Below are 121,207 nucleotides of genomic sequence, written 5' to 3'. Positions count from 1 at the left end.
CACGTTGGAATTAAACAGTCCAAAGAAGTCAAACTAGTTAACGTTGGAATTAAACAGTCTAAAGAAGTCAAAGTAGTTCACGTTGGAATTAAACAATCTAAAGAAGTCAAACTTGTTCACGTTGGAATTAAACAGTCTAAAGAAGTCAAACTAGTTCACGTTGGAATTAAACAGTCTGAAGAAGTCAAACTAGTCCACGTTGGAATTAAACAGTCTAAAGAAGTTAAACTTATTCACGTTGGAATTAAACAATCTGAAGAAGTCAAACTTGTTCACGTTGGAATTAAACAGTCTAAAGAAGTTAAACTAGTCCACGTTGGAATTAAACATTCCAAAGAAGTCAAACTAGTTAACGTTGGAATTAAACAGTCTAAAGAAGTCAAAGTAGTTCACGTTAGAATTAAACAATCTAAAGAAGTTAAACTTGTTCACGTTGGAATTAAACAGTCTAAAGAAGCCAAACTAGTTCACGTTGGAATTAAACAGTCTAAAGAAGTCAAACTTGTCCACGTTGGAATTAAACAGTCTAAAGAAGTTAAACTTGTCCACGTTGGAATTAAACGATCTAAAGAAGTTAAACTTGTTCACGTTGGAATTAAACAGTCTGAAGAAGTCAAACTAGTTCACGTTGGAATTAAACAGTCTAAAGAAGTCAAACTAGTTCACGTTGGAATTAAACAGTCTAAAGAAGTCAAACAGTTGTTCACGTTGGAATTAAACAGTCTAAAGAAGTCAAACTAGTTCACGTTGGAATTAAACAGTCTAAAGAAGTCAAACTAGTTCATGTTGGAATTAAACAATCTAAAGAAGTTAAATTAAACAGTTATTCACGTTGGAATTAAACAGTCTAAAGAAGTCAAACTAGTTCACGTTGGAATTAAACAGTCTAAAGAAGTCAAACTTGTTCACGTTGGAATTAAACAGTCTAAAGAAGTTAAACTTGTTCACGTTGGAATTAAACAGTCTAAAGAAGTTAAACTAGTTCACGTTGGAATTAAACAGTCTAAAGAAGTCAAACTTGTTCACGTTGGAATTAAACAGTCTAAAGAAGTCAAACTAGTTCACGTTGGAATTAAACAGTCTAAAGAAGTTAAACTTATTCACGTTGGAATTAAACAGTCTAAAGAAGTCAAACTAGTTCACGTTGGAATTAAACAGTCTAAAGAAGTTAAACTTGTTCACGTTGGAATTAAACAGTCTAAAGAAGTCAAACTTGTTCACGTTGGAATTAAACAGTCTAAAGAAGTTAAACTTGTTCACGTTGGAATTAAACAGTCTAAAGAAGTTAAACTTGTTCACGTTGGAATTAAACAGTCTAAAGAAGTCAAACTTGTTCACGTTGGAATTAAACAGTCTAAAGAAGTTAACCTAGTCCACGTTGGAATTAAACAGTCTAAAGAAGTCAAACTAGTTCACGTTGGAATTAAACAGTCTAAAGAAGTTAAACTAGTTCACGTTGGAATTAAACAGTCTAAAGAAGTTAAACTTGTTCACGTTGGAATTAAACAGTCTAAAGAAGTCAAACTTGTTCACGTTGGAATTAAACAGTCTAAAGAAGTTAAACTTGTTCACGTTGGAATTAAACAGTCTAAAGAAGTCAAACTTGTTCACGTTGGAATTAAACAGTCTAAAGAAGTTAAACTAGTTCACGTTGGAATTAAACAGTCTAAAGAAGTCAAACTTGTTCACGTTGGAATTAAACAGTCTAAAGAAGTCAAACTTGTTCACGTTGGAATTAAACAGTCTTGGAAAGAAGTCAAACTAGTTCACGTTGGAATTAAACAGTCTAAAGAAGTTAAACTTGTTCACGTTGGAATTAAACAATCTAAAGAAGTTAAACTTGTTCACGTTGGAATTAAACAGTCTAAAGAAGTCAAACTAGTTCACGTTGGAATTAAACAGTCTAAAGAAGTCAAACTTGTTCACGTTGGAATTAAACAGTCTAAAGAAGTCAAACTAGTTCACGTTGGAATTAAACAGTCTAAAGAAGTCAAACTAGTTCACGTTGGAATTAAACAGTCTAAAGAAGTTAAACTTGTTCACGTTGGAATTAAACAGTCTAAAGAAGTCAAACTTGTTCACGTTGGAATTAAACAGTCTAAAGAAGTTAAACTAGTTCACGTTGGAATTAAACAGTCTAAAGAAGTCAAACTTGTTCACGTTGGAATTAAACAGTCTAAAGAAGTCAAACTAGTTCACGTTGGAATTAAACAGTCTAAAGAAGTCAAACTAGTTCACGTTGGAATTAAACAGTCTAAAGAAGTCAAACTAGTTCACGTTGGAATTAAACAGTCTAAAGAAGTCAAACTAGTTCACGTTGGAATTAAACAGTCTAAAGAAGTTAAACTTGTTCACGTTGGAATTAAACAGTCTAAAGAAGTCAAACTAGTTCACGTTGGAATTAAACAGTCTAAAGAAGTCAAACTAGTTCACGTTGGAATTAAACAGTCTAAAGAAGTTAAACTTGTTCACGTTGGAATTAAACAGTCTAAAGAAGTCAAACTTGTTCACGTTGGAATTAAACAGTCTAAAGAAGTCAAACTAGTTCACGTTGGAATTAAACAAAGAAGTCTAATTAAACAGAAGTCAAACTAGTTCACGTTGGAATTAAACAGTCTAAAGAAGTCAAACTAGTTCACGTTGGAATTAAACAGTCTGAAGAAGTCAAACTTGTTCACGTTGGAATTAAACAGTCTAAAGAAGTTAAACTAGTTCACGTTGGAATTAAACAGTCTAAAGAAGTCAAAGTTGTTCACGTTGGAATTAAACAGTCTAAAGAAGTCAAACTAGTTCACGTTGGAATTAAACAGTCTAAAGAAGTCAAACTTGTTCACGTTGGAATTAAACAGTCTAAAGAAGTCAAACTTGTTCACGTTGGAATTAAACAGTCTAAAGAAGTTAAACTAGTTCACGTTGGAATTAAACAGTCTAAAGAAGTCAAACTAGTTCACGTTGGAATTAAACAGTCTGAAGAAGTCAAACTAGTCCACGTTGGAATTAAACAGTCTAAAGAAGTTAAACTTATTCACGTTGGAATTAAACAATCTGAAGAAGTCAAACTTGTTCACGTTGGAATTAAACAGTCTAAAGAAGTTAAACTAGTGCACGTTGGAATTAAACATTCCAAAGAAGTCAAACTAGTTAACGTTGGAATTAAACAGTCTAAAGAAGTCAAACTAGTTCACGTTAGAATTAAACAATCTAAAGAAGTTAAACTTGTTCACGTTGGAATTAAACAGTCTAAAGAAGTCCAAACTAGTTCACGTTGGAATTAAACAGTCTAAAGAAGTCAAACTTGTCCACGTTGGAATTAAACAGTCCAAAGAAGTTAAACTTGTCCACGTTGGAATTAAACGATCTAAAGAAGTTAAACTTGTTCACGTTGGAATTAAACAGTCTGAAGAAGTCAAACTAGTTCACGTTGGAATTAAACAGTCTAAAGAAGTCAAACTTGTTCACGTTGGAATTAAACAGTCTGAAGAAGTCAAACTTGTTCACGTTGGAATTAAACAGTCTGAAGAAGTCAAACTAGTCCACGTTGGAATTAAACAGTCTAAAGAAGTCAAACTAGTTCACGTTGGAATTAAACAATCTAAAGAAGTTAAACTTATTCACGTTGGAATTAAACAGTCTAAAGAAGTCAAACTAGTTCACGTTGGAATTAAACAGTCTAAAGAAGTCAAACTTGTTCACGTTGGAATTAAACAGTCTAAAGAAGTTAAACTTGTTCACGTTGGAATTAAACAGTCTAAAGAAGTTAAACTTGTTCACGTTGGAATTAAACATTCTAAAGAAGTCAAACTAGTTCACGTTGGAATTAAACATTCTAAAGAAGTTAAAATTATTCACGTTGGAATTAAACAGTCTAAAGAAGTCAACTTAGTTCATGTTGGAATTAAACAATCTAAAGAAGTTAAACTTGTTCACGTTGGAATTAAACAGTCTAAAGAAGTCAAACTTGTTCACGTTGGAATTAAACAGTCCAAAGAAGTTAAACTTGTCCACGTTGGAATTAAACGATCTAAAGAAGTTAAACTTGTTCACGTTGGAATTAAACAGTCTGAAGAAGTCAAACTTGTTCACGTTGGAATTAAACAGTCTAAAGAAGTTAAACTAGTCCACGTTGGAATTAAACATTCCAAAGAAGTCAAACTAGTTCACGTTGGAATTAAACAGTCTAAAGAAGTCAAAGTAGTTCACGTTAGAATTAAACAATCTAAAGAAGTTAAACTTGTTCACGTTGGAATTAAACAGTCTAAAGAAGTCAAACTTGTTCACGTTGGAATTAAACAGTCTAAAGAAGTTAAACTTGTTTACGTTGGAATTAAACAGTCTGAAGAAGTCAAACTTGTTCACGTTGGAATTAAACAGTCTAAAGAAGTTAAACTAGTTCACGTTGGAATTAAACAGTCTAAAGAAGTCAAAGTAGTTCACGTTGGAATTAAACAGTCTAAAGAAGTCAAACTTGTTCACGTTGGAATTAAACAGTCTAAAGAAGTCAAACTAGTTCACGTTGGAATTAAACAGTCTAAAGAAGTCAAACTAGTTCACGTTGGAATTAAACAGTCTAAAGAAGTTAAACTTGTTCACGTTGGAATTAAACAATCTAAAGAAGTTAAACTTGTTCACGTTGGAATTAAACAGTCTAAAGAAGTCAAACTAGTTCACGTTGGAATTAAACAGTCTAAAGAAGTCAAACTAGTTCACGTTGGAATTAAACAGTCTAAAGAAGTCAAACTAGTTCACGTTGGAATTAAACAGTCTAAAGAAGTCAAACTAGTTCACGTTAGAATTAAACAATCTAAAGAAGTTAAACTTGTTCACGTTGGAATTAAACAGTCTAAAGAAGTCAAACTTGTTCACGTTGAAATTAAACAGTCTAAAGAAGTCAAATTTGTTCACGTTGGAATTAAACAGTCTAAAGAAGTTAAACTAGTTCACGTTGGAATTAAACATTCCAAAGAAGTCAAACTAGTTCACGTTGGAATTAAACAGTCTAAAGAAGTCAAACTTGTTCACGTTGGAATTAAACAGTCTAAAGAAGTCAAACTAGTTCACGTTGGAATTAAACAGTCTAAAGAAGTCAAACTAGTTCACGTTGGAATTAAACAGTCTAAAGAAGTCAAACTTGTTCACGTTGTAATTAAACAGTCCAAAGAAGTTAAACTTGTTTACGTTGGAATTAAACAGTCTGAAGAAATCAAATTTGTTCACGTTGGAATTAGACAGTCTGAAGAAGTCAAACTAGTCCACGTTGGAATTAAACAGTCTAAAGAAGTCAAACTAGTTCACGTTGGAATTAAACAGTCTAAAGAAGTCAAACTAGTTCACGTTGGAATTAAACAGTCTAAAGAAGTTAAACTAGTCCACGTTGGAATTAAACAGTCTAAAGAAGTCAAACTAGTTCACGTTGGAATTAAACAGTCTGAAGAAGTCAAACTAGTCCACGTTGGAATTAAACAGTCTAAAGAAGTTAAACTTATTCACGTTGGAATTAAACAATCTGAAGAAGTCAAACTTGTTCACGTTGGAATTAAACAGTCTAAAGAAGTTAAACTAGTTCACGTTGGAATTAAACAATCTGAAGAAGTCAAACTTGTTAACGTTGGAATTAAACAGTCTAAAGAAGTCAAACTAGTTCACGTTGGAATTAAACAGTCTAAAGAAGTTAAACTTGTTCACGTTGGAATTAAACAGTCTAAAGAAGCCAAACTAGTTCACGTTGGAATTAAACAGTCTAAAGAAGTCAAACTTGTTCACGTTGGAATTAAACAGTCTAAAGAAGTTAAACTTGTTCACGTTGGAATTAAACAGTCTAAAGAAGTTAAACTTGTTCACGTTGGAATTAAACAGTCTAAAGAAGTCAAACTAGTTCACGTTGGAATTAAACAGTCTAAAGAAGTCAAACTTGTTCACGTTGGAATTAAACAGTCTAAAGAAGTCAAACTTGTTCACGTTGGAATTAAACAGTCTGAAGAAGTCAAACTAGTCCACGTTGGAATTAAACAGTCTAAAGAAGTCAAACTAGTTCATGTTGGAATTAAACAATCTAAAGAAGTTAAAATTATTCACGTTGGAATTAAACAGTCTAAAGAAGTCAAACTAGTTCATGTTGGAATTAAACAATCTAAAGAAGTTAAACTTAGTTCACGTTGGAATTAAACAATCTAAAGAAGTCAAACTAGTTCACGTTGGAATTAAACAGTCTAAAGAAGTCAAACTTGTTCACGTTGGAATTAAACAGTCTAAAGAAGTCAAACTTGTTCACGTTGGAATTAAACAGTCTAAAGAAGTTAAACTTGTTCACGTTGGAATTAAACATTCTAAAGAAGTCAAACTAGTTCACGTTGGAATTAAACAGTCTAAAGAAGTTAAACTTATTCACGTTGGAATTAAACAGTCTAAAGAAGTCAAACTTGTTCACGTTGGAATTAAACAGTCTAAAGAAGTTAAACTTGTTCACGTTGGAATTAAACAGTCTAAAGAAGTCAAACTTGTTCACGTTGGAATTAAACAGTCTGAAGAAGTCAAACTTGTTCACGTTGGAATTAAACAGTCTAAAGAAGTTAAACTAGTCCACGTTGGAATTAAACAATCCAAAGAAGTCAAACTAGTTCACGTTGGAATTAAACAGTCTAAAGAAGTCAAACTAGTTCACGTTGGAATTAAACAATCTAAAGAAGTTAAACTTGTTCACGTTGGAATTAAACAGTCTAAAGAAGTCAAACTTGTTCACGTTGTAATTAAACAGTCCAAAGAAGTTAAACTTGTTTACGTTGGAATTAAACAGTCTGAAGAAGTCAAACTTGTTCACGTTGGAATTAAACAGTCTAAAGAAGTTAAACTAGTTCACGTTGGAATTAAACAGTCTAAAGAAGTCAAACTAGTTCACGTTGGAATTAAACAGTCTAAAGAAGTCAAACTTGTTCACGTTGGAATTAAACAGTCTAAAGAAGTCAAACTAGTTCACGTTGGAATTAAACAGTCTAAAGAAGTCAAACTAGTTCACGTTGGAATTAAACAGTCTAAAGAAGTTAAACTTAGTTCACGTTGGAATTAAACAGTCTAAAGAAGTTAAACTTATTCACGTTGGAATTAAACAGTCTAAAGAAGTCAAACTAGTTCACGTTGGAATTAAACAGTCTAAAGAAGTCAAACTTGTTCACGTTGGAATTAAACAGTCTAAAGAAGTCAAACTAGTTCACGTTGGAATTAAACAGTCTAAAGAAGTCAAACTAGTTCACGTTGGAATTAAACAGTCTAAAGAAGTTAAACTTGTTCACGTTGGAATTAAACAGTCTAAAAACAATCTAAAGAAGTCAAACTTGTTCACGTTGGAATTAAACAGTCTAAAGAAGTTAAACAGTCTAAAGTTCACGTTGGAATTAAACAGTCTAAAGAAGTCAAACTTGTTCACGTTGGAATTAAACAGTCTAAAGAAGTCAAACTAGTTCACGTTGGAATTAAACAGTCTAAAGAAGTCAAACTAGTTCACGTTGGAATTAAACAGTCTAAAGAAGTCAAACTAGTTCACGTTGGAATTAAACAGTCTAAAGAAGTCAAACTAGTTCACGTTGGAATTAAACAATCTAAAGAAGTTAAACTTGTTCACGTTGGAATTAAACAGTCTAAAGAAGTCAAACTAGTTCACGTTGGAATTAAACAGTCTAAAGAAGTCAAACTAGTTCACGTTGGAATTAAACAGTCTAAAGAAGTTAAACTAGTTCACGTTGGAATTAAACAATCTAAAGAAGTCAAACTAGTTCACGTTGGAATTAAACAGTCTAAAGAAGTCTAAACTAGTTCACGTTGGAATTAAACAGTCTAAAGAAGTTAAACTTGTTCACGTTGGAATTAAACAGTCTGAAGAAGTCAAACTTGTTCACGTTGGAATTAAACAGTCTAAAGAAGTTAAACTAGTCCACGTTGGAATTAAACATTCCAAAGAAGTCAAACTAGTTCACGTTGGAATTAAACAGTCTAAAGAAGTCAAAGTAGTTCACGTTGGAATTAAACAATCTAAAGAAGTTAAACTTGTTCACGTTGGAATTAAACAGTCTAAAGAAGTCAAACTAGTTCACGTTGGAATTAAACAGTCTAAAGAAGTCAAACTTGTTCACGTTGGAATTAAACAGTCTAAAGAAGTCAAACTTGTTCACGTTGGAATTAAACAGTCTGAAGAAGTCAAACTAGTTCACGTTGGAATTAAACAGTCTAAAGAAGTCAAACTAGTTCACGTTGGAATTAAACAGTCTAAAGAAGTTAAACTTCACGTTGGAATTAAACAGTCTAAAGAAGTCAAACTAGTTCACGTTGGAATTAAACACTAAAGTTAAACTTGTTCACGTTGGAATTAAACAGTCTAAAGAAGTCAAACTAGTTCACGTTGGAATTAAACAGTCTAAAGAAGTCAAACTTGTTTGGAATTAAACACGTTGGTTGGAATTAAACAGTCTAAAGAAGTTAAACTTGTTCACGTTGGAATTAAACAGTCTAAAGAAGTCAAACTTGTTCACGTTGGAATTAAACAGTCTAAAGAAGTCAAACTAGTTCACGTTGGAATTAAACAATCTAAAGAAGTTAAACTTATTCACGTTGGAATTAAACAGTCTAAAGAAGTCAAACTCTAAAGTTCACGTTGGAATTAAACAATCTGAAGAAGTTAAACTTGTTCACGTTGGAATTAAACAGTCTAAAGAAGTTAAACTTGTTCACGTTGGAATTAAACACGTTTGGAATTAAACAGTCTAAAGAAGTTAAACTAGTTCACGTTGGAATTAAACAGTCTGAAGAAGTCAAACTTGTTCACGTTGGAATTAAACAGTCTAAAGAAGTTAAACTAGTTCACGTTGGAATTAAACAGTCTAAAGAAGTCAAACTAGTTAACGTTGGAATTAAACAGTCTAAAGAAGTCAAACTAGTTCACGTTGGAATTAAACAATCTAAAGAAGTTAAACTTGTTCACGTTGGAATTAAACAGTCTAAAGAAGTTAAACTTGTTCACGTTGGAATTAAACAGTCTAAAGAAGTTAAACTTGTTCACGTTGGAATTAAACAGTCTGAAGAAGTCAAACTTGTTCACGTTGGAATTAAACAGTCTAAAGAAGTTAAACTAGTCCACGTTGGAATTAAACAATCTAAAGAAGTCAAACTAAACGTCAAACAAACTAGTTCACGTTGAATTAAACAGTCTAAAGAATTAAACAGTCTAAAGAAGTCAAACTTGTTCACGTTGGAATTAAACAGTCTAAAGAAGTCAAACTAACGTTGGAATTAAACAGTCTAAAGAAGTCAAACTAGTCCACGTTGGAATTAAACAGTCTAAAGAAGTCAAACTAGTTCACGTTGGAATTAAACAATCTAAAGAAGTTAAACTTATTCACGTTGGAATTAAACAGTCTAAAGAAGTCAAACTAGTTCACGTTGGAATTAAACAGTCTAAAGAAGTCAAAGTTGTTCACGTTGGAATTAAACAGTCTAAAGAAGTCAAACTAGTTCACGTTGGAATTAAACAGTCTAAAGAAGTCAAACTAGTTCACGTTGGAATTAAACAGTCTAAAGACGTTGGAATTAAACAGTCTAAACTTGTTCACGTTGGAATTAAACAGTCTAAAGAAGTCAAACTTGTTCACGTTGGAATTAAACAGTCTAAAGAAGTCAAACTAGTTCACGTTGGAATTAAACAGTCTAAAGAAGTCAAACTAGTTCACGTTGGAATTAAACAGTCTAAAGAAACTAGTTCAAACTAGTTCACGTTGGAATTAAACAGTCTAAAGAAGTCAAACTAGTTCACGTTGGAATTAAACAGTCTAAAGAAGTCAAACTAGTTCACGTTGGAATTAAACAATCTAAAGAAGTTAAACTTGTTCACGTTGGAATTAAACAGTCTAAAGAAGTCAAACTAGTTCACGTTGGAATTAAACAGTCTGAAGAAGTCAAACTAGTCCACGTTGGAATTAAACAGTCTAAAGAAGTTAAACTTATTCACGTTGGAATTAAACACTGAAGAAGTCAAACTTGTTCACGTTGGAATTAAACAGTCTAAAGAAGTTAACCTAGTCCACGTTGGAATTAAACAATCTGAAGAAGTCAAAGTTGTTCACCTTGGAATTAAACAGTCTAAAGAAGTCAAACTAGTTCACGTTAGAATTAAACAATCTAAAGAAGTTAAATTTGTTCACGTTGGAATTAAACAGTCTAAAGAAGTTAAACTTATTCACGTTGGAATTAAACAATCTGAAGAAGTCAAACTTGTTCACGTTGGAATTAAACAGTCTAAAGAAGTCAAACTAGTTCACGTTGGAATTAAACAGTCTAAAGAAGTCAAACTAGTTCACGTTGGAATTAAACAGTCTAAAGAAGTTAAACTTGTTCACGTTGGAATTAAACAGTCTAAAGAAGTCAAACTTGTTCACGTTGGAATTAAACAGTCTAAAGAAGTTAAACTAGTTCACGTTGGAATTAAACAGTCTAAAGAAGTCAAACTAGTTCACGTTGGAATTAAACAGTCTAAAGAAGTCAAACTTGTTCACGTTGGAATTAAACAGTCTAAAGAAGTTAAACTTGTTCACGTTGGAATTAAACAGTCTAAAGAAGTTAAACTTGTTCACGTTGGAATTAAACAGTCTAAAGAAGTTCACACGTTGGAATTAAACAGTCTGAAGAAGTCAAACTAGTTCACGTTGGAATTAAACAGTCTAAAGAAGTCAAACTAGTTCACGTTGGAATTAAACAGTCTAAAGAAGTTAAACTAGTTCACGTTGGAATTAAACAGTCTAAAGAAGTCAAACTAGTTCACGTTGGAATTAAACAATCTAAAGAAGTTAAACTAGTTCACGTTGGAATTAAACAGTCTAAAGAAGTTAAACTAGTTCACGTTGGAATTAAACAGTCTAAAGAAGTCAAACTTGTTCACGTTGGAATTAAACAGTCCAAAGAAGTAAACTTGTCCAACTTGTCACGTTGGAATTAAACGATCTAAAGAAGTTAAACTTGTTCACGTTGGAATTAAACAGTCTGAAGAAGTCAAACTTGTTCACGTTGGAATTAAACAGTCTAAAGAAGTTAACCTAGTCCACGTTGGAATTAAACAGTCTAAAGAAGTTAACCTAGTCCACGTTGGAATTAAACATTCCAAAGAAGTCAAACTAGTTAACGTTGGAATTAAACAGTCTAAAGAAGTCAAACTAGTTCACGTTAGAATTAAACAATCTAAAAAAGTTAAACTTGTTCACGTTGGAATTAAACAGTCTAAAGAAGTCAAACTTGTTCACGTTGTAATTAAACAGTCCAAAGAAGTTAAACTTGTTTACGTTGGAATTAAACAGTCTGAAGAAATCAAATTTGTTCACGTTGGAATTAAACAGTCTGAAGAAGTCAAACTAGTTCACGTTGGAATTAAACAGTCTAAAGAAGTCAAACTAGTTCACGTTGGAATTAAACAGTCTAAAGAAGTCAAACTAGTTCACGTTGGAATTAAACAGTCTAAAGAAGTCAAACTAGTTCACGTTGGAATTAAACAATCTAAAGAAGTTAAACTTGTTCACGTTGGAATTAAACAGTCTAAAGAAGTCAAACTAGTTCACGTTGGAATTAAACAGTCTAAAGAAGTCAAACTAGTTCACGTTGGAATTAAACAGTCTAAAGAAGTTAAACTTATTCACGTTGGAATTAAACAGTCTAAAGAAGTCAAACTTGTTCACGTTGGAATTAAACAGTCTAAAGAAGTTAAACTAGTTCACGTTGGAATTAAACAGTCTAAAGAAGTTAAACTAGTTCACGTTGGAATTAAACAGTCTGAAGAAGTCAAACTAGTCCACGTTGGAATTAAACAATCTAAAGAAGTTAAACGTTCACGTTGGAATTAAACAGTCTAAAGAAGTTAAACTAGTTCACGTTGGAATTAAACAGTCTAAAGAAGTCAAACTTGTTCACGTTGGAATTAAACAGTCTAAAGAAGTTAAACTTGTTCACGTTGGAATTAAACAGTCTAAAGAAGTCAAACTTGTTCACGTTGGAATTAAACAGTCTAAAGAAGTCAAACTAGTTCACGTTGGAATTAAACAGTCTAAAGAAGTCAAACTAATTAAACAGTTCAAACGTTCACGTTGGAATTAAACAGTCTAAAGAAGTTAAACTTAGTTCACGTTGGAATTAAACAGTCTAAAGAAGTCAAACTAGTTCACGTTGGAATTAAACAATCTAAAGAAGTTAAAATTATTCACGTTGGAATTAAACAATCTAAAGAAGTTCAACTAGTTCACGTTGGAATTAAACAGTCTAAAGAAGTCAAACTTGTTCACGTTGGAATTAAACAGTCTAAAGAAGTTAAACTTGTTCACGTTGGAATTAAACAGTTGGAATTAAACAGAAAGTTAAACTTGTTCACGTTGGAATTAAACAGTCTGAAAAGAAGTCAAACTAGTTCACGTTGGAATTAAACAGTCTAAAGAAGTCAAACTAGTTCACGTTGGAATTAAACAGTCTAAAGAAGTTAAACTTGTTCACGTTGGAATTAAACAGTCTAAAGAAGTCAAACTAGTTCACGTTGGAATTAAACAGTCTAAAGAAGTCAAACTATTCACGTTGGAATTAAACAGTCTAAAGAAGTTGGAAACTTGTTCACGTTGGAATTAAACAGTCTAAAGAAGTTAAACTTGTTCACGTTGGAATTAAACAGTCTAAAGAAGTTAAACTTGTTCACGTTGGAATTAAACAGTCTGAAGAAGTCAAACTTGTTCACGTTGGAATTAAACAGTCTAAAGAAGTTAAACTAGTTCACGTTGGAATTAAACAGTCTAAAGAAGTCAAACTAGTTCACGTTGGAATTAAACAGTCTAAAGAAGTCAAAGTAGTTCACGTTAGAATTAAACAATCTAAAGAAGTTAAACTTGTTCACGTTGGAATTAAACAGTCTAAAGAAGTTAAACTTGTTCACGTTGGAATTAAACAGTCCAAAGAAGTTAAACTTGTTTACGTTGGAATTAAACAGTCTAAAGAAGTCAAACTTGTTCACGTTGGAATTAAACAGTCTAAAGAAGTTAAACTAGTTCACGTTGGAATTAAACAGTCTAAAGAAGTCAAACTAGTTCACGTTGGAATTAAACAGTCTAAAGAAGTCAAACTAGTTCACGTTGGAATTAAACAATCTAAAGAAGTTAAACTTATTCACGTTGGAATTAAACAGTCTAAAGAAGTCAAACTAGTTCACGTTGGAATTAAACAGTCTAAAGAAGTTAAACTTGTCCACGTTGGAATTAAACGATCTAAAGAAGTTAAACTTGTTCACGTTGGAATTAAACAGTCTGAAGAAGTCAAACTTGTTCACGTTGGAATTAAACATTCTAAAGAAGTCAAACTAGTTCACGTTGGAATTAAACAGTCTAAAGAAGTTAAACTTATTCACGTTGGAATTAAACAGTCTAAAGAAGTCAAACTAGTTCACGTTGGAATTAAACAGTCTAAAGAAGTTAAACTTATTCACGTTGGAATTAAACAATCTAAAGAAGTCAAACTTGTTCACGTTGGAATTAAACAGTCTAAAGAAGTTAAACTTGTTCACGTTGGAATTAAACAATCTAAAGAAGTTAAACTTGTTCACGTTGGAATTAAACAGTCTGAAGAAGTCAAACTTGTTCACGTTGGAATTAAACAGTCTAAAGAAGTTAAACTAGTTCACGTTGGAATTAAACAGTCTAAAGAAGTCAAACTAGTTCACGTTGGAATTAAACAATCTAAAGAAGTTAAACTTGTTCACGTTGGAATTAAACAGTCTAAAGAAGTCAAACTTGTTCACGTTGGAATTAAACAGTCTAAAGAAGTCAAACTAGTTCACGTTGGAATTAAACAGTCTAAAGAAGTCAAATTTGTTCACGTTGGAATTAAACAGTCTGAAGAAGTCAAACTAGTTCACGTTGGAATTAAACAGTCTAAAGAAGTCAAACTAGTTCACGTTGGAATTAAACAGTCTAAAGAAGTCAAACTAGTTCACGTTGGAATTAAACAGTCTAAAGAAGTCAAACTAGTTCACGTTGGAATTAAACAATCTAAAGAAGTTAAACTTGTTCACGTTGGAATTAAACAGTCTAAAGAAGTCAAACTAGTTCACGTTGGAATTAAACAGTCTGAAGAAGTCAAACTAGTCCACGTTGGAATTAAACAGTCTAAAGAAGTTAAACTTATTCACGTTGGAATTAAACAATCTGAAGAAGTCAAACTTGTTCACGTTGGAATTAAACAGTCTAAAGAAGTTAAACTAGTGCACGTTGGAATTAAACATTCCAAAGAAGTCAAACTAGTTAACGTTGGAATTAAACAGTCTAAAGAAGTCAAAGTAGTTCACGTTAGAATTAAACAATCTAAAGAAGTTAAACTTGTTCACGTTGGAATTAAACAGTCTAAAGAAGCCAAACTAGTTCACGTTGGAATTAAACAGTCTAAAGAAGTCAAACTTGTCCACGTTGGAATTAAACAGTCCAAAGAAGTTAAACTTGTCCACGTTGGAATTAAACGATCTAAAGAAGTTAAACTTGTTCACGTTGGAATTAAACAGTCTAAAGAAGCCAAACTAGTTCACGTTGAAATTAAACAGTCTAAAGAAGCCAAAATTGTTCACGTTGGAATTAAACAGTCTGAAGAAGTCAAACGTGTTCACGTTGGAATTAACAGTCTGAAGAAGTCAAACTAGTCCACGTTGGAATTAAACAGTCTAAAGAAGTTAGTTCACGTTGGAATTAAACAGTCTAAAGAAGTCAAACTAGTTCACGTTGGAATTAAACAATCTAAAGAAGTTAAACTTAACGTTGGAATTAAACAGTCTAAAGAAGTCAAACTAGTTCACGTTGGAATTAAACAATCTAAAAAAGTTAAACTTGTTCACGTTGGAATTAAACAGTCTAAAGAAGTCAAACTAGTTCACGTTGGAATTAAACAGTCTAAAGAAGTTAAACTTGTTCACGTTGGAATTAAACAGTCTGAAGAAGTCAAACTAGTTCACGTTGGAATTAAACAGTCTAAAGAAGTCAAACTAGTTCACGTTGGAATTAAACAGTCTAAAGAAGTTAAACTTATTCACGTTGGAATTAAACAATCTGAAGAAGCCAAACTAGTTCACGTTGGAATTAAACAGTCTAAAGAAGTTCACGTTGGAATTAAACAGTCTAAAGTTCACGTTTGGAATTAAACAGTCTAAAGAAGTCAAACTTGTTCACGTTGGAATTAAACAGTCTAAAGAAGTTAAACTAGTTCACGTTGGAATTAAACAGTCTGAAGAAGTCAAACTTGTTCACGTTGGAATTAAACAGTCTAAAGAAGTTAAACTAGTGCACGTTGGAATTAAACATTCTAAAGAAGTCAAAGTTGTTCACGTTGGAATTAAACAGTCTAAAAAAGTTAAACTAGTGCACGTTGGAATTAAACATTCCAAAGAAGTCAAACTAGTTAACGTTGGAATTAAACAGTCTAAAGAAGTCAAAGTAGTTCACGTTAGAATTAAACAATCTAAAGAAGTTAAACTTGTTCACGTTGGAATTAAACAGTCTAAAGAAGCCAAACTAGTTCACGTTGGAATTAAACAGTCTGAAGAAGTCAAACTAGTCCACGTTGGAATTAAACAGTCTAAAGAAGTTAAACTTATTCACGTTGGAATTAAACAATCTGAAGAAGTCAAACTTGTTCACGTTGGAATTAAACAGTCTAAAGAAGTTAAACTAGTCCACGTTGGAATTAAACATTCTAAAGAAGTCAAACTAGTTCACGTTGGAATTAAACAGTCTAAAGAAGTCAAAGTAGTTCACGTTAGAATTAAACAATCTAAAGAAGTTAAACTTGTTCACGTTGGAATTAAACAGTCTGAAAGAAGTCAAACTAGTTCACGTTGGAATTAAACAGTCTAAAGAAATCAAACTAGTTCACGTTGGAATTAAACAATCTAAAGAAGTTAAACTTATTCACGTTGGAATTAAACAGTCTAAAGAAGTTCTAGTTCACGTTGGAATTAAACAGTCTAAAGAAGTTAAACTTATTCACGTTGGAATTAAACAATCTAAAGAAGTTAAACTTGTTCACGTTGGAATTAAACAGTCTAAAGAAGTCAAACTAGTTCACGTTGGAATTAAACAGTCTAAAGAAGTCAAACTTGTTCACGTTGGAATTAAACAGTCTGAAGAAGTCAAACTAGTTCACGTTGGAATTAAACAGTCTAAAGAAGTTAAACTTGTTCACGTTGGAATTAAACAGTCTAAAGAAGTCAAACTTATTCACGTTGGAATTAAACAGTCTAAAGAAGTTAAACTAGTTCACGTTGGAATTAAACAGTCTAAAGAAGTCAAACTTGTTCACGTTGGAATTAAACAGTCTAAAGAAGTTAAACTTATTCACGTTGGAATTAAACAATCTGAAGAAGCCAAACTAGTTCACGTTGGAATTAAACAGTCTAAAGAAGTCAAACTTGTTCACGTTGGAATTAAACAGTCCAAAGAAGTTAAACTTGTTCACGTTGGAATTAAACAGTCTAAAGAAGTTAAACTTGTTCACGTTGGAATTAAACAGTCTGAAGAAGTCAAACTTGTTCACGTTGGAATTAAACAGTCTAAAGAAGTTAAACTAGTCCACGTTGGAATTAAACAATCTGAAGAAGTCAAAGTTGTTCACGTTGGAATTAAACAGTCTAAAGAAGTCAAACTAGTTCACGTTGGAATTAAACAATCTAAAGAAGTTAAACTTGTTCACGTTGGAATTAAACAGTCTAAAGAAGTCAAACTTGTTCACGTTGTAATTAAACAGTCCAAAGAAGTTAAACTTGTTCACGTTGGAATTAAACAGTCTAAAGAAGTCAAACTTGTTCACGTTGGAATTAAACAGTCTGAAGAAGTCAAACTAGTCCACGTTGGAATTAAACAGTCTAAAGAAGTCAAACTAGTTCACGTTGGAATTAAACAGTCTAAAGAAGTCAAACTAGTTCACGTTGGAATTAAACAGTCTAAAGAAGTTAAACTTGTTCACGTTGGAATTAAACAATCTAAAGAAGTCAAACTTGTTCACGTTGGAATTAAACAGTCTAAAGAAGTTAAACTAGTTCACGTTGGAATTAAACAGTCTAAAGAAGTCAAACTAGTTCACGTTGGAATTAAACAGTCTAAAGAAGTCAAACTAGTTCACGTTGGAATTAAACAGTCTAAAGAAGTCAAACTAGTTCACGTTGGAATTAAACAGTCTAAAGAAGTCAAACTAGTTCACGTTGGAATTAAACAATCTAAAGAAGTTAAACTTATTCACGTTGGAATTAAACAATCTGAAGAAGCCAAACTAGTTCACGTTGGAATTAAACAGTCTAAAGAAGTCAAACTTGTTCACGTTGGAATTAAACAGTCTAAAGAAGTTAAACTTGTTCACGTTGGAATTAAACAGTCTAAAGAAGTTAAACTTGTTCACGTTGGAATTAAACAGTCTGAAGAAGTCAAACTTGTTCACGTTGGAATTAAACAGTCTAAAGAAGTTAAACTAGTTCACGTTGGAATTAAACATTCCAAAGAAGTCAAACTAGTTAACGTTGGAATTAAACAGTCTAAAGAAGTCAAAGTAGTTCACGTTAGAATTAAACAATCTAAAGAAGTTAAACTTGTTCACGTTGGAATTAAACAGTCTAAAGAAGTCAAACTAGTTCACGTTGGAATTAAACAGTCTGAAGAAGTCAAACTAGTCCACGTTGGAATTAAACAGTCTAAAGAAGTTAAACTTATTCACGTTGGAATTAAACAATCTGAAGAAGTCAAACTTGTTCACGTTGGAATTAAACAGTCTAAAGAAGTTAAACTAGTCCACGTTGGAATTAAACATTCCAAAGAAGTCAAACTAGTTAACGTTGGAATTAAACAGTCTAAAGAAGTCAAAGTAGTTCACGTTAGAATTAAACAATCTAAAGAAGTTAAACGTGTTCACGTTGGAATTAAACAGTCTAAAGAAGCCAAACTAGTTCACGTTGGAATTAAACAGTCTAAAGAAGTCAAACTTGTCCACGTTGGAATTAAACAGTCTAAAGAAGTTAAACTTGTCCACGTTGGAATTAAACGATCTAAAGAAGTTAAACTTGTTCACGTTGGAATTAAACAGTCTAAAGAAGTCAAACTAGTTCACGTTGGAATTAAACAGTCTAAAGAAGTCAAACTTGTTCACGTTGGAATTAAACAGTCTGAAGAAGTCAAACTTGTTCACGTTGGAATTAAACAGTCTGAAGAAGTCAAACTAGTTCACGTTGGAATTAAACAGTCTAAAGAAGTTAAAATTATTCACGTTGGAATTAAACAGTCTAAAGAAGTCAAACTAGTTCATGTTGGAATTAAACAATCTAAAGAAGTTAAAATTATTCACGTTGGAATTAAACAATCTGAAGAAGCCAAACTAGTTCACGTTGGAATTAAACAGTCTAAAGAAGTTAAACTTGTTCACGTTGGAATTAAACAGTCTAAAGAAGTTAAACTAGTTCACGTTGGAATTAAACAGTCTAAAGAAGTCAAACTTGTTCACGTTGGAATTAAACAGTCTAAAGTCAAACTTGTTCACGTTGGAAAAACTTGTTCACGTTGGGAATTAAACAGTCTAAAGAAGTTAAACTTGTTCACGTTGGAATTAAACAGTCTAAAGAAGTTAAACTTGTTCACGTTGGAATTAAACAGTCTGAAGAAGTCAAACTTGTTCACGTTGGAATTAAACAGTCTAAAGAAGTTAAACTAGTCCACGTTGGAATTAAACATTCTAAAGAAGTCAAACTAGTTCACGTTGGAATTAAACAGTCTAAAGAAGTCAAACTAGTTCACGTTGGAATTAAACAATCTAAAGAAGTTAAACTTGTTCACGTTGGAATTAAACAGTCTAAAGAAGTCAAACTAGTTCACGTTGGAATTAAACAGTCTAAAGAAGTCAAACTAGTCCACGTTGGAATTAAACAGTCTAAAGAAGTTAAACTTATTCACGTTGGAATTAAACAATCTGAAGAAGTCAAACTTGTTCACGTTGGAATTAAACAGTCTAAAGAAGTTAAACTAGTCCACGTTGGAATTAAACATTCCAAAGAAGTCAAACTAGTTAACGTTGGAATTAAACAGTCTAAAGAAGTCAAACTAGTTCACGTTGGAATTAAACAATCTAAAGAAGTTAAACTTGTTCACGTTGGAATTAAACAGTCCAAAGAAGTCAAACTAGTTCACGTTGGAATTAAACAGTCTAAAGAAGTCAAACTTGTTCACGTTGGAATTAAACAGTCTAAAGAAGTCAAACTTGTTCACGTTGGAATTAAACAGTCTGAAGAAGTCAAACTAGTTCACGTTGGAATTAAACAGTCTAAAGAAGTTAAATTAAACATTCTAATTCACGTTGGAATTAAACAGTCTAAAGAAGTCAAACTAGTTCACGTTGGAATTAAACAGTCTAAAGAAGTTAAACTTATTCACGTTGGAATTAAACAGTCTAAAGAAGTCAAACTAGTTCACGTTGGAATTAAACAATCTAAAGAAGTTAAACTTGTTCACGTTGGAATTAAACAGTCTAAAAAAGTCAAACTTAGTTCACGTTGGAATTAAACAGTCTAAAGAAGTCAAACTTGTTCACGTTGGAATTAAACAGTCTAAAGAAGTTAAACTTGTTCACGTTGGAATTAAACAGTCTAAAGAAGTTAAACTTGTTCACGTTGGAATTAAACAGTCTAAAGAAGTCAAACTTGTTCACGTTGGAATTAAACAGTCTAAAGAAGTTAAACTTGTTCACGTTGGAATTAAACAGTCTAAAGAAGTCAAACTAGTTCACGTTGGAATTAAACAGTCTAAAGAAGTCAAACTTGTTCACGTTGGAATTAAACAGTCTAAAGAAGTCAAACTGTTCACGTTGGAATTAAACAGTCTAAAGAAGTCAAACTATTCACGTTGGAATTAAACAGTCTAAAGAAGTCAAACTTGTTCACGTTGGAATTAAACAATCTAAAGAAGTTAAACTTATTCACGTTGGAATTAAACAGTCTAAAGAAGTCAAACTTGTTCACGTTGGAATTAAACAGTCTAAAGAAGTTAAACTTGTTCACGTTGGAATTAAACGATCTAATGAAGTTAAACTTGTTCACGTTGGAATTAAACAGTCTGAAGAAGTCAAACTAGTCCACGTTGGAATTAAACAGTCTAAAGAAGTCAAACTAGTTCACGTTGGAATTAAACAATCTAAAGAAGTTAAACTTATTCACGTTGGAATTAAACAGTCTAAAGAAGTCAAACTAGTTCACGTTGGAATTAAACAGTCTAAAGAAGTCAAACTTGTTCACGTTGGAATTAAACAGTCTGAAGAAGTCAAACTTGTTCACGTTGGAATTAAACAGTCTAAAGAAGTCAAACTAGTTCACGTTGGAATTAAACAGTCTAAAGAAGTTAAAATTATTCACGTTGGAATTAAACAGTCTAAAGAAGTCAAACTATTTCATGTTGGAATTAAACAATCTAAAGAAGTTAAAATTATTCACGTTGGAATTAAACAGTCTAAAGAAGTCAAACTAGTTCACGTTGGAATTAAACAATCTAAAGAAGTTAAACTTGTTCACGTTGGAATTAAACAGTCTAAAGAAGTCAAACTAGTTCACGTTGGAATTAAACAGTCTAAAGAAGTCAAACTTGTTCACGTTGGAATTAAACAGTCTAAAGAAGTTAAACTTGTTCACGTTGGAATTAAACAGTCTAAAGAAGTTAAACTTGTTCACGTTGGAATTAAACAGTCTAAAGAAGTCAAACTTGTTCACGTTGGAATTAAACAGTCTAAAGAAGTTAAACTTGTTCACGTTGGAATTAAACAGTCTAAAGAAGTAAACTTGTTCACGTTGGAATTAAACAGTCTAAAGAAGTCAAACTAGTTCACGTTGGAATTAAACAGTCTAAAAGAAGTCAAACTTGTTCACGTTGGAATTAAACAGTCTGAAGAAGTCAAACGTGTTCACGTTGGAATTAAACAGTCTGAAGAAGTCAAACTATTTCACGTTGGAATTAAACAGTCTAAAGAAGTCAAACTTGTTCACGTTGGAATTAAACAATCTAAAGAAGTTAAACTTGTTCACGTTGGAATTAAACAGTCTAAAGAAGTCAAACTTGTTCACGTTGGAATTAAACTTGTTCACGTTGGAATTAAACATCTAAAGAAGTTAAACTTGTTCACGTTGGAATTAAACAGTCTGAAAGAAGTCAAACTAGTTCACGTTGGAATTAAACAGTCTAAAGAAGTCAAACTAGTTCACGTTGGAATTAAACAATCTAAAGAAGTCAAACTTATTCACGTTGGAATTAAACAGTCTAAAGAAGTCAAACTAGTTCACGTTGGAATTAAACAGTCTAAAGAAGTTAAACTTGTTCATGTTGGAATTAAACAGTCTGAAGAGGTCAAACTAGTTCACGTTGGAATTAAACAGTCTGAAGAAGTCAAACTAGTCCACGTTGGAATTAAACAGTCTAAAGAAGTTAAACTAGTTCACGTTGGAATTAAACAATCTAAAGAAGTTAAACTTATTCACGTTGGAATTAAACAATCTGAAGAAGCCAAACTAGTTCACGTTGGAATTAAACAGTCTAAAGAAGTCAAACTTGTTCACGTTGGAATTAAACAGTCCAAAGAAGTTAAACTTGTCCACGTTGGAATTAAACGATCTAAAGAAGTTAAACTTGTTCACGTTGGAATTAAACAGTCTGAAGAAGTCAAACTTGTTCACGTTGGAATTAAACAGTCTAAAGAAGTTAAACTAGTCCACGTTGGAATTAAACATTCTAAAGAAGTCAAACTAGTTCACGTTGGAATTAAACAGTCTAAAGAAGTCAAACTAGTTCACGTTGGAATTAAACAGTCTAAAGAAGTCAAACTAGTTCATGTTGGAATTAAACAATCTAAAGAAGTTAAAATTATTCACGTTGGAATTAAACAGTCTAAAGAAGTCAAACTAGTTGATGTTGGAATTAAACAATCTAAAGAAGTTAAACTTGTTCACGTTGGAATTAAACAATCTGAAGAAGTCAAACTAGTTCACGTTGGAATTAAACAGTCTAAAGAAGTCAAACTTGTTCACGTTGGAATTAAACAGTCTAAAGAAGTTAAACTTGTCCACGTTGGAATTAAACGATCTAAAGAAGTTAAACTTGTTCACGTTGGAATTAAACAGTCTAAAGAAGTTAAACTTGTTCACGTTGGAATTAAACAATCTGAAGAAGTCAAAGTTGTTCACGTTGGAATTAAACAGTCTAAAAAAGTTAAACTAGTGCACGTTGGAATTAAACATTCCAAAGAAGTCAAACTAGTTAACGTTGGAATTAAACAGTCTAAAGAAGTCAAAGTAGCTCACGTTAGAATTAAACAATCTAAAGAAGTTAAACTTGTTCACGTTGGAATTAAACAGTCTAAAGAAGCCAAACTAGTTCACGTTGGAATTAAACAGTCTGAAGAAGTCAAACTAGTCCACGTTGGAATTAAACAGTCTAAAGAAGTTAAACTTATTCACGTTGGAATTAAACGATCTAAAGAAGTTACACTTGTTCACGTTGGAATTAAACAGTCTAAAGAAGCCAAACTAGTTCACGTTGGAATTAAACAGTCTAAAGAAGTCAAACTTGTTCACGTTGGAATTAAACAGTCCAAAGAAGTTAAACTTGTCCACGTTGGAATTAAACGATCTAAAGAAGTTAAACTTGTTCACGTTGGAATTAAACAGTCTAAAGAAGTCAAACTAGTTCACGTTGGAATTAAACAGTCTAAAGAAGTCAAATTTGTTCACGTTGGAATTAAACATTCCAAAGAAGTCAAACTAGTTAACGTTGGAATTAAACAGTCTAAAGAAGTCAAAGTAGTTCACGTTAGAATTAAACAATCTAAAGAAGTTAAACGTGTTCACGTTGGAATTAAACAGTCTAAAGAAGCCAAACTAGTTCACGTTGGAATTAAACAGTCTAAAGAAGTCAAACTTGTCCACGTTGGAATTAAACAGTCTAAAGAAGTTAAACTTGTTCACGTTGGAATTAAACATCTAAAGAAGTTAAACTTGTTCACGTTGGAATTAAACAGTCTAAAGAAGTCAAACTAGTTCACGTTGGAATTAAACAGTCTAAAGAAGTCAAACTTGTTCACGTTGGAATTAAACAGTCTGAAGAAGTCAAACGTGTTCACGTTGGAATTAACAGTCTGAAGAAGTCAAACTAGTCCACGTTGGAATTAAACAGTCTAAAGAAGTCAAACTAGTTCATATTGGAATTAAACAATCTAAAGAAGTTAAAATTATTCACGTTGGAATTAAACAGTCTAAAGAAGTCAAACTATTTCATGTTGGAATTAAACAATCTAAAGAAGTTAAAATTATTCACGTTGGAATTAAACAATCTGAAGAAGCCAAACTTGTTCACGTTGGAATTAAACAGTCCAAAGAAGTTAAACTTGTCCACGTTGGAATTAAACGATCTAAAGAAGTTAAACTTGTTCACGTTGGAATTAAACAGTCTGAAGAAGTCAAACTTGTTCACGTTGGAATTAAACAGTCTAAAGAAGTTAACCTAGTCCACGTTGGAATTAAACATTCCAAAGAAGTCAAACTAGTTAATGTTGGAATTAAACAGTCTAAAGAAGTCAAAGTAGTTCACGTTAGAATTAAACAATCTAAAGAAGTTAAACTTGTTCACGTTGGAATTAAACAGTCTAAAGAAGTTAAACTTGTTTACGTTGGAATTAAACAGTCTGAAGAAATCAAATTTGTTCACGTTGGAATTAAACAGTCTAAAGAAGTTAACCTAGTCCACGTTGGAATTAAACATTCCAAAGAAGTCAAACTAGTTCACGTTGGAATTAAACAGTCTAAAGAAGCCAAATTTGTTCACGTTGGAATTAAACAGTCTGAAGAGGTCAAACTCGTTCACGTTGGAATTAAACAGTCTGAAGAAGTCAAACTAGTCCACGTTGGAATTAAACAGTCTAAAGAAATTAAACTAGTTCACGTTGGAATTAAACAATCTAAAGAAGTTAAACTTATTCACGTTGGAATTAAACAGTCTAAAGAAGCCAAACTAGTTCACGTTGAAATTAAACAGTCTAAAGAAGCCAAATTTGTTCATGTTGGAATTAAACAGTCTGAAGAGGTCAAACTCGTTCACGTTGGAATTAAACAGTCTGAAGAAGTCAAACTAGTTCACGTTGGAATTAAACAGTCTAAAGAAGTCAAACTAGTTCACGTTGGAATTAAACAGTCCAAAGAAGTTAAACTTGTCCACGTTGGAATTAAACGATCTAAAGAAGTTAAACTTGTTCACGTTGGAATTAAATGTTCAGAAATAAGTAATGCAAGCTTATCACAGGCTCGTGGTCATTAAGAGAACAATTTACAGCCCCGCTGAATTAACTTAGACAGGAAGTAATCTACATTCTTATCAGTTCAACCACCTAGAGAATTCATTATGAATATAAAACATGATCTAGTTGTCAACCTTAGATTTATTTTAAAATTTCATTTGTTTTCTAAATATATCAGTTTGTGTTTTTAATTTTTTGATATTGTACATTCTGCTTGTTTGGTTGAATGTTAATAGTTGTAAATCCTAGAACTAGGTTTTAGTTTGGTAATTTCTGCTATGCAAAAATTCGCGTTCTTTGATGCTCATTAGGTAAGAAATTGTAGGTTAGATATAGATACTAGAAATTGTTCAAGAAACGTTTTTCTCATTCCCTCATTAGGACGCGAACAAACGCAATAAGTAAGTGTACAAAAGCACCTAACCAACATTAGGCACCAACGAATAAAGTTATTAGGTTGAGAGTTGGCGTGGGTTAGTGGTTAATGTATAGATTCATGGTTAATCAACTTTTGCCACAAGCTCGCTCTCAACATTTGATTCTTGAGGTGAAGGTTGGGCTAAGATAATAGTGGTTAAATTTATGTATAAATATATACATGTGTATAATTCTCAAGTAAAACATTTAGAAGAATGTCAAAATTACTGTGGATACATATATATATGGGAGTAATTTTCAAGGTAAACATTTAGAAGACTGTCACCTTTAGATTAGCTTACATCCCCTATGTACATATTTTTCATGTTAAATACTTAAAAGAAAGTAAAATAGATTTAATATCAATTATAGTTAGTGTATAGAACTTATAATTTAAACACCTTAGGAAAATTCAGCTTTAGCGTAAGCTGCTGTGTTCGCAACAATCATGCTCGCCCTTTCAGCCGTGGGGGCATTATAACGTGTCGATCAATTCCCTATTTGTTGGTAAAAGAGTAGTCCAAGAGTTGGCGGTAGCTGGTGATGACTAGCTGCCTTTCCTCTAGCCTTACATTGCTAAATTAGGGACGGCTAGTACAGATAGCCCTCGTGTAGCTTTGCGCGAAATAAAAACAAAACAAAACAAAAACTGTTCTATATTAAACGCTTTGGATAAAGACAATTTTAGGGTTATCTATGTTGTTTACACAGTTTTTCTTTTGCTAACACTTGAGTCAGATTTAGTGACAGTTACATTGTGTACATTTCATAGGTTAAACATTTTAAATGAAGTCGTATTTATTGTCAGTCACATTACATTGCTAAACACCTTGAAGTGAAGACATAACTATAGTCAGTCACACTAGCTGAATATACATTTTCTAGGTTACACACTGAAAATGAAGTCATAATTAATGCCAGCTTCACTCAGCCTAACCAGTTGTTATGTGAAACACTTGAAAAACAACAACAAAAGACTTTATTTAGAACAGCTGATTTTTCAGAAACTACGCTTTTCGTTGAAAGAATATTCAGGATAAATGAAGATTCGTTTGTTTTCTTTCTTTCCTCAAGATATAAGTACAGCATTATTAGAGAAAAATATATATATAATACTTCCAATGCTGGATGTAAGAAATATCACTGTTTATAGTGCCCAACTAGATGTATATTTATTATATTTATTATATTCATATGTTTAATATCAGAAGTTCGAGTTATTTTGGATACAATGGCGAGTAATCAAGAGGAAAGTTAGAAACCATCATAAAAAATAAGGTTTCAAGTAAACCCTTTTGTTACTAATGTACATACATGTGTCTTTGGTCTCAATGAACGTGAGTCACTTATCGATTCACTCAGAAATACAGTAGCAAACAATCTTGTTTTCTAAGTCCTGCTTTACAAATTTACATTTCAAAGGTTTCAGAAACCATGTACTTTCTTCCACTTTATTAACATGTAGATTTCCTGTTGCTGGCTGTTGAAGTAATTCCGTAAACAGAATGATCGTACGAGGCATCTAATTTACAAAAATCTTGTTGTAATTTATCACCTAGTGTTCAACAGATGAAGAATCTTACCTAGGCTTGTGCGGTTTCATCTAAATTAACAAAAATATTATAATTCTATGATGCCTTCAAGCTTAAAACAAGCCACGCGAAATCTATCATATTCATTTGTATTCTGAACACGAACAGAAAACGTAATGTTTACTATAACCATGTGTTAAAACAATAACATCAGTATTTCGGTATTTCAACCGAAACGTTAGAAAATGCCATTACATAACATAACATTAAATTACATAACGATAAAATAAAATGGCATGAGGTAAGTATAAATATCGTTATGTAGTTGAAATAAATTCTCCATAAAAGTTATCAAATAATACTACAATGGTCAGTAGCAACTGGTCAACTATGAGGGGGAAAATATCTCATTTCTATGTTAAAAACTTTGGTTACATGTTTAGAGTTGCTCTGTTAAGTCTTGAATAAGATTTAGTGTCAGTCAAACCATGTGTGCATATTTTTTAGGTTGAACACTTTAAATAAACCATATTTATCGTCATTCATACTGTATGTGGACATTTGTTAGATTCAACTCTAAATAAAGCCAAATTTGTCGTCACTTACGGTATACGGACATATATTTTCTAGGTTAAACACGTGTGACGAAATCTTAGTTAGTGTAAGTTTCGCTAGGTGTTATACACTTTCTACGTTTAAAAATCTGGAGATAAAGTTATAACTAGAGCTTGTGACACTGTGTGTGACATTCACCTAAGTGTTTAACTTTAGAAGTATACCAACACACTCATGTATATTCATAGTAATGAGTACTAACTTTGCTTTTCTTCTAAGTGTTTAACTTAAAATCACATATATATACATTCTCAGTAAATGACACTAAGTTTGTCATTTTTCTAAATGTTTACCTTAAACATTACACACACACACATACAAACACCGCTACATATTATAGTTTATTGCTTTCAATTTATTATTTTACGCATTACGATTTAAAATAGCTTGAAACAGATTGAAATTGTGATATGGGTTTAAAGGTTAATTAAATGTCGATATATGTCAAATTTATGATATTTACCAATAAAATTGATACACACAGTGTTTTTTCTAAACACAAATATATTTTAATGTACAAACAATAATGCAATTTATAATAATGGTTATTACAAATAATAATTTATACACAAATATTTTACAAACTTATAAACAATATTGAGTCTTCTATCTGATACGTAAACTTCCCTGATATCCTATCGAGGGCTCCCGATGAGCGAATTCATTTTGAGTTGATGTATGGGTAGCTAGCTAGCTCTTTGTTGAACACATGTAAGGTTTTTGCAATAGAGGTTATGTGATGTCTTCGTAAAAATATTAACGACCGATGATAATTCGCTAAAGTTAAACAGCTTGTAATGTTCGAAATACATAAATGTTCCTGGTCAAATATCTGAAGTTCCCGATTAATAGATGCTAATCATAATTATAGATTCCGAGGTTTGTAGTATACCAAATGTAGCAAACCAACAATATATATTTTGTTTCTTGGTGTGTCGCGTTGGTTTATAAGCGTTAGGCGAGGTTATAGAAATTTTAGCTTAATCAATAACACTGACGATCGCTGTTATGTACATACACATGCATATAGTATAAATTGTTGTTTCTTGCACTCGAAAATCTTCTTAAAATTTAGAGAAAAGACAGGAAGTTCGCAATACACATTTAACAGTATAAGTTATATGTATTTATAAATGGATATTTAACTGGAGCAAAAATCGATATTGAAATAAATATACAATTGTAACTCCGTCACAACACACGCACACGCATGTATTCACAGTGTGTGACATTAAGTTTTAATCTCAAATATCTAATATTGAAACTTTAGCACTGTCGTAGCAAGCATTAACTTGGAAGCTTAAATGTTCAAAAACGAGCTTATCAATTTGCTGAGTGTACAAATACGAAATCAGTATATTAAGACAACCAGCATGTCTGTTAAACCCACATATCTGAAGTTCAATTCAAGCCACGTGTCAAAGCACAGTTCTATTATCCAACATCTGTAAAGTTAATTCAAGCTATGTGTCAAAGCACAATTCTACTATCCTCAGTTTCTGAAGTTAATTTAAGCCACGTGTCAAAACTTAGTTCTATCATCCCGCGTCATTAAGCGCAGCTCTATCAAAACCATGTCTTTAAGCAGGACACTATTAAAGTTGCGTCTTTAATATCAATTCTTTTAAATCTGGGCCTCTAAACACAATTTTGTTAAACGTAAATTTATATGTAGAGTTCTTTAAAATGGAGTCTTTAAACATTATTGTTAAACAAGCATCTCTAAGCAAGCTTCTATTAAACTGAGATTTTAAGCACAATTCTTTTAAATTCAGTTCAAAAGCACAGTGCCGTTAAATCTGGATTTATAGTCACTGTTCGGTTTTGTTACTTTATACTTAATGATAAAATAACACTAATTTCTGAAACTCTTTGTTGCTAAATGTTATGTCCATTATAAGTTCTAATTGCACATCTGATGTATCTTTATATATACATACTAGTTGAGGATATCCATTAAAGAAGCAAACACTGTATGAAAGATAATGTTAGATAACACTTCCCTTCTCTCGTTATTATGCTATTAAATCTGTAATGGCCTCATTAGACACTAATTGCGTACCTTATTTTGTGGAAGACAATGAGCGACTTATTTAATTGATTAAATATTCCTGTCTTTAATCTAAAAACAAAGCCTATGGAAAGACATGTAATGTACTCTATTTAAGAGTGACTTTTCTGTTCTCTCGCGGGCAAAAGTCTTAACAAAAATAGCCCACGTACACTTTCGCACAGTTTGCAGTTACCATACAGAAATTAACGGTTATCAAGCTAGCCAACTGTGGGAGATGGATTTGTTTTGGTTGTTGCTGTTAAGTGCAAACTATTCAATGATCTATTTATGTTTTGCCCACCATTTCGAAACCTCAGTTTTAGCCTCGTAAGCCTGCAGGGTTGCTGCTGAGTCACCGACGGGTCTGTGCGATGAAAGTCAAAAGTCATAAAGAGACAAAATGTACGCTATTTCATGGTCTTTTATCCACATTTTTGTGCAAAAATCCTAAAATAAAATAACCCCTGCACACCGTTGAACAGTTCCCGGTTACTATGCAAAAAATTGCGCCGGAGATTCAATTAACCTACTTTCTTGTCGCTTAGCTATTTGTGTAATATATTACAAATTAATTCAGTTATAAATATAAACTTTTAGAATTCTAAAGGAATAACATCATTGTAGAATCAAGTTACTAACACTTGATATTTGGTGTGAAAAACATTTTGTTTTGTTGTGTCTCATAATTTTTATGAATGCACTACACTTAAACGCTAGATGCAAAAATACAGTTTAGTTAGAGTTTCGAAGCGACGTTAAATAAATCTCAGAGAAACAAATGTTTCTGAAGTTTCGAAACCTTCTTATACGCGATATCTATATCTTGGTGAAGGTCTGTTCTGTATTTAGTATTTTCTATCCTATTCTCTTTCTTCCTTTAAAGACTAATAAATACGTTACAACGTAAGGTATATGCATTTTTGCTTTTATATCTTTATCTAAATTTTGATTTTTTCTCATTGCTTTTATCCTTTGAATTCTAATAACTTTAGCATGTCTCTAATATACACTTTTGTGTATTTAAATTATGTAGATTATAAATATTTGAAGAGAGCTGAAGTTCAGACTCTTAACTGAAAAACGAACAGTGCTTCCAGTTTTTAATAATCATTTATGACTTATTGATTCTAAGAAGCTTTCTGTGTATAGAAACAATATGTAATGTAGCTGCACATTCTATATTTTAAACCAGAAAGAATGACTAAGTTATTTTTTTACGTTTCTCTTCATTTATTGTATGCATTATTTCTTAGTATATTGTTTATAGTTTTATTTTGCTGTAGTTGTATATTGTCGTTGTTGGCATGTTTTATGCATATAAATGTGGCTTGGAATATATTGTTTCCCCCAAAAAGAGACAGAAGGCTACTTGGGGGGGGTAATCTTTTTTTAACAACCTGCATTGTTATACCATAGTGTGCTGTTTCTCAGTTGGTAGACACAATATGACGTCACAGAAGAAACGCTTAACTTTGCAATTTGTAATGTTGCGGCGTGAGTTAGGTGTGAACAAACCATAAATCACAAAAAGAATTATGTATTACATAGACGACAACACAGCATGATATATGAACCTGAAAAGCAAGAAATAAAAATATTTGTTACTCTTAATTTTGGTTTTATTTACCATAGAAACAGAATACTTTCGGGGACCCTACGGAAGTATGTAAGATTATATTTTCTATGTTTTACACAATATCTTCAGAAAAATTGAATATAATGCCACTGGATATATTTTGTGTATATTTGTTTTTATATGTTATGTTTAATATCACTTTATATGAGCTACGTATAATGCCGTTAGTATACGAGGAAGGTGGGGTAGGACGGTCACCTAAATTTGACTACCATTTTCGTCAGTTCAAATGAATGCCATTAGAAGGCCATTTTTTCTAACGAACTTTGTTTTATCATACACATCGTTTTCAGTTAAAATCAATACTGGACATACATCTTTATTTGATATTGAAAAAAAATACATTTCATATGGTTAGTGAACATTTTACGTATAAGGTTGGATAAAATGGACTTCAATATGGTGTAAATTTCTCACTTTGAATAACTCATAAGATTGACAAGTTAAAATAAATGCTGAATTAAATATTCCTAGTGAGAATGGGAAAGGTGATGCACAATGTAAAAATTGTTGCGAATTATCTAAGACAATATCACAAAATCAAGTAAGGACTAAAAAGTGGCAATTTTGTATATTTTATTACAGCCAAATCATAAGGCGGAAATATATGTCATTTGCATGATGAAAGACGGTCCCACGATAGAGTGGGAAGGGTCTTACATAAAGACACACGTCCCAAATGACCTAAAGTCCTAAATAAATTTACATTTTGGACAAGTCAATGAAGTAGAACTGTGTTTGTTTTATATGACTGTCGTAAATCCTTTATTGTTTGAAAACCAAAAACTGAAACTTTCTGCAAGCGCTTGTCTTAGATTAAATCTGTTGTAAAACAAAAGTCGCGGATTAATCATTCACATCCACACCCTGCCACTAGGGGGTCACGTGGATAATAGAGAGAAATAAATGACTCCAACTCTTAACGAATTCTAGAGGGCAGTATGTTGTAAATGATCATTCACAGAGATGGACGTTTTACTGAATAGGACAGTTTTAGCTCACTTCCTCTCCTGTATGAGATATATTTTTTTTATATATTGGATATATTGTGTTTTGACATGTAGTATCCATATAAGTATACTAACACTGTTTGTTGTATATCCACGTAACTACTTTGCAGATTGTGGATTGATCCAAACTGATATGGAGGTTCGTTAGGTTTATGAAAGGGGAACATAAAAATGTTTAGTTTTGCATTCTGCCGTTTTTATGGGCATATTTTAGTACTATCTCACCACTCCTTGTTGATACATCATCACCATATTTGGCATAGAGGTTTGTTGGATCCATGGAGAGATGCACACAAATTTTCAGTTTTACGTTTTGCGATTTTTTTATGAGCATGTGTTATCATTATCTCGCCTCCTTTTGATAGAACTTCAGCACATTTGGTACGGAGGTTTATTGGGTCCGTGGGAATATAAACACAGGGTTAGAGTTAGGTATTTTGTGTTTTGTTAAGCGTTTTTGCATTTCTTTTCTCCACTACTTCGTCCACTGTTGATGGACCTCCACCAAATTTGGTATGATGGTTCATTAGACCAAAGTTTCAGTTTTGCGGGTTTTATGGACGATTTTTACCTCTACTTCGTCCACTGTTGATGGACCTACATCAAATTTGGCATGGATTCATTGCAGTCTCATGTTTTATGTTTAGGTTTTGTACCTTTTTGGACGTTGTTTGCAATTACATGTAAGGGAAGCAACTTTTCATGTCTCAAGAAAACTTTTCATTAATCATTAATTTACATAACTTCAGTCTTGGAAACGGGTGGTCTGGCTAGTTGTACACTATATTTATATATGTTATATATAATGGTGCTGATATCGTACACAGACACACCTGTATTGTGCATTATGCCAGTGAATTTTTAAAACGTATCTTGATAATATTATATGTTACTCACTCCCCAGTGGCTAATCAGGTTAGTTTTGATGCCGTGTGTTTTCTTACAGCAAAGCCACATAGAGCTATCTGCTGAGCCCACCTCGGGGAATCGAACCCCTAATTTTGCGTTATAAATCCGTAGACATACCGCTGTAATAGCGGGGGCAGTTTTGATGCCAGTAATGGACACAGCATAGAAAACCCACTATGTAACTCTGTTCAGAACAATGAATAAACAATATTGCTTATAGTATTGCTTCATATATGACGTAGTATCTACTGAGATATGTTGTACATCATGTAGCTTGATATATTGTATATAATGATCCGTGCTATATCTATTTACGTATTGAACGTAATATCACTTGATGTATTTTATACATTGAATATAATATAGTTTGAAAGGTATGTATTGCATGTAATGTTGCTTAATATATCGTACATAATGCTATTTAGTATATGGTTTATATGACAGCTCTTGAAATATTGTAATAAACAAGTTTTAAACAACAGCTTGATCGATAGCTGACGATTTTTAGGTCGTCAAATTGTTTCTATTGTTGAAATATAAACTGTCAACCATAAGTATTAATGGTAGCGTTCAACTTGGGTATACTATATGATATATGTGGACAAGTTAGGTGGACATGTATAATCAGACAGTTTGTTAAAAGACAGCATGATTTAAGAAGTATATAAAAGTGTTTTAATGGGCACATAAAGATGTATAAGTAATTAATCTACGTTGAAAAGCTAGAAAATACTTGAATTTTGTTTTGAACGTAAGAGTGTTTAATGATAAAGTTCTTTTGGAAATAATTAAGCATTATGACAATGTTATTAGTAATTTATGGCAAAAATAAATATAACTGTATTTGTAGTAAAGACAACGATGTTTGGAAATTTTCTATTATTTACTCAAAAGTTAGAAAAATAATTGTAAATATGTATTTTTGATTTTATTTTGCTATTTGAGTTTTAAAAATATGTTAATTACGTAACTACTATCTTTCCTATAATTTACTTTCAAGAGGCCCGTTTATATTCGATAATGTTAAAGATAGCGACCAGTGATCGAAAAGCTTTGACAACCGGAAGCGACACCAGTTAAGAGTGCAGCCAAATATGTAAAAAAAATTCTAGCGATTTCCATGGGAACTGAAAGCAAGACATTTGACAAATAACAGAAACGTTTGTTCAGGGCCTGAGGGAAAATTGAATTTCCCCTTTCTAAGGGTAAGTTGCATTATGGAGAAGCTTATAGGCGTATAGCTTTTGAGCAAACATATTTTGCGGAGAAGCTTGTGACAGTTTTGACGTAAAGTTTAAACCTAATTTACTTACTTCCGCATGAATTAGATAAGTTAAAAGAATGATTAATTCCTATTTTAAGTCTCGCTATGGGATTTCACGTATTGCATTTAAAGTTCGGAAATATTTGACAACAAACTGGAGTTGAGATCTGACTTAGAAAGGAACTGTGTGTGTTTTCTTATAGCAAAGACACATTGGGCTATCTGCTGAGCCCACCGAGGGGAATCAAACCCTTGATTTTAGCGTTACAAATCCGTAGACTTACCGCTGTACTAGCGGGGGGCAAGAAAGGAACTAATTAAAGTAAAGTTTGAGATCTTGAGTTGTAATCTTGCTTGTTGTACCAAAGTAAGTTATAGTCTTACACAGTGATCGTATCAAAATAAGTTCTGACCTTACACAATTATTGTATCATAATAAATTGTAATCTTGCACAATTACAGTACAAAAGTAATAGTAATTTGACAGTTATTGTACAATACTCAGTCGTAAACTTACTTATTATGCCAAAGTAAATTGTAATCTTACACACTTGTTGTGTCTATGTGACATATAGTCTTAAATGGTTGCTCTCTTTTTTACTTTGTTGCTAAGGGCCTGGCATGTCCAGGTGGGTTAAGGCGTTCGACTCGTAATCTGAGGGTCGCGGGTTCGAATCCCCGTCGCACCAAACATGCTCGCCCTTTCAGCCGTGGGGGCGTTATAATGTGATGGTCAGTCCCACTATTCCTTGGTAAAAGACTAGCCTAAGAGTTGGAGATGGGTAGTGATGACTAACTGCCTTCCCTCTAGTCTTACACTACTAAATTAGGGACGGCTAGCACAGATAGCTATCGTGTAGATTTGCGCGATATTCCAAAACAAACAAACGTTGTTGCGTCATACGGTTACTCTTCCCACGTAACATGCCGTATGGCAAAAATACGGTGACAACATTACTTGTTAATGCTATACTGTTTCCACATGTAACCTGTATTATAGTTTATAAAGTTAATAGATTTTACACGTGTAATTTATTGTTTTACACGAGGGTTTTCTCTAATCAACTTGCGGTGTTATACGTTGTTTTTTATCCTGTATCTAGTAATCTTGTAAAGTTAGTTTTTATACATACAACTTATTGTTTTATATAGTTACCATCTTTATATAATTATTTGTTTTGTTTCAATAAATTATTATTTCCACGCAGCCTGTAGGCTATTCTTATGTTGTTAATGAAAGCTACAATGTATCGTTTTGATTAGTGTGAAATACCTACTTTATTTACATAACTCGTAATATTTTACATTTGTCATTCCATGAAATATGTCGAATGTTACCCATTTATTACACTTTCATTACTCTCATCTTATACACTTATTGCACTCACGTATCTTGTAGTACCATTATTTAGGTGTTGTCGCCACGTTACTTGTTGTGTTACACCCTCATTTTCTCATTGCAATAGGTAACGGTATTCATTTATTGTCTGCATGTACCTTGTAATGATACGATGTTATTGTTTAAAAGGCAAGTTTAAGACTTCAACGTTTATTGTTAATACTTATCTCGTAGCTTTACACGTTGTTGTACCCTGACTTTAGCTGTAGTGTTACAAAATTATTCTTTGCACACAGTTTCTGGTTTTACACGTTCACTTCTGCTCTTCAAATTTCATCTTACACATGCCAGCACTGGCATCATTTATTGAAATATTCCTGTATTTATCGAATCTTAACATTCACTTTACTTCTACAGGTAACTTTGTTGTTGTTGTACAATGTCAAATACCTGTGGTGAAACTAGTAATGTTAAAGAACTGATTATTGTTCATGGTTGGGGATAGAATGAAACATATTGATATATATTTATATAGAACTGTTAACGTTCGGAATTAGTTTTCGTATATACGTAATGAGTAGTAGTAATTAAATAAATCTTCAGTGTGAAGTTTTATGGATAACTCTATACGATAAACTATAACATATTGAGAGCAGTGGTAAGTGTAGGGCACGTCACTGTATAGCTTTGGGGATAATATATACACACACAGAGAGGAAGAGACAATAAATTACAAAATGTTAAATTGTAGTTGTTAAATAGCTCGTGTGTTTTAAATGTTTTATACAATAAACGAACTGGTATTTGTGTTATTGTTCAGACTTGGTAATATTCTGTACAATATGCTGCAGAATGTTGAAAGTAATAATCTTCAAATAATTTGTTATTGTTTAGTTTTTAGGATATACTGTACGTAGAAGATTTCGCACAATAAATTACCTATTGCTACTAAAACTTGGTGATGTCTTCTTGCAATAAAGTACACAATAGTGAGTGTAGGGACATTTAAACACATTTATTGTTAAGTAATAATTCTGTGTATCACTTTATGTGCACTGCTGAAAGTGCTGGCACATAGAGAATTATATATGAATATAAGAAAATAATCAGGGCACTTTGAATGTATTCTGGAAATTGCTTTTGTTCATTACACTTAAAATAATTTAAAATAAAGGACTAAATTGAATATTGTTAATGTATGAACAGAAAAAAAATATTCCAAGATTCTTATTAGTTAAAGTAGCCTTCGATAAAAAATACTGAGGCCATAAGGAAACAGACATGTTCAACGAATCATTCTTCATGTTCACTTTACGATACCTCAACGTATGTTGTCTATAAGATACCTGATATACTTTATTAATGTAATATTTTATGCCGTATAGCTATCTCTTCGTTTTAAATTCAAATGTTTACGTCAAAATTCATAAAAATATATGATATTTCTATTTACTAATACACGATTCTATCCCATATAAATAAAACTTAATATATGACTGTTTATAGAAATAAATCCTAACCGTGAAACACAACCGAGTTCAAAAAGATTATTAATTATTAGCTATGCAGTAGCTCGTTAATTGTGCAAAATCAGTTCAAACGAAATCCATTTATAGTTGTTAATGCATAAATCTATAAAACTTGAAACCAATCCAAATGTGACTCAGTAGTTTTTTTTTCCTTTCAGGAACTCCGCTTTTTAATCTTCTTTTTAACTGACCAAATTCTTAAAGTGACATCTGTTGGTACTGACATGAAATTACTGTTTTAAGAGGAGAGTCTTCTGTAGCGCCTGCGTAACATGGTGAATGCCTGGTAGATGATGTCATCACAGATGTAACGATCGACTCGATCCATCACTGTACGATCTATCCGTTGCCTTCATCTCTGCTGCAGTCTTGTTAGGTTTAAACTTCCTGTATTCAATATTCGAATATCGATTGAAGCATTGGTATATTTCTCTCTCTTTTGTTACTCAAAAGTTTTGTTTCACATAAACTCACATTTTATATTTGAAAAGCAAGATTCGATTTTTTTATTTTTACAGAGGAAAAAAAAAAGCGTATTTCGGAAATTCAAAATTACTATTATTTATAATTTTCAAGATCGAACTAATTCCCATAAAGTTGATATCTTAGATGTTGGTATTGCGTTGTAATCTCAAACAAAAAATTAGTTTTCTGGTAGGTCAACGGTAAGTTCATGGGCTTACAGTTTTATATAATGCTTAATTCGGAGTTAGATTCCCTTTAATGGACAGATTGCAGGTAATCCATTGTGTAAACAAACAACAACTAATAAATAAAAAATAGTAAAATGGAAATAAATATGTTTTATCACTATTTAAGTGAATATTGAAACCAATCGAGGATTTATCCAATACTTGTTAGAGCTATCCATCAACCCTCCATCAACCCATGTTGCGTACATTTGGAGCTCATTTTTCTAAATAGAGCAACCCTTAGGATTAATGTTTTATTTAAATTAATATATTTTCAGAAATACAAATATAATTAAACTATTCACATAACTCTGTCAATTTTTCTGTCGCACCACATATTATATAATTGTAAGTTTTGTTAATTAGACCCTCATTATTCGGTGATTTCATATATGAACTGTTTATGGGTTATTAAGCACAATGGACTATCTGTTATCTGCTAACCACGATTATCAAAACGCGGTTTCTAGACGTATAAGTCCGGAGACATACCACCATACCGCTAGAAGGTATAAATGAACTGTACTTTCAGCGGTATTACAAATTCACTTGATATTAACTGTTATAAACTTCAGCAGTACCACAACGATTATGTTTGTAATATCATGATAAGATTAATATTTCAGATTTAATCAAAGACAATATTCAAGACATTTTACGTTTATTATTTAACATAAGATATTTGATTTCAAGTTCATATTTTTTTTTCAGAACGTCCGATAATATTAGTGTAAGTAGACTTTGGTTTAATATTAGTGTGTTTGTTTACTACTTTTCCCAGCTCTTCTCTACATTTTATAGAAGTTAGCCATAATTTAAAATCTTTAAAAGTTAATTAAATATTTTTAGTTACTTCAAATTGAATGAATGAAGTCTAATATATAATGTTGTCAGAAGAGGGCTCAAGACAATAGTAAGATACCTGTTTGTTTTGGTTTGTTTTTTGAATTTTGCTCAAAGCTACGCGAGAGTTATCTGCGCTAGCTGTCCCTAATTTGGCACTGTAAGACCAGAGGGAAGGCAGCTATTCATCACCACCCGCCGCCAACTCTTAAGCTACTTTTACCAACGAAAAGTGGGATTGCCCATAACATTATAACGTTGTTTGTTTTGTTATCAAGCACAAAGTTATACTATGAGCTATCTATGGTGTGTTCACCACGAATATCGAAATCCGGTTTTTAGTGATGCGAGTCCTCAGGTTTACCGCTAAACCACTAGGGGGCAAAGAGACAATTCCTTCCAAGACAACAAAAATCAGAATATAAGTAGTTAATTTTGACAAAAAATTCCCTATTTGAAATAAAAAATTACAGATATCCGTTTTATAAAACTACAAGATAAAGTAATGTATTCATTTAAAAATTAAGTTTTGATGCCAAATTTATTAAAAAAATTTTATAATAGAGACATAGAGTTCGGTGAATGAACATTCTGAAACTTTACAAAATGGTCTGTTAATTGATCATTTCTCCTGAGAGAGGTTTAATAATAATTTAACTTATTTGTTAATGTCTAAAAATTTTAGTAATATAATAATATTTTAAAAAGCTTTGTCACACATATTTCTTAAATTCTCTCTGTAACTGAAAGGCTTAGCTTTAGGTTTGTGTGAGTTTTGGAAAAAAACAACAACTGATATAAAAGATTTGTTTGTTTTTTGAATTTTGCGCAAAGCTACTCAAGGGCTATCTACGCTAGCCGTCCCTAATTAACCAGTATAAGACTAGAGGGAAGGCAGCTAGTCATTACCAAGTACCGCCAATAAAAAATATAAAAGATAATATGAGACATTGTTAACTTCTTATACGATATATAAATATGAACATTTTTTAAATAATATACTGAACATTATTGTGGCTATTTAAATTATTTTTAATGCTTTTAAGTAGCTTTTAATTTGAAAATCTCTTATATTCTGTTGGTTAAAGATGAACTAATCATAATTATTAGATTGCTCAGAAGTAAATGTCAGAATTCTAACGATGACATTTAGAAGCTGAATATTGAGTAATTTATCGTTGGACGGTTGGTTCAATACAATGTTTGTCACTTACAAGGTGTCTTAATTGTCTGCTGTTTCAACTCTACTCAGAGTAAGTTTTGCAATCCCCAAGGCAACATGGATAAAAAGGACTTTCGTCTGATTTTCCTCTATGACTTTAAACTTGGACGAAAAGCTACTGAAACTATACAGATCATCAACCAGACACTCGGTCATGGATCTGTTACCGTTACTGAACGTACGGTTCAGCGTTGGTTCCAAAGATTTCTACACGGATATAAAAGTCTTGAAGACCACAAGGTTCGTGGAAGGAAGCCATCCTTAAATGAAACGTATTAAGGGAAGCAGTTGAGACAGACCCTCGCATAACAGTACGTGAACTTGCAGAAAAGTTAGGCACAAGCAAATCAAGTATTGCCAACCATCTTAGTGCGATTGGAATCACGAAAAAGTTGAATAAGTTGGTTCCCATGAGATGACTGAAGATCAAGAAAATCGGCGTTATGAGACCTGTCAAGGATGACGCTCCAAAAAATGAACAATTTGGGATTTGAGGTTCAGCCTCATCCACTTTATTCCCCAGACCTTTCTCCTACAGATTTACATTTTTTGCAAGCACTTTGACGATTTTTTAAACAATAAATGCTTTCAAAACCAGGCAGCTGCAGAAGAAGCTTTTAGGGAGTTCATTACCATAGAAACTCTCATTTCTACAACAGGGGCATAAACAGCATCGTCACACGTTGGCAAAAGTGTGTTGAAGCAAATGATGCTTACTTTAAGTAAAGCATTCTTTACAACACTGATTTATACTTTTCCAAACTTTGCACCAAAATGACATTTATTTCTGGACAACCTAATAATACCGGAAAAGTGAAAAGCAGATATATTAATAGAAAAATAACTATTTAGTTTAGTAGTATCATAATCATATCCACTAAAGTTATTGTTTAGTTATTTTGTTTATTCTTTGGATATGATTGTTAAAAAAGTAGCTTTACTGGAATCTGATTTATCAGTACGACTAATAATTTTTCATAGAATCATATTTAGTTCCAATACATACTTCTATTTCATATGTAATAATATACTCTGACTTCAGAATTATCGGGACAGAGCTACTTTCTCATTAGTCCTGGCAATCCAGAAAAAAAAAAAAGGATACAGACCATTCTGATGATGTAACTTGCTCATTTTAATACGCGACTCCGTTTCATACCAACAGTCCACATTGTGCATGCGTGTTCTTTACTTAAGACATCAGGGAGATCCATGCAAGTTCATCGAAAAGTAGTCTAAGAACAAGTTTTCTAAGCAGCTTGATCATATCAGGAAGTCAAATAACGAAAAGCCTTCTTACTTCACTAAATTCACAGTTTTATAATGTTCACGATCCGGCATGCTTGCCCTTTCAGCCGAGGGGGCGTTATAATGTGACGGTCAATCCCATTATTCGTTGGTAAAAAAGTAGTCCAAGAGTTGGCGGTTGATGACTAATTGCCTTCCCTCTAGTCTTACACCGCTAAATTAGGGAAGGCAAGCGCAGATAGCCCTTGAGTAGCTTTGCGCGAAATTCAAAACAAACCAAACCAATCAAAAGCTTTAAATATTACTTTCATATTCCGGAACTTAACCCTCCTAAAACTGAATTTAACTGGTTCTATTTCAACCCACGTCAGCCTGTGATTTGGTTAACAACGTTTTTTCTTTCCCGATCCAATGAAGATAAGCAATTTAATCGTTCGTCATCTGCGGAACCTCAACTGCCAACCACTTGCCAAAACTTGCAGCAGGAAACTTCTGCAGTCTACTTTAACTGATGATTGCCTATGTTGACGCTCTCTTCATCGTTTACATATGACTTCAGTCCACGTAGAGTAAACAACATGGAGTAAGGAAGGTAAGACTCCATTAAGGTGTTTCGAGGCAAGAAGAAATCTAATTTTCACTAATTATGAGGAAAACAAGAAACAGTAAAGTTCTGGTTTGACAGTCAAACCACAGGAAGTTTCATCTGTTTCTAGCTAATGTTAAGCATTACGCACGTCTGTTTCATGTCATGACATCAACACAAGCTGCTCATTACTAATATTAAGCACGACATACCCCTGTTTCATGTCATGGCATCAACACAAGCCGCTCATCGCTTTAGAGTAACAATCAACTGAAAGAATAGGACAGTTTCTAATTTAAAGTACTGCCTTAAATCATTAATAACTTTAAAACAGTATTTTTGTCAAAATTAGTCAACAGCTTTCTAATCCTCATCTTTATTTAACGAATATACTTATTTAGAGTATTTGCAGCATCATAAACAAAAATGCTTATTAAAAGTGAGGGCGTAACCGAGATTACTTGGGGGCGTAGGTACTCGTGGGCGAGGGTTGTTATGAGAGAAGGACTAAATTCGTTTAAAAGTAGAAAATATGATTTTTGTAATATTATGAATAGGCGAACTTATAGTTAACTCCTTGTGGACTTTATTTATAGCTTTATAACATATATATGTATATGCATGTTCCGTATTACATGAATATGCGTATTTAAAAAATAAGCGAATATACATTTGTGAATGCTGCCACTGGACACAAGTGATCAAGCCAACCTTATCTTTTCCTTCGAAAACTATATTAAGTTTAATGAATCAGGTAGGTGTGGTGGTTCAGAAACACGCAGTAGTTTCAGGTTAATTTATACAGATGACTGAGGAATATAGTCTTAACAGCTGGACGGTGGGTGTTTCTTAGCGATCTTCCTTATGACGAATTAATTCACAAAAAAATAACCTTAATGTAACGTTAATCGTTTCATAATTGATGCGAAATAAAATACATACTGATAAAGTTAATAAAAATAACGTTCAGTCATTATTATTCATAACTAAGTAAAACTTCAGTTTTACTGAAGCACAGTTTTTACATTTTATAGATAAACACAGTTTATTATCATACAAGGTAAAACCTGGTGCTATAATAGATAACTAAACAATGACTGCATATAATTTCTTATAACTTCAGGTAGAAATTTTATATTTCTGAAACTACTGATTGAACAATTGGATTTGAAGTCAGACTGTGCGTAAGTTGTGTGAATTGTGGAAATATTTTACGTTCAAGTTGCTTTTCTATGTCTAACGGATGATTTTTCAGCAGTATTGGTATGTGGATTGTAAGAAAGTGATTAATTCAGATTTCATGTTTTCATAACCTATATCATTTCTTAAAACATATAAACATTTCTGTAGGATATCATACGTACAACTTTAACTCATTTTGTGTTAATAATCATTAAACTATCTCATGATGTGATGCAGTACTTTTATCCTGTGTTGCATTCAATGTGTTTTACATGTGGAGCGTCTGGACATATTTTTCCGTGACACATCGCGTTGTATTTTCCTATGATTCTAAGCAAAGAATTTTTTCCTCCAATTATGCAGTTATATCTAATGTTTCAGTTAAATTCCAGTTAAAAAAAACCTTTAAAAACATTGATAAAAACAAGTTTCTGTGATGAAACAGGCATGTCTTTTTGTGAATTTCTTACAGTCTACTACATAATAAATTGGTGTGACAGATCGTTCCAAACAGATTTACTTTCGTGGCTATTATCTTCATCCGAAAAAGAAACACCTTGCGTGACATTATCTTTAGAAGATGTTTCAAAATTTCGTACAAAATCACACTTAAAATTAGGTTTTTCTATATATTGATCCGTTCCTTCTTTTATCTCTGTTTCGTAGTAGATCACGCCACCAAAGGAAGCAGTCATCTTTAAAGAACACTAGCTTGTCGTTTTGTTTTCCGTTTCTCCCTGGAGTATTGACCACAAAATGGCGGGCTTTTTTTTTTTTGCTTTTTTAATATACAAGAAACGGCCACGTTGTTTAGAACAGGTAAAACCACTTATGTAATATACTTGCTTCTCTGTCTTTAAAACTCTAACAGACGAAATATTCCCTAAAACAAATTATCAGTTTTTTTCATACTTTAAATTATTCAGAATTTTCCTCCCTTTTAAGTTCATGAAAGTTTTATAACCCTCGCATCGGGTTATTCTTTTACTCTATATTTTTCAGTATTACTTTTCTGTCTTTTGTGTAATTTTCTCTTATGTTATCGTTATTTTTTCTATTAAAACTCTTTTTTTCGTAACTATTTCTATCTGTTTATTTTATTTGCTTGTTTTGTCTGATTTCTTTTTCCTAAAATATTGTAAGCAATTTTTCCTGGCTTATCCAGTGTTACACTTTTTATAATATACTTGTGAACTTAAACATTTGTTTTGTGTTTCCGCATTATAACGGTTTGTACTGAAGTCGGGTTATTTTAGATTAATTGAGGAAAAAACGTAAACCAATGTCCATTTAATGATAAGAAACCGTTTTATTTCTTTGACTGCAAGTTCTACAAGTTAGTCCAACTAATATTTACTGAGAAGCTTAAGTTCAAAGTATACGCTGATACGACAATTTCATTTCGAAATTTATTGTTCTCTACACGCTTATGACGATGCTCTTATTACTTCGTCGAGTACGCAAACTTAATCTTCAGAAACTGAAAACTGGTTTGTTTTGAATTTCGCGCAAAGCTACTTGAGGACTATCTGCGCTAGCCGTCCGTAATTTTGCAGTATAAGACGAGAGAGAAGGCAGCTAGTCATCACCACCCACGGCCAATTCTTGGGCTACTCTTCTACCAACGAATAGTGGGATTGATTTAAACATTATAACGCCCTCACGGCTGAAAGGGCGAGCGTGTTTAGTGTGATGGGAATTCAAACCCACGGCCCTCAGATTACGAATCGAGTGCCTTAACCACCTGGCTATGCCGGGTCTTCAGAAACTGAACTGACTAAAATTCCCAATCAAGTAATTCACACAAGTTTTTATCCGTTGTAAATAGTACAACTTTTGTTTTTTTTTATTCAAAACGTTTAACCAGGTTTACTTTTAGGTTCAGTGTTATCTTGTAATTTACTAACAGACTAAAAAATCAATAGCAATCTAATATAGTTTTATTCGAATTTTATATTATTTTAAAAGTTTAAAAAAGATTCCAGCTGTTAAGCAACGTGCTTGCCACTTGACGCCAAACCTCTATCCGATCAAACATATACACAAACCCCTAAACTAAAATATTACCTACAAAACATCTTCTCTCGATAACAGTCCCTTCTACAATACTATTAAACGGTTATAAAACAAAGGTACAATATGCTTCTTTATCAATAAAACACAATAAAATAACTGTGGGCAATTAACATTAATATTAAAAAATATGGGTATTATGAGTACTGAATCATTAGTTTAACGTATGAAGCAAAGTTCGATCAAAAATTTAATTAATAAAATAATCTGTCATATTCTTATTGTCCTTGAACTTTTTTCTCATCAAGAATACTCTGGGTGATTTTCTTTTAGCTTATGCTACAGAGAAGTGTGTCTTTTGTAATTACTAGCCATTTTGTCACTCAGGGAGTTCTCTTCAGAAAGATGGTTAAGAAAATCTACTGGTAATTCCATCTCTAGCAACACCCTGGAAGTGACTGAGATAAGACACTCGAACTCTTAAGCAGATTGACTGACTTTAAAATAGTGTTTTCTTTGAAGCTAACCAATGGATAATACCTATTGATTTGAAACATGTCTTTCTGGATCCTGCTGTGTTGCACATTAGTTTGGCGGTGTTTATTATAATGTTTTTTTTTTTTTGCTTGTTGCTGTAATTGTCGTGTAGTGTACAGGTATTTCCTAATCATAGACTGAAAATGTATGAGGCAAATCAAATATCACATCTGTGTTTTCGTTCTAAATGTGTATCCTTCTTCATTATCAACAACCCATACGTCATATTTTGCATAGAAACTTCATAAAGTGAAGGTGCTTTTCAACCTTACATTCCTTATAACTTTATGACTACTTGATGTTCACATCAATTAACCTTCTTTCTTAGTTTTTGTAGACAATTTTAGAGTTTTCATTGTTAGATCAAGTGAATTGTCGATAACTGTTTAACAAGTAACAATCAACATGATACGCAGCTTATCACCAATAAATCTGTTGACTCATGGAACAGTTTTTTTTTAAGCAATACAGTCTTTATTTCAATTGGAATAGATAAACTATTCCTTTAAAATACATTTTATTTGATTTATTATCTTTGACTTATTTTGTTCATCATAGTCTGGGATATAATGTTCATGATTTCCATAATTTTAGCAATTTCCTTTTTCTGTCATACCTAGTAAGGCGTTTTTCCTATGGTGTCTTTCATTTTCAGTTTGTACATTAACCTTAGTTTTTCAACACAAGAATGTAGATTTTTCTATGTTGCTTTTACGTCATTATAATATACAATTCACAATTCTTCAGTGAATCTTATATCTCGTTCTTATAATTCTTTTATCTTAAATAACTTTTTTTTTCATCTTGGTCTTTCTTTAATATCTATTTTATTTACATTTATTCATCATTTATACTAAATTTTCACTTTTATTTCACAATGAATTGTCATTTTGAAGGTAAGTGTGGATTCTATTTTATTTTGACCAAAATAACCCCTCTACTGACACAGTTGTTGTAACAGCTTTTATTGTTGGATAAGTCATTTTGGATTATCCAGTCCAAAATTGAAATAAATGACTGAATAACGTACGCAATCGCCCCCAGTGGTACAACAGTATGTCTGTGGACTTACAACGCTAGAAACTGAGTTTTGATACCCATGGTGAGCAGGGCATTCTATAGCTTTGTATTTAGATATAAACAAGCAAATGCAATCAAATAATAATTTACTATTTTATACTTAGTGTAACTTATCAACAAATACAGAAATATGATATCCTTCTTTAGGATAACTCGCATTTTATATAGTTGTAAATGTTCTAAAACTTTGGAAAAAAATTATAGGCTTTAGCCACATATATCGATCCAGTGTGATCAATATAACACACATAGAGGGCCAGCCTGGTTGACATAGCACACAAAACGTGTCAGCCTGATCATTTACTACACCCGCTGTTTCTCTTAAAAGATCTCTTCTCCTTAATACAGAATATTGATACGGATACGGAAAGCATCATTTTGAGGATGTCATATTTTATAATGGGACACTGGTAATGCTCAAAATGTATTCAGTTTAATAAACCAATACACAATATTTTGGCTTACTTTCATTTTTACTACCTTCTAAGCACAGTCCTGTAGTTCAGTCCATCTGTTTAACTTGTAGTTGTTTTATTGGTTTGTTTCGCTTTCAATATAAATGTCCGTAAGACGGTTGAAGCTTGGAGTACTTCTGTTAATAGCGACGTATATTTGTTTTTGTAAGTTTTATGACACTTGTTTTATACACTATTATTGCAAAGCTTCAAAACTGGATTTAATATACTGTAAGGAATTCTTAACTGGATATCAGTAATCGCACTCTTACCTTCTGTATTACAAGGAGCAATGACATGAACTGATGAAAACGATGATTGACTTCAGCATAAAATAGCAACAGGAATGGGTAATGTGTATGAGCAACTACAATAATTCAATTTTAACAGACAATCAATGTTTTCTGAAATTAAACCTTTACTCATATTTACTTCAATTAGTTCCACTATAGATTTAAAGCTACTGCTTAACAAAATGTAATTAACTAAATACAGATTACAGTAATAGTGGAAATTTTAAAGCACTCCACCAGCCCCCCCCCCCCCCAAATCAAAATACTTAAATTCTATTTAAGACCAGACAACACTGTTTTATAATTTATGTAATAGATTCATCTTTGATCTGACTTGATTCAATTGTGGCTTTTGACTGATGATGGAGAGAATGTTGGAAACACGCAATAGATGAATGTGACCTACTTATACTTTTATTTTAAAATCTTGACTAAAACCATTGCACCTCTTGCAGAGGCTAGAATACAACGATCTAAACTTAGCTGTTAAATTGTTAACGAAATTTAAAAAAGTTGATTAATCAGTGTGAAAACGACACATTGAAAAATTATGAAATTTCATTTTTATGAACGACTTTCGTGCAACTCGGAGACTAAACAAATATTTTACGTTGTCTGAAAGATAAATCCAGATTTAAGTAAGTTCGCTATCACATTAAAATAACATATTTCTATGAAATTATTAAATGAAGAAAAAATGAGTGGTCATATCAAAACAACAACAACAGAATGACGGAAACATATGATCATATATTTGACACAAGGTGGAACTAACATAGTCCAGTAAGAACGTGCGGGACTCGAACCTTAATACATAAGACACTAACTTGTTTACGAGAAAAAATATATGCAGCAGATACTGTCTAACTCTACTTCAATCATCTTCATAGCTGTGGCCGTTAGGGAAGGTTTTTTGATACTTGTTCTTCTATAGTAGGAATGTGTTTATTTCAATTTGGATAATTGAAACAAATATTAATTCAAAACACACATTTATTTTAAAACATTTAACACTTTGGCAGCTTTTACAAGCAATCAAAGAAAAATACAATAGGAATTTTGAGCAAAGCTGTAAAATATTCACAACATATTGAAGTATATAACAAATATCAAATATGTTTTATTATATACAATAATGAATGGTTAAACATGAACGATGTATGAGCGCTAACCACAACTGTATTATAAACTATGTGAAAATAATAAGTTAAAACACGCACATACGCACCGAAGTCAAATATATACAGATCGTGGTGCACTGAATAAACCGCCAAGTGACAAGTTTTTGTCTTTCATGCTTGATTTCTTTCTGTTATTTATAATAGTCCTTTCTCGGCAACATGGCAAAGTGGGTAAACTTCAAGTTTCCAAGTTTCTTATTACCCCGTTCTAAAGTACCTGTCATGCTGTACCCGAGCCGAAAATCTGCATTCGTTACATGTGAAGTTAAGTACATCTTGAAATCCGGCTCCTCGTTCCCTTTAAAACGACCCTTGATACACATGGTTCCAAGACCCAAGTCCGCAATTTTACCGCGCGCGCTGTGTCGTCTAGTACCGCAAATCTCAGTGATCTTACACGCACTTCGGCTCCACCAGGGTCTCTTGAGAACCCAGAAGGACATCGGTGCATTTCTGGCCCAGCCTTCATCAGGATACAAGAGAATTTGGTTTCGAGATCCTTCATGATTCAGGATTTTACGGCAGGACTTTCCGTGGTATTCGTAGTAAAAAAGATGCACCATAATACGTTTCCGGGCTTAAGTATTTAGCGTAGCAAAGCTGGTAGAAACAGTGCCATGGACAGAAAAAAATTTAGTTATCGTTTGAACATCAGCTTCACTCGGTCGGCCTTAAAAGACAAATGCAAATGATAATTAACCTCAAAAATGGAGAGAGAGCAACAATAAACAAGTGAATTGCACAGGTTCTATCAGAGCGAAGCACAACAGAATGACAGCAGCTCCGTCAGTTCGTGAGTCTAGCTACTGTCGTCAGAGTCGGCGCAAGACTCTTGCTATTTTGTCACCTCGGAGGGGGCTGAATCCCACACGCGAATATTATTTAAGCAGCAAATCGTTTGCATTATTCGTTTTGTCCTTCAATTGCTGGGTTTGGGAGGTACATAAGATATACATTTTCGATCAAGAGACAGAGAGAAAAAAAAGACTGCATCTCATTTTTGTCAATAGCTTTCCAAACGCGTGCTCTAGATTAGTGAGATGCACGTTTGGTTAACTCTTCTTGACCTTGATGTATACTGTAGTTACACGCCCTCTAGAGAGTAGATTACCTCTCGCACTGCTCCCCCGTCGCTTTAGCTGAGAAGGCGTGGTTCTTTCAGTGAAGTTCTTCTATCCACCCCACATGTACTTCCTCCATAACATGACTGAACTTGTTCCGTTACAATTCTAATGAGCACCACAGGGGTACGAATACATTAATAATTAACGTTCTTTGACTTGCACTATTTTGAAGCTGCGTAAAAAACGTAGGATAATATCCTTAACTGGCAAGTTAGCTGAGTTATCACCAAAGCCCAATATTCTATACATTTATAAGATTATACCTATTTTGAGATGTTAGAGAACAGATCGCTTTTCAAAGTGTCACGAAAATATCTTCATATTATAAGAAAACAAAGTACCATTAACTTCTTACTTGCTTTGTATCCTGTTGACACTATTTTTGAAGAAAATTAAACGTTTTTTTGGTTATACTAAGTCATGCCACAAGGGTTAACAAGATATATACCCAGTAATTATTTCTATGAACGTACATTCCTAATAAATACCACGTATTTTTTAAGTTAATTTCTAATTATTTTATTGGCTTATGTCATTACACAGGATACACTATTTATAGTTATAAACACAGTTAATATGTAGGATAACAGTTACGTCTTATATTAGTTAAAGCTCTTTGACCAAACGGAGTAACAGCTAGTCTTTCTATTGTTCTAAACATAGTTATGTCATTGTGTGGTAGATATGTCATCAGTCAAGGATCGGGATGGCACCTAGTTCATTAGTTTCTACATAACTGGATCACTATTGGTTTCACGCAAGGCTAAATGAAATTTTAATTTAGTAATGGATTATGATTATCTAAAATCAGCGCCGATTCACAAATGTTTTAACCCTAGCTTGAAAGAAAATTGTTTGAACTAAATACCATATATCTTTCAGCTAGCATCGTTCATTATGGTTTTAATGTATTTCTTTATTAATCTTTTTCAGCATACTATTTAAAATTGTTTTGAAATCAGCACTTGATCACTACTGGTTAATTCAATCTTAAATAATAATAATTTCTACACAATCACTAAACTGGTTTAGCTTAGCAATGTCACAGTATTGTATTACTATAGCACAAAATTGTTTTGATTCAACATTGTCTCAACCCAGAACAAAACGACCATCATTTCATCCAAGCATTGGTTTTTTTTTTTGTTGAATTCATCATCAGTGGAATTTCAGTTGTTTCAATCAGTATTAAGCTAAAATTATCTCAACCCAGTAATAAAATAAAACTTTCTCAAACTTTCACAAAAATCAAAATTGTGTTAGACCATTGTTCACTTTACACCAGCAAAATAATTTTTTTGTTATGAATTAAGCACAAAGCTACACAATGGACTATCTATGCTCTGCCCAACAGGGGTATCAAAACCCGGTTTTTTGCGTTGTAAGTCCGCAGACGTACCGCTGAGCCACTGGGGGGGGGGGCTTATTTTTTGTACCATGCACCATTTCCTTGTTGTTTTAACTCGCCACTGAATTACGAACTTTTTAGGAAAAGCTTATTGAAACGATTTTAACTCCTACTAGTTCACACGTGTTTGTAACCTGCACTGAATATTCATTTCTCGAATACAGTATTGAATCCTAAATGCCTTTGACTCTTTACTAAATCACAATTGTTTCAAGTGAGGAATGAGGTTGGATTTAACCCACCTTTCTATAAACCGCCCTTATTTTCTCAGATGAACAAGTGAATATGTACTGTTTGAAGTACTACCAATATGTTATTATTTTTATCAAAAAGAAAATCAGAACTGTTTGAAGCCAATACAAGATAAAGACACTGATAATACTATGTAACACAAATTTTATTCCTGGATAGCATGTGTTTTCTTAATCGATTATATTGTAAAACTACAGAATGTAGCCATTATTCTCTTCAAACCATGCTTTTGTGGCCTGGATAATGAAATTTAGAAATTAACCTTTTTTCTATGTAAAAACGGGCAAATTTGCACATTTTCATTTATATAAGGTCTGAATAAAACAACATATGAATCAAGATTTACATGCATTTATACTAACGTTATACAAAAATGAACAAATATGTTTAGAAGTGAGTAGTGTTTTGAGATTTGCAACTGTAAATCATTTTCACATATCAGCTCCAAAATATAGTCTCTCATCATGTTTTTGTTATATGCTCCCAGATCATAAAAACAAAATTTGAAGAGAAAAATAGGTCTTTTCCATTTATTTTAAACATAAACAACTGGGAAATAACACTTCGTGCCCAAGAACAAGTAAAAATTTTGTTACATAGTGTAGTCCAAGTCATCCATACCTATAGCTTCTGAGCAGTTATGTGGAACTAATATTTAAATACGAGTGATAAAAGTTAATAGCTTTGTGACTTTATTAATGTTTCAGATGTGGTATCAACCATAGATGGTAGAGTACCTAACGATCTGTAAATCCACACAACTGCAGAACAGAAAACTACACAATGAATGATAGCTGTGAACATTACATTAGAAGAAAATGAATGAGAATCTATACATAATAAACCTGAAATTCACACAACAGACCTACAGACAATAAATAAGAAATTTATACAGTTAACCCATATACAATGGGCTAGAAATACACACAATCAACATGCATACAATAAATTAGAAATGTGCAGTCAATCTGCTAGCAATGAAGACAAAATACACACACAGCTGACCTGTGATCAATTGGTTAGATGTGTACAGAATTAACCTATAGACATTGAACAAAAAATGCAAGCAGTAAACCTGCAGACAATAAAAGAACTCGAAAACAATGAATGAGAAATGTACACAATCCACCTTTAGAACATGCAACAAATAAGCATATAGGAAAACTGCAGAATAATGAAAGAAACTATACACACAGTCAACCTATATATAATAAATGAGAAATTTAAACAGTCAACTGGTATATAATAAACAAGAAATGCAAACAGTCAACCTGTAGTCACGTACTAAAAAGACATACAATTAGCATATAATAACCATCTCAGTTCATCGTGTAAAGAGCAGATGTTGCAAAACAGTCAACCTTGAGAGAACAGAAGTATCTGCAAACAGTCAACCTGTAGACAACAATGGATGTACAATGCATTGTCAATTAGCAGATAATGAAAAAGAAATGTAAAAAAGTTGTAAACAACAGAGGAGGAAAGTTCCCACCTGTCCCTCAGACCAACGATTCAATAGATCCAACTTACAAGATACTAACATGAGCTTCCACTTATTTCTTTAAACATCTTATAATGTTACAAACTACCTACACAACAGAGGTGAGTTTAACAACAGAATAGCCTTACACAAAACTATTGTAAGTATAGTAACTTTCTCAAAATATATGTATGGTTTTGTACTAAAAATTTGTCTATAGAAAAGCTGTGGAATATATTTAACTGAAATATAGACATTCATACACTTCTCCCTGTCTACCTTACTTCCATGTTTAATGTAAGATTTGTAAAAACAACAATGATAATGATCATTACCAGTTTTATACTATTAAAAAACTGAAGGTTTAAAAGGTTAACTAAGTTATATTAAAACAATTCTGAATGTGCAAATTTTTAAGTTGTTTGATACTTCAAAGGAAGTGTGATAACATCAAAAACTGACCATCTTTAAGAATGGAATGTAAATGCCCATTCCAATGTAAAACATTCCTACACTCTGGTCATAACAGTGTTCAGATCAGAGATTTAGAATTTCCAAAACAGGGATATCCCTCACATTTAACAATGATAAGAACACAAAGGAATATGGATTAACTTGGACAGTAGAACCATCAAAAACAGAAACCTGCAACAAGTCGTACTCCAGACATGTTAAGTGTAATGTGGCATCTTGTGAGAGGTGAGAATACACAAACACAAATGTCAGTGGCAAGAGACGTCCATGTGCCTTGCATATATATATAATCAAGTAAGATCTCAATCTGAAAACAGGGTCAACAGGGTATGAGTGCAGTCAGATATGGCTTACAGTCATATATCCCATTCAATCATCACATACCTTAAAGTGCTGGAGAATAAAATGGATACTCATTTTGCAAAAGTCATAGTGAATCAAGTTGTCAGATACAACACCTATGGAATTGTGTGTGAATATGCACTAAAACAGGCAGTAGAAAATTGTTGTCCTTATACACTTAGTGGTTTATAGAAGACATACAAGGAAGAGTGGTATGTTTTGTGGATAACCTTGACATTATGTAAATGTTTAGATTTTTCTTTAGGTATAATTTGATCTAAGTAACATAAAATTAAACAAACTGATCTATTATGGCAATCTTTTTATAATCTTTGATACATGCTGAATAGAAGTTCAACAGCCATCTGAACAAATACGATTTAAATATTAAACTTAGTGTCAGAGAAGTTTTCAGTAATTATAATTCTAAACGAATGTTATTTTAATTTCTTTGCTGTGAAAAATTTTATAATCTTATGAATATTAAGTTACATATTCAAATTTTTAATAAAAACAGAAGTGTTAAAAATACATTTATTACTTTTAAGTGCAATGCATAAATATTAATGCTTTTTTGTTTTCTTTATTAAACTAAATTCATACAATTTATACTTGCAATTTTTCAGGTGTACTTGAATATATAATCTAAAAAATATGTCAGTCTCGGATATTCAGAATTTTTGGAAGAGTTTTTATTAATATTTTGTTTCTATCTTTTAGAAATCTAAAATACAATTAGTTTCAGTCATGTATTAAAACTAATGATTCAACTATAACTATATAGATATTTTAAAATTAATTACTTCAAAATAGAGAAATGATATAGGTATATTTTGGTAATTCCCAAATATTTGCTTTAGAGAAGATCATTAAGGAATAGACACAATATTTTCTGTGTAAAATAGTTAAAGTAGTTTAATGAAACCAAATACATTTAACTGATAATGTTAAAGGTTCTCTCTCAATATATTTGTAAATTCATATAAACAGATATATAAAAATACCCAGTTTCACATTTGTAGCATTACAATTCTGCATATATCTATTCAGATACTACATCAATATCAAATTCCAGATAAAAATAAAAGTACTTTGGTTGCAAAACACTTAAAGTTGGATTCAAGAATGTTTCAAAAGGCCACCTAACTCCAAGTTCAATACAGTGACTTCACAAGTACACAACTGTAATTTAGAAAATTATGCTCCTCAAACTAATGCTACAGAAAATACATATTATTCCAATATAACTCACTATGAATTAAGTGACAGAATGGACTTGTATCTATTTTATCTTAAATAGCTTGGTTGTCTGCTAAATAATTCAGAAGAATATATTAACAACAATAATTTTACACTTTTTAAAAATCCTATATAAATACAAGTTTTCATGTGGTGGGTAAAAGAAAAGTAAAAATAAATGCATGTGTGAAGATGCTGTGAGTTTGAGCACTCACTTCTCGCTCTAATTTTCTTATGTGAGACTAACGAATTGGAAATTTAGACTGATAGATGGTGTATCTCCACTGCAATGTGGGTCCTACTTTTTCAATCAGCTCCAAAACCTAGGATACATTTTATAATCCCACATTGTAGCTTGTACCCTAGGATCTTAATTAAAAATATGCAGCACATTTTGTTTCATGTTAATGTGTTTTGTTTATGGCTTGAAAATTTATGATTATAATATTATATATATGTAACAGGTTTGTAAGTATAACAAAAACAATACAACTAACAAACATAAAAATAAAGTAGGTTGAAAGAATCAGACAGAGACAGATCTACAGATGGTAAGTGAATATTACCACTTCATATAAAACAAGCACTAACAGTATCAGAGAAAAAACAGCTTAAAAATAAGATTACAGAAAAGTGCTACCCAGTATTAAAAATTCAGAGTAATAATAAGGGTTATTTTCACTACATGAATTTCTTAACAAAACTACAACTAAACAAGTTGGACAAGAAGGTTGTACAATTATTATTAAATATTTTCACTTTATAGGCAGCTTGATTATCTATAAACAAAACTATTAAATTCCAACTTGTTATATTCATTTTATATAAAAAAACTTTCAAATGCATCAAACACTGAGAATCTCGTACATTGTGATACAGCATTAGTACCTCACCATCAATTGTGTAACAATATGCCTAGGTATTAAAAATTACACAATATCTGGATTTCACAATGCCTAAGTATGATCATCCTTCAGTGACAAAATAGTGTTCCTCTCAGAACAATGACAGCATCTCCCCCAATGTCCACTCTTCCATCACTTCGAATATTCAAGTACAAATCTCCTCCTCTTGCTGAGCATTGATGAGCTTGATACAAATCATATAAATAGATTTCTATGGTTTACTTTGAAATATGTGGTAACACATTAAAAATTTTAAATAATTCTGTTGATATTCATGTAGATGTTTCAAAATTATGTATTAGAGGTTTATTTTAATATAAATTAATTTGTAATTAGCTAGGTACTATGATGACATGCTGCAGAAAAAGATGCATATAACAATTTTTTGATAAATATGCACCCTTAATCCATTACAGAGGTGCAGATTCATTACATTACTCTTGACCAAAAAAAAACAGCACAGAAACAAGAATAAAAGTACTGAACTGACCTTACTACAAAAACAAATGAGTGTAAAGTTGATTTTCAAGTCTCAAATTCATCAACATATCTAGCTAACTGCTTTCCCAACTTCCTAAATTAATTACACTATGTGCTTTCCCAACTGTTTAAAGTAAGTACACAACATATATTCCTGACAACCAAAATTAGGTTGTATCTACAGAAATACTGTATAGAAGTCTAAAGAGGTTATTATTTCTATGTACAAGTCACTGGTTCGGCTACATTTGCAGTATTGTGTTCAGTCTTGGGCTACTTACCTTAAAAAAGACATTGAATTGTTGGAAAGGGTTTAAAGTAGGGCTATCAAAATTATACTTAGGATAAAGAGGTTGTCAATTTGGAGAAAATTATATATTTAAAAACAGTTGGTATGAGTAGAGAAAGCAGTATGTAGAGGAGCAAACAACTCCTCTATTAGTGCCTTTTCTACCCATACTAGTCATTTTTAAATATATAATTTTCTCTACAAGTGGGTTTTTTCATCATCATGGATTATTCATATTAGGAGAGATTAAGATCCTTAAAATTGATTTCTCTTTAAAAAAAAAATGAGTTAGAGGGAATTTGATTGAAGTATTTAAGATTGTAAAATAATTGATAATGTATTATGAATAATGTTTAGGGACAAGGAACTTTTTGGTCCATATAGGCTGTACCATAATGTAAGCCAAACTAAAAAATAAAAAAATAAAATTGAAAGCCAGCCCTTATCATTCAAATATTTATGAATATTTCTTTTAAACTCACTCAAATTTACTGCCTTCACAACATCCAAACCACCTTATTTGAAGCTTTTACCTTGCCTACAGACTTTTGAATTGTAAAATGTAACTTGATATTTTCATGTCACCCTTTATATTGTTTAAAATACTCAAGAAAGCATGTCCAATTCATACAGAATTTTTGTACTAGATGTGTTTGCCATTTTCTTGTAATACATCCACTCTTCAAAATGATTTATTTCTAGTTCTTACATCAATGTTCAAAATTGTATATTTTCCATTTTCTACATTATTTTCAAGATACCTCAAAATGTACAAGTAAGAATTAACATACAGAAATATATGTAAGTATTAAATCATAATTGAGTTTATTTAAAATATTTTTGTCTGTTAATATTCCACTAAACTGTGTGGCTGTGCTAATATGTAGGGATGATGCAAGTTTACATTACTTTTGATGGATTGATATTAGTCATCCCTAGATTTTTTTTTTTTTTTATGAAAAGTTTTTCCTCACTTGTTTGATATCAAAGGATGAAATATGCAAAGTAATCACATTTTGAACTGTACAGGTCAACTACATACTTAAAGTAGGTGAAGTTGCTTTGCAGCATTTCCTGTAAACTGAAAACAATAACATATTTTTATCTCCTTGTGTTTTCATCAATATAAAGTTAGTTTTAATATTAATTTGTCTCATGTATGCAAACAGTTGCAACCAACAGAACATTGTACAGCTAGTTAATAAATGCAAAGCAGATCCATATTTTAGTAATACTATATATACAGACAATTTGATTCTTGAGCAATTTGTATTTGAAAAAAAAAAGTAAAAAAAAGTTAATGTGTAATAAAAAAAGAAAAGTATGACAAATGTAATATACTGTCTTACAAAAGTGAAAATATTTACTAGTATTGATTTCAACATTTCCTCATCATATTCTCAATCAATCCTTTCAGTTTTCCAAAACTTTGACTATGAAGTTATTTTTCAAGGGCTCTCCAGGTCTAAAAATTAAACTTACAAATTCCAGGGTTTTCTAAAAATTTTCAGGATTCATACTGAAACCTCGATTTTTATCACTCTACAAGATTATTAACTTCTAATTCTTACATAACTCTTTAAAATTAACCACTTCTAGTTCTGAAAATACTCTTCCACATTACTCACATCTACTACTTACATCATTTCAAGATTATTCACTTATATTCTTATAAAATTATTCATTTCTAGTTCTTACAGTACTCTTCTAGATTACTCACTTCTAGTTCTTACACTATTTAAAGATTACCCATTTCTATACTTTAATCACTTGAAATTACTCATTTCTAGATCTTACAACACTTCAAGATTACCCATTCTTAGTTCTTACATTACTTCAAGATTATCCACTTCTATTTTTTTACATCACTTTTCAAGATTACTCACTTCTAGCTCTTTCATCACCTTTATGCATTATGTGTTTTTAATTTTCTCATTATTTTTTATGATGGTTTCTAGTTCTACAATCAGTTTTGAAAACAACTTTTGGCATGAGTCTTTTAGCTGTTTCTGACCCAAATGTTATAAGTTAAAGATGTGTTCCCAGTTTTCTAGTCACTTCTCAAGATAATTTATTTTAAAATCAAGTATCAACCAAAACAAACAATTTCTTTTACTGCAGTCATTCTGTTTCTGGATAATTAATATGTAGCCTATTTTGAAACACACACACATATACATGCAATATTACATATTAGCCTATAATTCCAAGTAGGACAAAGGCTTGGCTGTTTTTTATTCCACAAATACAAAAGAATCCTTCTAGCTTGGGACTTAAGTTTCACAGAATCAGGATTTTAAGTTATTCATATAATGTATCATAAAAAAGCACGTGCAATCAACAAAAGTTATATATATATATGAAAGAGGTGCAAGGATTAGTTCAACTTACCATATAAAGATGTCTTATTAAGTTCCTTAGACCAGTAGGGACCTAGTACAGTGTGAGCTGAACCTAATGCAACAAAAATATAAAATGAGAGAATGGTACATCCTAAAACACTGAAGAATGATAGAAAAGAATTTCAAATTTTCTAATACTGTACTCTTGAAGAAATGGTTATGATCAAAGTCCAATATCAATTATTACATACTTAAAAGTCTTATTTTGAAACCAAATAAAAAGATATTTTTGAATTATAAGTTGTAACATCTTTTCTGAAACTAAATATTAGTTACAAATTACATTATTAAATTCTTTATCAATATATTTGTACTTGTTTACAAGATGTTTTATTATATACATAAACTACTAAATTATTTTTCCTAATACAAATCTTATTAAATAAAATTTTTAATAGTAATGCAAGCAGCAGAAATCTAACTTAAATTAAAATTTTATTACTCAACCAGTTACAGGGTCCTCATCAATTCCATTCCAAGGTGCAAAATAACGAGAAACAAAGTCATAGGCCTTTCCATCTCGACTAGAACAGCCATTTTCAGAGAAACCACGAAGAGTAATAATAACACCTTTCACTTTTCCACTTGGTACAGCATCAACCATTAGCTTAGTTTGAGGAGTCAAATTTTCCAATTCTTTCCTAGATACAATTGTATTAGATCATTTACACAGAGTTGAAAGAAATCCACATGGTTATTTTTATCTATAGGGCTGCTGACACCCATACTATAAACTAATACAGTACTGGTGTTTTGGTGGTTTATGGCACAAAGCAACTAGACTACCTGCACCAAACATCTGATAAGAAGGTAAAATTAAAGTAAAATTATTAAAATTCATAAAAGGAAATTAAGGCAAAACAAAAGAAACTTTAATTTTTGAATTAAAAACATAAATAGCATTAAATCCAATTTTTGCATCTAGTTTACAGCAGTAAGAGAAAAACTACAGTAATACAAGTTATAAAGGACTTTCTGTAGCAAAACTGTAATCATAACTTCCCAAGATGACTAACAAGTTAGTTCAAAAATTAGCATCAGTCACCAGAAGTTGGCCTTTCCAGTCTTGATTTTGAGTTATTTGACATTATGGCCATTTTCAGAAAGTAAAGCAATAGAAGTTTTAAGACTTGTAGCAAAATTTTAATTATTATAACCCACCAGGATGACTAACAGGTAGTTCAAACAGGAGCGTTAATCACCAGAAGTTGGCCTTTCTAGTCCTGGTTTTGAGTTATTTGACATTGCGGCCATTTTCTAATTTCAAATCAAATTAGATGCACTTTGATTCTTAAAAGGGAATCACATTAAAAAAGGTCTAATTTATAAATTAAAAATCTTAAATAGCATTAAAAAGGTTAATGGCCTTTAAAAAACTAAATACATTTCTAAGGTGGATAATGTCATCACCACCAATACCAGTGTCTAACATTATGGACAAACCATGGGACAAAACATGTTTAAAATGATGCCATCGTTGAGAGTCATAACAATGGCAAGACAGTCAAATGTGGCTTATTGTGAGCTGAGTGTTACACAGACAACACACTGGTGCATCAGTCCTAGGTAAAAGAAAATGATGAGCTAAATATCTGTGACCAATGTGAAGTCTAGTTAGGACAACTTCCTCTTTCCGATCCTTACAGAAGCAAGACGGCCAAAGTCCAATATAGGGTTTTATTTGGAAAAGCTTGTTTTTACGTTGCTCACTCCAAGTTGACTGCTAACTGGCACAGAACTGAGCCTTGAATACAGGACCATAGTCAATATCAGCACTTCCACAAAAGGGATGATGTGCATTAAAGTCCCCCAGGATTAAAAAGGGAGATGGCAACTGTTTAGTGAAAGCATCAAGAGCCAATTGATCATAGGTCTCTCCAGGTGACAGGTAGAGAGAACAAACAGTGATGGTACGACACAAGGGTGTGTCAAGTGGCAAAGACAGGGTGGGAACATGCTGATCAACCAACAATGCCACCCCACCAAGTACTTGTCCACTGTTACTTCTGTACAAAGAAAACTGCCAAAAGGTGACTGGTAGAAAGCAATCAGTTCTTTGAAGTCATCCAGGTTAGAATGTAAACCTTGACAGTTCTATTGTATCAAGGTAGCCATTTTTATTTATGTGTAGGCAAATTGGGTGGAGAGCCCTTCTGTTTACTGCCACATCTCTTTTCTTTATTCTCTTTATTCGATCCAGCAAGTTTCTCTGGTCCCTTCTGAATGAAAAAGGGAGACATATGCCCTAAAGGTTTGCCTGAAAGAGAATGTAGTATAAGAAAATGACATACAGGTGTTACATATGTTGAAGATTGCTGCTCAGAATCTTCAAGACGTGGTTGTTTACCTATGGACTGTGTTTCACTATTTTATTTGGAGGATCCATAATAATAATAATAATTTTTTGATACCCACTAACCTCACCCACCATGGAGCCCTACAAAGGGACACACTACATTGCCAAACAAGGACACTGCTGCAATGTCAGGATTTTGTGAGCACTATACCCAAACACCAGCAACAGATACAATGTCCACAACACCTGTTGAGAACATCTAACACTGGTACTTGGTTGACCCAAGCGCAAGTGGACCAGCTAAATGACCCTAAAGGGACCACCCCAAAGCCACCTGTCTAGGGGAATTCAAGGCCAAAGTGGTGTGTTATGGTTGGACTCCTCAAGCACCAGGATCCTCTCCTCCCCTTCACGGGTCACCATGCACGGCAAACATGTGGGTGGATGTTTAGATCCCAGAGGTAGTAAATTAAAAGAACAGAACCTTCCCTGGGAGGTCCCATCACCATATACAGGAATCCACACCAAGGGCTGGGGTAAGGCATTATTTTGTTTATGCAAATAAATCATCAAGTAGAATTCACTTTAATAATATAGAAATTAGCTTTAGATATGAAAATCAAGAGTTAAATATGCAATTAAATGTAAGAAATAAGTTTATCTATCATTCAGTTCAATATTCCAAATTTAATTAGGTAATTGATAAGCACAAATAATCAATTATTAATTACATATATTTCAGGAATTCACTTTAGGTGAAGGCAGATTCAACCCACAGATCAATTCATATTACCTAGTTGTCAAATATACAAACATTTTCTAGTTGATCACTTTATTAATAAAGAAGCATATGCTTAATTAATTTACCTGGTTACACAATCTTTCAATCTTATGAGTAATTTTTTGGAAGTGTGCGAGTACTGCAAATCTTGGTATGGAACATTACCTATAGTTAACTGAAGAAAAATGTGGTGTTATTGTATATATCAGAAAAGAATGATAATAAAAATAATGTTATTTTTTTACCTGCAAAGGCTATACCAAAACAATGTTTAGTCCTGATGTATTAAGTTGTTAAGAATTATTGTGCTAGTTCATATACCCATTATGATCTGAAGCTTAAATACTCAGTACATACTTGGTTTACAGAGACAAATGCCATACTCACCGTAATAGCGTGTCAATACTCAAAAATATTAGGTTAACAGCAATCTTAAGTTTAATATCATGTAGACCTAATTAAGCATATTTTTATGTACAAGTGCTAACAACATTATATACAAGTACATTTGAGAAATTACTGTAACATCAGTTGTAGGAAGAAACACAATAATTACGTAAAACCTTGTTATATTTGATAATAAGTAAAATAAACTTTGCTACTGTGAAAAGGACCTCATCAATAGCATAATCCTATAATTGTACTTGAAATTATATTTCCCAAGAGATGTTGAAAATCATCAGCCTTATAATGACTTTTATGATTTTTTATTAACATTATTCATTCATACTTCTTATATTTCAAGATGTTCTTTTAGATAAAACAACTAATATCTGAATATGAACAAAATAAAATACATTTCTCAAGAACAAGTTCTTCTTAAAGAATTTCTTTATTACATTATTATTTTTCAGGCTTTGTAGGTCCATAAAGCAAGCTATTTAGTGTTAACCAAGAAAACCACTTAAAGATTTTAGTCAAAAGCAGTACACTGTATAACAAGTTATTAACTTAGCCAGTTACTTAGTTGCTACCACAACGAGTGAAACCAAACATCCTGATAGCCTTAGCTTATCAATCTCAAGTTCTGATACACACAGATAAATAAGTATTTATGTACAAGAAACAGAACACAAAAATTAGCATACCTCCAAAAGCTTTTCTATTCCATTAGGAACCTAACAGAAGAAAATAAAACCCATAAAACTTAAACATTTCTTTCTATTACAATTCATCAAACTATGTACACCAGAAAACTCAGTCTGAACTACATATTAAAAAAGTTTAGGTAGAGGATAATAATTCATATAAAAAGTTTTAACAGATCTCAAATACCAATTTTGACATGATGGCAATTAAATGTGCTTAAATTTTGGAGGTCTAGTAATAAACACATGAAATTTAAAACAGAATGACCTTGAATGAGAGTAAATAGAAGTCATTATTTTTCTTATGGAAAGGTAGTAAGTTCACAATGGTACTCTCACATTATTTATATTAGAAAAGAAACAAGATGAAAGTTAGTCTTCCTATGACAGGCTAAGAGCCATGTCATCTTGTTTCTTGACTTGCATTGAAAATTTAATTGATGACCATTATGTGAATTTATGCTTATAAATTTGATAGCAGCTTGTAGATTATAATTCATTTGAGTATTATACATTAGTTAGTTTCTTAATTTAAAAGTAAATATTAAAACTATATATATATATAAATGTACATTTTGGTGAATCACATGACATGTTGAATGCAGCACTAGTTCAAATTAGATATTTGCGATGTCAAAAAATAAAGTTTTTAGATTTGTACAAGTTAGGAACTGATAATGACAAGTCAGAATCAAACACAGTGAACTCATACTGACAAGTCAGAATCACAGTGGTCCTACTCACCTCCTGCTCAGCATACTTTATATTTATTTCTTAATGTTTTTACACTGGTTACAAAATCAATCAAATCCACAGAACATGTACAAATATTGCAATTTGATAGTAAAAATAACAGGTGGAATAAATTTATTTCTTAAAAACATATTTGACAATTATCTAAAGGTTACAAGGATTTCATATGTGGAATTTGAAACTTTTCTGATACATGTGACTGAATGTGATGAGTTGTGTAGATTCTGTCCTACCCAAAGCAGAAGAATTTATTATTATTATTAGGAGCAACTTATTTTATAAGTCAAAAACCCTGTTAGAAAAATAACTCTCTTAACTAAACCTTGATTTTTTTCAAGTCTTAAAAGATGTGTCCTTTTCTTCAGAATAGAGAAAAGAAATCAGAGACCTTTATCCTGTTGATCCTTTCTCTTCTTAAGAGATATTAACCTACCATATAAAATAACTCTTCTATTTCTGGCATCACTTTAGGAGCTCTATCTGATAAGTCAACATAATTTCTTAAAACAAGGAGACCAAATCTGTAAGCATTTTATGTGAGGTCTAGCAAGTGACTTATATAGATAGAATTACATATTTTGATATGTATTTAATATACATACATACACAAACAAAAAAGCTTTACTACTAGATACTCTGGATGAATTGTCCACCACTTGATTAATATCATTTTATTCAATAACATTATGTACAATCCAAATTATTATAATTTAAATGCATTATCTTGAGTTTAATACAATTAGAACTCATTTGATAAATATCTGTTTACTTGCCAGCCAATTGATCTGAATCATCATATAATACCTCAATGATCAGTACAAGTAGATAAACACACAAGTCTAACGAAATTAGCAGACTTTACTATTATGTCCCTGAAGCTAATATAAAAAAAACAAGCACTAACTGTTGAGACACTGTTCTAGTACCAATGGTCCAGTTTAACTGGACACCTATTAATAACTTTTTTGCATTATCTCATTCAACTATCTTACGATACAATTAACTAGTCTTTTCCCAATTCATACCAGTTATTTGTTTTACAACAGTATCGTCATTACTTGTAAACAATACACCAAAAACATCATTCCAATTGATTGATTTTGTAACTATGTAATATAGTAAAACTAAACTGAATCATTTAAAAAAATCCCTACTTATTTCACTCCAAAATGTCCCAATCAATGTATGTAAAATTAGTTTCCCATAATTTTTCTATCAGTATTCCTATCAATAATAGCTTTGATCTTATAAAATTTCTTGTTGATGAGGTGGCCTATAATAACTGCCAATTAAATCTTTCCACCCTAGAAATCCCCGACTTTTGCCTGTATACACTGCTGGCCAAAATCTTAAGACTAATGAGCATAAAGAAAAATTATGCATTTTGCATTGTTAGACTCAATCACTTACTTATGCAGAGCTTCGAAAATTCAAAATAAGAAAAGGAAAAATAAAAATAAAAACCTTTTTTAGCATTTAATAGGATAAATGTAAACACTGAAATTAGCATAAATACTAGCTGGTCAAAATTTTAATAACATACTGAAATGAAGCGTTAATTGGTAAACACGAAACAAAATTTAGTAATTTGTGTTGTCAACATTTCCCACCGACATCTCCTGCGTTACATTGGGTAAAAACATGGCAAAGCTAAAATGTTGACAGAGTTTGAATATTGCAGAATTGTCGAGCAGCTAAAGCCAGGTCTCTCTCAACATGCCATTGCTGGTGAGATTGGGTATAGTAAAACTGCTGTGGCAAATTTCTTGAAAGACCCTGAGGGATACAGAATGAAAATTTCCAATGGTCAGCACAAGAAAATTTTGCCGGCTTTGAGCAGGAGGATTTGACGGGTTGTCAGGCAAGACATCAGCTAATCATCAAACCAGATTAAGGCCATTACGGATGCAGAATGCAGCCCAAGAACAATAAGACAGCATCTACGAGAGAAAGGCTTTAAAAACCATAAACATCTTCAAAGGCCACACCTCCTTCCACACCACAAAACAGCTCGGTTAAACTTTCCTGAGATGCACCAAACATGGGACATAGAAAAATGGAAGAAGGTTTTGTTCTCTGATGAGAAAAATATTAACCTGGATGGTCTAGATGGCTTCCAACGTTACTGGCACGATAAGGATATCCCACGGGAGACATTTTCTATACGACACAGTGGAGAAGGTTCCATCACAATCTGGAGTGCTTCCTTCCATGGAACAATGGAGCTTCAGGTTATACAGGGGCGTCAAACAGCAGCTGGCTACACTGGCATGTCGGAAAGAGCATCCTTATTGACTGAAGGCCCTCGCTTCTGTGGAAATGACTGGATCTTTCAACAGGACAATGCTGCAATCCACAATGCCTGCAGGACAAAGGACTTTTTCATGATGAATAATGTGATTATTTTGGACCATCCAGCGTGTTTGCCCAAACTGAACCCCATTCAAAATGGTTGGGAGTGGATGGCAAGGCAAGTCTATAGAAATGGACATCAATTCCAAACAGTGGATGATCTTTGTGAAGCTATCTTCACCACTTGGAATAACATTCCAGCCAGCCTTCTGCAAACGCTTATACTGACCATGCCAAAGCGAATGTTTGAAGTTATTCACAATGACGGCCGTCAAACTCACTACTGAGACCTCTTGCTGGGCATTTCCTACCCTGTTTAGGGCTTCTTTTTTTGTATGGTCTTAAATTTTTGACCAGCTAGTATTTAGGATAATTTCATAGTGTTCACATTTTCCCTATTAAATGCTTAAAAGTTTTTTATTTTTATTTTCCCTCTTCTTATTTCCATCTTTCAAAGCTCTACTCAAATAAGTGGTCGAGTCTAACAATGCAAAATGCATATTTTTTCTGTATGAACGTTCATTGGCCTTAAGATTTTGGCCAGCAGTGTATATTCAATGACTCAACTACCCTTTCTTGTTTATTCAGTAATAACAGACTGCAGTTCATCCCTTATTTACTTCCTCTTTTAAAACCTTTAATGCTACTGAAAGCTTATAACCTGTAAGTCAAAATAATTATTATTACCAATTTTCTCCTAATCTCATGAAGTATCAGTAACTCCAAATATATCATATTTTTACATTTCAACTACTGCACTGAACTCATTTTCTTTGTTCTTAATAGTCCTAACATTTGAATAACAGTAAAAAATCAAGCTTATTTTTAAATCCAGTATATTTATATTCAAACATTGGCAACTTATCTTTAAACTATTTATGTTCTAACTCTTCTTTGTTCAATCTTCACTGTAGTATAGCTGTCTTATCCATTTGTTTATCCCCAGGTTCTCAAACCACAATGCAAGTTTAATTTTTTTCAACAAATACTTTTACAACTACTCCAAACATCTTAATACCTAGCCAATTAAAGTAAAATCCATTTCTAGCATGTAATTCACCAATACCTTGAACCTTATCCTACATGTACAATCACCCATCTGATTAATTATATCCTGACAATCTTTCTTTTAATCCTTTGATAATCTGTAAGCTAATTAACTCCCATATCTACCCTGAGTGAGCACTCTCAAGAGTACTACACATCTATCTTCATCCCTAAACCACTGAAGGAGATCTTTATACTTTTTAGAAACTCTTTTGATTTACCAATTCAAACATCATCTACCCCCACATGCACTAAAAAAGACAAACATTGAGTTTTGTAAGGTTAGTAATTTTATTGAAACTCACATAAATGTTGGCACTCAGATGGAGTTCCTAAGAGTATTCTTTTTAATGAAACGTTTTCTTAAGATAAACTTCTGTACAATATCAAGTTGAGAGTGGTAAATATTTCCATATATAGTCAATATAGGAGAAGATACAAGCAATATGCATACATAAATATTTGATAAACAAGTTAATAATGAGAAAAGCAAAGTATTTTAGGTTAACACTATAAAATATTTGTAGAGTTAGAACTAACCATTGGTTCTGGAGAATTCAAAGGAAGGTCTATAACCACTTTCTCTTCTTGTCTGGAAGCATAAAGTGTTCCACTGAGAGTCTCAAAAGCTAAAACATCTGACTTGTTTCCTAAAAAGGTTAATACATCCATAATTACAGTTCAATCTACATTAGTGTTTTGATATAAATAATTAAGAAAATAGCTACAAATGTAGTCACAATATGCTACAGAAACAAGACAAATTCTGTTTTCTATCAATGTAATTTCATAACTGTACAATCATCCAATAGTCAGACACCATGCTAAGCCTTCATAGCGTTAAAAAGCATTAAAACAAATATAAAACAAATTATAATCACAAGCATTTATAAAAAATGTATCCATTAAAACCACTTAAATTTATGAATTTTGTTTTTCTTTATTTCTAATCAGATGCTTGTATTCATCAGACATTGCTCAGTCATGAGAATAAACAACTATGAGCTTTTTTTTTTTTTAATATTGTGCAAAGCTACATGAGGGCTATCTGCACTATGAGTTTAGAAAAAATTTAAAACAAAAATCTAATGACCTTTGTTCCTATATTTTAAATTAAAAAATTTCAAAATCATACTAGTCATTTGCACAATTTTGTCAAACATATTCAAGTCATAATTACCAAAATTATCAAGTTGATAAGTTTTGGTTATCAACTTCTTAAAAGGAAAAGCTACCTGATGTAGCTCATTTGGTAACTGAAAAGCCAATACTAAGTAAAAATCTAACTACACCACTAAATGTAAAATTCATAAAAGAAGCTTAAAAAATTCCTTATTTATCAAATATTCAGTATCTCTTTGTATACAGACCAAACTTAAACCAGTTTTGGAACACTCATCCATACTAAAATTACTATAATACAGTAGCTGTAACAGTGTTTTGCAGCTTCTATTATATTATGTTTTACCTATTACAAACATGTTGGATAAGGTCCATGGTAACTGTATTTTTATACACATACATATATAGACACACACACAAGAATTAAAACCTCTTATAAAAATTGCAGTAAACTCACACACGCTATGACCACCAATCTGTTTAAGGCCAATTTACATTATCCTAGCATTGTTATAGTGGAGTATCACCTACTATGATTTAAGAAATTACAATAAACAAATTTGTTATCATACTCACAAAAGACTAAGTGTGAATATTTCTAATAACAGCAATAGATGTATTAATTTTAAATAGAATATGAAAGAAAGATGCATACCACAACATTTAAAAAGTACAGCAGCTGATGCTAATGTTGCATGTCCACACAAAGGGACCTCATTTGTTGGAGTGAACCATTGCAATAGAAATTTTGATGCTAAAATAAAAGATATAAATGAACAAATAAGGAAGTCATTTTTGGCATATGTTTATGAAAAACGTTATTTATATCTCAAAATGCATTTCAACACCTTTTAAATAATTAGTGTTAAAAGGTAATCAAATATCACTTTCATTCCATATAACTTCTCGATCTTTACTTCACATCCTGATCTTTATAAGGTAAAGTATAAAAAGATGATAGGATCTGTGAAACTACCTGTTTTAAATTCATCACTTGATGCCAGTTTTAAAACAAATGCAGTTTCTGACAAATTCATTTCTGTGGCAATTTTTTGTTTAACATCATCTGGAACTGACTATGAAAATAACAAACACAAAATTTGTTGTATCCACATAGATATTTTTTCTCAAGAACAATAAACAGAAATGCTAAAAATACCAGCCACAGTTCTGATTTCTTACTCAGTTTTTAATTCATGCAAAAAGAAAATCATATAAAAATAATATCCTTCATTATTTAAATGTTAAACACTCAACAGTCTTAAAGATCTTTCTTAAAAAGGAAAAATACAACATTCTTAATAAAAACGATAACATTAAATAGACATTTGAAATGTAAATAAAATGCTGAGGTAATGAATAAGTGATTATTTTCTACAAAATTTTTCTTTTACTTGCATAATATAGAACTTATTTTCTGGAGTAAAAATTTCATTAAAGGATTTTTCTTTTTGAAGTCCTTTGGATCACTGCTCAGGTTCCAACTAAATCATAAGAGGAAATACAAGGTTAGAATACTCTGAAACTTCAATCAACATTTCCTATTTCTATTGAGTGGAGGTACAGCCATCTCTTCCAGATGATTAACATTTGAAAGTAGCTTTTTATTAGATATGCCAAAGTAGCTGATTGCTATTAGCATTAGCAATAAATATTATGACAAAGTTAACTTATCAGATCATGTATGCTTTAGTTGTTGGTAATATTGCTCTAAAAATTATATTAAAATCAGCCAACATGTTTCAGCAGTTAAGAAGTTTCTATTCCATGTAAAATGACACCAACAATCATGTCTTGAGCTAATATTTTAAAAAGAATTTTAATGTATTTTAACTGAAAATAATGTATTTTTAGAACTGAATACTTCTGAATTACTAATTGTTCAAATAAACATTATAAAATTTGTGATATCAATTTAACAAATGTTTAAAATATACATGTGTGAGGTTTGTTCGTGTATTAATATTTGCAAAATGTCTTTAATTGTAAATAGGTATTTTATGTAATGTTGAAATATTTTAACTACATATGTAGTTAATTAGTACAGCTAATTAACTTTTAACAGTAACATACAATATTTTAAATAATTTTCTTTTTTACATTAGCAGTGATTTTGCTTCTTCTACTTACAGTTACACAGATCAGCATTTTCAGTCCGTAAATTTACGACTGTCCCATCACGGATTAATTACTAGTAGTGACTAGTGTTACAACCAGTCAAGAGCACTATTATCTATTTATATGAATTTTGAAAATGCTATAATTTTAGTAAATAGTGCATTACAAACATATCCCCCAATAACAGAAGTTAACACTGAAATGAGGTTGAAGCATCTGTATATGGCTAAAGCAGAAACAATTTCAACATTTTAGTCTCACCTTAACTGCAACATTATATCTCTATCAGAGTACTAGTACTACAATTAGTAATATAGAACACAAATTACTTAATTGAAGAAAAGAAAATAAGTTTAACGTGTCATAAAGTTTACAGCTAAACTCTGTAACTGGATGTTAAAAGTATATATATATTACATCATTATTTTCAATCAAACAAACAGCAGCAGGGTTTCCTTTAAACGGAATCGTTGTAAACGCATCCACTGTAAACAATTTTAACCCACCCTCCATATTTCAAGCACACGATTACTACCAACTAGGGAAATAAGTTTTATTAAACAAAGGGGTCATTAAAAATTAATTTTATAGTAATATAATTTTTATATATTTTTGTTGTATGAATTTAATATAATCATACAATAGCATTAAATACCAATGATTTTGGCAGGAGTATGATCAGTAGTATTTTCGTGATGAAGTTAAATTATTGGGTATTTCTAGCTGCGTTAAGGATATCAAAGCTTGCATTATAGAATAATTTAAATCGATTTGTGATATGGAGTAACACTTAACAAAACTAACGTCAACTCATTCTCTTCTTAGTTGCTGTTACTTTTAGTATGTTGGTAAAGTTACTGAGAAAGAAATGACAACTAGCACGAGTTCATATGTTCAACATTGCGAATAATGACATAATGTTACAGCCAGCTTTTTGAAAATTGGCAGTATTATGTCCTGAAATTAAGAAAATGGACTTCGGTACGTTGTGGTGGGGTACATGAACAATGCCAAGATCATAGATATTAACAAACAATATTATATAAATAGAAGTTTTATCAGTCATAGTGTAAGAGCAAGAAGCCACATACGTTGTTGATCACATCAATGACGAAACATAAAAATATAATATATGCCATACAGAACCATTATCAGGCAGGTTGTTTATGTGTTTATTTACCAATTTCATTAAAAAATTCTTACTATGCTATGTCAACAGTAATATAAAAGATACAGTAATGTAAGTGACAGAAATTAGAAAAGTTTGAAGAGTTTACAATTAATGTCTGTTTCTGGCTTCTAAAAGTATGTATATATTGGATCATTATTTTCCATCAAACAAACAGGAGCAAGATAGCACGTGAAAAGAACCACTGTAAATATGTCCGCAGTAAAAACACTTAACCTCATCGTCCACGATTTCCATGATTCAACCAAATGATTGCCAATCCGAAAAAGTTCCATTAAATGAGGAAAAAGGTTATTTAAATGTTAATTTTGTTATAATAAAGTGCACATTAAATCAATTCAGAACTGTTCGTTAAGTTGGACCAGTATAGCAGTTTCGTGTCAGCAGTGGTCAAAACTCAATTTTTGTTAAGAGTTACATAAATACCAGAGTAAGTAAAGTTTTGGAAAATCTTATAGTCCTTTCAGTAAGATAGCTAAGAGTCCACTTCGTTAAAGTGAACGTAAGAAACTCTTCGGACAATGTTATATGAGTGCATTTGTTTTTCTTCTAAACAACGTGTTGTTTGTTAACAATATATACTAAAGAAAAAAACTAAGTGCAAGCTCACCTTTTTATTTTAATTATTCTGTGAGTACATAGAACTTTCTTATAACAACGTGGTTTAAACAGAACACTTCTTTTTATTATTAATACTAGAGTCTTTCCTAGACAAATTAAAGTATAATATTACTGTTTCGAAAAATTAAAATATTGTACTACTTGTCATATATCATAATTACTTGTCTTATAAATGAGTTTGGAGAGAGGCTACTATGCATTTAATGTCGTTTGGTATGGTAACATCTGATGTAATCTGTTTGCGTCTAATGTCGTTTGGTAACATTTGATGTGAACTTTATGCGCCTAAAGTTGTTTGTAATATTTGACGTAAACTATATGCTTGTTTCTTTGTTTGTTTGTTTTTTGTATTTCGCACAAAGCTACTCGAGGACTAACTGCGCTAGCTGTCCCTAATTTAGCAGTGTAAGACTAGAGGGAAGGCAACTAGTCATTACCACCCACTGCCAACTCTTAGGCTACTCTTGTACCAACGAATAGTGGGATTGACCGTCACATTATAACGTCCCCACGGCTGAAAGGGCGAGCATGTTTAGTGCGATTGGGATTCGAACCCGCGACCCTCGGATTACGAGTCGAACGCCTTAACACACTTGGCCATGCCGGGCCTTGTTTCTTTGACTTATATGCAATGCTACACGAAAGCTATCTGCGCTAGCCAGCCCTAATTTAGTAGTGTAAGAGTAGAGGGAAGGCAGATAGTTATCATCATCCACCGCCAACTCTTGAGCTACTATTTTACTAACGACTAGTGGGATTAAGCACTACATGATAACGTCCCCATGGCTAAAAGAGCGTGTACATTTGGTGAAATGGAGATTCAAATTCGCGACCTGATAATACCAGACAAGAGTGTAGTGATATCTGATTGCATATCAGTCAAACAACAAGAAACAGAATATTGGAAAATGGCAAGAATCTGTGAATATAAAACTAGTTTGGCGAGATTACGGCAGTTTAATACTATGATTAAGTGCTGCTGAGCACGTGCTGTGTTATGAGATTTTTGATTGGCTGATTACATCTGGTTGTGATTGGGGAAACATGAGGTTCATACATGGTAATGCAATTGATTTATTTTAATTCAGTCAAACTTTTAATATAGATAAAAACCCATTCAGCAAAATGACCAAAAAAAAGAACCTTGAAATAGTAGTATAACTAGTAGTAAAACAAATATCTTTCAGGGAGTATTTATTGAAGTAATTATCTCTTTACAAATCATTAGTTAAGTCCTACTTTGAGTGTTGTGGACAACTTTATTCTCTCTCTATCTGACTTATCGGAAAAGGGTTTAAGTGAATGTTACTGGGACATTTCAGTGATGGAAGGATTGTCTCATGAGAATACTTGTAAGAAATTCTTTTTTCTACACTAATTTATTGTTTAAGTGCAAGGCTACACAGTAGGTTATCTCAACGCTGTCCATGGATAATCCAAACTGGATTTTTGTACTGTAAGTTCATGAACTTATCACTGACAAATCGAGGGATACTAAACTAAAAATAATAAAATAGTTATTTGAGCTTTTACAAATAAAACAAAGACAAATATTTGTCTTTAAAACATTGGACATAGATTCTTACAAGCAACACAGAACTTCAAATTCCACAATATAACATTGATACCAGAAGTCAGGAAATAAAATCATAAATAAAAACCTAACTTCGGAAATTAATCACAAAAAATTCTTTTGGTAATACAATACTAACAAACTTTCTGCTAATTATAAATCACAGCATTTCTATCTGAGTTTCAGTTTCAAACAATAATTAATATACAGGGTATCCCAAAAACATGTATGCACACTTTGAATGATTATAACTCACTCAAACTTTCTTTTTTTGCAGGTGCAACTGATTCAAAATAATGGCAGAAGCAAGACTAAGCTTTGAGGAAAGGAAAATTATCTTAAAGTGTTACTGGAAGTGTGAGAACGTAGCTGAAGAGCAAAGACGGTTTAGAAGGGAGTTTCAAACAGATCCACCAACGAGATTCACCATTACTTGCATCAGAGATAAGTTTTAAACAAATGGAACTGTTCAAGACTTCCATAAAGGCATTATGGAAGACCGCGGTTGTCCACCAGTCCCACACGAGAAGCAGAGCTGTTGGAAAGTCTCCACCGATCTCTAAGAAAATCTGTTCGGCAAACAGCCTGTGAGATAGGAATCGCAAAATCAAGCATCTATCGCATGTTGAAGCGCATTCAATGGAAAAGTTTTACTTTAGCATTAGTTCACGCTCTCTCTGACAGGAGAGTTGAATTTTGTGAGTGGTGCCTGTCAAAGTCTGCACAGCATGCACAGTTTGCAAACAAGATTGTATGGAGTGATGAGGCCACATTTAAGTTAAATGGCTCAGTTAATCGCCACAATTGCACCTACTGGGCACCTCAGAACCCGCATGTTACAGTTGAACACAACGTAAACTTACAAGAGGTTACAGTGTGGTGTGGATTATCAGCGTTGAGCGTAATTGCACCATTCTTTTTCGGAAACACAGTCACTGGTCTCGTTTATCTGAACTTGCTGAAAGAATCTGTCATGCTACGCATTCGAGAGCAATTGGTAGATGAGGAGTTTTATTTCCTGCAAGATGGAGCACCTCCCAACTACCATCGTAATGTGAGGGCCTATCTTGATGAAAATTTGCCGAACAGATGAATTGGGCGAAGAGGTAGCACTGAATTTCCCCCACGTTCACTTTGGTTTTATGGGGATACGTCAAATATAAGGTTTATCGCACAAAACCTGCAACAATCAATGAGCTAAGAGCATCAATTGAAAGAGAATGCACCCAAATACCAAATGAAATGATTAGTCAAGTTTGTAATTCCATTTGTCCGCGTTATCAGCAGTACCTGGATCAGAACGGTCATCAGTTCGAACACCTGCGATAACTCAAAAGATTCTAACTTGTCTTCTTAAACCTGGATTATAAAACCTAGATTTTTCTTAATTAACGTTGCATTTGTAATCATTCAAAGTGTGTATACATTTCTGAGACACCCTGCATTTTCTAGAGAGTGTATATCAGGTGAGTCTTCAATTCTGTTTTATTTTATTACACTTTTATTTGTAACCAGACGATGAAATTGCAATTGACTGTAGTGTCTACTTGAAGACGAAAAGAGGAAGACTTTAGAAATATCGTCTTCTATACTTATGTTGATATAAGAGGCAGTTGCTACCAATTGAACTTAGTTTAATCATGAATACTCTTCTTAAAGAATTTATTAAAGAATCAATGAGAATATTTCAATGATCTGTGACAACACTGAGGTATGTCTTCACATGTAACTGATACATCTTATCTTTATATGCGTTCAAGTTCTGAGTGTTGTAACAGATTTACCGCTGTACATTTATTTTAATACCCACGTTTGTTTCAGCATAGTTTTTAAGCATATGACGCATATTGATTGATGTGTATTCTGCAAGTTCCGCCTGTTCTTTAAATTTGTAGAGTATTCTCGGAAGTAAGAATAAACAATATTTGCTTTATGAAAATGCTAGCTTGTTTTCGAACAATATTGAAGATTTTCTTTGATAGATTGTATAGGCAGAGTTTTCATGATGAAACTTTGTAGAATGGACAACAACTGCCTGTTGTGGAGACACAAGTGTAGAAGACGAAAGGCGGAAGATTTTCGAAACGTCATCCTTTATGCGGTCCATTCTACAAAGTTTAATCAATATTGAAGGTTCGTATAAAAGCAGATAGCGGAGAGACAATAATTGAATATTGTTTTGGTCACTACAGTCAGTTTGCTACAAGTCTCGGAAGCGATAATTCTGATAAATGTCTATTAAACAGAAAGCTACAGAATTTGATGAAGAAAACTGTAGATTTCGAACATTACAAACCGTTTAACTTCAGTGAATTAATTTTGGACATTAGTATTTCTACAAATAATACTTCTTTGGTATCAGAAGAATAATTATGGATGAACGTTAATAGTTGTTTTAGGACTAGACAGTCTCAAAGTTGATATTTTAAGTAACAGTAAAGGTAAACAGAAGGTCTTACATTTATGATATTTTGTTGTAGGATGTTTGTTTGTTTGTTTTTGAATTTCGTGCAAAGCTACTCGCGGGCTATCTGCGCTAGCTGTCCCTAATTTAACAGAGTAAGACTAGAGGGAAGGCAACTAGTCATCCCCACCCACCGCCAACCCTTGGGCTACTCTTTTACCAACGAAAAGTGGGAGTGACCGTAACATTATAACGCCCCAACGGCTGAAAGGGCGGGCATGTTTGGTGCGACCGGTATTCGAACCCGCGACTCTCAGATTGCGAGTCGAACGCCTTAACATATTTGGCCATGCTGGGCCTGTAGGATGATAAAAATAAATAACACTATGTAATAAAATTTTTACTTTTTCTTGTTCCTGGGCATAAAGCGTTATTTCCCAATTGCTTATACCTAAAGTAAATGAAAAAGACTTATGTTTCTCTTCAAACTTTGCTTTTGCGACCTGAGTAATCAAATATTCAAATTTACCCATTCTCCAGAATATTCCAGGTAGATTCATTGGTGATTAGCTGATAGAAATTTTTTTCGAGCTTACAATAATTTTCTAAGATGTTGTAGAACTTACGAAAACTATCAAGAACCTTTTAGAAATTTCTAGAACTTTCCACAGTAATATATATACAGGGGCTCACCGCTCACCACTTCAGTTTAGTTCTAGCTGCCTAAGTAAACACATAGGCCTATCTATCTGATTTTATCAGAGACGGCATCAAGAAGCTGCAAGCATTCTCCAGACGCATTCTGCTATGTATGTGGACAATTTATCAAGACAAAAGCGAAAGAGTACTCTGTGACAGCATCTGCTAAAATGTGTAACGCCTATAAGGCATATTTCGGCATGCCTGTCAGGGATCAAGATAAACTCTGGGTACCTCATTTTACCTGCGAGCACTGCAAAAAAAAACCAACAAAACTCTAGAAGGTAAGACGGACAATCTTTGCTTGCTTGAATAGTAATATTTTAATTATATAAATTTTAGACCTTTTAAAATTTAAATATCTTTTAATTCATTAATTTTTTTAATTTCCATTAGTATAGAAAAAATATCACATATAAAATATTTTGCATTAACATCTTACACATTAGTTGTAGATAAAATAAATTTATTCTTCATAATAACACCGCAGCGTGCTGTAACAGGAAGCACTGCCACAACGGACCTAGTTCTCTGTGGGGAGGTACAATGTCAAGTGTGAGCCACTAGTGGACCTCCAGAAAGTGTTGTTCCCATCATTGCACATAAAATTGGGTCTTATGAAACAATTTGTCACAGCTCTTGATAAGGAGTCTGTTGCCTTCGAGTACCTTCGAGACTTCTTCCCTAAGGTCAAAGCTGGTGTCTTTATTAGACCACAAATAAAGAAGATCCTGAGTGCACATAATTACCCAAGAAGCTCAGTAGGAAGGAAAAAGCTTGGAGCAGCTTTGTCACAGTGGTTTGAGGGTTCTTGGGCAATCAGAAGGTCGAAAATTATGTGGAACCGGTTGAGGCTTTGGTGAAGAAATGCGGCAAAATGGACAGCAGGATGTCTCTGAAAGTTCATATCCTTGTCGTTTATCTTGGTAAATTCAAGGAGAACATGGGAGCATATTCAGAGAAGCAAGGCGAATGATTCCACCAAGATATACTGGATTTTGAACGCAGCTACGATGGAGTGTATAACAAAAACATAATGGGAGACTATATTTGGGGGCTGATACGTGAAAGTTATTTATATTATACTCACAAATCTCGAAAAACTACTCACTTCTTAACATTTTTGTATAACTTTAATATAAATACATGTAAATCTTGATTTATATGTTGTTTTATTCAGATCTTATGTAAATGAAAATGTATAAATTTGCCCGTTTTTACATAGAAAATAGGTTAATTTCTAAATTTCATTATCCAGATCACAAAAGCAAAGTTTGAAGGGAATAATGACCATTTTCTGTACTTTTACAACATCAGCAATTAAGAAATAACACATACTATCCAGGAACAAAATTTGTGTTACATGGTGTTATTGGTTATGATAAGAGTCCGAAAGACATTGTCTGAAAGAAGGTGTGAACAGTTCAGAAATGTATTCCATACTTTCAGAAGATTTATGTATGGAAGGAAGTTTGGAGGTGTGTTTGCCAGTGATAAATCACTAATAGTCTCAAAGTTTATACAATTTTAAGTTCAAGGGAATGTTCTTTAAAAATAGATGGATAAACAATACGTCATTCATTTAATATGTTTATTTGTAATAAATTATATTAGTACATATATTAAAATATGCAAAATAATAGTTTTAAAATAACTAAATGCAGAAATTAAAGATGTAATCGTATTCAGAATTATTATAATACTGTCACAGTATGCTCGTTTTGAATTTCGCGCAAAGCTACACGAGATCTATCTGTGCTAGCCGTCCCTAATTTAGCAGTTTAAGACTGGAGGGAAAGAAGCTAGTGATTACCACCCACAGCCAACTTTTGGGTTACTTTTGTGAATAACCGTCACTTTATAACGCCCCCACACCTGAAAGATGAGTATGTTTGGTGTGACGGGGATAAAATAATAGGTGCTTGTGTGTTTTCTTATAACAAAGCTACATCAGGCTATCTGCTGAGCTCACCGAGGGGAATCAAACCCCTGATTTTAGCGTTGTAAATTCGTAGACTTGCTGCTGTACCAGCGGGGGGCAAATAATAAGTAAATATAAACGTTGATCATACGTGTAACAATAACGTCCACTCTTCTAAACTACATGTAAGATAAAACTATAAAGATATCATATGTAAAATTAAATGTTTTGCCAAGTTGTAACATAAAGTCAAACTAAATGTTATTTGTTATGTTGTTTTATACTATTATATGTAAAGGACCACCCACTTCTGTAAAACATGAGATAAAACTATAAAGATATCATATGTAAAATTAAATGTTTTGCCAAGTTGTAACATAAAGTCAAACTAAATGTTATTTGTTATGTTGTTTTATACTATTATATGTAAAGGACCACCCACTTCTGTAAAACATGAGATAAAACTATAAAGATATCATATGTAAAATTAAATGTTTTGCCAAGTTGTAACATAAAGTCAAACTAAATGTTATTTGTTATGTTGTTTTATACTATTATATGTAAAGGACCACCCACTTCTGTAAAACATGAGATAAAACTGTGAAGGTATCATATGTAAAATTAAATGTTTTGTCTTGTATATTAATTAAGTGCTGAAAATATTTATATTATCACTGATTTATAATTAAAGTGTCAAGAATTAAGTTTTAATTAGTACATGATTTTGCCCCTTTAAGACAGTTTAAGTATAACCGATCAGTCAGGAAATGTATAACTAATAAATTATAAGAAGCATCCTTTTCAGGACAACTTACATATAACTGGTTATGAAACATATAGAACTAATGAATTAGTGTTTTAAGTCAATTGAATTAAATATAGTCATATTGAAACATATTGATCAAGTATATGCTGGTCCAGAAACACGTTCTCTGTTTTTTATAGAACCATTATTGTAGAAGCCTGTCGGTATCAAACTATAATTTCAATCCTCTCTAAGTTAGTTGCGCCAACTTGCAACAATGTAGGACTACCAAGATTGGGGGCTGTGTGGCTTTTTAGCAAGTGCTTGAGACTTGTAGTTGAAACGTTGTGAATTGGAATATGAGTCCCAGTTGAAATTGTAGGTTTAAGCATGAGGTAACAAAGAACTGAGGAAGAAAGATTAAAATGCTCTTATATTCTACGTATTTGTCAATACAAAACAATGTTCCAGTATTCAGACATAACACTTTGAAAAATGTCTGTGCCATTTTAACCATTTGAATTATTTGTTACGTCTTTACTGCTTAATTATTTTTCGAAACTTTAAATAAAACCTATACTCAATTACCTGCCTCAGTGGCGTCAAAAGACTTCTGCAAATAAATGTTTACAGTGCGCATGTGTGGCAGGTCGGAAAGCAAGCAAAATGAATTCCGATATTCAAAATTTTCTCCCGTAAATATTCTGTACAATCGCAGGGTATTAGTTAGTGAAAAAGCAAAAATAACCTTTATACGTAAATATTTATTTTGTGATGTGTGTGAATATAAAAAAAATTAAACGGTTTGTTTGCTATTAAGCGCCAAGTTTTACTGTTACTGACTATTTACTAGGTACCCGTGCAGGAATCAAACCCTTAATTTTAAGGTTTAAGTCCGCATTAACACCCAGTTTATCAGACAGAGCTGGTGAACCATAAGATAAAATCTGTAAATCAACGTTTGTTTTATTATTCTATTTTTATGCTTGTACATCGATTAAGTTTTTCCAAAGGAAATAAAGGGTTATAAATACCATTATTGCTGGCCTGGCATGGCATGCTGGTTAGCAATCGACTTGCAATCTGCAGGTCTGGTTCGAATTTCTGTCACATCGAAAATGCTCGTCTTTTCAAGCGTGGGAATGTTATATTGTAAAGTTAGTTGGAAAAACAGTAATGGTGGATGGTGTTGACAAGCTGCGTCCCCAGTAGTCTATGACTACTAAATTAGGGACGACTAGAGCATATAGCTCTCGTGTAGCTTTGCACAAAATTCAAGGCAAATCAATCTAATTCATTAATATTATCCTATAGTTAAGAAAAGTTATACTTTCATGACTATAGTTTGATTTTTTGTATGTTTGTTCTGAATTTCGCGCAAGGCTACACAAGGGCTATCTGCGCTAGCTGTCTCTAATTTTGCGGTCTAAGACTAGAAGGAGGCAGCTAGTCGTCACCACCCACCGCCAACTCTTGAACTACTCTTTTACCAACGAATAGTGGGATTGACTGTCACATTATAACGCCCCCTCGGCTGAAAGGGCGAGCATGTTTGGTGCGACGGGGATTCGAACCCGCGACCCTCAGATTACGAGTTGAACGCCTTAACTCACCTGGCCATGCCGGGCCTTTATAGTTTGAACATTTATACTCCGTTAATAGATTCTGAACATACAAAGAGACAATCATGTAAATAGTTTGAACAACTATATTTTGTTTCTATGATGCTTGATACGTAAAAAAACAGAGTTGTGATTAAAGCTTGATAACTTGTTAAATTATTTATAATATTAAACAATTTAATGATGTGATACTGAACATATAAAACAGGCAACCGTATGATTAAAGCTTAAACATTTCAATTTCGTTAATATTGTCCTGGAAACACAAAAGAAACAATCATATGACTAAATCTCACAATTTTCAGTTTCCTTAATATGATTCTGAACAAACAAAAGAGGGAATCATATGATTAGAGCTTAAAATTTTAATTTCCATAATATTGTTTTGGACATATTAAAAGCAACCATATGATCAAGACATAACTATTTAAGTTTCTTTAATATTATTCTGAACACATAAAGGGGCAGCCATATGATTTACGTCCAAACATTTAATATGAACTCCCCCTAGTAGCACAGCCGTATGCCTGCAGACTTGTATCGCTAAAATCCGGATTTCGATACTCGTGGTGGGCAGAACAAAGATAGCCCATAGTGTATCTTTGTACTTAATTACAAACAAATTTATTACCATTAAATTTTTATAATGAAACTGAACGAAATGTCGCTGAGCACACGTCACACAAACACATGCAATGAACAAAGCAACATATTGGAAAGAGGTTTTTCACAAGCTTAGTTTAATTTGGAAAACATTAACACTGTTTCATTACCAGGAGTATTTCACCGAACTTACCAGCTCAGTGCCATTGAGGTCTACCTGACATCTGTAGTATTTCCATAACTAGTTTACCTTTGTATGATTAGATTAAACTGAACTTGAGAACAGGTATTTGTGTTTTCATACATGTCACAGCTCTGATAACTTTAGCGTGTTGGGAGTTATATTCAGATAAGATGAACGACAGTTGGTAAAGATTTATTAAAACAAATATATGAAAGTAACCATGTAACGAATTTGCTGTACCAATGATCGAATTATTTATCGTTTACAGGATTAATTTGTATTATAGGATTTAAACAGCAAGATTCGTAAGTTGAGATAGTAGTTAATTTACAAAGTTGTATACGTGCAGTTTTATCTGCTCACAGCTAATCTCATAAAATGTCGTATGTGTCTGCGAAAACAGTATTAATTGAATATCGACAATGGATAATTATTGTTAGTTTAGTTGCCAAATATGAAAATAATATAAATTTCTTTTGTGATTTGTTCGGTTTTGATATTTGTAAAATGAAGTTTTCAAAATATGCCATTCACACGTGAGTTTGAAGAACACTTATTAAATAATGTGTTTTATGCTGCAGTCAATAATAAACAGTTTCTGTTTATTGCACAAAATAAAGATGGTTTTGAGCAATAACGTGTATTTTAACAACAACTGTAGAATATCCATAAAAATGCCTTTTTGTGTGAAACTGTTGACTAGAATGTAGGAAAATAGCTAAAACTTTCAAAATATATGTATGTACGGTGTTATTTATGAAAATAAAAGCGTATCACTCTTCCAGTATACGTCTGTCTTCAATATTTTGTTGTTTTTTATCATGATGCCGATAAAGTTGAATTGTTGTTTAGGAGCGTTATTGATCAGAAATAATTAAAATCATATCAATTTGAAACCTCTCAAAAATAAGTTAAACAGATACGGAACATAGGGAGAGAGAACGAATAGTAGTAGACTGTTTATATTAACAGCTGGCCGCCCACGGTTGCAGCCATCCGTGTCACAAGTCCGATGACACACGAGTATCGTTTGGCCTTCTTCAGAGATTCCATTATCACATTCGTCACTGATGATGTCTCCTGGACCACAAGTTCTTATGAGGCGTAGGAGATCTCCTTTTAAAAAACAAGAGATTTACATGTAGTGAAAAATTTCATTGTATGAGTGTACCACGAATTCTCTATCAAGTGGATAAAAAATTGCTGTATCTAATGAAAATATAAAACAAAAATTCATAAATGTGATAAGAAGAGAAAATTAAAACTGTTTTTTCGCACTTAATTTTAGAAAAGGTTATATCTATATTGTATTTTATAAACAAAAATAATAAAATGAATTACCAAAATAATCAAGGTTTTACCTGCCATATATGTTAGGAATTATATCCACATGAACTAATATTTAAACTAGACCCAAAACACACGCGCCTTCGAATAGTTGACTATTCCTCTTCCTGACTTTTAGGTCTTGCTTGAAAAAAGTATAACTTTAGCATGTCACAATCATCGGTTATAAACATGGTATTAAAATTTTCTTCTAGCATTAGTAACGTTTACAAAAACCAAAAACAATTAGAGGAATGCACATTGTTATCGCTAAGTAATTAATTTGTATTGTATAAATCTTTATGTGCAGAGAGAGTGGAAACCTTGCCTGCAAACTTCATAACATAAAGGAGAAAACAACATGTAGGAAGTTATACAAGACTTCGTGATGACGAGAAACCCTCTTGAAGCAAAACTGTACCTCAAGATGCCTGGTATGGGTATTAGAACTTTAATTAAAATAAAGTACGGAACAACGTTTCGACTTCTCAGGCCATCTTCAGGTTAACAGTTGTAATTCACGAGTTGTTAACCTGAAGATAATCGAAGAAGGTCGAAATATTGTTCTGTACTTTATTTTAATTAAGTTCTAATATTCATACCAGCCGTCTTGAGAATACATTTATACACGACTGTCATGACGGATAACCAGGGCTCCGTATTTTAGTCACGTGCTTAAAAGCTTAGAAAATAAATAATTTATTATTGTAATAAAGTTGCCACAAGTATTAAAATTCAATATTTTGAGTGGATAGAGAAAAACTGATGTATTGAGAGAGATTCCATTAGATTTTATGTGTTAGTTAGAATAGAGTTTAGTCAGTATTACCTCTCTTTTGCCACTTAGTGTTGTTTTCTAAACAGTTTTTCGTTTGAGCCTCCTTTTCATTTTATTTTATCATCACTAGCACAATAACTTAGTGAACTTACCACTAGGTGTTCGTTGCTCAATCACAATACAGTTAGACATGTCTCTTCCATGGCAAGTTTTTGGAGGGGGAGGTTTGCTAATGCAGGCTTCCCCTTGACCTGATAAGCACTGCACACACATTATACCAGTCACTGAAAATAATTGTTTAAAAATAATCATGTATATTAATTATGGTTTTATACCTGGATCTAAAACAATAACCGTTTTGACTGTTTATAGTTTTCTTCAGATGATTCAACCTTTAGAGATTTTATTCATATTCATCAAAATTAACCTAAAGTGCCATAAGTCTTCATAGTAATAGAAATTATCATAAATTGTCAAAAAACACAAACTGTCATAAGTGGTCAAAATGGTACAAACGGTTAAAAGTTGTCAAAATAGCATAAGCTATTTTATGTCTCCAAAATTATAAAAACTGTCATAAGTAATCAAAATGAATTTCATTGTCATAAATAATAAAAATAAATTAGGTCGTCATAAGTAATGGCTTATTGATCGATATAACTTAAAATGTAATAAATCAACAAATTAACGCAATAAGTAATCAAAATAATTTAAAAGAATGACAATATTAATCATACATTAATTTTTAACTTTATATTTGATGTTACAAATATTTACTGAGAAGGAACAGGTCCGTACACGTTTTGGAATAAATTTACTTACAGATATCTTTGACCTAAAAATATTCTCTAGTTTCAATCTTTACACCAAAATAAAAATGGAAAAAAACTATAATTCAGAAACCACATGCCATCAGGAATCAATAAAACAAGATATTTAGGTTTCACTTGCTAAACAAAACAATAGAACATAGATTTTTATCACTTGTATAGAGTAAGCGCTTCAGCACTTGCAGCGTTTATACTTTATATCTGTTTACAAAGTTTTGGAGCTCTCTGACTTACGAAATAAGTGTTGTACAACATTTATAGACACGGGATTGGAAAGATTCCTTGCGTTTTCTATGAAACAAGGTAATTTTTGCTATACAATAATCATAAATACATGTTTTAAGTACTTCTCGAGCTTCCAAAGACACGATTAAAGTTGAAAGAAATAATTATGTAGTGCTATACATATACATAGATAGATACATATCTCATGATTTACACATTGTGAGTCTTTACTCTTCGGATGATTATTGTTCCTCTCGACCTTTAAGCTGCAGGATTTTAGTCTCGATGGATATGAAAGGCATGGAATACTGGGCATGGTTGAGAAGTGTATTAATTCACACCTTTAAGTAATACCCAAACCACGATTAACAGAAGCTTTATAACTCTATACTTTTGGGATTGAACCCAGCCTGAAAACTTTACTGCATCAATATATTATCAGTGATGCCAATAACTGTATTAAATCACAGTGCAAATATCACTTTAATCAAACTGCACTGATATAAAAACTAAAAACATAATTATCTATAAAGAATAACTGTGTAATATTTCGCTTTATGTTTCAACTATTTAAAGCTTGAAGATTCTAAAACAAAAAGACGAGTTTAAAGAACTCCAACGAGAGAGGTACTAACATAAAGTAGGGAAGAGAAGGAAAAGTTATCTTAGGCTTTTCCTACTTTTTAAACACAACGAGAGAGGTACTAACATAAAGTAGGGAAGAGAAGGAAAAGTTATCTTAGGCTTTTCCTACTTTTTAAACACAACGAGAGAGGTACTAACATAAAGTAGGGAAGAGAAGGAAAAGTTATCTTAGGCTTTTCCTACTTTTAAACACAACGAGAGAGGTACTAACATAAAGTAGGGAAGAGAAGGAAAAGTTATCTTAGGCTTTTCCTACTTTTAAACACAACGAGAGAGGTACTAACATAAAGTAGGGAAGAGAAGGAAAAGTTATCTTAGGCTTTTCCTACTTTTTAAACACAACGAGAGAGGTACTAACATAAAGTAGGGAAGAGAAGGAAAAGTTATCTTAGGCTTTTCCTACTTTTTAAACACAACGAGAGAGGTACTAACATAAAGTAGGGAAGAGAAGGAAAAGTTATCTTAGGCTTTTCCTACTTTTTAAACATGAAGTTCGAGATTTCCCCCAAAAAAACAACAACAAACTATTACAAACATTGCTAAAAATTCTCAGTTTGATATTATTCATCCATAAGAATGATTCGGTATCTTATTTTTAACGTCACTTCATGACGTTTTACAAGCGCTGTAAGAGGATTAAAGTTAGTTTTTTTAACTTTGGATATTTTTCATTTTCCAAATTGCGTTCGTGTATAACTAGGAGTATTTTGTTAATACGTTTTGATTCCAATCAGTAACAGTCATGTTTTCAGTAGAAACAAAATTGGAAACAACATTCAAATGCCTCCAGTAATTTATTATTATTACAATAATATATTTAAGTCGTTAATTGTAATTGTGAAATCAAAACTTCATACGGGTGTTTGCTTTTGTGGTATCAAGTGGAAAATCCTGAGAAAGGAGAAATGTATTGTTTCAGTTCTAAAAAAGAAATGTTTTGAAAACTATTCTGTTGCAACGTTTATTTATAGCTCTCTAGTTTAGGGATTAACAGTTGTGTTAGAGACTATCTAATAAACAAGTGTGGAACTGAACATACGTTTCATATGTTAATCTTTATCTAACGAGACTCATCTGTAACTAATCAGTATATAACATGTCTTAAATGTAAGTTACAATATTGGCGCTAATTGAATCTGTATTTCTAAACACTACAGAAAGATTCCCATAAACTGATAATCGTGGATGGTAGACTAACACTGCAGTGCTGATGAACATCTTGTCTACTCTCTATCAGATATGGATCACAGACAGATTATGTTTATTTCGATTACTTAGCTTCTCAGGTTGTACAAATAATATTATTTTAACGTTTGCAATCGTTATAGTCTGGGAAAATATTCTCAAACTATATTATGAATCAAGACTCGTTAAAGAGTCTTGACGGAAAATGTCATATTTATTTTTCTGTTATAGAAAACCTTCCTAAACATTTCCACGTACGTTTTAGAATTGAAATGTATTATCAGTTTCTCTTTATTAGTGACAATTTATGTCAGCTAAAAAACCTATAACATGAAATCAGAATTATCACTCATTTTTATTTTATTTGTTTATTTGATATTAAGCACAAAATTACACAATGACCAATGTGTAATGTCTCAATACAGGTACCGAAGCCCGGTTTTAGCATTATAAACTAAGCCATTGGGGGTGAGGAAGCCCCTTATTTATATTAATTGTAAATCATAACTAATAATTTTATAAAATTCATATTTTCATCAATGAATTTCTTTGTTGTATTTTCCGCTCGTAAAGAGTTAGAAGCCTTTCAATCAGGAAGAAACTGAACGAAAATAATGCATGCAGTATCTGTGTATTCTCAAGACAGTTGGTATGGGTATTAAAACTGTAATTAAAATAAAGTGGAGAACAACATTTCGACCGTCTTAGGTCATCTTCTGGTTAACAAAAATAGTATTTATTTCCACCTTGGAATAGTATTAATGAACATAAGCCTTTAAAGTATATATACAATTAGACTTATAAGAACTTTCATTATTAATTATCTCAGTTGTTTAATTAAAACATTTGTTTAATTTAAAAAGGCTTAAACTGACTTTATTTAAAAACACCTTTAAGTGGTTAAAATTATATTTATTCATATCTTACAGAAAAACGTACATCGGAAAATAATATCAGACCTTTCCTTTAAAGGGTGTTGAACAAACTCTGAACACCTCCTTAGATCATTAAGTTATTTTAGGAGAAAGTGCAATACCATTCTAGGATCAGTCGTAGAATTAACGCATTCAAACTGAATAAATAGAGGAAAGAGAAATACAGTTGTTTGTGCTAATACATCAACTGTTGAATAATTACAAGAAAGAGAAGTGCACTTGTTGGTGCTAATACATCAAGTGTTGAATAATTACAAGAAAGAGAAGTGCACTTGTTAGTGCTAATATCAGGTCACCCTTAAGTGATGCTCGATTTTAGGCTCAGAAAAAGAGAAAGAATTTCAAACGCTTTTAATGTTATTTAATCAACAATGTATGTTCCATTATTATTAATTACTTCCTGCCAACCAGTCTGCTAATAACCCCACAAACGGCGGACATTATTAAGGTCATTAAGGTATAGCCGTGGTCTACTGGTTAACATAAACGTACAGTTATATAACAAAATGAACTCCCTCGTAAAAAAGTAATTAATTCTTAAAATACAGATTCTTAAATGCACAACTGATTTGAATTATTACAAACAAATTAGTTCCACATTTAACCGTAATGTTTCATCCAAAGTGTACAGGAATTCAATGTCAAAACTGAAATAAGAGAAGCAAGCTTAGTACAGTTTTGTTTGTTTGTCATTAAGTTTAAAGCATGTCTGTGCTATACACAGCACAAGTATCAAACCTAGGATTTTAGTGTTGTAAGTCTTCCGACGTACCTTTGACCACTGGAGAGCAACGTAGGGCAAAGAAAACGTTTAAAACTTTTAAAATATTGCTACAAAGAATGTAAACAATTGTTTTACTTATTTGGTATCTTAAGCATTAATATTTTACTTGAAGTATAAAATGAAATTTTACTATCAAAGACCAACTTCAAACAATTAAACAAAATTCACATCTTTTCGAAAACGACAATTATTTAATACACAGTTCTAAAAATAAGAGAGTTACAGCCTCAAAATTACAATAAAATACCAATAACTCACTATACAGGATTAAAATAAGTATAAACCCGATAAGACTAGAAAATAGTCTCATACACTCTACATGTTTCAACGTATCAATGAGTCATCCTCAGGAATGTCTGAGTAATTACATGTATTGGACAAACCTGTTCACAAAAATACCTTTTTTGACATACTCCTGACAGTAACATCTTTAACTCATCGAGATATCCATTAGATATGACATCGTTTGCAAGAGTTAATTAGGTTACATTCTTTGTGGTTCTTCCATTTTGACTGAAGTCAATAAATAGCAGAAGATATATTTTTACACTTTTTTTACCAGTTTTAAAAGGACACAATTTGTTAAAAACAGTGGCACGACGTTTGACAGATCACAATGTCACTTTTAATAAACATTCAACTGGAAAGGGTTATTAAATCATATTCACAATAACACCTTAATAAAAAATAAAAACTTCAGAATCGTAATAAAAGATACATACAATTTTCGAAAGAAGAGAAAGATCAAAGCTTAGACAATAGTGCGTTTTGTTATACAATGTATTACAGTCATACATTGAAACCTTATTATGATAATGAATTCACATAATATTAAACCAGAAACGTTCTTGACAATAAATACATGAATACTCGGTAAAGAAAGAAAAAAGGATGAGCAGGAAAGAAATTATGTACAGACGTAAATAATCTTCTATGTCGAACGTTTCTCTGTGAAAGGATACGTAAACAACGCAAAGTTGCAACAATGTCCAAAAACATATATGATGGCAAACAGTACACACTAAACACCTAATGGAGAGCAAATACATGACTCACAACGTACCTTGTGAATACGAACACCCATACAATGAAGAAGAAATCGGAATCATAGCGGAGATACAAGACTCCGCAATATCGATACATCCTATTGTACCAGGAAAAGCCATGCATTAAAATGGAATAATACGAAAAGAATGGGATAACAATTACATAATAAATAGTAGTCCTTCACGTTCACTTAGGTAGTAATAGACTCAACAAACTTATTATATAAGTCAGCAGAAATCAACACGCATGTATTTACTTGACATAAGCCCCAGCTGGATAGTTTTTGAACAAATGTAAAGCGAACCAACCCCTCAATTAAAATTTCCAGAATCAAATATGCGGTTAGCACAGTTTTTTAGTAGGAATACAGAATAAGATCAACAGCCAAAGCAGGAATAAAAAAATAGTAACTAATTAATAATTAGACTAAGGTAATTTTATTGTATTTGTATTATATTATGCTTTGTTTACAATATGTCCAAGTTTACACGCAGCATATGGTCAACAAAAGTTGTAAAGTTGCTATAGGTTTAAATTACTCTTATTTTTATATCATTCTTAAAATTACTTGGCACTTGGTACTGCTCTTTGAAAACATCCTTACCATGTGATCTTTTGTAAAGCAGGAGCAATGTCTTCTCCTGATTGTATTGATAATACCTAGTGGTTCTAGCCTCATCTTTTGGTATTGTAAAGAACTGTAATACATGTTTTTCATAACTTTTAGTTTAAGAGTCAAGTTCATAAAATGTTGTAATTTACTATAGTTTCCCGGCTAGAATATATCATTATTTATGCAAGTTTCTAACTTCAGCCTCCCTAGAGGCTAATTGATTCAAATGGAGATTAGATGAGTTATTTCTTATAATAAGCATGTCAAGATATTGTTGTTGACGAATGAGGTAGTAGCTGCAGGTGAACTCGCCCATGATCTGCACTGCCTGTTGGCTGGCTGATCTGCATTTTTATGTCAGAAACTAACGAGTTTATTTCCATATTTATGACAGAGTTGAAACCCGAAAATTTGTATACAATTTTCAGCCTATTTTACATAGATTTTCCGCAGGCTTCCGTTGAATTGTAAACATTATTTTACATAGATTCACACAGTTTGTTTACATAGATTCTGTTTCGAATTAAGTATTGTATTTCATCGAAATTAGAGAATCCCCCAAGTTTTTGACATTCATTTTAATTACAGATTGTTTCTGTAAGTTTGGAATTAACCTTCTTTTTTATTTGTGCGGGCATTGTATCTACGCCCATAGATTTAATAACTTGTATAGCAAATTCAATTACAAGCAAACATTGTTTTAATTTCTCTTTCTTACTTGGTTATTACTGCTGTGGTAAAATTAAAGTGGGAGCTTGGAGTTTGAAGGGATTTCGTTGAGGATTAGCTCTACTGGTTTACACTTTAACTTGGAGAAATTCTTTATACACATAACAACACCATCACTTACTATATTATAATGATTATAATTTTAGTGTTATATAAGTTTTACAGAGTGACATCAAACAATCGTAAAATTTGCCATTAAATTTTTTTAGATATTTGTTCAGTAAGGATAAAAACGACAGCTAGTTTTTTTTAGGGTTAGTGAATATCTTAAGAAGTAAAGTATTGCTGAATAAAATTTAAGAACGACAGAAAGTAGCTTTCAAAGAATAAAATATCTTACAGGGTATCATATTTGTTCTGTAAGTTGTGGGAGTTTTTATCAAAACCGACTATAGTGTCTTGAAGGAGACACCTGAATGACCAGACTACAGTGTCTTGGAGGAGACACCTGAGATGACCAGACTACAGTCTCCTAAAGGAGACAACTGTATTACCAAATGATTCGATTACAGTGTTCTGAAGGAGCCTACAGTGTATTTTAGGAGAAGCCTTCTATTTCAGCTAGATTACGGTACTAGGTAATGAATTTAAATAACAACAAGATTTCGTGTTTTTTATTTTATTAATTTTAGCATTATATAAGTTTTACAGAGTGACATCAAACAATCGTACAATTTGCTATTAAACGTTTCTAGATATTTGTTACAGGATAATGTTAACGTTGAATAACAATATGCAATTTACAAATTGCTTTTAACACTTCTTAAAACTAACATTTAAAAAAAACTAACTTACAGTTTCTTTCATTTAGGAAATTTATCTGTTTATCTACATACCTTTCTGAAGATTAAAAAGACACATCAGAATAATTAACACCATCTTCCTCGACAATTTCCAGTACATTTCTCTCCCAGTTGTCTCATAAAAAAACAAAAACTGTTTAGTGAGGATGAAAATGACAGCTAGTTTTTTTTTTTAGGGTTAGTGAATCTCTTAAGAAGTAAAGTATTGCTTGATAAAATTTAAGAACGACAGAAAGTAGCTTTCAAAGAATAAAATTATGTGGTTTCACTCCTTGGACACTTACAGCCTCTTCCCATCTAATACCAAAATGTTCGTTTGTATCATTCCTATTGGTCAGAAAGAACCTGTATTTATATCAATGGGGTTATCTATTCAACATTATCTCCATCTGTCGTCGTGAAATAAAACTTTACTGAAATATCTTAATTTACAAAAGTCTATAATTTGGTCTTTTTACGTATTTTTTTTAGGGTATTAATGTTGCTATTATATGTACGTATATATATATATATACATATATATCGAAAGTTGCATAACAAAATTAAAAGTACTGTTTGTTCCCCATGAAAATCCTAATTTAATGCGTAATTGATAACTCTTTTTTTTTTTCAGAAATGACTCCAGAAGTTAAAGACGCTATCTTGTCCATCTTTGAGAGGAAACATGGTTTTACTCTATAGAGTAAAATGTAATACAAATAAAAATTCTGATTAATTGTCATTGGAAACGGCTCAATGTATCTAAATAACTTCATTCTCTCTTGAAGTTACGTAGCATTGCGTACCAAGTGAGCTTCAAGTATTTCAGTCTTTCTGTCGCAATTTGCCGATAGATTACGCTTTACAAAAATTTGTGTTCACGATGTTCAAAACTGTTGAAAAAATTTATACTGAAATAATTCCTGTATATAAATACATAATTATATATGTATATATAAGCTTCTTAATTAAATTTAATTATAATTAAAAGTTTTTGTGTTCTTTGTAGTTGGCTTTTCTTCTTTTGCGAGATTCATTACGGCCCATTATGTATTAGTAATGTTCACAGGCACATGTACAATTCTTTTTTTCAACACTCATAAGGACTAACAAAAGCTGGTTTATTGACATCGGTGACTGAAGAACTTAGGGGTGATGTTTATAAGATCAGTAAATGTCACATACAAAATATATGAAAAAAACAAAACTCATGGCTGACCAGCATTCAAAAACCATAATATCAGAAATATCGACTTTGTTGTACAACTCCGCTAACCGACAGTGGACAGGGTATAAGGGGTAGTATCCCTGTAAATAGAGAGAACACACGTTAACTGTATATTCCAGATAACTGAAATTTGTATACCAGGGAATACTGTTTCTACAGGGACAAAAAACACTCGATAACTGTCAGACAGTAGAGTTGATAATACTGACTGTATCATAACAGCAAACACTGAATAACTGAAGAAAGTGGGTCAGTAATACTGACTATATAATAACAACAAACACTCAATAACTCACAGAAAGTTGAGTCAATAAGAACTGTAGTACAATACCAAAAAACACTCAATAGCTCGCAGAAAGTAGAGTCGATAATACTGCTTCTATAAGAATGGAAAACACTCGACAACTAGGAGATTTTAACGCTATTAGCTCTCAAGTTAACAGTTAAACGACAGGAAGAAGGGAGCGCAACATTTGAAAATTTATGCATAAAAAAATGAAGTTTCTTAAATATTTGTTTGTTTGTTTTGAATTTTGTGCAAAACTACACAAGCGCTATCTGCGCTAGCCATTCTTAATTTAGTAGTGTGAGACAAGAGGGAAGACAGCTAGTCATGATCACCCACCACCAACTCTTGGATTACTCTTTCACCAATAGATATTGGGATTTACCATCACATTATAACGCCCCTACGATTGAAAGAGCGAGCATGTTTGGTGTAACGGGGATACGAACCTGTGACCTTTAGGTGAATAGTCGAGCGCCTTAACCACCAGGCCATGCCGAGGCCAATTTTATAAAGAGATGTTATGAGTCATCATAGTTATTATAAACGGAGACCAGAGAGACATAAAGAGGTGTTTAATTCCAAAACATATAATTGTGTTGCAGATTGTAAGTGTTTTTGTGAATTATTTATTAATAGTAAATGATGTCTAACGTGTTTTAATGTTAACTCTTCGTACAATAAAATCTCTTTGTTCAAGATACAAAGTAACTTTCAATGAAAATTCAAATTAGTTATATACTTCGTATCTGAGCCTTTGAAGATAATAAATTTCACTTGCAAAGAATATGATTGAGTGTATATCTATGGGCTCTGACTGGCTCTTTTTTATCTAATCTGTTTTCTTTGTTTTCGCAAAATTACGATGGTTTTTAAAACGCCTGAAGTATATTTAATCACTGTACTATAAAAGTATATAGACGACATTTTACAATATTTAAGGAACACTTTCGTGTCCATGTAATTTTATAGTATGAAAATAGTAACCATGGCAGTAATCCGTTAAGCACTGAGCATTGGTAAGATTATAAACTTCCTTTTGTTTTAGGTGTTTACAACGTGTGATGGTAACCTTTAGTTTGAGGTTTGTCGTAAAAAAAGACTTTCAATGGCTAATACTGAAAACGCTTCCACGTTTTATTTATTAATATGGTGTTGGTCCTCCACGAAAATACAGCACTTCGTTAACACCAACTGAAACTAATGAAACAAAATGTTGTGCATCAGACAATGTTATTTCTGAACATTTGTCGAAAACAGCTTGTTATTCTTGAAATTACGTTGATAGTTGAAATCTGTTTCGAAATCTAGTTTCAAAAAGTGAACATTGAGGCTTGATGACAGTCAAATCTGTTGACTTTGTTGACCAAATTAAAAGTATAAATTCTTGTTCATGTTCTTTGAACTGATCTTTGACATTTTCAGCAAGATGATTTGGTGTAATGTCTTCCTGGACAAACCAATATTCATCAATGGGTTAATCTGGTCTATAATAAAGTTTAAGTAAAAGTATACTTTCATTTTGCCTTTCTGTGAGAACACAGCCCCGAAACAGTTTAAGTAAATTGTGACTACACAATCTCAGAGCCTTAACCATGCTTAAGTGATTGAATAAGACATTTAGTGTTGTGGGTTTTTTTCATTTGTTTAGTTAATCAAAAAATCTACATGATGGGCTATTTGCTACGATATAAACTTACGTTTTCGATAATAATTATGTTTGCTTGATGTGGCCTTCTGTGCAAGAAGACGTGCATACAGTAAACAATGTGTTTCGATATTCTTAATTTTAAGTTTTATGTTAACCTTTAAAACAAATCTAATAAATAATTACAATGTTTACTTGAGTAAACATGGCTGCGCGATAGAAACATTTTATTTGACTTTGTGGTTGTGTTCTTACAACAGTTTCCAAATATATGACGTTAACAAATAACCACTTCCAATAACTTGGCTGTTTTCAAACTACCTCGGTGATTGTTTGTTTAACCAAAACGGCTAACACACGATATGAATGAAATATAGTATAAACTCACAATGTTGATAACTTTCACTATTAAATTAGCGTTAAACTGTTTGACAACTGAAAGCGTATATTCCCTAATTAACGTGTCATGGACTTCTTAAGTGAAACCGATGGATTAACGTTAGATAACGGCTGTTCATCATTTACGTGTTGATTCGATTTTGCACATCACTAGTGAAAGTGAGAATTTTGTAGAACAAGTAGGTGTATAAATACTAATAATAATAACCGCATAGAATAGTTTTAACAAAATAGTTGTAGAAGCCTATAGTGCCCCAGTGGCTCAGCGGTATGTCTGCGGACTAAAAACCGCGTTTCGATACCCGTGGTGGGTATAGCACAGATATCCCATTGTGTAATTTTGTGCTTAATTAAAAAAAGAAAAGAAACATAGATGGATCATACTCCAATAAAAACATCGGCACTATTTGATTGAAAACAAAACTTTATTTTGAGTAATAAATAATTGGATTATTAGTGAAAATACCGTTAGTAGCGAATGTACAATACAAAGTAGTATTTTGCATATGAAAAACTACATTAACGATGAAAAATATCGTTAGTAACGACGGTGTATTCAATGTATTTTAATCATTAAAGATTTTAGTATTCTTGCAAACTGATTTATGATATTATATAGCTCTAATTAATCTATCTTATAAAACTGGTTTAATGAGCCCATAGTTCCAGTTTCCAATCTAGATAGCTTGTTTGTTTTGAATTTCGCGCAAAGCTACTCGAGGGCTATCTGTGCTAGCCGTCCCTAATTTAGCAGTGTAAGACTAGAGGGAAGGTAGCTAGTCATCACCACCCACGGCCACCTCTTGGGCTACTTTTTTATGAACGAATAGTGGGATTGACCATAACTCTTTATAACGTCCATACGGCTGAAAAGGCGAGCATGTTTGGTGCGATTGGGATTCGAACCCTCGACCCTCGGAACACGCTTGGCCATGCCGGGCCCAAACTATACTTCAACTAGATAGTTTATTTTGTATTATAAATTCTTAACATTAACTAAAGTGTACACAACATCCATAAGAAATGCGGAATAATAAAATTAAAATGGACATGATAAAAAAGGCTCCAATTTAAGAACAAAAAAAATTAAACCTACGTTACGTTTGTTGTTCCACAGACTCTGGTTGTGCAGAGTCAGGTGTTGTTGAAACACCATCTGCTGGAGTGGAAGGAAAATACTTCTTCCACAAACGTAGATAAGAATGAATAAAATAATAACACACTCTCAAGTTTAGCCAAGGTTCTTCTAGAGTTCATACCATTCTATGTAAATCTCTGCACTACCTTTTCACCCGAATACGACCCTTGTCCCAGTAAAATTAAATAAAGTTAAATGACGATTGTGGTGTATAACTATGGTCTGATTCAATGATTAAAGCAAGTTCATAAAAGCATATTATTCACAAGGACCCTGCCTTAGTCCACAATATATGCACGAAAGGTTTTTTTTTAATTTTGAAACAATTTACCGAAAACAAATATACCTTTACTTTCATTACGAAAGTGTAAAAATAAAAAGAACAACCTGAGTTTTAAACAGTTGAAATTTAAAAGAACACTCAAATGCAAACTCAAACAAAACTCGACAGAGTAAATTAAATATAAACTAAATTCAATAAAGAAGCCAATAACCAAAGAAAAACGTTTTTTTAACTAAACAAAAAATTAAAAAATATAAAATGAGCAAGCTGAGGTCTTTTGAACTTTTCTTTTGAGGAAGGTAACATCCTGCTGTAGAAACTAGTTTTTGGTTTTCAGCCAGACCTTTAATCAATGTTCCTCCTTCGCCACCAGTTTAAATCTTTATGGAACTAAGTTCAAACCTTTGTCTTCTTTGAAGACTTTACTGCAAAACGTTTAGTTAGGGTTAGATATTGGTAAGTTGGTGATCTAGAAGATGAATGTCACCTGAGTTGTATATAAAAAACATATTTCTTTCATCATCTCTAGAAACAGCTTCTTTTGATTCATAATCTTTCATTTTCAGTGAATGTGTGACATTCTGGTTAGAATGGTGGTGTTTATTACAACCAAACCTTTTGATATTGCTGATAATGTTGGAAGCTGAAAGACTTTGTGTGCTTTGGTCGTTGCCTTTATCGACGTTAGGCAACTAAAGTAACTCCTGCACCTACATTATTTTTCATTAAGGCCTCAGATGGCTGGAGTGTTATAAAGATCATTCTCTTCAGCTACACTGCACAACAATTTTCTTGAAAGTTATGCTTCCTGAAAAGTTTTGCTGATTGTGACAGGGGTATACACAAATATTGTTTTGGTTTTGCTTCATCATGTAGGAACTCCGAGAAATAGACAGTTAACTGTTTACCGGCAATAACGTATTTAACTGTGTTTATGTTTCTAATACGCTATTAAGTTCAACATAATTAAAAGTGGTTTGCTCCTGATTTTCGTTTGTATTCGATGTCCGGTGCATCATGTTGCAGTGTCCAACAGTAGTCAGCAAGCATTGACGAATTCCACTTGCCCTGATATTGTTTTTACATTATAGCAATGTCCCGGTGAAACCTTTCACCATGTTCGTCACTGACAGCACCGAGATTTGCGGGGAAGAAGTCTAAGTGTGAGTGCAGGAAATGAATTTTGAGTGACATGTTGCACTTTATTGTTTTGTATGCTTTGAGAAGTTTGTCTATCAGCTGAATGTAATGTGGGGCTCTGTAATTGCCAAGAAAATCGTCAACAACGTCTTTGAAGGCTTCCCAGACAATCTTTTCTGGCCCAACTAACAGATCTTCGAACCGTTTGACACTCATAACATTTCTGATCTGAGAGCCAACAAAAATGTCCTCTTTGATCTTGGTCTCAGATATTCTTGGAAATATCTGTCTTAAATTACAAAAACCTTCGCCTTCTTTGTTTATTGCTTTTACGAAATTCTTCATAGGTCCCAATTTTATGTAAAGAGGAGGCAAGAAAAAATCTGTCGGGTCGACAAGCGTTTCATGCACCACAATTTTCTGTCATGGAACTAACTTTTTACAGAGTGGCCAGCTCTGTCAAGAACAATGTGACTCTTTGGCACGACTATCCCATGCATAGATGAAACAACAGTACTTTGAATAGCCGAGCTGCAGTCCAAGTAACAGAGCAACGACTTTCAGATCGCCACAGATATTTCAGTTGTACTTGCTGTACTGGATGTGCTTCAGCAACATTTCCCTGTTCTCATAGGTTTCTTTCATGTGTGCTGCATAGCCAACATGAATTGAAGGGTGAACGTTGTCATTGTGTACCAGAACAGATTTGAGGCTTAACATTGATGAATCAATAAAGAGACGCCACTCTTGCAGGTCATGGTCACAACCCAAAGCAAAGAACAATCCTTCGATGTCAACACAGAAACAGAGACTGTCAACTTGTGCAAAAAATTTGGTCATATCATCTTGGCGGCTTCGATAAACATAAATTTTCGTATCTGGTGACAGCAAACACCATTCCTGCAGTCTCGAACCCAGCAATTCGGTTTTTACTTTTAACAGAACCAAATCTCTGACCAGATCGTTTAATTCTGACTGTGTTATGAGATGTGAATCGCCTGAGGAGCACAGTTCAAAATCCTAGTTCCCTGCATTGTAATTTCTTCATCTGGTTCGTTTAAGGTCCATTCCTCTGGTGGTTTCGGAATTGAAAGACTACCGTCATGTAACACGGGTCTCATTGCTGAAGGCAGATTAGGGTATTCAATTGACTTCTTGTTTTTGGCAGAGAAACCAAACACATTAGTCAAACAGAAATAACAGTCCGTCACATGATCTTTCTGTTCTCGCCATATCATCGGGACAGCAAAAGGCATCGTCTTTCGAGTGCGTCTAAGCCAAGCTCTCAGACAGCCAGCACGTGTCGCACAACAAATGTGAGGCGCCCATTCCTGGTTTTAATCACCAATTTTACAGCCGAAGTACAGATGACATGTTTTTTTCACAAGAGCAGTCATTGAGCGTCTTTGATGAACAATCGTATACTCGCCACAAATATAGCAAAATGTATCGCGGCTGTTACGACATAGACGAGACATATTGACCGACACCAATCGTCCTGTAAAACGTTTATAACATCTAACTTACTTGTTACAGTTCTGCTGAGGGAATGCTATATTCTGAAACAATACGTACATACTATAAGGTCTATATTAATCAAATGAGCAGCATATGTGTGTGCAAGCCACTTTTATAGCCTGCCGAGACAGTGTCAAGCTGGCTACGGCCCGCCCGTGCTGCATACTTCCACAGAAGAGCTTCCAACCTGGCCTGATTTCATGCCTGGACATGCCCAGACTTCACAAAACATTGTTCACAGGTCTCTTACAGAAACGAAAAATTTTGGACACAAATGTAAGAAAAAACATGACAAAACTGACGATTTCGATGAAACCGTACGTGATGGGCAAATTTGGATGTGATTTTTGTAATCAGCAGCCAAAAATCTATAAAAAACATCTAACAGTATTCAAGAAGCAAAAACTTTGTTGTGCAATGTTATTAAAAGAAAATTCCTTTCTTTCTTAGACAGATAAGTAATTTTTAAAATTCTCTGGCCATTACTAGAATTAGGAAAGTGAAGTAAGTAGGTAAGATTGTAGGAATCGAATAGCAGTCGTTATCACATTTTTGTAGCTTATATAATCACATTTAAACTAATTATTAATTACTAATTAATTTGTATAACGTGTATATATATTTCTATGTTTTTACTATTACAACTGGATACTAACTATCAACTAATTTTTATATTATGTTTTAACTACAAATCCGCTGCGAAGTTAGGTAAGCTCCGAAAAGGACTGTTTTCTGTATTGGTAGTGGTTCGATTCTGAGTTTTTTTTATTAGAAAGTATAGTGTTTTACCTACTCGTTCAAGGCCTATACTATTATAATATTCATCAACTGAGTATCTGAAAGTCTTATAGAATATTACCTAGGATTTGTGCTAGTTTCCTAAATCTAAAAAAAAAAAGGCTGTCGTTTTTACAAGCAGTGACCAGCATTTATAACTTTGTAAGTTTTCCAATTTTTTAGTTCACAGCATCAACCTCTTCTTGAAATAAAATAAACAAACGTTGTATAGATAATTAAAATTACGACTGATTGCACAAAAAATGTTTGTTTTTTTAATTTCGCACAAAGTTACACGAGGACTATTTGTGCTAGCCGTCCCTAATTTTGCAGTGTAAAACTAGAGGGAAGGCAGCTAGTCATCACCACCCACCGCCAACCCTTGGGCTACTCTTACCAACGAATAGTGGGATTGACGGTACATTATAACGCCCCTGCGGCTGAAAGGGCGAACATGTTTGGCGTGATGGGGATGCGAACCCGCGACCCTGAGATTACGATTCGCACGCCTTAACACGCTTGGCCATGCCGTGCCCCAAAAAAACAAAACAGAATGGCTTTTATGTAACCAACATAACTGTTGCAACACAACACTGCAAATAAATGCATAAAATTAAATCATAATAGCGACGTTGTGTAGGAATAATACCAAAGTTAAATATTATTCAATAGGGTCTATGAATTGAATTCAACAAAAATTACTTACGAACTTTAAGTCTGAACCACTACGACGATAAAACTCGGGTTGTGATTCCCAATGTGGTCAGAGCACAGATATCCTATTGTGCAGATTTCTGTTTAACAAAACCAACCAACCTTCGATTTATTCATTTTAAATAAATTTCAACAAAGCCACAAAACGTATGGATATTTAAGTTGCCACAACTGCAATGTACTATGTAGTTCTTCACCAACATTACATGGGTACGTTATATTTCTTACTGGAATTAGTGTGAACTATCCTAGCAATCTCTGTCTGCATTTCAATGAAAAAAATACGCACTCAAATATTTCAGTTCAAAACTAACCGAACGTATTCCACACCATTATTAAATAGTTTACACTGTATTTATCAAACTCTACCCAATACAACTACATCTCAATATTCAAGTTAAATGCTTCATTTGTCTCGAACTTTGTGTTCCTCCACATATTAAGTTTGTTTACGTAACTAAACACACATGAACTGTTTAACGTAAAATACAAGATATGTATGTATTAGCACGTACATATAGATACGTTATTTTTATACATTATCCAATGTATATATCATCACTCTACAGCAACTATCTTGAAAACAATGAAATATCATCCTGTGTATTGGAATCCAAATACAATTTTCGGGCACGTCCTGTTGAGTCAGCAAAACTACAGTTGGTGCACAACTCATTTTTTGAGATAATCTAACTAAATTCATGAAAAGTTCAGGTATTTACCAAAGCCAGTTTTAAACTTAAGATTTGAGATCATATTTCAACAGATCTTGTCGACTGCGTTCAAAAAACATAAGTTTTACTTCTTTTTCTGTTTTCTAATAAAAGATTAAACAAATTAACAACATTTTGAAGAAGGGTATTTTTTGGTCAAAATTAACGGAGCTACAGAGTTACAGAATGGGATATCTGTGCCGTACCCACCACGTGTATCGAAATCCGGTTTTAGAGTTATAAGCCTACAGACTTCCTGCTGTGCCATGAAGGGCGTAGCTATACAAAACAATTCATTTATCAAATTAAATGAAGCCCATAATAAGCTAATTCAGTTTTAATAAATAAATAAGTTGAAAAAAAAACAAAACAACAGGCTATATAGTTCAGTATCTTTTATTCGGAAACTTAAAAAAAACAAAGATACGTAAAGAGCTTCATAAATTTAAAGTCTTATTTTATAGGTCCTTCGGTGAATCAGCTCTAAGTTTATGGACTCACAATTATAAAATCCCGGACTCGAATCCTAGTAGTGGACATAGTGCAGAGGGCACACAATACAGCTCTGTACATAAACAAAAAACAATTTATTTTATTGTAACCTTTTATGTCCTTCGGAAGCGAAAGATGTTGATTTCCTTGTACCTTCCTTTTTTGGTAATAACAAAAACTACACAAACACATATCTGTTCTTTGTGGTGATTCTATACCTAAGATTTTTCTGAATGCAAGTAAAATACTAACTATAATATAAATGTCAGAAGGTAGTGAAAATGTTAATTTGAAAAATATTGCAAATCATAATTCGTTTAAAATATTATGAATACTTTGTTGTTGTTTTTTACTAATTAACATATGGTACAACATTAAGTTTTTACCTTTAAATGTTGGTTACCTAATGTTCCGTATTAAGATAACAAACCTTTTAAGTTGCAAATGCTTATTTTTTAATTTTCCAAAAGACATAAATCAAATTATATTACCATAATTTTATACATTAATAATTTGAGATAAATATGTGAATATTTTCATTGGAAATGTGCCAATCATTCCATTTGTTCAGAAGTCATAACAAGTAAAGAAATTAATATATGGGGTTCAGAGGTCAAGTATTAATACCGTCTTGGTATTCTCAACAATATATTTATTCTTTTATCTTTTAAATTTGTGATGCTTTTGTTTAATTTCATTTCTCATAACCTTTGTGAGCTAACCTTGTTTTTACTTGCAGCTACAAATACCCTTTCTTTGTGAATATATTTGTACTGAATATTGAAAAACTTTTCTTTACAAATTGTTTCACATTTGTTCATTGTCTCTAAATAATTCAGCTGCCCAATTCACAATAGATAATTCTTGTTGCATTCTAATTTTATAATCAAAATATCATTATTCCTGAGCCAATATGCAGCAAAATATCAAACCTAAAGAGCAACGATTACTTGTACCCAAGTGCTACCCTGCTACCCAGTTTTCACTTGTACCCATAGTGCTACCCAGTTTTCACTTGTACCCATAGTGCTACCCAGTTTTCACTTGTGCCCATAGTGCTACCCTGTTTTCACTTGTACCCATAGTGCTACCCTGTTTTCACTTGTACCCAAGTGCTACCCTGCTACCCAGTTTTCACTTGTACCCATAGTGCTACCCTGTTTTCACTTTCTTAAACATTTCTCTATTAGAAGTTAACAATATATCTAAAATAGCATTATTTCGAGTAGTTTCCTTGACCAACTGAACAGTTTCCACAAACTTTCTTCTTCATGGTTTGATACTGACTTTTCATTAAAAGTTGAAATCTTAAGCTAACTGTAAAGCTTCTCACTAATTTCATCTGTTAGTTTAAAATAAAATGTACTAAAAGCTTTTTCTCTTGATTTTCACTAACAGAAATCTCCTTGCTATTATTCTTAATAATCTCAACTTCAGTAGTATGTAAAGATATTTTTTGCTTTTCGATTATGGGATATATAGTGTTTGTTGTTCATTTCTAGATTAAACAAAAGAACGGTGACATAATTAATAGTTGTAAGACAAAGCTAGATTTTCCTGAATATATTTATTTACTTATTTTTATTTTCATCACCATTAAACACAAAAACGACAACATAAGCAATACTGCTAAGGCAGTGCTATGTTCTTCATGATGTATTGTGACGTAATTAATAGTGTTAAGACATTTCTAGGTTTCCTATGTAGGACGACCATCCAAATTAACTAGTATTAATTTTGAAGAAATTAGTTTTGAATCATCGTCAGAATGTTATACAGTACTGGTGTTAAAGAAAAAAAAACACTAAATGTGTGGGTCTCAAAATATTAAGGATAAACTTACGCGATTCAACACGATATATATATATATATGTTTATATTAGCAGCAGTGAATAAACACATTCTCCGATTTCTCCATGAAACCTATACCGTTCCACTGGAGCAAGCTTACGAAACTCCTTTATTTCATTGGCTGAGTGCCAATATCTCAGTAGCCTAAAGACAACGTATCTGCTCATGAAAAATCACAATATAACCAACCCAGAGGTAGGTTGTACCATGAAACTCAATATTTATCTCAGCCTCTTAATATAAATATCGCTACGACAATCTGTTTCACTGTTCTTTTGTATTATATCTGTAACTCATAAGCTATCAGTGAGCATTGTTCGAGAATATAAGCTACTTGGGCTTTTGTCGGAACACCGTGAGAAAAAAAAAAAAAATATTTCGAAATTTATAGTAAGTAGTCTATTTTTCAAAATGTTTTGCTTGAATAACTCCATGATATTAGAAATAGGTTTTGAGAAAAGAGAGATACACTGAGAGATCTACTTTCATTAGGGATGTGTTCTTGTTATCAGGTCGTTTCAACTAGAATTTACCTTTATGTATTTTTCGTGAAAGTATCCAAGATAATTTTGTTTTTACAATATCACTATATACTTAAACGTGGATAATGTGAGTCTATAATCTAACGTATAATATAGTTTGTACAATTTTAGCGAACTTTATCACAATCTATCTATATGTTATTTTAGATAATATTTACATAGTAGAGGAGTTATTTTGAATTATGTTTATATCGTATACCACCTTGTTACAGTTAAATAGTGCAGAAGCTATGTTAAATGATGCACCTATAACATGTTGCCTTATTACAGTTTGTGTACATACTAAATTATTTCGGGTAATACTTAAATACTAGAGCGATTATTTTGAATTATTCTTGTGCCAATCTCTTATTAAAACTTCTTGAAATTGCTAAATAGTCAGTTATTTGGATGATACTTCAAAGCAAAGCAGTTGCTCTTTGGTTATTATGTTTAGTACGAATATTCTTGAAATAACTATTACATTCATTCAAAGTTTTGACAAAAATGTTATACCATCACTCAGTGACACCGTCCATGTTTATATAAATGTTTATACAGATAAGTTGGAACTGTTTAAGAAACAGTTTTTGTTGATTTTCCCATACTTCTTCTTGTTACGTATCTAAATAATATCACTCAACTGTGTTACTTCATCACTACTATCATTATCAATCTAATGATACGAGGTTACTACTAGTTAATCACATCTTACGTTGCCTTGTGTTCATCACTCGTTTGGATAATTTTTCTCACGGTGTCTATTGCGTCATAGTTCCTGATTTTTACTTCAGAGAAATGGTTTAGTTTTTGAAATTTCGCTCAAAATTACATTAAGAGTATCTGCGTTAGCTGTTCCTAATTTAGTTGTGAAAGATTAGCGGAAAGGCAACTAGTTAACACCAACCGCCAACTCTTGGGCTACTCTTCTGCCATGTCAGACCTCGTCATAAAGATTTCATTGGTCTTGGCTTAAGAACAGAGACTCCATTTTTTGAAAGCTGTAAACATCGCAATATTTTGTTATGTTTCGTTATTGTAACTTCAATAATTAATGACATAAACGTATGTTGTAGTGGGTCACTATTGCCGTACTGTGCATGAGAAAAAATGACGCCATTGTATGTGTGATTCATGTCTTAGCAAAAAGACTTAACCTTACGAAATTTATACGTTATTGAATGTTGTCAAGTCATTGAAATTTGTATGCCTTAAAAATCTGTATGTAATACTTTCAGGAAATGACGTCGCTAATTGTAAAAATTACTTCTTCTCATAAACTGTAATGATATTTATCACATCTACTACTTATACCAAATTAAATACTTTAAAATTACCAGACGTAATTTCACATAATGTACTGATTTCGGTGTATAGTTTGACGCCAGCTTAATAATTATTCCTTTACCTATGTAAAAAATGACAAAACCTTTCTGTCTTTCTAGTATACTTTCACCTCACCACGATTTGATTGGTAGATCTCATAAGGTGGAAATAAAACATGAAACAGTGTAACTACACATATACTGAATAAACTTTGTAGAAATTATTTGTATTATAACTCAAACATTAGTAGATGATAGAAAGTAAATTGACACTGGAAGCTACTTTCGTTCTTGAGAAAAATCTTATGTTCTGGCTTTACCAAAAATAAATAAACGGTTACTTCTATGTTGTCAGATAACCCTATTTGTTTCAGGTTTGTTTTTCATTACTTGTAAAATGTACCATAATGTGGTAAATTACAACATTTAATTGTATTGCTTTGGAAAAGGTTGGTGAAATTAATATCAGATGTTTACTGCGATAGTTAAGTTGTACGTTTCTTTTTCAAAACACAAACTTTCGTTGTTGCCTTACAGATTTGAAAGATCCTATTATCAGCTTTGAAACAACAACAACACCGAACAAACAAATTCGGTTTGTGAATTTAATATATCTCGGACGTAAGAACTGTCACCTAAAACCTTGGTAAAAATGACTCTACTATGTCATTACAATTTTCAATAATTTTCGTTTTATCGTGCGAGTTCACTTCTAACTGCTTGGTTTCTAACACTTAAGATCCGTTCCCGATTAAGAGTCCTTCACTGCCGTGCTCATTCTGTATTTTAATTTTGGCCGGACATTACCTAGTTGTTAATGTGTTGGACTGTGGATCCGACGGTCCGTCATTTGCGTCCCGTTAACGAGAAAGACAAGAAAGCGGTAACAAGACAGTTAAAAGTTAAAGCTAGAAAAGCACAATAGTTGACAGAGAGTGATTTCAACTGATTGTTTTCCACCTAGTCTATCATTTCAAAGTTATGAATGAATAGTGCAGGTGGCTTTTGTGTAGTTTTAGGTGAAATTCCGAAAGAAATCCACAAAATATTTAGAAGCACTTTCTGGTGTTCCCAGATGTATTTAATAAATAGTTCGGTATACTTTATACTTAAAGATGAAGACAACGTTGGAAAAAATGAAGTTCTAGCGCAAAAACAAACACAACATAGGTTTAAACCACTGTTTTGCTCATCATGGATGTTGTTACAATTACATTTGTTTTACCCGAGTCCATTATTTTGTTCCACTTTCCTTTCAATGGCGCAACCTCTTGTATTTTGATTAAGCACCCAACACTTACAACCTTAGAGTAATTTTACATAATGTTTTTGTATCATATTTCTAACAGATCTTTTATCTCTGATGTTACATATTCGTATAATAATGTTCAATAGAAATACAGAGATGTATATATACAAATACGGCTTTTCGGTTCATTTTTTAACTTAAACAACTAACCAGTAGAAGGCGCTTTTGTACAATATAAAAATTTAGAATTTTAGAGAGTTTTTTTATTAATAAAATTGCTGATTCAAAATATGACAATGCCAAAAATGCGCGATATTGACTATTCGTTCCACAAAAACCTTTTTATTTATGTAAGTAGATACCCATTTACTATTTAACACAATCACTAGACTGTCTATCTAACTATTTACGATGTGCCAACTCTATTATAGAAGTCAAATGGAGAATGTCACCATATTATTCAGTGCCATATTGTCGTCTCTGCTATTGATGGCTTTACCGCAATGCACCATACGTTGCTCATTCGCTGAAGACAATTGGACCCAACCATTCAGGTTTTCAGGTAAATCCTCAAATTAAGAGGTTTATTTGATTTTGAAATTGTTTGTTCCAAGTGATAAACTGGACATAATAAAAATGCAGACACATAATTTTTAACGTAAGATAATTGCAGCCCTTAAAGTCTTACGCTTTATATTTTAACACCTTAATTTTCAATGAATGGAGATTTACATGAACCAAAATCATTGAGAATAATTTTGTTCGATATCAGAGCTGGTACTAGGTAAGGAACCAGATGATATGAACAAGTGCTAGTTCATTACTTTGTTAATTATCTTATTTTTCTAACTTTAAGACAAAGACACCACAGCTATAACAGTAACTGATTAATCGTAGGATTATTCGGAATTTATAAATTATATCATTATCAGAGAGATATAATGCAAATCGATATAAAATGCAGGAATAGCCACACATGCGTAAAATAAATATGTTATGGTTTGTAATTTAAGACAATTAGATGTGGAACTCCTTGCGTGGGAACAAATTTTAAATGAAGAACATAGGCTAAGTACTTAGGATTAGGAGTTCGTTTGAAATCGATAAACTTATTCATTACAATCTTATTTTTAAAAGTAAGGATTTGGATTTACTTTAGAGAGATCGGGCATTTACTGTTTCCGCTGTGGATACATATTTGACAGTCTGGAGTATTTAATTTTTTTCACTATGTTTGTGGGATAATTCCACGTTCTCGTAGGTTCGTTTATGTAATTGTTGTGCTATTTTACCAGTGTTTGCAGCTTTACAGTTACCACAAGTATATTTATGAACAACCTATGAAGATATTGGGGTGGGAAAAATTCTTTGATTCTAAACAGTTTTTGAATTCAGAACAAGATCTTAAAATCATTTGTAGTTTAATTTGTAAATAATATATATATATATATATATATGATTTTGGTTTTGGATTAAAAACCTAAGAAAAGTAACTTTATTTGACAAAGGAGCGATCAACATTAGCGGAATTTTAAAGCAGAATATGATTTCTGTTTTAGTTCATAGGAATTATCATGTTATGTTTTACAAAATGTAACAGATTATCATTAGTTTTAAAGGTGTTTTGTAGAGTTTGTTTCGGTGGTAAGAAGAAACGTTTGTTTTGAATTTCGCGCAAAGCTACTCGAGGGCTATCTGCGTTAGCCGTCCCTAATTTAGCAGTGTAAGACTAGAGGGAAGGCAGCTAGTCATCACCACCCACCGCCAACTCTTGGGATTCTCTTTTACCAACGAATAGTGGGATTGCCTGTCACATTATAACGCCTCCACGGCTGAAAGGGCTAGCATGTTCGGTGTGACAGGGATTCGAACCCGCGATCTTAGGATTACGATTCGAGTGTCTTAACCACCTGGCCATGCCGGGCCAAACAAATGTGTACTGTACGCTTTATGAAAAGGTTTAGCATGAAGTCACAACTGACATACTTCAGAATAAAGCTCTGAAATCTGGTGCGCTCTCTCTCTAGCCGTATATAAATTTTGTATACCCGGGAGAGTCAGGTACACTAGAGCTCTTCATAGTTAGTACATGAGGCTCAGAGTGATGAACATTACTCAGGCCCTTTTCAGGGCAATGTCCATGTATATTGTACTTTCAGATTATCTAAGTCTAGAATATAGGTGGCCTATTTTATTTTAGCACTAATTTATTTTTTTATAATACTGTATATATATATTTATTTATTTATTATTATTATGAATTGTTATTTTATTTTTAATTTTTACATAATTCTAACTTAATGATCTAATGTATAAATTAATCGAAGAGAGGTGTTTATGACTCTCTTCACCATATATGCAATACCTGTCTAGTTCGCATAACAGCTCATTTTTTATCCAGTTTTTATCGAAATATTTTATTGCACTATGTAGAAGTCTATCTGGTATTGTTTGTGTATTAGAGTATTTATGCGTGTTTGTTTTTTGTTTTTTTGAATTCTTGATTGCTTGTTTGAGTTCAGTTAGTGTGATTTTTTTGGTGAGCAGTAGAGTATCATAGTTATAAGTATGATCAGTGTTATTGTTAATAATATTTATTGGAAAATATGGTTTCTATGTTATTTGTTACACAGTTGTTTACTTTGTTGTAGGAATAGTTGTTCATGTCTGGGTCATTATGTGTTTTGTAATTGATATCTGAAGGCTTCTGCTTTTTCTTTGTTGGTTTGCGCTAAGGTGTTGTTATGTTCCAGTGTTTGGTATTTTCTTGTAGTAGGTTCATTGGTCAATCTTTTCAAGTGTGACCAAAACTTTCTAGGGTCGGTTTATTCATTTAGTTGGGAGCAGAAGTTGTCCCATTTTTCTTGTTTTAGGTGTTTAATTTCTGTTCTGATTTTATTTATGATACTATTAATTTGTGTTTTTATTTCTTGTTTTCTTGTTGCCATGAGCTGTCTTCTTAATTGCTTTCGTTGTTTTATCAGTGTTAATAGTTGTTTGGTTGGTTTCCATGCGTTGTTTATGGTTATATGTTGTTGTTTCAGAACAGTGTCCGTAGCTGCTTATAACAGGCACTCCATGATTATTTGACTATAATTATCAACTTCTGATTCGTTGTTAGCTGTATGCTTAATTTTATCTGGTAGTATGTTGTTTAAGACACACCATATTGGAAGATGATCGTTGTCAACATCTTTTCTCACATTAAAATGTATTAACTTTTGACTAACATTAAAAGATATGAGGCAGATCTCTAAGATATCATTTGAATTTGTCTCATAGGTAGTATGCTTGGGTGTACTATCGTTAATAAGGGTTATGTTATTATCATCTATGAATTGTAATAGCTGTCTGCCATTTGTGTTAGTGGATTTACATCCAAAGTTCTTATGTTTATTATTCAGATCACATATTACAATTGTAGTTTGGTTGTAGGAAAAAGTGTTGTGGATTAGGTTTATGTCAGTGTATTTAGTTGGTGAACAATATGTACCTGCTGCTGTTATTATTGAGTGATTTTATAGGAGGATATCAACCATTATATTTTCGTTATTACTGTTCATTTTAATTTCAGCTACGGAAATGTTTTTATGTAATAACATAATTCCTCTGTTGATGTCTTGATTGTTTGTTCTGTCTTTTCTTATTGATGTATAATTCCATATTTTGAATCTATTATTGGGATAAATTAGGCTTTCACTTAGAATAAAAATATCAGAGTTAGTGTCTTTTATTAAGTCTTCAATCTCGTGTTTCTTGGAAGCAAGTTCACCTTGGATGTTGATGCTTAGAACTGTGAATTTATATGTTTTTAGTATGTATCCAGTGATTGTTGTGATTAATTGCGGTATGTGTAGTGTTATATGTCTTTTAGCAATGCTTATGAAGATATCTATGCTATTTTAGATTGGGTCGGTTTTGTAAATTCTGTAATGAAATCTGTAAAAATGTTTTTAATTACGTTTACTATTAGACTTGTATCATCGTTTGTACTGTCTTTTATTGTAAGATTGTTGTTTTCTTGGAGGTTTGTTGCATCTGTGTTTTTGTTAAGTTATATATGTATTGTTTACTGTTCTGGTTGAGTTTCGTTGTTTCTTTGTTAGTGGTTTTGGTTGTGTAATGTTTTCTTTCAGCTGGACCTGTAATTGTAGTTGTGTGTGTTTGTTGTACAGTTGTATTAGATGTATCATCTGGTATTGGTTTTGTTGTTTTTATTTCATAAATACGTTGTTTTATCTTTTTATATTTGTCACTACCTTTATAATTCACTGTGTGTGTTTCTCCACTATTGCAACATTTTGGTGTATCCTGTTCTTTTTTACATACAGATAAGCGGTGTTCTCCGGAGTTACTAGACATGCCGCTGAAACGTGTCCATATCTTTGGCAATTGTAACATTGTGTAATTACAAATGCTGGTGTTTTTAATTGTTCGACTTGGAATTTTTGGTACCATAGAATGATACCGTTATTTATTAATTTCAAGATGTTATAATTTTGATCCATGTCTACTCTTACTAAATACATAGGTTTGTTTGTGACCTTGGAGATTACTTTGTCGACTTTGCTGTAGAGTATATTTAGATTCTCTAGTGCTTGTTCAATGTCATATTTTATCTGTGCAGAAACGGCTAGTTTCTCCAATATAGAAGTCGTGACAGTTATCACATTGTATTTTATAAATAATGTTGGTGTGGAGTTTGTCAGTGTAGTTTTTACACATCAACATTATTTATAAAATACAATGTGATAACTGCCACGACTTCTATATTGGAGAAACAAGTAGAAAAATAGAAACCAGATTCAAAGAGCATAAAAAGTCATTTTCACGCGTTTTCAAACACTGCAAATCAAATACACACAATTCAACCATAGAAAGCACTCAATTACTAAATAAAGAAACAAACATAAACAAACGCAACATTAAAGAAGCCTTACTTATACAACAACTCAAGCCCAAAATAAACCAATACAAAGGAACACCTTTATATCTATATTAATAAATATAATCAAACATCTAAGCACGCCCTCTACATTCCCACACTTAGTTACACAACACTCTTTAAACATGTGGTCAGCTGTCGGTCAGTTACCTCTTTTTTACTTTGTGAACCTGACGATGACCGAAGAAGGTCGATACGTTGTTCGCTCCTCTACATAAAAATTTTCTCAATCCAAACGAGCCGTTTTTACATATATATTTTTCTCTTCAAGTGAGTTTTCTAGTCATCACTAACGCCATATTTTGTTATAGAATACTGCACCCCACGAATTACTATTACTTTAGGCTGTGGTTTACTTCCTAGTAGGTGAATTTTTGTTTGCAGGTATGAATGCGTCCTTGGGCCATTATTTTAAAATGTTTGTTAAGATAAGCAGCTCCTTGTCCCCAGACAAACACACCGCCCCTGGGTAGACGCTTAACACTGGTTATTTCGATACCTGGTTTACATCAACTAATTTCCGCAGCTAGTTGCGGTTTACTGTTTGTAACAGGTACGCCTTCAATAATTATCGAGTATTGGGGTATTTTTGATTTTGGTGGTGTGTTTTTGATTTTGGTGGTATGTTTTTGAGTTTGATGGTGTGTTTTTTATTTTGGTGGTTTGTTTTTAATTTTGGTGGTGCGTTTTTGATTTTGGTGATGTGTGTTTCTGATTTTGGTAGTGTGTTTTTGATTTTGACGAGGTGTGTTTTTGATTTTGGCGATGTGTTTTTTTGATGGTGTGTTTTTGATTTTAGTGATGTGTATTTTTGATTTTGGTGGTGTGTTTTTGATTTTGGTGATGTGCGTTTTTGGTTTTGGTGGTGTGTTTTTGATTTTGGTGATGTGTGTATTTGGATGTATGGTATCATGTTGTAGTTATTTTTTTCTTTTTCTTTTAGAGACCACTAATGTAAAATCTTGGTGTTCGTTATTTTGTTCCTCAGTTTGTTCTGGATTTGTAGCTTCTTCATTAGTTTTCGTATTGTTAACATTCAAGGTTTTGTTTAGGTTAGTTACATAATTTTTATCATCTGTAATGGAGAAAGGAACTCTCTCTACTTCAGTATAAGAAGTTTCTTGTTTGTTTGTTTGTTTTGGAATTTCGCACACAGCTACTCGAGGGCTATCTGTGCTAGCCGTCCCTAATTTAGCAGTGTAAGACTAGAGGGAAGGCAGCTAGTCATCACCACCCACCGCCAACTCTTGGGCTACTATTTTACCAACGAATAGTGGGATTGACCGTCACATTATAACGCCCCCACGGCTGGGAGGGCGAGCATGTTTAGCAAGAAGTTTCTTCTCCTTTGTTTTCATTTTCGGAATTCTCACTAGAACTGCTTAAATTTTTTTTTAGGTTTTCGTTTTTTTCTTAAATTGCTGTCTTTATCGTATTCAAAAGATGTTAATTTTGTTTTAGCAAAACTACATAACACCATTAACGGGGAATTTCTTTTTTCAGATTTGAAATGAATTATAATTTCTGGCCACCTAACGAACTAGACTAACTCTGCTTGTTTTTGAGGCCACTCGTTGGGTATGTTTCTTCTTTTTTTCGGCGTCATATTGGTAATATCCGCTGCAGTGGTCGGCATCGTTTTACCCTTGGCGACCCGCACTTTCACCGACTTGGTTGGGACTTGGCTTTTTCGAGTTCAACAGTATCTGTTACTTAAAATATAAATATTTCTTAGTGTTCTTTCATCCAAGTCGGTATAGATATTTTAACTTCGACCCTAATTTAGTAATTTAAGACTAGAGGGAAGTCAGCTAGTCATCACCACCCACCGCCAACTTTTGGGCTACTCTTTTACCAACGAATAGTGGGATTCACCGTCACATTATAACGTCCCCATGGCCGTGTAAGCCTGTAAGCATTGTCTTATGATGGGTAGATTTAATTCGGTAACTTAGCCTGTCGATCTATACAGTTAGAGAAGGCAGCTTTTTTTTCACTTCCACTTAAAAATTTAATACGAAATTGTTGAAAGAATTAGACGTGCAAACTAATTTCTAGATTACTTTTCATCATTATCTTTTATGATAAAGTAAAACTACGTTATCTACACGTACAAAAACCATTTTTATGCACATGTTATATAGTCTAAAATTAATAAAATTTAAACTTTCCGTTTTACAAGCTATAAATGAAGAAATTAAAGACGGTTAAATTTTGAAAACAATTCATATTATCTTATGTTTCAACAAGTATACTAGATTATTTGAATAACAGCGGGAAGTCACAAAGTTTAAACTGAGTTTCACAAATAACATAAGCTATGTAGACATGCTTTTTAATGATCAGTAAAATCTTGGTAGTTAAATTTATGGTATTTTTCGGTTATGTATATGAATGCTAAAAATATTTAAACTATAAAATAAAAATAAATTAAAACAACAAATAATTCAAACAAGGAACAATTATAAATTAGCTAGGATTTCCATTTATTATTACAGATTGCAATTCGATATTGGATGGTCAAATGAAGACTTTCCTCACTGTCTCTTCTCTCGTTTCATCACTTCCTAGTGGTGACAAAGTACGTTTTCTGGAGTTGAACTGGCACGGAGACTTCCCACAAGATAATGATCTAGTTGCTTTATTTGACCATGACCCAACTACAGAAGTGGGGCGACCCCTAGAGGCAGTTCTTCCAAGTTTGCTTCGCGGTAATTTTTATCTGACGAACTTCCGTTTGCCTTATTTCGATTTCACCGAAGACAATATTACATCGAAATGTTTGGGTTTTTGGGCTGGATACTTTCGAGCAAGACGACTGGTCAGTTCATCCTGTATTAAGGCAGAACCTTTCTGGATGCAAGAAAATAATAAGATGTTTAACAGTTTGCGTATCCATGATCTCATGATTCCCGGAACTCATGACTCTGGAAGTTACAGGCGATACCCAGGAAAGAAGAAAGACAACATCATCACAAGATATAAATACACCCAAGAAGAAAATGTGTTTAACCAGCTTGCATATGGTATTCGTTATCTTGATATACGCGTGGGTTATTACCCCCGAACCAAAGAGAAATTTTGGATTAATCACGACCTCTTTCGGACTCGAAATCCTCTGTCTAACGTTTTAAATGATGTAAAGAGATTTCTCGATGCTACTTCGGAAATTATAATAATGGATTTTCACCGATTTGCTTTTGGATTTAGATGTAAACCAGAAGCGCATCAGCATCTTATTGAAATCCTTCTTTATAATTTTAAGTCTTACTTAATCCCTAGGTATTATGGCAAAGATGTTACCCTTGGTTTCTTATGGAAAACCAATAAACGCCTCTTAATTGCTTATAACCATAAAATGAAGCCACGAAATAACTACCTATGGCCTGGAATTCAACAGATGTGGGGAGACCGACGATCTGTTTCAGATTTAAAGTTCTACTTTGATAACCTGTTCGGTCAAAGCCTTCCTAACAGACCTTGGTCTTCTATGGCAGAACTTACCCCGAACATTTTCACCATTTTAATCAACCCAACAAAGGGTCTTAGAGGACTAGCAGACAATGTTAATCGTAATTTAACGAGTTGGTTTAGAGATCTGTGGTGGAAGCAGTCAAATATTATAGCAACAGATTATTTTTTAGGAAATGACATTATTAATGTAGCTATAAGGTCAAACAGAAAGAGAGTTTTATGTTAATACATAGGAACTTTTAGATTACGTTCATTTTACTTTAAGTTCACAAACTGACGACAATCTAACAGAACAGTATGTATATCTACCTATCTACACATATATAATATTATATCATATAGTGGGTACACAATATATATTGTGGTGGTAAAGGTACACAATAGACATAATACAAATATGCACGTCAAAAATCAACAGTGACAGAAAGTTTTGCTTTAAAATATAATTGCCATTCTTTTTCATGTTTCTCTACCCAACATACCTAGAAAACTAGGCAAGAAACCATGACTCAGTTCATGTATCTTCTTGCTGTTTCAATTGGGATAACTATACAAGTAATTTATCACTAACATCAGTGAACCTAAATATATTATACGTGTTTCTGGGCAGTGCACGACGTTATCGTTTATTCATAGTAACTACTCAGGGTTGTGGAGAGGCAGGACGGACCCTGGGGACAGTTATGTCACTGGGGCTCTCTTTGAAGTCTTCATAAATTCATGGTGCATTCATGAGCTTGTATTTCTGGTGGACGGAAACCAAATGTGTTGAGAATTTACATTTTTTTAGGTAAAAGGTATTTTTTGAGGCAAAGTGATTTTTCATTAAGTATATTATGAAAATGAGAATACATTATTCTTTATACCATATTTCTTTGGGCCTCCTAATTGACCCTGGGCTCCGGGATTGTAGCCCCCCCTGACCCCCTCTCTCATCAGGCCTGTAACTACTCGTAATAAAACAATTATAATCCTGGTGTGAAAGTGAGTTTTCTTACAGAAATATGGCTTTTAAAAACTTAAGTACAGGGTGAAACAAGAACTACTAGCCAATAGAAGATGAACATTAGATGACTGTAACGTGTAAAACGTTCAGTGCTTTGTACACTATTCAATAGACATTTATAGGGAGCCAACCTTTATATGATGCGTGAAGTGAAGTAATAAAAAAATAATAATCAATACACATAATATTCAATTTTATTACACACATTCATAGAATACACTAACTTTCAATCAGGGGAAAAACGTCACAAGTTAAGTAACAAAAACATTTTGTAACTGTAACATGATGTAAGGGTTACAATATCAAAAATAATGTAACCAAGAATAAGTGATGATATAACTATACATAGATCATCTATACACGACGTAAAATGTTATGTTACACTGTATAGAACAAGAGCATAGGGATGATACAACTATATATAGATCAACTATACATGACTTAAAATATTAAAATTTTATGTTACACTGTATAAAACAAGAGAATAGGGATGATACAGCCATACATAGATTATCATCCCTGTGTTCCTGTTTGCATTGTTTTTGGCACTGCTATTGCTGTATTATTTTATATTTACAAAACGTTTATTTATTACTTGTATAAATATAAAATTGGGATTCATTAATCCGACGCCGTGCTCTGTCGTGTTTAATAATAAAGAATCTCATAGTATTGAACTAATTTTGATTTTTACAACATTTTGTTTGGTTGTATAAGTTGAAGCGCAAAGACACATCATTCACTTTGTCCACCACTAGTACTGAACCCCTACTTAAACGTTGTAAGCGTATGTTATAATGAAATAAGTTTTTAGTAGCATTGTTTCATTGACTTGTCGTTAGATGGCAGCATATAATTATTTTCTCGATCTGCACATTTGTTTGAATGTTAAAATACACCATTAATAGTTTCTTTCATGTGTCAAATATTTTGAATCATAATTTTAAAAAAAATTAAAAGATTTTCAACTAAAAATACTTGAATAACTTAGTATAAACCCAATACACAACTTGGTGTGTAGTGTGTGTTTGTTTGTTTTTCTTATAGCAAAGTCACAGTGAGCTATCTGCTGTGTCCACTTAGGATAATCGAATACCTGATTTTAGCGTTACAAATCCATAGACTTACCACTTATAGCTAGTGAGTTTTGAACATTTATGTACTTAATATTCTCAAAGTGAGACAAGCACCACTCTCTCCGTAACAAAATTTGTTAATAGTTTCACCTATTTAACTTGTTTGTAAAACAGTTTAACTATTATAAAATAGTTTCATGATCCTGACACTAAGCATATTTTATTTTTATTTATATTAAAGGTTCACACATTTGCCTTACACCACTATGAAAAAATAAAATAAGCTATTCAGGATAATACGAGTATATTATTATTTAGGATATACGGTCGACTAGACTGAAGACTAATAAATTGGCTTACTTTCGTGGTTCATTAATTATTCAGAATACTTTTTTTAATACATTTTGGTTAATCCTGTCACTATTGTTACTATTTTTGGCAATTATTTTCTGTAATTTTATTTTCGTTTGTAATTTAAACGATGGAAAGTGATTTTGTATATTTGGAAAAGTAATTAAACCAAAAGGTTAAAACCGGAGAAACCACTTCGTATGATCTATTTAAAAATAATGTTAAATGGCGAAATAACAATCTACTGCATGGTTAGTAAAATCTTTATGTTGAAACAAACTTTTCGATCATCTGTACAAGTGATTGTATCTTAATGTTTGTGATTCCAAGCTCCATGTGTCCTGTGATTGTAGTTATTTCTCAGTTTATACCATATTATATTTTTATTGTTCTGATTTACCCTTTATTGGAAGATTTGTTATTTTCTTGTGCCTGTCCTTGATTTTCTAAGCACATTTTAAATTCCCTTCCTTGTCTTTGCTCATCCAACATTGCCGTCATCTTTCAAAATATTTTTTGTATCTCATCTTCAAGTGTCATATCTCAAACTCTCCACGTCTTATTAATTAAAATGTAACGTATTTTATATACGCATATTATCTTTTTCCCCTCAACCCTATTGTAATTTGTTATGAGCCACGATTTTGTCATTAGCAAAAATGCAGTTTTGTCAACTGGTAAGAAATCCCGTTATTTTGAATGATATATTTTTAAAAAGCTTTAAATTCTCATGGGGGACATTTATTTAACAGAACTGAGACTATTCCTATCAGATACAAATAATATTATTATACTCTTTGACCATGTTTTATAACATTTAGATAATCGGAAAACGTGTTCAATTCACTACAACATTTAAACAGTGTTTCCTTCTCGTCGATGTTACAAAATATGAAAACAAAAATAATCAAACGAAATTATTCACACAAAGATTTAAATATTGTAGTCATAACGTGGCTTTTAGAACCGAATTATTTCAAACATAGTCTCCGCAGAAGAAGGTATTTTTGATATAACAAAGAGGAGCTTTGAAAGAGCTCGACTTCTGTGTTTGTCCTCACTGAAAATAAAGTCCTTTAAGCGATCGAACTTAGGTATCAATTGAGCAAAAATGTGTGTATTTTTAAACTACAAATATCTAGTATTTATACTTTATAAATATATATTATAATAATGTTTTTTCTGTAAATAGTTTTATCAGTTAATAACACATAAATATAATAGAGGGTAAGTTTAAAATAATCAGTATTTTACTTATAATTAATATTTTTATTTCAAGTGATTTTCAGTACATCACAATTTTCTACGTTAACTGACATATTTTGTAAAAAAAAAATTCCTGTATTTATATTATAAAAATCAAACTTCAGTTAGACGTTGTTTTTCCTTGACATAACGTACGAAAAGGAAAACGTGTGCTGCATGGTTCTAGCTTCTGTTTTTGACAATTCTGAAAAAAAAATAATTGTTTTTCTCACTTCGGATTACTAGTCTTCACGAGCTCTTCAGAGTTGACTGTTATTACTAGTTAATTATGTATGTTATTATTTCAAAGCAAAGGCTGTGCAGAACTTAACTATTAGTTTATGTCACAACGTAAAATAACAAAATGAAAAAATAGAAATAAACTTTTATAATGGGTTGAAAATTTAAGTTCAGTAAGTCGAAGAAAACTCGGACTTGGAAGTGTTCGAATGAATAATACATTCAAAGTACATGTACCACTTTTTACAGAGCAAGTGGAAATATAACTGCTTTAGGTGGACCATAGAGTACTATGAGTGCGAAGATAAACACAGTTCATTGTTCATTGATGAATTTTGATATTTATTCAATGTATGCCACTATACGGTTAACAAAAAACTATATAAACGCGTTAGAAGTTTTGTAGTTTAAACTAACATTATCAACAACATAACCCGAGGCGAAGTGGGAATTGAGAAGGATATTGCTGGAGAGACAAACAATCTTCCGAAACGAGCGATGTCTGACAATTCCAAAGATCTAGCCCTTATTATAATGTACCAGAACTGATGTAAATGTTATACGTTGTATAGAACTAACGCAATAGACTCTTCGTAGGTTTTATAAGTTAGCGATTTTTTGTCGTTGCGTTGACTCATGAGGAAACAAATATATATTTCTATGGTACAAAACATAAATTCTTTCGTGTTTTTCTTAATGTAGTGTTGAAGATAAGGCTTCACACAAATGAACTAAAAGTGAAAACAGAGTAGGAGAAAACGCTTATAGACGTGAATATTCACAACTTGATCGTTTCTATTAAAGTAATATTACATTACCGTAATTTGAATAATAATTTCACATACACTAGCACAGACTTTCAATAAGGTAAGAGAATGTAAAACAACACTTCAATAACATTTCAGCTACTGTAAACGTCGAAGAGGTAAAAAACGGAATAACTAAACTGTTACTGGACTTATTGTACTATTGTATTTTTGACAAATCTTGGATGACTTCCTCACTTTTGTTTTGGAAAATCTGAATATTATAAGCTCCTATAGATCAATCTAATTAATGAAACCTTATCTCAGAAAATAATTTATAAATATGTTTAGATATTATTAAATGTCTTTAGCTTTCTATGAAACTCGTTAGTTTTTATAACGTAATATTACTGATGTTGATAGGAAAAGTTGTAGAGATAAAATATAACTAATAGTTCTATGAAACGCTATTAATTTAGGAAGTTGGAGTAATTGTCTACACCCGATGTACCTCTATTTGTACTAATGCATCAGTTATGATTGCAATATCTTTTTGTCTATCTCCCGGTGGGACAGCGGTAAATCTACGGACGCAAAAATCCGGAGTTCGATTTCTCGTAGTGGTTTGATTTGTTTTCAATTTCGTGCAATGCTACACGATGGCTACCTGCGTTAGTCGTCCCTAATTTACCAGTGTAGTCATTACTACTCACCGCCAACTCTTGGGCTACTCTTTTACCAACGAATAGTGGTATTGATCGTCACATTCTGACGCCCCCACGACTGAAAGGGCGAGCATGTTTGGTGCGACTGGGATTTGACCCCGCAAATCTCAGATTACGAGTCAAGCGCCGTAACACCTGGCCATGCCGGGCCTTCCGCAGTGGACACAGTAGACAGCCCATTGTTGCTTAACTCTGAAGAGAAGTACTACCTTTATAGTACCTTGAGAAATCTGTTCATATTATGTTTTCCTCGCGTAATTTACTCATACTTTTTTTTCTAAAAATCTTAATTATTTTTGTCCAAATAGCATTCACAAAACAAGAAGAAAATGGAATAAGACAGTTAAATATTTCCTGGGATTCTATTTTCATTGAGCTTGAATTACAATCTAAGTGGCGCTTGAAAGGTTTTGAAAGCAGTTTCAAAATGGTTTGGTTCTTGAATTTCGCGCAAAGCTACTCGAGGGTTATCTGCGCTAGCCGACCCTAATTTAGCAGTGTAAGACTAGAGGGAAGACAGTAGTGGTTCGAGTTTGTATATTTTTAACTAGGGTTTAAAACTGTCTTTCATTACAAAAATTCAAAGTCAGACATGACAGTTAAAAATTAAGTTACATTGTCAACCTTACTTTCACATTTACTGTTTGTTTGCTTTTGAATTTCGTGCAAAGCACACGAGGGCTACCTGCGCTAGTATAAGACTAGAGGGAAGACAGCTAGTCATCACCACCCACCGCCAACTCTTGGGCT

The 121,207-nt window shown here is 32.5% G+C and overlaps 4 protein-coding genes and 1 long non-coding RNA gene across 17 annotated transcripts; 2 read left to right on the top strand and 3 right to left on the bottom strand.

The window, feature by feature from the left end:
* The first annotated feature begins 31,524 nt into the window (after window positions 1–31,524).
* Window positions 31,525–37,093, top strand: LOC143228116 (uncharacterized). Its single transcript, XR_013015200.1, has 3 exons — window positions 31,525–31,604; window positions 33,512–33,716; window positions 36,802–37,093. It is a non-coding gene; the product is annotated as an uncharacterized LOC143228116 (long non-coding RNA).
* A 10,699-nt stretch (window positions 37,094–47,792) lies between these two features.
* Window positions 47,793–49,036, bottom strand: LOC143228115 (uncharacterized). Its single transcript, XM_076459440.1, has one exon. It carries the CDS (start codon window positions 48,536–48,538, stop codon window positions 48,107–48,109), a length of 432 nt encoding a protein of 143 aa, XP_076315555.1. The 5' UTR covers window positions 48,539–49,036; the 3' UTR covers window positions 47,793–48,106.
* Window positions 49,037–53,732: 4,696 nt separating this feature from the next.
* Window positions 53,733–70,474, bottom strand: LOC143229549 (phenazine biosynthesis-like domain-containing protein). 10 transcript variants are annotated; one of them, XM_076462039.1, is made up of 10 exons: window positions 69,940–70,466; window positions 69,204–69,293; window positions 68,786–68,885; window positions 68,465–68,563; window positions 67,228–67,337; window positions 62,536–62,565; window positions 61,534–61,622; window positions 58,818–59,011; window positions 58,360–58,422; window positions 53,733–55,383 (listed from the first exon to the last, which is right to left on the bottom strand). In XM_076462039.1, the coding sequence occupies exons 2-10, from the start codon at window positions 69,207–69,209 to the stop codon at window positions 55,268–55,270; spliced, it is 807 nt and encodes a 268-aa protein (XP_076318154.1). In that variant the 5' UTR covers window positions 69,210–69,293; window positions 69,940–70,466; the 3' UTR covers window positions 53,733–55,267. The 10 variants fall into 10 exon arrangements, 9 of the variants coding, with proteins under 9 accessions (XP_076318154.1, XP_076318152.1, XP_076318157.1 ...); XM_076462037.1 differs by having other exon boundaries at window positions 70,345–70,465; XM_076462042.1 differs by having other exon boundaries at window positions 68,786–68,881; window positions 70,345–70,463.
* A 10,418-nt stretch (window positions 70,475–80,892) lies between these two features.
* LOC143228114 (uncharacterized) lies at window positions 80,893–91,676 on the bottom strand. The gene is made up of 3 exons (XM_076459439.1): window positions 91,422–91,676; window positions 83,745–83,876; window positions 80,893–82,604 (listed from the first exon to the last, which is right to left on the bottom strand). Exons 1-3 carry the CDS (start codon window positions 91,486–91,488, stop codon window positions 82,369–82,371), a joined length of 435 nt encoding a protein of 144 aa, XP_076315554.1. The 5' UTR covers window positions 91,489–91,676; the 3' UTR covers window positions 80,893–82,368.
* An 11,940-nt stretch (window positions 91,677–103,616) lies between these two features.
* On the top strand, window positions 103,617–117,685 carry LOC143229548 (PI-PLC X domain-containing protein 1-like). 4 transcript variants are annotated; one of them, XM_076462033.1, is made up of 3 exons: window positions 103,617–103,749; window positions 107,081–107,211; window positions 114,093–117,685. In XM_076462033.1, exons 2-3 carry the CDS (start codon window positions 107,088–107,090, stop codon window positions 115,292–115,294), a joined length of 1,326 nt encoding a protein of 441 aa, XP_076318148.1. In that variant the 5' UTR covers window positions 103,617–103,749; window positions 107,081–107,087; the 3' UTR covers window positions 115,295–117,685. The 4 variants fall into 4 exon arrangements, with proteins under 4 accessions (XP_076318148.1, XP_076318147.1, XP_076318146.1 ...); XM_076462032.1 differs by having other exon boundaries at window positions 103,720–103,944; XM_076462031.1 differs by lacking the exon at window positions 103,617–103,749 and adding an exon at window positions 105,171–105,196.
* Window positions 117,686–121,207: the final 3,522 nt, after the last annotated feature.

This window comes from Tachypleus tridentatus, chromosome 10, assembly GCF_004210375.1.
Source record: "Tachypleus tridentatus isolate NWPU-2018 chromosome 10, ASM421037v1, whole genome shotgun sequence".
Taxonomy (NCBI): Eukaryota; Metazoa; Arthropoda; class Merostomata; order Xiphosura; family Limulidae; genus Tachypleus; species Tachypleus tridentatus.
This window is presented reverse-complemented; position numbering and strand designations above follow the sequence as displayed.

Excerpts from the sequence above, each read along its gene's own strand:
- LOC143228114 (XM_076459439.1), bottom strand. The coding sequence starts at position 91,488 with ATGTACTGGAAATTGTCGAGGAAGATGGTGTTAATTATTCTGATGTGT. Across the intron at positions 83,877-91,421 it reads TCTTTTTAATCTTCAGAAAG|TGACTGGTATAATGTGTGTG; the intron begins GTATGTAGATAA and ends AATTATTTTCAG. Across the intron at positions 82,605-83,744 it reads TGAGCAACGAACACCTAGTG|GAGATCTCCTACGCCTCATA; the intron begins GTAAGTTCACTA and ends GTTTTTTAAAAG.
- LOC143229549 (XM_076462035.1), bottom strand. The coding sequence starts at position 70,440 with ATGGAGGGTGGGTTAAAATTGTTTACAGTGGATGCGTTTACAACGATT. Across the intron at positions 68,564-68,785 it reads AAGTGATGAATTTAAAACAG|CATCAAAATTTCTATTGCAA; the intron begins GTAGTTTCACAG and ends CTTTTATTTTAG. Across the intron at positions 59,012-61,533 it reads TTGAAAGATTGTGTAACCAG|GAAAGAATTGGAAAATTTGA; the intron begins GTAAATTAATTA and ends AATTGTATCTAG.
- LOC143228115 (XM_076459440.1), bottom strand. The coding sequence starts at position 48,538 with ATGGTGCATCTTTTTTACTACGAATACCACGGAAAGTCCTGCCGTAAA.
- LOC143229548 (XM_076462031.1), top strand. Across the intron at positions 107,212-114,092 it reads CCAACCATTCAGGTTTTCAG|ATTGCAATTCGATATTGGAT; the intron begins GTAAATCCTCAA and ends TTATTATTACAG.